Source organism: Archocentrus centrarchus, chromosome 11 (genome assembly GCF_007364275.1).
Source record: "Archocentrus centrarchus isolate MPI-CPG fArcCen1 chromosome 11, fArcCen1, whole genome shotgun sequence".
Classification (NCBI taxonomy): domain Eukaryota; kingdom Metazoa; phylum Chordata; class Actinopteri; order Cichliformes; family Cichlidae; genus Archocentrus; species Archocentrus centrarchus.
This window is the reverse complement of record NC_044356.1, coordinates 21589348-21696334: the sequence shown is the minus strand read 5'-3', so window position 1 is coordinate 21696334 and position 106987 is coordinate 21589348. Positions and strand designations below refer to the sequence as shown.

The 106987-nt window shown below is 40.3% G+C and overlaps 8 protein-coding genes and 3 non-coding genes across 19 annotated transcripts in view; 6 read left to right on the top strand and 5 right to left on the bottom strand.

Moving 5' to 3' along the window:
* Positions 1-5770: 5770 nt before the first annotated feature.
* On the bottom strand, positions 5771-12331 carry tra2a (transformer 2 alpha homolog). 4 transcript variants are annotated; one of them, XM_030740652.1, is made up of 10 exons: positions 12149-12328; positions 10623-10756; positions 10375-10540; positions 9714-9767; positions 8569-8757; positions 7020-7135; positions 6670-6777; positions 6515-6585; positions 6306-6358; positions 5771-6202 (listed from the first exon to the last, which is right to left on the bottom strand). In XM_030740652.1, exons 1-9 carry the CDS (start codon positions 12182-12184, stop codon positions 6348-6350), a joined length of 885 nt encoding a protein of 294 aa, XP_030596512.1. In that variant the 5' UTR covers positions 12185-12328; the 3' UTR covers positions 5771-6202; positions 6306-6347. The 4 variants fall into 4 exon arrangements, with proteins under 4 accessions (XP_030596512.1, XP_030596514.1, XP_030596513.1 ...); XM_030740654.1 differs by adding an exon at positions 11092-11381 and having other exon boundaries at positions 5771-6358; positions 10375-10528; positions 12149-12286; XM_030740653.1 differs by having other exon boundaries at positions 5771-6358; positions 10375-10528; positions 12149-12331.
* A 104-nt stretch (positions 12332-12435) lies between these two features.
* ccdc126 (coiled-coil domain containing 126) lies at positions 12436-18694 on the bottom strand. 3 transcript variants are annotated; one of them, XM_030740660.1, is made up of 3 exons: positions 18635-18694; positions 14815-15418; positions 12436-14642 (listed from the first exon to the last, which is right to left on the bottom strand). In XM_030740660.1, exons 2-3 carry the CDS (start codon positions 15050-15052, stop codon positions 14401-14403), a joined length of 480 nt encoding a protein of 159 aa, XP_030596520.1. In that variant the 5' UTR covers positions 15053-15418; positions 18635-18694; the 3' UTR covers positions 12436-14400. The 3 variants fall into 3 exon arrangements, with proteins under 3 accessions (XP_030596520.1, XP_030596519.1, XP_030596517.1); XM_030740659.1 differs by lacking the exon at positions 18635-18694 and adding an exon at positions 17129-17276; XM_030740657.1 differs by lacking the exon at positions 18635-18694 and adding an exon at positions 17141-17276.
* Positions 17371-19847, top strand: fam221a (family with sequence similarity 221 member A). Of its 2 annotated transcripts, none has more exons than XM_030740656.1 (6): positions 17371-17509; positions 18099-18272; positions 18344-18534; positions 18661-18734; positions 18877-19009; positions 19610-19847. In XM_030740656.1, exons 1-6 carry the CDS (start codon positions 17466-17468, stop codon positions 19720-19722), a joined length of 729 nt encoding a protein of 242 aa, XP_030596516.1. In that variant the 5' UTR covers positions 17371-17465; the 3' UTR covers positions 19723-19847. The 2 variants fall into 2 exon arrangements, with proteins under 2 accessions (XP_030596516.1, XP_030596515.1); XM_030740655.1 differs by lacking the exon at positions 17371-17509 and adding an exon at positions 17549-17901 and having other exon boundaries at positions 19610-19842.
* A 14938-nt stretch (positions 19848-34785) lies between these two features.
* npy (neuropeptide Y) lies at positions 34786-36812 on the top strand. Its single transcript, XM_030740830.1, has 4 exons — positions 34786-34894; positions 35150-35338; positions 36303-36392; positions 36478-36812. Exons 1-4 carry the CDS (start codon positions 34845-34847, stop codon positions 36497-36499), a joined length of 351 nt encoding a protein of 116 aa, XP_030596690.1. The 5' UTR covers positions 34786-34844; the 3' UTR covers positions 36500-36812.
* Positions 36813-37877: 1065 nt separating this feature from the next.
* pals2b (protein associated with LIN7 2, MAGUK p55 family member b) lies at positions 37878-64203 on the top strand. Of its 2 annotated transcripts, none has more exons than XM_030740739.1 (14): positions 37878-37996; positions 48267-48329; positions 52262-52414; positions 56584-56684; positions 57215-57367; positions 58885-59037; positions 59588-59815; positions 60648-60779; positions 60884-60980; positions 61283-61351; positions 61444-61605; positions 61689-61891; positions 62386-62514; positions 63437-64203. In XM_030740739.1, the coding sequence occupies exons 3-14, from the start codon at positions 52285-52287 to the stop codon at positions 63611-63613; spliced, it is 1734 nt and encodes a 577-aa protein (XP_030596599.1). In that variant the 5' UTR covers positions 37878-37996; positions 48267-48329; positions 52262-52284; the 3' UTR covers positions 63614-64203. The 2 variants fall into 2 exon arrangements, with proteins under 2 accessions (XP_030596599.1, XP_030596598.1); XM_030740738.1 differs by having other exon boundaries at positions 56584-56702.
* A 2256-nt stretch (positions 64204-66459) lies between these two features.
* On the top strand, positions 66460-66578 carry LOC115788854 (5S ribosomal RNA). Its single transcript, XR_004020645.1, has one exon. It is a non-coding gene; the product is annotated as a 5S ribosomal RNA (ribosomal RNA).
* Positions 66579-71332: 4754 nt separating this feature from the next.
* On the bottom strand, positions 71333-71451 carry LOC115788843 (5S ribosomal RNA). The gene has a single exon (XR_004020634.1). It is a non-coding gene; the product is annotated as a 5S ribosomal RNA (ribosomal RNA).
* Positions 71452-71808: 357 nt separating this feature from the next.
* On the top strand, positions 71809-71927 carry LOC115788837 (5S ribosomal RNA). The gene has a single exon (XR_004020629.1). It is a non-coding gene; the product is annotated as a 5S ribosomal RNA (ribosomal RNA).
* Positions 71928-81442: 9515 nt separating this feature from the next.
* On the bottom strand, positions 81443-98255 carry ago2 (argonaute RISC catalytic component 2). 2 transcript variants are annotated; one of them, XM_030740736.1, is made up of 20 exons: positions 98221-98255; positions 96723-96770; positions 93971-94151; positions 93754-93874; positions 93443-93624; positions 92708-92844; positions 92466-92600; positions 91576-91663; positions 91309-91456; positions 91085-91204; positions 90411-90533; positions 90141-90274; positions 89306-89490; positions 88066-88225; positions 87849-87939; positions 87073-87267; positions 86747-86881; positions 83994-84095; positions 83666-83865; positions 81443-83583 (listed from the first exon to the last, which is right to left on the bottom strand). In XM_030740736.1, exons 2-20 carry the CDS (start codon positions 96760-96762, stop codon positions 83475-83477), a joined length of 2586 nt encoding a protein of 861 aa, XP_030596596.1. In that variant the 5' UTR covers positions 96763-96770; positions 98221-98255; the 3' UTR covers positions 81443-83474. The 2 variants fall into 2 exon arrangements, with proteins under 2 accessions (XP_030596596.1, XP_030596595.1); XM_030740735.1 differs by lacking the exon at positions 98221-98255 and adding an exon at positions 97922-98179.
* A 2765-nt stretch (positions 98256-101020) lies between these two features.
* On the top strand, positions 101021-102910 carry dlx5a (distal-less homeobox 5a). The gene is made up of 3 exons (XM_030740737.1): positions 101021-101620; positions 101999-102183; positions 102394-102910. Exons 1-3 carry the CDS (start codon positions 101263-101265, stop codon positions 102706-102708), a joined length of 858 nt encoding a protein of 285 aa, XP_030596597.1. The 5' UTR covers positions 101021-101262; the 3' UTR covers positions 102709-102910.
* Positions 102911-106520: 3610 nt separating this feature from the next.
* Positions 106521-106987, bottom strand: part of dlx6a (distal-less homeobox 6a) — a 2511-nt gene continuing 2044 nt past the window's right edge. Inside the window, exon 3 of the mRNA XM_030741263.1 lies at positions 106521-106987. This exon is cut by the window's right edge and continues 288 nt beyond it. The gene's annotated coding sequence lies outside the window, so the exon portion shown is untranslated.

The window sequence follows — 106987 nt, the reverse complement described above, 5'->3', positions numbered from 1 at the left end:
TCGCTCCACAGGTAATTTCTGCATTTACAGGACTAATTGGCAAATGAATCCATGCCCGGTGATGTCAAGAGGACGGTATAATGTCACGACATAACTTGTGGAAGTTTTAAAACACCAAGCATCCCAAAATGTAAATTTATTTGCATATGTATAGTCTAGTACCACAATAAATTCTACCTTTGTGGAGGCTATAGTTTGCAGTGTTGCTGCATGGTACTGCAATATACGGGGATCATAATTCAGCCGCAGTATAACCGTGGCTGCCAAAATGACCATAAAATTGAATCTGTGCCTCTTTAAAACTCAACAAAAACTTTATTAAGATTGCATTTGGATTACAGCATTGGTTTTAGATTTATGCACCAAATAAACTGGCACCTAAGTGTATCTGTCTATATTTAGCGTACTCAGAATATTAAAGTCCAGCTTCAAACCCAACCTCTTGTGTTCAGAAGACGTGATGCAGTATAATTTGAGATATGTGGATTATGGATCTCTTTTCTTTTCTGGATCATGTGGGCATACGTAAGGGCACATTTTCATTCATAAAGTATGCCATACGAGTTGACCTCTTTGGTTAAAACTATGCCCATATATTGTTGCAAGGGAGTCACGATGTAAACTACAAAAACTTACACAATAGCAGTAATTTTAATCTCATTTTCTTTTAAATGCATGTTTTTATTGTAACCTATGACCCCGCGTTTTTACTTTTTGCCGTCTTATTTTGAAAAGCCGTTTTAAAAATATTTTAAGACAGCGTTAGAGAAGTGAATTCAGGTGGGTGTCGTCATCTCTGCAGTCCTGCAATTAGCATTACCAAAAAAAAAAAAAAGCTTTTCTTTGGAGCTGAGGTGATAGCACTGTGTCTCTGCAGCATTTGCTAATGAATAGGCCAAGGTGTGTATGCTCATGTAAAGCAGGTTACAAAGGGAGTGTTGGCCCTTCAACCACTGGCTCAGACCGGGGCCATGGCTGTCTCAGTGGGTTTACTCCTCTGCTGCTGAACAAACACACTAAGCTGTCTGATTGGTCGAGAAGGCTGTCCAATCAGAGAGCTGCAGACCTGCTCCGTACTACTGCTGCTGGCTCGGCCTCAACGCGCTCATTCATTGGCTCCCCGGCTCGACTATTCTATATGAATCAGCGCGCCAATCATGCATTTCTCCCCAAGTTTCCCCAATTTGGTTTTTGTCATGGCTTAAGGCATAAATGTGTAACGAAACACGGCAGTGGGTGAATCCGTGGCGCTTTTATTTAAATAAGGTCTTTAAAACTTTCCGGGAACTTTATGCTGTGTTTGGATTTACAGGGCACCCATAAATAGGTTAAACGATAAGAGCATAAAATAGTGTTTAAAATTCAACTTTAGAACAACTTTCTGCTAACTTTTAATCGTTTCATAATTCGTTTCGAGATCTGCTTCCCGAAAAGTTTCTTTTTAACTTATTAGTCTGTAGTTAGATCCCTGTGGTCCGTCTTTATGGACCTATGTAAGGAATATTTAGAACCTGGGCGCTTTCCGTTGCCCTAGTTAGGCGCATACAATTTTTTTAAACCCACTTTATTTGTCTTTAACCATTTCCACTGTTCGTGAAATAACGAAACGCATACGGAGGGGCTCGGTGTGAATGTGCTCTGCCAGCTGGACACTGTCTCAGGGCTGGTAGCTGTACAGCCCGAACGTATAGAGACAGCAGTCGTGTTAAGTTGCTCGCCAGTCTCTGTCGGTTTAAATGAGCTGATGCATGGCTGCAGCCCGCGTGTGTGAGTGTGTCTATGTATGTGTGTGTGGCTGCAGGCTCTGCAAGAGGAGTAGTGAATGTATCGCTGAGGAATGTACAGAAAGTCTCCCCGCCCCCAGCTTCAGGACTCCTCGCTATGGACAAATTCCATAGGGGGCAAACTGACATAAAGTTTCAGACTAGACTGCATCCTATGTGGGAAGATTTCTGCGGTTAATGTCAGTGTAGGAAAAGAACTGACAAAATCGATCTGTTTAAACATAGTCTGGGATATTTCTAGAGGAAAAGTCAAAGAGGGAAGAGGGGAGGGAGATTGTTTAAGTATAACGCAGCTTATAGCCCAACTGCTGGCCTCACTCCAAGATATAGTCTACGTCGCCAAGCGCCAAGGCTCTTTTGCAATCCCATTTAGGCTACAGAGAGTCAAGGATTCTGTTTTCCGGTGAGATTGCTTTATTTATTTATTTGTATTTATTGTGAGGCGATTCACATCTTTAACAATACTCTCTTTCCCCACGTGAGTTTTAACCAGTTAATCCAGTTTCCTGACCGCTTCGGACAAGAGGCAGGGAAGCACTGTGGTTGAACGCCATGTTGAGAAGAATCTAGAGCCTTACAGTATCATTAACTAAAGCAAGCAACGATTTTAATGCAACTATTGTTTCTTTTTTTTGTTTGTTTGTTTGTTTTTTCATTAATATTTTTTTGGGTCCAGATATATGCTTTCTATTGTCATCAAGTGCTTTCCTGCAGGCTCCAAAAATATGCATGTGCTTCTTCTGCAGATTCTGCTCTGAGATGACATCCTTCATCTCATTAGAAAATGGCGGGTTTGTGCCCCCCTAAAGCACATGCCAAGGAATACTTCTTATAACAGTTAAACAGGGAGCCAAGGCGTGCTGGCAAAATGCTGGAATAGCAAATAGTCCAGCTAATGTCACTGTTATTTTTAGAAGTATTTTTAAAAAACTAACTGTAGCTTTTTCTCGTTTTCTCGTCAGTTACACCTTTCCCCGCCCCCCTCAAACACAACTTAAATCCTTGGAAATTAGTATGGAAAAGTTCACTCTGTCTGTGCCATGAGTAGATGGTAGGACTGTTTAAATGTGCTGATATTTTAAATGAAATAATTAGCCCTTTGTTTCTGCTGGAAAAGCTTTAAAAAGCAGCCAAACACAGCTGCCGTCATACCATTGCTTTGTTTCAGTTGGCTGCAACTGTGCCTTTATTTTTTTTTAATTAAAATATTTATCCAATAGCTGATCATTTGGTTGTATTCTGTGTTTACTGCACTTCTTATAATACCCGGCGTGTAGCAGCAGTAATTAGAAATCCTTCTGTCCTGTTTTTTTTTTAAATTTTGCACCATATCAACAAACATGCATTTTATGTGATAAACATCTGTTGATTTTTGTGTCTTTTATGTGTTCTAAAGGTGATTTGTATTTTTTTTTAAATTGTTGTGGAGCATTTGATTAGGTTAAGAGCACAGCAGAAAAGTTTTTCACGCAGATTCACATGAATATTTAGAGACTTTGTCATACATTGCAGCCATACTGAACGGCCAGGCTTTAGCATGTGGCTTTGTCTCGCTTATAGGAAACCTTCCCACTGGCAGCTGTTGTTTACTGGTTTCAGCACCTTGATTGATTAGTTACAGTGTGATTTTTCTTGAGAAAATTCCTCCCTTAACACCCCCCAAAAGCAATCAATTTCTTCAATTGCTTGTTTTCTGAAAGGAGACAGAAACATAATTTGCTGTTCTTTGGCATTTTCACACTTGATATTTTGCATTGGGGTTGTGTTTATTGTTAAAAAAAAAAAGTGCTTGATTTGCTGAATCTTAAGTTGTGTATTTCCTCTGATTAGCAATACAGGTGTGATTTAAAGCATGTGGACATTGAAATATTTAGATAAAGTGTTGGGATAAGCATCTGTGATTTTGAATATTTAGTTAATTCATTTGAATAAGAAATATAAGTAAACTGTGTATATTAAAACACATTTTTTACGCACCAAGCTTTTAAGTGTTGTAAAATGATTAACCTTTTAATTAGTGTGTGGATTGCCACCAGACATATGCAAAATATTTTTAAGTTTTTAAGTGGCTAATTAATTATTTTAACATGTTAATACAAATTAGAGTTTGAAAAGCAATAAAATACATTTCTGGTGTAGCAAAGAGTTGTTCATCTGCTGAATTTGTAGACATTTCTTTGAAGTATGAAGAGAAAAAATGTATTTAACTTTCAAAAGTAATTTTAGAAGACATCTAAATGTCTGACTAAGATTAAGAACTTGAGATAATAGTCCAAACTAAAAGAATTCAAAGAATCAGGCTGCATTTCTGTAAGACCTCCATATAATCGAGAACAGAGGTCCCAGAAAAATAGAAATTGTAAGATGGTCAACCATTGTTTATGTTTGTTATTCCAAGTGGAAGCCTATGTTTATTGGTTTAATGTGAACAATTCAGAAGTGCCCCCCACCAGTGTTCCTGCTGCCTATTAACCTTCAGACGTTGTCCTGTACGCTGCAAGTGTCCCCTCCCAGTTTTAATTTGATCACAAAGACATGCTAAAGCTAGAGGTTGCACCTGGTGTAAATCTTGGCCACATTTGGTTCAGTATTGTAAAACTTCCACAGTTAAACTATATGAAAAGCGTCATGGAAAATTGAGAAAAGAAGAAACTGCAGTGATTTAGTTATCTTTAAAGAAAAATGTGTAGTAGATGTGTAGCTAATTCTTCCTCTAAGCAGTTTGTTACTCTGAAGCTGGGTATAAATGTGTAAATAATGGTACCCCAATAATCAATCTATCTAGCCAACACTTAAACATCATCTGTTTCCTGTTTCTGGACCCCTTGCCAGGACACCTGTGTCATAGCACCAGAAAAACACAACTGCACAACTATACAATCTAGTAAAATATTGTGTATTTTCTCATTTCCCTGCACCTGCTCTCTATGCTAAAAACTAATTTGGCTACCCAAGATCTGAGATCAGGAAACAATAACTGTGTAATTGACTTCATCAATCAAATGTTTATAGGACCAAGTGTCCGTATGAGTAAAAGTTGACTGGTGAAACGTGAAAATGAATGCTTGTCCACAGCCATGTAAATGATGTTTAAGAGTTTTTAACCCTTGTATCCCTCCAGCTAGCAGTTACCTTGAAACCTTAAGAATTCTGTGAATCACTAGGAATGAATGCATAACTCTGAGAGGCCCCGTGACCTGTCAGCAGTGATTATTAACCCTATTTGAATGTAGTGGCTTGTTATTGGTTGGAAGGTCTACAGATAAAGGACCCTTCGATCCTTCCTGTTTACTTTTGTGATTAGCCGCTTGGTGTCAAAATCCCATTTCTCAATCAGTACAAATTTTAAAGCTGTCTTTGCAGAATAAAGTGATCATGTGGGTTTCTGCAGGGCTGTTTTGTGACTGGTAACACTATTGTATAGAAAACAAACCTAATCATGTTCTGTCATCTTTTCATAATGTAATATCGACTGTCACAAAGGTGTAGTAGTGCATTTTACTGTGTTTTCCCCACTCTGTGAACTTTGTATTTTACGAACTCCACCTAATAAAATCTTAGTAAAAGTGCTTGTGTGTATTTTCCTTGTTGTTGCCTTAATGAAAGCAAACTGACCGCAGGAAGAATACGCTGTAGTTTCAAAGCACGAACACAGCTGACATCTTTAAATTTGTGTCGACATTATCTTATCGTGCACGACGCCTTGGAATTAATCTTGTCCTGTGAAACTCTTGCTTTCCCACCTCACCCACTCAACTTACAGCATTCACTCCCACCCATACAACTAAATCTCAACTTCAATTTTATGCACATTAAGTCAGGAAAACACCTTACAAACTTTGCGGTTTTCAGAAATTTGTATTTCCATACAAAGGAAACAACAATAAAAGATAAAACAAATTGTAAAACATATTTAAAGTTCCTGTAAACTTAAACAATGAATTTCTAAATCCCCCCCCCCCCCCCCCCCCCCCCCCCCACCCCCCGCCCCCAATAAAAATAAAAAAGACCGAATGTGAGCAAAAACTTCTGATATTGGCAACACTTCATTTTACAGCCTGATTGATTTATTATCAAGTCATTAAGTGTCAGCATTAACACTGGGATAAATCAGGGTTATCTTTAAATACACAAAGTGCATCAATATAACTACTTAATACAGGTTGCAAAATCAAGTGTCACTTGTCTTTTTAAACTAAAACCGAGCTTTCTTTCCCCAGCATGACAACAATGTTAAGAGTGATGCATACAACAAATCTGATCAATCATAAGTGAACAGAACGAGGAGATCCAAGCTGCAGAAAATGGAAGGAGGAAAGAAAGATGCAGGTCTTAACAATGAAGAGTAAGCAACAGTTGCTGATTTCTGCGCTCACACTCCACACGGATGCATCCAAACGTCTAAAAAATTAAGACAGCTATTTTACGTAAACAAGAACTAGTTCAAACTCAGGAGTTCTGCTGATATAGACATGCTTAATCAAAATGTTCCCTTCTGAAACACTTTGATGTCTCACACACCCGTCAGTTATTGGAGGGACACTCAATGTTGAAAGAAGCAATTCAGTAACGTCCTGCAAAAGACAAAAGAAAATCTGTATTACGACAGGTTAAAGTCCGTGAAGTGCAAAGAGAGTGATCATCTTTTACCAGTGAGATAGTTACAGCGATGTATTCAAACAACAAGTGCAGTAACTATGTTTCTGTACGCCATATCTCTTCACACTTACGTGGGCTGTAGGAGCGAGACCGTGAGCGAGACCTGTATCGACTGTAGTAGGGTGATGGAGAGCGCCTGCGACTGCAAAGAGAAAAGGAATTCAAATGTGTTTTCTCCCACATAACACTACAACACTGACTTTGTACTCAGAAAATTAGCGCTCACCTATATCTGTAGTCGTACTCGTCATATCTGTCGTAGCGGTCATAGCCGCGGTCATAATAGGAGTCTCTTCCCCTCCTGCTGCTGCTGCCACCACCCCCACCACCATTGCTGTGAAATTAAAAGAAAAGAAAGAATATAACTTCTGGGCAACTAATCTTTTAAGGGACTTTAAAAAAAAAAAAAAAGCACCATGTTAATATAGGCAATATTGCATTTAATCAGAATGAACTGTTCACTCCTGTTGGCTCAGAGGTACATTTAAACTTCTTGTGGACTTTAATGAAGGTCCAGTGCCATGCAGTAGGTTAAGGAAACAGGTGTGTACAATTTGACACAAATGCTGATCTTACTGTGTAGGTCTGCCCATGTAGATTCCTGGCGTAGGGGTATGGGGACGTTTGGTAATGGAATAATCCACTCTGATGCGCCTCCCATCCAGCTCCATGCCATTGGCTCGCTCCATTGCCTAGGGAACACAAGAGGGAGGAGAAGACAAAGATGTTATCAGACTACTGTAAGCTCTTTGGAAAAAAAATTATTTAATTCAGAAAGGCTCACCAATATTGCTCACTGCAACCCTTCACTTTAGGATGCGTGATTGGGTGGTGAGGGAATTTAATGAAAGGCTGACACCTAGTGGTACATTCAAGTAATCACACCCAAATTAAAAAAAAAAAAAAAATCTCTCTGAAGAGGGGTGCCCAGAGAACTTGTAATATAATGGAGAACCCCCACTCTCTGGACTTTGGGTTTCATATGGGCACTTGTGAAATAGCCCAGAAAACACTGAGGGCTGTAGCCCAAACACATGCATTTAAACGTGTTTCTTCTGGCAATTTGCATAATGTTTTTAATAGAAGGAGCTGAGAGGAGTTCATTTTTTAGATTTTTGAAGGTGTTTCAAATTGCGCCATTGTTTCACAACTGCATGAACCTTTTTGATTTCTAACATGATGCGAGAAGTAGCAGAGAATCTCTCCCACCAACTTCCTGACAGCAGTCACACAGCCAGCTTCTTCAGATGCACCTTTCTGTTGTGGTTTAATGACGCCTCACTAGGTGTATTTAAACGGGTGCATCCTGTTGTAAATTCTTAACAGACCAGCATGCAATAGCAGAGCGCCTAGTGTTTTATTGGCAAAACTGGCTTCCCTGTAAGAACAAACTAGGAGTCATTTTTATTTAAATTCTGACATTTTATCAAAACTATGCCTGTGAAAACAAAATAGTCAATTTTTATTTTCAGAAGGTCGTGTAAATAAATATTTTAACTGTTTAACTTCTATTCACTGAGAACCATCTCATGAGCAACCCCTGCTGTACCCCTGACTGAACTGCAACCAATTTTTGTACAATGGGATTAATAGAAAGTGCAGTGCTCAGCTCTGGAGAGTGAAATAATATTTATTGGTAGCCTTATATGGTTACATATGGAAGCTTATTTCTGCCATTGGAAGAAAAGGAAAAAACAAAAAAAAAAAACCCAACAACTTTTTTTTCCATCCATAACTCAAAATTTTGGAAGGATCTCAAAATCTTGAGATAATAAACCAAAATTCTGACTTACGGATGGCAAAAAATGTTCTTTAAAAGATATCTTTTTCAGTGGTGGAAACAAAGCTTCCACAGTTAAAGAATGCTGGTTAAAAATTTCTATTAAAGTAGATACATTTTTAAAAATGTATCGAAGTGTAAAAACTATATACGCTATACAAGTACACTATATAGTCCTTTATTTCAATTCTTCTTGAACTCTTTGCTAAATAAATTCATTCTAGCTAATAAATAAATTGACTCCAGATGTGTGCAGTTACTGACAACAAAATTAAGTTGCTTGCACCGAAACGGAAGCCCATTGGGCATCTGACCAATAAATAACACAGCAATTATTTTCCATACCTCTTTGGAGTCTTCAAGCCTCTCAAAGTAAACAAAGGCGAAGCCGCGGGATCGACCTGTGCGCTGGTCGTACACCACGTTGACCCCAGCCAGAGGACCGTAGCGTGAAAACACCTCCCTCAGGTCACGCTCAGTTGTGTACAGGCTCAAGCCAAACACCCCCAAACATGTGCTGGGATCAGGGTTTGCCTGGAAAGGTCAACAAAAGGGGTAGTAGTTGATGATGCAGCTTACCACATCTACCCATCTAATGGTCTGCATACAGAATATATTTACTAAATTTATGATGGCCCCTCCCTCTGCCTTTCAGCAGCACTTTAATTATTTAATGCACAGGGAACATTAGACTCTAGAAATATGTATTTTTCCAAAACCCAGAACAAAAAATAAGCACTAAAGAAACATCTTAAATTAATCAATTTATAAATGATTTTATTTATACATCAGATGCTTATCGGCTGAGTCGGTTCATTTTTGCAGCTTATGGACAAAATACTGTTCCACCTACACTGGATACATGCTCTCACATTGTGACTTTTGGCTTATAACTGAGGCAGTTATTGAGCTGCTTTTAAAAAGGAAATAAGCCATATAGCTTTTTTATGTTTGTACAATGGGGTAACAAAAGAAGCTGATACAGTAGCACAGTAAATTCTCAGTGGGTAAACTATGACAGCTTTAATAACCCCTTAAACTGCGTTCAAAAATATGTCACAGGGAGAGTTATATATACATGCACACACTATAAAACCATTTCAAATATGTTGCTGCAAGCACGTGTTAGCAGATAAGGAGCCACTGAAATTGATTACTTTTAGCCTTTATAGCATAAAGTATATTTTTATTGATCCTTTTCAAACTACTGAACAGCAGTGTATCCAAGAGTAAAATGTATTTTTCCAGCAGTAGACTCATACCTGGATTTTCCATTTGAATCTTTAGAATCAATTTAAAAAGGGGCACATATTCAGTATACCATTTCACGTATGTCCACATATATCATGTTTACTTTTTAAATAAAAATGCACTAAGATTATTTATGCCTTTATACCTCATGCAGCACTGCAATGGGAGCACCACCTTTGACCCACACACAACATTACATTACTTTTTCCCCCACAAAATATGTCAGAAGGTCCACATACCCTAACATCAGCACCACCGCCATGACTGTATGCTTCTTTTGTGAAGTCATGGCTCTGTTGATATAATGAAAGGGAGGGAAGGTTTATCAAAGGGGTTATTAAATGTCATGTCAAAGCGGATTCCCACCGCATTTACCACAATCATCTGATAACATTTTTACACAATAATAATAATAATAATTATAATATAATAACAACAAAATGATAACACATCTCTGGAATTAACTGTAAAGACTTTTAATCAAACAAGCCCTATTAATACAGTTTTAATTCTGAATAATAATTAAAAAAAAAAAAAAAGTATATCCATATTATAAATAAATATAATAAAAGGACAACACAGTTCTGGTGAGATTAGCCTGAAGGCTCTGAAAGCATGAGCTCTAAATAAAAATGTGTCATATGTAGAGTCAAATGTAGTGTGAAATTCACTTACAGGCATGACCTGCTTTAAAAATATGCCCCTCCCAACATTTTGTGTGTGTGTGTGTGTGTGTGTGTGTGTGTGTGTGTGTGTGTGTGTAATCATGCAGTACATGCCCATCTCCTCACTACTTACTAGCTATGATGTGCAATAAGCCAGTCTTTAAAAATCTGATTATAAATGTGTATGCCCTTCACCTTTCCTTCTATAACCCACTTCACCTTCAGACACACTCACCCTACTCCCAGTGTGACGGCGCCGGTTTGACATAGGGGATGTGCTCTGGCTCTTCCTGCGTCGGTATTCAGGACTGTAGGAACGAGAGCGAGACTTCCTCCGGTGGGAATAGGATCGAGAGCGTGAACGACTGTAGCGGCGGTTTGAGTGACGTCTAGAATGAGACCTGAGAATGTTTTGGACAATCAATGACAAATAATAGAAGTTGACAAAAATGAAAGGAAAAAAAAAAGACAACAACAACATACCTGGATTTTGACCGAGACCGGGATCTGGACTCAGAGTGTTTGGAGGCCCGGGATGGGCTCGGAGAGCCGGACCTGCTCTCCGACTTGACCCGAGCTGGACTCCCATGATCCGATTTAGATGGGGAGCGTGACCCCTATTGCCATAGCAGCATGTTAACAACTTTTTCTCATACAAATTCATTTGTTTATTTGTACAAAAACACAATAAGCAGTCAAATGTGGTGGCAGTATCAGAGTACACTTGTCTAAAATGTACAGCCTATATACTGCGGAAAAAAGGGTTAGTAATCATGTAATTTCAATAAATCAATCTTTCTATGAAATATTATTAACCATATATAAATATAGATATACATGTTCACCTGGACCAAAAAATTAAAAAAAAAAACATGCATTTTTCTAATGTTACACAAACGGAGCATGATAGAGAAAAAGACATTTTTTGACACAAACAATATATTTACTTAACCTAGGGACACATTCATTCTTCCAGATTCTTTACACGCTACTCCCTTCTCTCAGGATTTCTATCCTTCTTCATTCTTCTTTTTTCAGTTTTCTCATTTTCTGATTCCAGGTCTGTTTCATTTTAGCCATTACACTGCAAGCGCGTCTATCTGACACCATTCTTCCGGTACATTTCCTCCCTTTCCAGCTCTATGTTCTGTTCTGTAAATGTTTTCATTAGCCTTCTTTTATCTTGAACATTTTCTTCATCATTCTTGGATAAAACTCTTCAAATCCTTCAGGTTCAATAACCTTAATGAAAAAAGAACATTCAATGAAATTAAGATCATATATATATATATATTTAGCAAAGAAGAATATCTTGAATGAAATGAAAAGGAAAACTGAATGCATTACTACAATTACAATGCTGCTTCATTAGGGTTTAATATACCAGAAATTATGCAAATGAGCAGAAAAAATTTTTAATATTACGTAGGAATAAAAAGCTTAAATGAAAGTTGTAGCATTGTTTCAACCTGATAAACCAGAAAATGAAAGCAGAGAAGAGTGGCTTATGACTACCCCTCATACACTGACACAATGTAATGTTACAGACGGACACACGCACACAAAAAACCCCCTCAAGTGTGCAGAGCTATCCGCACAAAAGAATGTTACCAAAAACGAAGGCGAGAGCTTGTGATTAAATCATTAACAAGCGAGTCAGGTGCACTGAATTAAACTGACACTGCACAGAGCCAATTAGCAGTTACCAATGTTTAACACTGATGGTTACATTTTAAGCCAACGAGCTTGCTAGCTATCGCCTATTTGAGGCAGCCTTGCTGAGCAGAGCAATAGCCTTTCACATTAAAATATGTATGAACAGAGGTTGCCTCCGTTGGCTTGAAGTACCTCTCAGTCTCTCTGAAACTGGTAACGCAAGTTACTTAGCGTTAGCACACATTTTCCCCCTAACAGCGTTCTTTATTGAAAGCCACACGGAAGAGAAACAAAAAAGGGGGGTAAGAAAGGAAGGAAGGTGTCACTGATATTGTTCTACGGGAACTACTTACCCGCCCTTCATAGTTTCCTTCCTCAAGGTCGCTCATTGTTCGGTATAGCTAATAAAAGCGGTTATTTCAACAAAAACAAACAAGTGAGATTTGACGCTACGTATGTTTCTCTGCTCGATAGCTAGAAGATGGCGCGTAAGGTCGCTGGTATGTTTATGAGCTGCAGGATCCGACGTCATCTCCCGTGTCGTCTCCCACGCCCCCTTCAACGTAAAACATGGCGGACACAAGAACTTTCAATGGTCCTCCACGAATCAGGAGGGAGAGAGCGCTGAGATGTTTCAGGACAAAGAACTAGTGCCACACAGTATCGAACAATTTATTCTCCAGGAGAGCAAAAGCACTCGTTGCAGATAGTGGTCGCTGGAGCCAGAATACAGTCCACAGTCATGTAAAAGAAACATGATGACAAAAGCATGTTGAAGATGGAGGTAACTGCTTTGTTTGCTGCTTTCTGTTACAGGACATGAAACAATCTGACGCGTACATTTTCAACCTCACTTTAAAAGTCAAGTCATTCATACCCTCCAAAAATTCAGTTTTGCGAGGCACATTGTGTCACAACTAAGGGCATATTTTTTATTTATTTATTTTTGGTGGCAAATTTGACAGTTTAAATGAGAATGATTTAATAACCCTGTTTCCAAAAAAAAAAAAAAAAAAGTTCTGCAAAATGCTGCATTTAAAGTATATGGAGCAACTTCATTGCTGGAATGTGACATTTTAACTTTAGCTCATAAAAATGGCACAATGACCCCTCCAAAGGTCACAAGCTAGCAATAAAGTTGTTTATTATATTACGATTGCTCCTGGAGTCCACTGTGCACCTTGAAAGCTGGAGTCAGAAACCCTTACTGTGTTTGTCGTTAAACACGTGAATAAAAAGATCATTTCAACATTTGAAATGCTGTTTTGGTTCTATTTTAAATCAAGCTTCCCAGACATGCATTATGCCTAGTCCTCCACTAAAAAAAAACAACATTCTCAATGAAAGATATGTCATTTAGTTTTTCTTTCAGTTTTGGACTAGGCTCTCTGAGAAACAATGTTTTCATTTATATTTTACACAGTTTTTTTGGAAACAGGGTTGTATCAGTAACGCCATCTCCCAGCATTGCTACACCATAGCTCAATAATTTAGTCCTGTGGCCTCCACATACAGCTAACCTGAAGCAAAGCCGATCCTTTAACTACATTTTATTCTGCTTCCAATGTCTCATACAACACCCCACCCCCGCATCATGACAAGCAAATTGAAAACTGAAGTTTATCTTTCTCAGGGGGAAAAAAAAAAAACTGTTAACCATGCCAAGGAGCACATCCTTCAAGTCCAACACGGATAAATTCATTTTTAGAAAATTTCTATAGTCACAGTGCACCGTGAATATGCGTAAGCAGTGAGTCAGTTACCTTAACAGTATCAGAGGAGTAAAAACTCACTGTGCAGTACATTCAGTCTCTTTGCTCAGCACAGTTCAAGGATTTGACTGGATTTGAAATGAGACAAAGCAAGCACACACACACTTACATGCATTCACAGTGGCAAATAGGCATCGCCTGATCATATTCTCCATACACCTCACTAAACGGCACATAAGACATTTATATTGCCTTCATATGGAGTGCAAATAATATTCTTTGGATTATTTGTTACGAGCAAACTACGTAGTTCATTTAGCCTTAAAACCTTTATTAGCATTAAACTAAAAAAAAAAAAAAAGAATCTTCTTCAAGTTCTTTAGTATTTAGCAACTGTGGCAGCTAAAAACTGAAAGTGTATTGTTAGCTATCATACGTGTACAGCATTCTGATATGTTTGAAGTAGTATTGTGAAACTGTTGGTGATGGGAGAGCATTTTAAGCTGGTTTTATGATTACGCATTTGGAATTCAGAAACACTTTTGCGTATGCTTAACAGTCACATGATTCAAATATTAAATTTGAAAAAAAAAAAAAATTAAGCAAAATAATTTCAGCAATGGAAATACAAAACAAAAAGTTGCGCTGAAAGTCTCGGTACAAAACAAAATAAATAAATGTCAGCATACAATTGGCCAGAGACTAAAGAGGTCCTCTTTCTTCTGAGTTAAAGATGATGAAGATTTCTGAAACACATCCCACAACTTAAGCTTCTGAACGTCTGTAAGTATCCCTGTAGCTCTTCATTAATCTGATGTTGTTCCATCAGCCATAAATGATGCAAAACTTGGTGTGCTTATTTAAAAAAAAAGAAATCAATATATCTATCCTTTTTAATGTGGTCGAGCCCTATTAGGGATGTGTGGATGAAGGCGAGATTTCCCTGGGTGACTTCCAGGTTTCTCCCGTTTCGCGGCTTTCTGTAGAGCAGCAGGAGCAGATGCAAGTAGGCCCCCTGCTGTGTGGGAGCTGTTTATGGAGGAGGAATTGACCACCAGTTCAATTTTCCCCTCCAGTTTGATGAGCCGTGTCAGAATGTCATCCAATAACACAGCTATAGTCCTCTTCAGGTCAGCTGTTTGAGGACAGAGAAGGAGGAAGGAAAAAATAAATGAATCAGTGCTTTAGGAAGCTTTTTGTTGCAACAATGAAACACAATTTTCATGTAGGTGTTGGTAAGTAAAGTCCAATGTGCAGAAAGTACGGTAATTTTGCACAGCATTTCTGAATTCTTTTTAAATGCTTACCATAACCAGCCATGGAGGTTCCCTGCAGCCCACCTGGTGCATTCTGGTTCTCTTCTGTCAGCACTTTGACATATCGCCGGCTTAACTCCAGTATCTGCTCACGCAACTCAGCACTGCTCTGATGGCGAGGCTGCTGCACAGTGTAGCGCAGGAGCATAAGTCCCCATGCAAGGCCGAATGCCAGGAGCAGCAAACTCAGCTTCTGAGACATGTTCCTCCGCAGAAGTGCAGCCAGCATGGTACTGTGGTGAAGGGGAAGGAGGCTAGGGATGCCCGGTCTGAGGCTGAAGGCCCTGACTTCGACGAGGTGCTACCAGCTTTTAAACAATCAGCCTGACAATGTGTTGGTTCCTGCAGGGAAATTTCCTTTTCTGCTGTCCTTATCCACAGAGAGGTCAAAGCTGTCAAAGTCTGCTACACATCCTGCTCCTCATGAGGTTAGAAGAACAAGTTTCGAGTAACAGCAATAAGCCAAGACGTGTAGCCACAGACATCAGCACTCAGGAGTGTTTGGAAAGGTGCTTGGGTTGCAAGATGTGTAACACCGAATCACCAATGTAGATTGGGTGTTTGAGGAGGGGGTCAGCAGACATGGCTGACTACACTGAAGAAGACAAAAGACAAATGTGTTATTTTAAACACTGTAGCAAAATAGGCCATTTGATGCATGTCAATGTGCATTTACAAAATAGTTTGGAGGATTCACTTTAATTTTTTTCTCAAAACACATTTTTTTATGTTGTACAGTACTGCAATATCATGACTAACAGAAAAAAACTTCATACTGGAGTCTACTTTTTATTACCTCTATATACGCATTTGTTTTGGGCTCAGAGCCCTGCTAAGCACTGTGATTTTAATGCAGAATAACTGAGTATTTCTGGGTGAGTTAATGCAAGCCTTTTGACACACAAATACTGGTGCACGTGAATTATCAAATCTATCTTAAAAGTATTAGCAAGAAGCAAGGGCTTCCTGAAATGCTTTGCTATTATTAGTGACTGATTTTTTTTCTTTTAGCTGCTTTCAGTCACAAGAAACAGACTGAACTACAAATCTCTTTCAGCCCTCTTAGCCCAGAAACCTGATTACTAGTTTAGATTTCATGGTACCTACTTTGCAGCTCCACATAGGAGACACAGCAGCAGGCAGAGTCATTGTGGGCATTCATTCCCCAATTCCACCTCCACAGTGGGCATAGTACTGACAAATAGCCCCAGAAGCGCACTGTGCGCATTCAAAAGAAATTAGATGATCAATTCTCAGTTTTCACAACTTTGTCACCACATGCATTCTCTGCAATTTCTCCTGGGTGAGTCTCACTTCCCTTTAAGAATAGAGGAGATAGTGATTGAGCAGATAAATGATGAAAAGCTCAGTAACACAATCTGTTAATTGATGCTTCTCCTACAAACATGTCCTTTCTGTGACCTGGGCAAAACCAGGCATCCGCAGATAAGAACTGAAATAAGAAGAAATTAATGAAGCAACGGCAAAAGTGAGTCAAGAAGTTATGTGCATTATGACTGGTAAATATATCACACATGACAGGAAATACTGCAGATGTTGCAACTTTTTGCTTAGGGATTCAATAAGCCACTGATAAACACATAAAAACGTGTCAAACATACAAAAGTTTAATTTCCTCTGTAAAAAAACCAAAAAAAAAATCATATTATGTGTTGAAATAGGGACAAAAAATGAACCAATTAAAACCAGAAAAACCAAGCTGGCAAACACACAAGGATCGTACACACAATCAAGGATAGGTAATATTTCAGAGACACTGTCATGACCCCACTGTTTCATGGAAACACAAACCTCCTGAGACAACTAATCTCCCACCTGGTTAGAGCTCTGTTTAACTGCAGCGTCCCTAATGGGGGCGAATGGCTGTGATAACGGACACCTTATCAGTCAAAATCCCAAACCTGGAAGTTAAATATTGACTACAACAGCTGTCACATGCCATCTGCCACAAGTAAACAGCTGGAAGGCTCGCGAGTTGATTGAATTTCGTGCACCGTCCACAATAAGCTAGAATCCAAAATGTCAACAAAAAAATTCAGCCTGACAAAATACCAACTTACTCAGCTTGTCATTACATATCTGTCCTAACACAGATATTTGAAAATTATCCAACCCAGTACTGAAAATGAATCCAAACTGCACGTGTGCTTAGTTTAAGCTCATATGTTTTTAAACTATTACCGCCACTGAAGCCGTTTCCAACTCCACTAATGTTTCACGCTAGCTCGACATTGCTGCACGCCAACAAATAAGAAGAGCCTTTTTTCATGTACCAAAAACGCACATTTTAACCCACCGTGTTGTCTGAGGAGCTATGTTGAACTGAAGCGGAAATTTACAGGTTGCAGAGAAGCAATGACGAGGCGACTGGGCTCCAGCGTCTACCGGTGGCTGACACTGAATGATGCTTGTTGTTGTTTGGCAACCGGGGCTGTTGCTGTGCCGTGAACGAGCCCCCCCCCCCAGTCCCAGCCTCTCGTTTCTGTTAACGAGAAGTTAGCTGACGAACTTCGCGTGGAGCTGTCTTTTCGGTCTGAAAGTCACATCCGCGCCTTCCGACGCAGCCTCGAAAAACCAACGAGGTCCTTCTATGCAAAAGTCGGCAGCTGAATTCCAATTCCATGCAACTGCGCAGAATGTCATGGTTTCACGGGACGTCTTCGGGGTGCGTCAGTGCTATTGAATTATGGGAAATGTATTCATATCCTACTTATCATGGTGTGTCACCTCTAACCTAATAATTTAACTCTTAGCATTTAGCTGTGAATATTATTTAAGGGGAATGTTTAAGCTTTAATAAGTTTAAAAAAAAAATCATATGGCACAAGTGTAATGTTCATGGTCGTGTGTGTGTGTGTAATTCACTTTGCGCCCGTTAGAGGGATGTCTAAAACCATCTCCATGGCAATTTTAAAACTAGTGGTAAACACAAACAATACCTGCAGTGCAAAGACGACAAGCTCACAGCTGCAAGTTTAAAGTCTCTAACAACATGGAAAGAATATATCTCGATCGGTCATCTTTAAAAGCGGTGGATGACTACTGGGAGTACAGAAGGTTTGTTTCATATAGGCCTACATGACTTCAGTGCCTCATGATTTTGCAACCGTCAGTCACCATCACGTGACATCCGAGATAATATAACAACCATGGTATTACAATTAGGTGAACTTGGGTTATAAGAAAACAAAGAATGTTTATATATTATTATTGTTTAATTTTAATTTTTTTTATTGGTGGTCTGACTTTTTAAGGATTGTGGGTGATGATGACGGAGAAAAGCTCCTCACTCCAGAGCAATATGAAGAGTACCAGAGGAAAATGCTGCCTCAGCGGCTGAAAAACCGGTTGTACGTGAGCTATGGAGTGCCGGAGGGTATTGACTGTAAGCACATTGGGCCGGAGACACAGTGCTTCTGTACACATAGGTAGCACATTCCTCTGCACAACTCAGAAATCCTTGTCTCTTGCACATACTCAGTAATATAATATTGCCCAGGTACAAGCAGCATAAGACCGACTGGGAAGTGGTTCCCTCTGAGCGACCCATTGCCCTACCCTGCCGAGTCAAGGGATGCTGTTGTCCTGCCTACGAGTATGTTCCTCGGCTTGGACCCAACCCTGTGCGCTGCAGGTGTAAACACTTACCTGCGGATCACAGTGAAGCCGCTGGCCACCTGTGCAAAATGTGTGAGTCTGAAATCGCTACATTTTAAAGCTTTAGTAGTAGTCTACTCCACTCAGAGTGAACTCCAACACCCAAGTCGACTCGGATATAGATTTCACATACCTTTTTCCTAATGACTTATTTTCCAGGCAGTTCCTGTTCTGGGTTCCGGAGTCCCTACACCTGTGGGTGTGGCCAGCCCAGCTCTGCCCACCGGACCCTGGTGAGACATTTTTTTGGTCTAAAAGAGTCTGTTGCTGGATCTAGATTTGCATTATAAGTACAATTTGTCCACAAATGTAAAGTTGCATACTTTCCATAATTTCAGATGCCACTTTATTGTGTTTGCCGTAACTTCTTGGCAGGTTGAGACAAAAATAGAGAGAGAGGTGCGGGGTCAGCCTGTGGGCAGAGACGTCCCTTATGCTGCCATGGGTGGGCTGACAGGGTTCAGCTCCTTGCTTGATGGTTACCTAGCTTTGGAAGTCTGTGGCTCAGGTAACAAATTCTGGTGCCTGCATGCAACTTTTTTCCTTCTGCAAAGGGAAGCAAAAGTAGAGCTCTATTTAAAACTTGTGTATTTGCACATATGTGCTTTGGGGAGAGGAACTCAGCTCTCCGACACAGTCTAGTAGTCATGTGAAGCAACATCAGCTCCCTATAAGCACGAACACCATTCAAGGCACTTTTCATATCTGAATCTTTGAACTCTAGAGTGAGCTATTTGGTGATCCAGCCTTTGCCAGGATGTGTGTGGATAGTTCCATTAAGGCACATGGGAGGGCAGCAAAGAGCAGCACAGTGTCAGTGTTGAAATGAAGAAATTTGCAGAGCAGGGATTTGTTTAGGTCAAAACTGCACAGTAAAGATTGTGTTTGGTTTACCACCTCGATATTTCCCAGACTACATTTGGAGTACAGCTGTGTGGACACAAAAATATATCCATTTCTTTTAAGTTCAATGCAGTGTGTAGTGCAGTGTACTGATTACTTCAAAATTTTGCATATAGTTTGCATTTTGCATATATTTTGCAAAGCAGCATCCTCTTACACATGATTTCCATAATTTCTGCTGTATCTTTTTTTTGTTTGTTTTTAGATCAAGACAGAAGTGAAAGCTGCCAGCAGAGCTGCTCAGCATTAAGGTCCAACCAAACATCAGCTGAAGCATCGAGCTTTGTTCCCTGGAAGAGAGAGACCAGCAAAAAATAAAATGCAACATTCTCCTCAGAGTATATCTGTCAGTGTGTACATATAAGATAACAAATATCAAATAATTAATACAGACAGCTCCATATGTATTTGGACAATGTTCAAATTTTTAAAATTTCAAATAAAACAATAAAGATGTGATTGAAGTGCAGACTTTTAGCTTTAATTCTAGGGGTCTAATAAAAGTACCATATTGACTTTTTAGGAATTACAATCATTTTTATACATGGTTTTCAGAGGCGTAACTGGACAAATCAACATAATTAGGTTGTTTTCAGTATTTGAATAAAAATCCTCTGCAGTCAATGTCCAGAACCCACAGACATCAACAAATTCTGTGGTGCCTGCCTGAGATGCTCTGCCGGGCCTTTACTGCAGCCACCTTCAGTTGCTGCTTGTGGGTCTCTCTGCCCTCAGTTTTGTCTGCAGTAACTAGAAAGCATGCTCTGCTGGATTGAGATCAGATGACTGACTTTGCCATTGTAGAATATCCCATTTCCTTACCTTGGGTTTCTTTTGCAGTATGCTTTGGGTCATTATGCAATTGCACTGTGAAGTGCTGTTCCAGTTTTGCAGCATTTGACTGAATCTGTGCAGAGATTGTAGCCCAGTAAAAACCTACTTTAACCCCTTAACTGGCAGCAAATAAAATCACCTGAAACAACTACATAACACCCTCTGGTTATTATTGGCTCTGAACAACCCATTTCATAGCCTATTAATCGGCTGCGTCTGGTCCGCGGGCCGAATGAAGTGCATTTATATGGCAGGCTAGACCCGCCCATTTTGACTGACACCTCATTCGGCCAATCAAGGTAAGAAATGGGTTTCCCAGAGCCAATAATACTCAGAGGGCGTCACGTAGCTTTGTCAGGTGATTTGGTGCAGCCAGTTACATGATTGGCCGAATGACGTGTCAATAAAAATGGGTGGGTCTAGCCTGCCATATAAAAGGGACTACAAACGGCCCGTCACCGGGCCCTTGCCAGTTAAGGGGTTAAGCTGCTGCCTTATGCACAAGGGGTCACCACAGTGGGTATCTTTTTTTATGCCCTTTCTGACACAAGCCCAAAGGAATTTGTGTCTCCTCTTGGGATCAAACCAAGGATTTTCCCCTTGTTAGGTATGTATATGTGTTTAATGTGTAAACCACTTACTGCTATGTGTATGATACGGATTTGGCTCATTCCAAATCCACTGGCTGGCGCTCGCTGCCTGCAGTCTGCGTGCTATTTCCATACTGCCACACCCCCATTTGTCTATATGAGAAAACAAATTTACCTTAAGTGGAGATAGCATTGACAGTGTTGTAAGAGAGAAGCCTGCGCTGCTACAGTTAATAGCATGCCAGAAAGAAGCCAGAGAGGGCACAGCTTTCCAAAGCGTTTCCATGAGCGTGCCGCCTGTTTAGCTACTTTGCTAAACTCTGTACACTTCATAATTCATCCTGCTGCTTCTGTCAGCATTCACATCATCAATAAACACTAGTGATGTGGTTCCACTGGCAGCCATACCATAATATTGCCTTCACCATGTTTGACAGATGATGTGATACGCTTTGAATCAGGAGCAGTTCCTCGCCTTCTCCATGCTTTTCTCTTGCCATCATTCTGGTAAAAATTAATCTTTTGTTTCCAGATGTGTGCGAGCTCTTTTAGATGTTTTCTGGCAAAACCTAATCTGACCTTCCTCTTCTTGAGTGCAACCAGTGGTACCTTGCTGTATTTGCTTTCATGAAGGTGTCTCTTGATTGTAGACTTTGACAATGATGTGCCGACCTCCTTGAGCGTATTCTTGACTTGGTTAGATGTTGTGAATCTGTTTTTTCTTAAGCACTGAAAACATTCAGTCCTCATGTACTTTAGTTGTCTTCTGTGGTCTTTCAGGCATTTTGGTGTTGCTGAGCTGACCAGTGCATTCCCTCTTTTTAAAGAATGAGCCAGATTATTGATTTGGCCACTCCTAAGGTTTTTGCCATCTCTCTGATGGGTTTATTTTGGTTTTTAACCTAATGATGGCCTCGCTGGCATCTCTTTGGACCTCATATTTAAAATTACAGTGAAAAGCAACCAAATGTAAGTTCAACACTTGGAGTTGACTCCGGATCTTTTATTTTTATTTTTACAATTTGTCATGAAATAACAAGAGAACAGGTTTCCCGTGCCTCTGAAAAATGGGGGACTATGTATAAAAATGGCTGCGATTCTTTAACAGTTCATAAAAATATTTTGTAAAAGCCCTTGAATTAAAGCTGAAAGTCCGCACTTGATTGTTTGATTTAAATTCCAGCGTGCTGGTGTACAGAAACAAAACAGGAAAAAAATATGTCATTGTCCAAAGCCTTTTGTAGCCTTTTCCAAAGTTGAAGAACAGGCAGCTTAGTTCAAAGTGAAATTATTTCAATTTTCACTGAAGAGTATGTCTTTGTCAGTGTCGTGACAAAGTGATATAATCAGCTGTCAGCAAAAGCTGTGACTAAATGCCACCATGCAACTGAACAATTACTGACAATATATTGGTTCAGTCAAAGAGCTGAGTGGGGGAGCCACTGGCAGCATTATTACGAGATCCAGATTTTGACACTGTTTTTCTGAACTTTTAAGAAGACGAAAGAATGCGTTATCAAGTAGATGTTATCTGTTTTATAATGTTGTTTGTGCTGCCGTGATGCATTAACGATGTCCTCTTTATATGATGTCTCTGCTTAAACTAGCAAGTGTATCTATGATGGCAAAAATTAAGATATAACATTATAGATTGCAGTGCTCATTCAGGGGTGACCCAGGCATTTGTAGCTACCGTTTACAGATGTCACCTAAATCCACCTAGAAAGAAAGCACTTACAAGTATGTGGTTGATGAATGTGTGTGTCTGCCAGGCTGTGCAGGGTTTAGTTCAGTTCAAATTTATTTATTTAATTATTTACAGGGGAATTATAATTAAAGCTAATTAAACTCAAATTAATTAAAAGGTCAAGCGTCCTTTTTTAAAATACATAAAATTGCAATTTTCCCAGAGTCTGTGTGCAACTGTGTTAAATAATCATGATCTCAGGAGTGGGTAAAATAACTGTTATTATGTTGTTGGGTTTTTGTTTTTTTTTTTGTTTTTGTTGTTTTGCCTTAATCAAGCAGCCCTAGCAGCTTTCTCAAGAGGCACTCATCAACTTCATGAGTGAGTGAAGCCATTTGTAACAGCAAACCAAAGATGAAAAATACACACCTAAATTAAAGCCTTCACAGCTATCATTTTGAGTTTTACACAATCACAGTCTTTACATTTTCTTAGAGTTAGAACTTGAGCTGCTTTCGTTTTTTTTTTTTGTTTTTTTTTTTTTCTTTCCCACACCCTTTTAAAGGTCTGTTTGAGATTTCCATCCATCTTCTTCCACTTATCCAATTCAGGGTCACAGAGGGCTAGAGCCTATCCCAGCTGTCATAGGGGGAAAAACAGGGTACACCCCAGACAGGTCACTGATCTATCACAGGGCTACCACACAACTGTTCTTGCTCACATTCACACCTACAGCCAATTTACAGTCATGTTAAAAAGAAAGTTTTCACAGGACTCTATGCCACGCTGTGAAAAGTAAGTATGTATTCAGAAGCTTGTAGAACCACTTTTAGCTGCAAGAACTTGAGGTAACTGTATGACTTCATCAGTGCCTTACATCATTGCTTCAGTTCATTTTGTATTTGTTTATGCACAGCTCTCTTAAGGTCCCGCCATAGCATGTCAATCAGGTTGAAGTCTGGACTTTGACTAGACCATTTCAGCACCTTGAATCTTTTCTTTTTCAGCCTTTCTGTTGTAGATTTGCTGCTGTGCTTGGGATTGGCTGACCAAATGGTAAATGGACTGGTACTTATATAGCACTTTTCTACCCTAACTGCACCTCTTTCACCCAATCACACATTCAAACAAGCACTTTTTTCATTCACATTTTTCATTTTCATACATTGATGCATATTATCTTGCAGATTGGAGTAGGCAGGGGAATAGATCATCTGACCTTCCAATATGTAGACAATTCACTCTGTCTTCTGAGTCACAGCCAATGTGGGCTAAGCTTCAGCCATTGGACGGGTGTGGCAGTGGCGCAGTGGGTAGGTGCTTGCCTTGCAGCTGGAAGGTTGCAGGTTCGAGCCCCTGTGCTGCATTGTGTCCTTGGGCAGGCCACTTAAACCACATTACCTAACGGTAGTGCCGGTCTCTGGCTGCATGACCGCAGATGCTCGTCTCTGGATGAGTGATCTGGAACGATCATTTTGTTGTGTGCCTTGTGCACACAGTGACAACGAGTTGAATCTAATCTAAGTTCATGGTCTAGTCAGTGACTTCAAGGTGCTCAGGTCCTGTGATTGCAAAACAATCATCACCCCTCCACCACTGTGCTTGACATAATGCTGTGTTTAGTTTTTACTAAATGTGGTGCTGTGCATTTGGCCAAACATGTCCACTTTGGTCTCATCTGTCCAGAGGACATTGTTCCAGAAGTCTTGTGGTTTGTTCAGATGCAGCTTTGCAAAACCTGCGCTGTGCTGCCATGTTCTTTATAGAGAGAAGAGAAGCAAGCTTTCTCTTGGCAACCCTTCCAAACATGCCATACTTGTTCAGTCTTTTACCAAGTGTACTGTCATGAACTTTAACATTTAATATGCTAATTGAGGCCTTTAGAGTCTGAGATGCAGCTCTTGGATATTTTTACAATTTCTCTGCAGTGGTTTGCACCTTGCCGTAAACATCAGAGGTGAATTGGCTGGGATGTCCACTCCTGGGAAGTTTGACAGCTGTCTTGAATTTTTTCCACTTGGCACGTCGACAAATTTCAAATTTGTTCAAGAAGTATGTATCATAGTGATCTATAATGTTTAATTCTTAAAATCCCTATGGCAGGCACACTAACCTTTACTTATGATTGTTATTGTTAATTGCAGCTTTCTACTATAACATAATTCCCTCTTTATACATGCTCCATAAACCGGTCAGTTTCATGACTGATGTTTTCTGACTGAGAAGAAGCCGCCCACTCAAGACGTCACTAAAATAACATCAGAACCACAGAGCTATGTGCTCACTGATGAGCGCAGTTTTTAATTTGCAGATAGGTGTATTGTCTCCGATTGATTAATCCCATTCCTCACGGTAGATCAGCAGTGATGAGAGTTGATTTAATCCATCCAGTGAATGGAGATAGAAGCGGGTCATGTATTCTTTACTGGCAGCCCACTTTCAAACATCTTCAACTAAGAAATACAATTAATAAGGCTCCAAATGAGGATTTACTCCCACTCATATGTTCCCACTCTGATGATGCCAAGTCAAACTGGATCAGCATCCACATTGGTGCTGGCCAGTGAATTTCAAGTCACCTGTGTTGTAATGTTGGCATAACCTGAGGGAACTCGTGTGTGTGTGTGTGTGTGTGTGTGTGTGTGTGTGTGTGTGTGTGTGTGTGTGTGTGTGTGTGTTAGTGAGCTGAGCAGGTGGTCTTGGGGGAAAGGAAGTTGGTCTATGCTTGAAGGAGGACATGGATGCACCTGGGTCTCAGCAGGCGAGTGTTTAAAAGGAACCAAGGGAAGGCAACCACATTTGAAAGCTGACACTTTAGATTCAGTGTGTATCTACAATGTCCTTGGTATCGAGCTGCCACGGGATAAAGCACGCATGCAACCAATCACAGCTGCATATGCACTTCAAAATAAAAACCATGTTTCTTCTTTGCTACTTAGAATCAAGCGTTCTTAGAAAAACTTAACCTATTTCCACTGTTTGCTCATTGCAAACATTGAGATGGGATGAGAGAGAGACAGAGCTGAAAAACCTATTAATTTAAGAGGTAAAGGCCTGACGAATTAGTCTGGCACAATTACAATTTAGTGTAATTGCCTTTCCATAGCAACCCCGTTAAGGAGGCCACAGGTAATTTAGTTCAGCAACCTGTTGAGGTGAATGACTACTACACTTCATTTATCCCCATGGAAACCACGCCCCGCTTGACTGACAGATTCGACGCAACAAATCAAGAGACAAGAACGGAAGATTAAATTGGCAATTACTGCGCAAGAAGACGCTTAATTACCCCAGTGACAGTTATCGTAAGCATAGACTGAATTAACTGGAGGCAGAGAACACTTCCTGTAATTTCCCTGCAGTCAGAGCGGTAACAAAAATTCACACAGCCGCACGGAGAAACACAGCAGACAGGTTCTGACAAATCACTTAAAACACTTACATGCTCAGTCAGATACTAGGGGGAAACAAACCTTTGAGGAGAATTTCCAAAACAAACCAAAAAAGCAATGAAGAAGTCCAAGGACCTCTGTTATGGCCACTTTACTGAGCATATGAAATACTGTACTGTACAAAATACTTGGGTAAATTAATGTGAGGTGTCTTCATATTATTGCAATGAATACTTCTTATTTATCAACTTCTAGAAAGTGCATGACCTGAGGCTGGTCTGACTCCTGTGTTAACGTGTTAAACTTTTGTTTAGTGCTGTAGCTGCTATATTGCTATACTGCTATATAGTAGCTAAGATCAAGGCTTTGTGACTACATGTGTATATCCAAGGTTGTGTTTTGGCTCTTCCAATATTGGCTTTTAAAACCAGAGGTGATAAGTGAGGTATGGATCTGGCTGCAGGCCTATACTTTAGCATCTAGTCAATCATAAAGTAGCAGTGCTGGAAAACATGCCCTGCTTTATTATCTGTTTTACTTTACATAGGACCATAATGTACTAAATGAATATTGTGTTGTGGAAGATTTTTAAGGAGCGACTGAGACAGTCAGGATTTTTGTAACCAGAGGAGTTTCTAGTATTTCCACAGTGTCTTCACTTTATAGACCCAGAGGCTTTATAACTATATTGTTTGCATCCATTTTTAATGGTTATAGTGAAACATTTATCGGTTACAAAGCTGCTTGGTTTACTTAAAGCAGAGCTAAGAGAAGAGTAAAGAGATGTATTTGTTTTCTTAACTGCTTGTTCAGTTCAAGGTCAGGAAGGGGTGGTGGAGACTATCCCAGCTGACCCAGGGCCAGAGGCTGTACCACTGGCCCTCTGTGTAGAGACAGTTAACCATTCATCCTCACATTCACATCTATCTATCTAGAATCACTAGTTGATCTACCATGTATGCCACTGGACTGTGGGAGGAAGCCAGAGAAAACCCATGTACTGATGTACAGGGAGAACATGCTCCACACAGAAAGGCCACTGGCCAGCCGGCCACCCAGGACCATCTTGCTGTGAGGCTGATCACCACACCACTGTGAAGAGAAAACTCTAACATGATAGACAACAACATGATATAAGTAAACAATATAAGTAATGGTGATCGTTAGCTAATGAATGTGTGAAAATATATTCCTAGCATATTTAAAGGAACTTTATAGCTATTTACAGGTGCCAATATACACATTGGTTATTGCAGGCAGGTGTTTTTGTTTTAAATGAAAGAATATTCATAAATGTGGAATGGGTACAGTGTCCCATATTGTGAGGTTTGAATTTTAGAATTTAATTTAATGTAGACCTACTAACTAGTAGAGGTCACAAACATATCTGGTGAAGATCTGTAATTCCAACTGGACTGTTTAGTTTACCTACTTAGTTATAGTTATTAATAAACTGATTACTAAATCACTTTCAAGCATCTTCAACCCAAGATTTTCACTGTATCAGACCATCCTTCTTCCCAGAATCCTCTCCTGTCTATCCGAAGAATCTGAAGAGCCTGTTTTCTATTTAAGGCAGTTCTTACTCAAACAAAATGCACCCCTTTATAAGAGGAATGAAAAAAACATCAGAATTTTATGAATCTAAGGCATGAATACATAGACGTGTGTGTTGCCTCTCTTTTGTGGTAGAAACAGTGGGAAACTGACTTCATAGTTCTGTGCTTCATATTTCCTCCTGTGTCCACAGACTCGGGAGGGGGGTGGAGAGTGAGGTGAGGGAAATGGATTTTGCTTTTTCGTAAGACACTGATAACAGACACAAAGGGATACTGTATAGCTAGTGATTGTTTGACTAACGTGTTTAAACACAAGCAGCCACACACACCCACACACTCATTCATAAATATACAAACATTAAGGGAGTGCATATGAGTTTAAACAAATATGCACAACATAGCCAGTGGCAGAGAGGAATTAGTGTTAATAGTGTGCGACTTGGTGTTATTAATTCCACCTAGCAATAAGACACTTGTGAAGGCTGTGATATCATGAAAGCTATAATTCAATAGTAAAGGATGGTAGGGTTTCTGCAATTATGAATTGTTTTTAAATATGTTTTTCAGTAACAAAGTAACGTAGCAGCAGCCCCAAAGGAAGAAAAATCTAAAAGATAACATGAATCCTATGTCATGGTCTGAGGTTTACTGTAGTCTCACTCTCATTTGTATGGAAGCTAGTTTCTGCCAGTGAAAAAAGAAAAAAGCCAGGCAGACCTAAGTTGAAAACTTTGAGTTATCTCAAAATAAAAGTTTTGGGTTATTATTTCAACATTTCAAATTACTGACTAAGTATCTTCAAGCAAAAATTGACATAACTCAATTTTTGGAGTTAAGTCAAATTTTCAAGATACAAAAAAAAAAAAAGTACAGACAGCAAAAACCTTTTAGTTCAACAGGAGTTGGTTTCAAAGCCAAAGAGAGTTGTGATATTACACACCACAAAAACTGTAGTTTTTTTTTCTCTCTTAAAAGCCAGGTAAATTATACACACACACACACACACACACACACACACACACACAAGCAGATGGGACGTTTATTAAGAATTGTTTTTGTCCGTGAAATGTAGACTACTTGCAGGATGTCACATCTTTGAAAATTTAAACAAGGACTAAAATCCTTTTTCATTTTAAAAGATTAATTAAAAATAGTACACAGAAAATCAATTTCAATGTTAGAATGTGTGCTCATTAAAAGTTTTACCACTTTCACATCTCTGTTAAATGTAAAGCTGTGTTAGCGTAGCATAAAAACTGGGAGCACTGAAAAATAACTAATTTGACACTCCAAACATTTGCCTGTAAATTTACCAGTGAGTGTGTTTTCAGTGGCAGAGTGTTTCTTCTTCACGTTGTTGTTGATGTGACTTTGACCTTTTCGCTATTGCCTCAAACAACCAATGTAACAGCCATATTAAACGTTAGCTGTAAGCCAGCTAGCAGCAAGTGCACTGACCCTTTCTATGGTCCTGTGTGTGTTTGTGCTCAGCTCAACCTCTGCACGTACATTAAAACACTCTTTAATTAAACAAATTAGATATAACGGGTTAATTAGTGAGCTTTAGTGGATTTAATGCCTTTGAACGGAGATGAAGCTAAGCTAACCAGCCTAGCTTTACATGGATTTATATTTAATGGACAGCTGTGTCAGTCTTCCTATTTAAGAAGCAACAAAGAAAACAAGCATGTTTCCCACGGGAGTTCAATTTAAAGCACATTACACTTTTGCTATTATATGAGGTCAAAACATTTAGGCTAGATGAAAATTTTATCTCTCTTGTCTCAGAGACTTAGTCCAGTTTTAAGTCTCTTAAATACAGTGCAGTTACGTATCATTAACCCTAAGCATTCATAAATTATGCAAGAAACAGCACTTACAGCGTGAACCTCATAATAAAAATTTTTCATTATAATATTGCACTTGTTAGAAAAATTTTCCACTGCCTCAGTGTGAACATCCCTATTCACGGTGGCCTAACTGTGCATTATGCTACCCTAATAATGAAATTAAATCTGGAGATGCTTTTAATGTACAAAATAAGTATCTGGGCACAGTCAGTGGTTGATTGACACTGAATGTGAATGCCATGAACGCAACACATTCTCTTGACACTTTCAAATGCTTGCTAATGCACTGTTTACCCACTATTACTAGGCTTCTGCTCTATGGTATCTAATAAGTTGGTAATATATTTTAACATATATTGAGAGCTACAGTATTATAAATGGATGGAAAAGTACTGTAAATGTATTCAGTAGACATATTAATATGTCCTCATTTGTGCTGCGTGTCTTACATCAGCTTCATGTAAAAAAAAGAAAAAAAGAAAGAAAGAAAGAATGCATTTTAATAACTGTTTAAGGTTATTTTTGTTGTCAATATGTTGCATATACAAAATTCATCTTATTGCAAGAAATGCCCCAAATTAAAACTATAAAAATGACTGAGATAAATTCAATTTAATGCGACAACAGACATTAACAGTGATGCACACAGACTGCTGTGGTCTTGCACAGGTCGCAGCATTTATTAAACTAAAGTTTAGGACCCTTTGACGTGTTACAGGTTTCATCAGGTTTCCTAATATAAAGGCTCAGGACTCCCACTTGCACACCTGAGCCAAACCAACCCATCACAGCTTGGTAGCGTGACCTTCTGTTCATCTGTCCATCAAAAGACCTTATATGACGCTTCCTTTGACGTGACATTGGTGCTGCTTTCACCCCAGAAGCAGATGAGACACATTTGCAAACACACATAGATATAGACGTGCACTCACACAGATCAGAGGAGACAGCAAGGAGCGCTGACAGACAAGGTTAAGAGAGGTAAATTAAAATACCTGAAAGCAGTTTGACTCTTAAAGCAGTGGGTGTTTAATAAGGACAATAAGACATGAATAAACAGAAGGAGAAATGAACGTGGAGGGCTTGTTAGTATTGTATTTTCTGTGATCTGAAAGTAGAAGAAAAGTCTAAGTTTTTTGAGATGTTGCATAATTGCTTTCAAAGACTGTCAGTTAATGTCAAAGCCAAGACAAAGAAGAGCAATTTGGGCATTTGCTTCTCAAGTTTGTTAGCTGTAAGCAGAAATTATACTTCACGGTAGTAGTTGAGTTCTTTAAAATCTATTGTTCACTTAATGTTACTTAATGTAAGTTAATGGGAATCACAATAAAGCAAAGCTATACAAGGAACAATCAGACTTTGTTAAACTTGTTAACCCCATGCCTTGGTTTATTTAATAATGACAAACAGCAATCCTCTAAAATGAATCTCATATTTAGAGCTTAAATTACCTTCAGTATGCGGCTCGTGTAGCTAAACCGGGGGCTGCCGGTGCCCTATCTAAGTAATAGTAGTGCTTGCTTACCACAAGTCACCATTGCACAATAGTGTAGTCAAAAGCAGCAATTTAGATGTCAGAGTTGTATGTAAAAATGGTGTTATAGCCAAAGAAAGCACAATGTTGCAATGGGATTTGGACTGTTTGCATGCAACTGCCTGACAGAGAAGACACACAGAGCCTGCTTGTCACTATTTCCTTGTAGAGTTGTACACACTGTAAATTTGAAAAGTGTCATTCACAGCAGCTGAAAATTGCAAGCCTTTTCATCTCTACAAATCCTGGGAGAGAACTTATTGTACAAACCAGGAGGCTGATGAGAGGAGGAGAAAACAAATTTGCATTTAAACAGCTTGCTCTCAAAGGGAGTCGGTCTCCACAGAGCTGATTCCTGATAACGCCAGCTCTTCGTTCAATTATTTCATGCAGAAGTTACCTTAAAGGTGCTGCATCGATATGTCGTTGTTAAATTAATTGCGGGTATTTTAATTTGTCTAATTAGCGAACATAGCTGGGATTGTATTGGACTGATTGGTAGCTATCTTTCTAATACCGTTGATATTATTAGTGCTGATGCTAATACAAATTAATGATCACATTTCCCCTGAACCCTCTTAGCCCTGTCATGTTACCATTTTTCTCCCCCTGAGTTTGAAGAACAGTACCCTCGTCCTCTTCCTCCTTTGTGATGTACAGAAATCCAGCAGATTTCCTCCAATATCTGACCTGGCTGTCAGAGCAATTTTAATTATAGATCATGATGTAAATATTTAATGAACAGAACACTGGATGAGACTGTTATAACCCCAAGCATAGACTAATCCTCTGTATGTGCAGTGAGAGAATTAAGACGCAAATAAGCAAAGATGTCACTGGGAAAATATCACCAAATTGCATATTTATTTTTGATTCTGTGTCTCATTTTACATACAAAATGATAAGGCTGGAGGTGTTCGGTTCTTACTGTGAAATAAAAAGGCTTTTGTCAGTCTTTCTATAATTTTCATATAAATAACAGTCAGCTGCAGTCATCTCTAGAACTATTAAATAATTATGGAATTAATTATGGAAGTCTTTTTTTAAAGATATCTCATTAAAAAAATCACAAACAGGAGTAAGTGGATTTGTTGGGGACTGTTTTCACCTGGGGATTAATAAATACTTTCTTCTAAAAATGGTTATTTCTACAGCAGCAGCAGCGCATGTGGAATTGGCTCTGTAAAAAAAGCTGCCATGGAGATAAAACAGCATGCTACCTTGTGCAGCAACACATTTGTTTACAGTAAGAAGAATACGAACTCAGACGGTGATTTATGCCCTTTAAACCCATCAAACTTTCCCAGTGTGAATTGCATTGTAGAGTTTTCTCAGAATTAATATATGTGATTGACTTAAACTCTAAACTGCATATATTTCCTTATTGCATTTCCATCAAGGTTTCAATCACGCAGCAGAGGGGACTTCTTCATAAAGCTGTGTGCTCCCATATTCATGACTTGTTATATTTTCCCAGAGTTTATCTACTAAGCTTTTCTTTCTATATGTCTAAAGGCTCTTTGGCTCTTGCTGTTTCAAAAGCTCAAATTCATCCCTAAAGACACCAATTTGCTTGTGTGTTTCTGTGTGTGTGTGTGTGTGTGTGTGTGTGTGTGTGTGTGTGTGTGTGTGTGTGTGTGTGTGTGTGTGTGTGTGTGTGTGTGTGTGTGTGTGTGTGTGTGGTAAATCACTGACAGACATATTTAGTTTGGGATTCATCCACTACCTCAAAGGAACTCCTTTGGGTTCAAATTTTAGGCCTGCACAGGTTATCATGAGAAGCTGAAGCTGGAACATTTTGGGGGTGGTGTTTAATGCTCTCAGAAATAGGGGCACAGTAAAAGTCCATTTCTGTCGCTAGAGGAACAGTCTGCATCAATGTTCCCCCTAGCGTTAATGATTGGGCCTAAAGGTAACTATATGCACCTTTTCAAGGGTCAAAAGAGACTAGAAAAGCATGTTACAAATCCCAGTCCTGTTCTGAATGAATTAAAGAGCTGAAACCCACGTTCCTAATTATGAAATCAGTTATTGTGTTGTTACATTAAGGTACAAAATTATCACCAGAGACCCAAGGGTACGACAGCAAGAGGGTACGACCCTTGTGACCCCTAATGGTACAAAAAGGTATTTTATTTTCTTAGTGTTCACATGGATAACATCCAGCAGAAGTCCATGGATTGATGCTGCTCAGGCACATTCTGACCACATTATTGTATAGAAATGTACTGACTGGCAGTCATTCACTTCACCACTTTGGTGTAGGCTGAAAGGTCTCGACAACATGACATGCGATGAATTCATGATCAGACATGTTCCCCGGTGGATGAGTGATCCCATGACGTTTTCTGTAAGTATCACCAGGACGTTGGAGTTTTCTCTTCAGTACTGTAACATGCATTACATAAACATCTGCAGGAGGACTGGAAAAAAAACTTTTTCACAGACATGCACGCATCCCAGATGACTAATCCTTACTTACCAAGGTGACGCCCTGGCTTTTCCTTCAGTGCCACCATTAGTGGTGAAACGTTTTAGTTCCTTTAACATTTCATCTAGTGCCATCATCAGGTCAAAAACTTAAAAGCCCCCCTTTTTAATCAAGCAGTCACTATTTGACCTCTCAACTTTGTCTGCGTGCTTCATACATCTGCTCCACTCACACAAGTCAGACACCTACATCTAGGTGCAAGCTGTTTCCTTGAAAACGCTGTTATACCTGATGAAGTGCTCTCTTAGTGTGCATGCACCCCTTGAAGAGGACTAAAAGTTCTAATTCCTGCCTGTGATCACGACGATTGGGGCATGACTCTGTGCTCCGCACTCTCTCACTTGTGCCTCATTCCTCATCTCCCCTCTTAGCATCCTGTGTTATACAAAAAGCTCTTAACACATCCTCTGCGCAACTTTAAAAGCAGCACTGCTGTAGAATACTGATTTTGACAGATTATATGGCTGCGGGCTGGTATACAAAAGGATTATGAATGGGAGGTAAATGAAGCACTTGGTGATACAGATTCATTTGAAGTGCTATTTGGGTTTCCTTATTAAGTGGGTTTCTTGGAGATTGGGCTCTTCTTTGGTTGACGCGTCTCAATGTTCACATTTAGGGCTTTTGTTCACATCGAGAGTCACAGTTTCTCTTTCCAGCTGATGGAATGAACTGCAAAATGAAATTAGTAGACTGATTCAGTCAAACAGCGTTCATGCACACGCGAGTCGGTTTGAGATCTTTTTATTCCAGATCAGCCGAGGGCGTCGTCACAGGAGCTTCTTTTGGTGAGGAGGCCTCGTATAGAGGATTCATTTGAAGTTCGCTCACAGTGTTACATTACTACCACTCTTTTGTGACTTCAAATGGGATTATTGATCTCATTATGTTAAAGAATCACTACTTGATTGTGAAATTATTTACCTTCTTCCTCCACAGAGGGCCTGGCATGTGTCTGTTTGACAGTGTGTGTTTGAATGCAGCAGGGTGCGTATGTGTGCCCTGTGTGTGTAAGGCAATAAAGTGTTTATTACATTAATAACACGCCATGATAATCCAACGATGTTTCCAAGACGGAAAATTGTGCATTAGATGCGTAACTGTGTGTTTGTTATGGACCTCTGAGAATGTAATTATCCTGTAGCAATAATTATGTTCCTTCGTAGAAATAACTGGTCTTAATTGGTTTGGATTCTAAAAATGATACTGTGTCAGCGGGACTGGCCAAGTTCTGGAAAAACCATCCCTAAACCTGCTTGGTCTCATTGGAAACAAGGTTTATTAACGCACTCTATTTTTAGTTTCCTTTGTTATTTTTACGTCTATTAAACTAATGGAAACGGCTTCAAAAACTAAACAGAAAAACACTCGCGCTAATGACAGCATCAGCGGTGACGTTCACACGAAGAAAGGCAAAGACAGGGCTGCTCTGACGCGCTTTTCTGCAGCGCATCTGGCGCACTCATATAAACCACCGCGCGCACCACGCGCTCATAAGTGAAAATGAGACGCCACAGGACAGCGCGCAAATCTCGCTCTAACTCTCGGGGAAAGTAAGTATTTCAATATTTGTTCTGCAAAAATGTTGATGTGAAATGATTTAAGCTACTTCGAAGTCCCTTAGTAGTACCTGTAACGCTTATTTGCTGGATGCGCCATAAAAGCCGCGGTTGCTGGAACTTTGCTATATTTGTTTTGCTTATTTTTTAAGAATTCCTCCAGAATAAATGACAAATCCCGGAAATTTAAAGCGCAGCATAACAAGTGTCCACTGATGTGAGTTAACAGTTTTGTATTTTATTCTACCGGATGCATCATAACTTGGTGAGCTGGCTGGGGACTCTGGGGTTCCTGCTGTGGGCGCTGGTCTGCCTGGGCACCTTATCGGAGGCATACCCGGTGAAACCAGAGAACCCCGGGGAGGATGCCCCGGCGGAGGAGCTGGCCAAGTACTACTCAGCCCTGAGACATTACATCAACCTCATCACAAGACAGAGGTGGGCGGACTAATTAAATCGCTTAATAGAATAGAATAGAGCAGACTTTTTTCCTCATTAGTTTTTCATCTCAAATTCGTGTATTGAGCTGTTTTTCTTCACTGCCTGCACTATTCTGTTCCATTCTAAGCTCTTTTCAATATTTATGACTTGTCTATGCAATTAGATTGCTGTTATCAACTGAACAAATGTTTTATTGTCTCTATTACACTAAAGATATTTTAGTAGAACTATTCTGTTGTCTACACGTTGTTTAGCCTCAGGACCGGAATGCCATAAGTTACATATGTGAAGCGAATAAAGCTTTTTTTTTTTTTTTTTTTTTTCTTCTCTTCCTCCGGTATCTTCCAAGCAGTCAAACTGTTCAGTAAAGGAACGGTCTTCTTCTGACAGTCTTCGTTATATCAGCTAAAGCCAGTAGGCTATAAGCTGTTAGTCTGTTGGAATTTTGCTTGTTGGAGCTGTCTGAACCTTGCAGGTCTTGCAGATTATTCGTTCTCTCTTGTGACAGAGCAGAGATCACCTGCTGCCCATTTACCACTGCTAAAATCACCCAAAACAAAACAAAAAAAGAAAAACTGACTGTCACGGTCACCGTCCATTGACAAGTCACCCGCTGTTTTCAGCTTTCTGCTGTCATGGGGGTGGATGCCTCTGCGGGCGTTTAGACACCCAAAGGGACAAATGCGCCGTCACGGCTTATCTTTTGAGGCACAGAGAGGGAAATGTGACCACCTGCGATGGAACTCCTGTCTGTGCCTGCTGGGTCTGACTTTGTGCAGTTTTCACTGAGCTTGTAATTGGACATATGACTCAAAGATGCAGGGAGATGTGTTAGGCTTTCTTTTTCTTTTTCTTTCTTTTTTTTTTTGCTCTCGTCATTAGACGACGAAAATTGTTTTTATTTATTTATGCATTTATTTTATTTGCATTTATTTATTTTTATCATCTCCCTCTGCTCCAGGTATGGGAAGCGATCCAGTCCTGAGATTCTGGATACACTGGTCTCAGAGCTGCTGCTGAAGGAGAGTTCAGACACGCTTCCACAGTCAAGGTATATGTTTAAGAGCGCAACTTTTCTGTCATTATAACCCGAATCTGGCCTTGATCTTTACACCTCTGTCTCTCTGTGTCTCCAGATATGACCCATCACTGTGGTGATGCTTTCATCACTATTGTCTCTCGCTCACTGCCGTCCCGCCAGCGCTGACATTTTGACCTCTACACATCCGTCACTTACCTCCTACACCAAACGAACACCATGCCTCTGCCCCTTTTAAATCTATGAGCCGCCACGTATATATCCAACCCCTCTTCCTTACCCATCAGCTACACCCAACACTGCATGAAGTACGTGCCATAAAACTGTAAATACTTTATTCTGAGTCATCATCTGTGCAACATGACCGTAAAGTGAAGGAGGGGTCTGCTGATTGTATTGCATATTTGTGGTATTAAAGATTCATTGTTTGAACAAAGGCATTCCTTGGCATCTGTTTGACGGGCTCAATATGGCATTATATTACTACATCATTTTGCCTGTTACTTGAAAATGTTGATCAGATTTGAAGGCTTATTGGAGCTCTTTTAGTTTTTACCTGTCACTCGTGAAGAGATCAGTTTTGGACTTGCTCTGCCGCACCTTGCCTCCCACTACTGCAGCAGCTGGTGTAGCTCTACAAGACTGGGTAATTGGGCAGGGAAGCGAGTTAAACCGAGTGTAACAAACACGCATGGTTCAGGAAAGCTTATATGGTCACAGGAAACATCACTCAAGTTGAAGCTGCCAATTGAATAGCTGATGGCGCTCTCTTGTGGCGGCAAAAATAAGCACCTCATTTCAAACTAAACGAGGGGAAATGACATTTCCAGGAGCATTATTGTAATTATACGAGTGGTTAGGTACCACAGTCTGACATCCAATCAGATCTCAAAGTACAAATGAAGCTGTGAAGAGGCACTGCAGACACGCAGCCTTCCGCAGTACGAGCTGAATACTCCAAACGAGGGGAGACAGGAGTTCAGACAGGAGTAGCTGGTGAGTTCAGTTCTTGTGGTTGCGCAACATTTCACCATAAATGTCAAACTAGTTTTCCAGTTAGTTAGCAGCAAGCCTACACAGGCCTCACGAAACGAAAGACTTTAGAGATTCACCACTTCATCGCATTATGTCCTACTTTCTCTCATGCTTATTCTCTGTGCGAAGATAAAATTTAAAATAAATACAAGCACTCCTTTTTGGTAAACTCTGTAAGATAGAGGAAGCAGCTAACCAGTTGATTTTTTTAAGGCCAGCAGGATGACACCAGCCACCTCTTATTTATTTCCCCTACATAAATCACATGATGTTGGAAATGTGATGCCCCACAGTTTAACATAACATAGTTGAACATAATATCTGTACATGAATGGATGAGCGCGTCACAATGTGGCAAAAAGAAATTACTATCTACATTGTATTCACTTAGCGAGGGTTGTGCCGCATCTTTCATTGGTTGGTGTCGAATGACGTCAAGGAGGAGGCGGGGCGTGTCGGTTTGATTGACGTCGTGTTCTCTGGTAGTCTGCTGCGGGACCGGGACAGACAGCTGAGGGGGGTCTGAATGTCCAACCGGGACGGTCGGTGGACTACCGCGAACTCACACGCGCAATCCAGAGGTAAGTCACTGCTCGTGATCATGCCTAAAACGTGGATGTTATGAATTCATTCATCAACTGGCACTATAACGGGAGACAAAGACACTTAGCCGTGTTTGAGGTGCAGCAGTAGAGTTTGACAGAAGGAGAGGTTCGTCCCCTGAACAGCCCGCTCTGCTGTCAGAGCAAGCTGTAACAGCTCGCTTTGGGCGCTTATTTTGGAACCGGGCGCGTCCTTTTCCCCTTCCCCTGCGTATCATGAAGAAGGATACATCGGATGGGTTGTAGTCATAAGTGTGCTTACGCCACAATGGCTCGGATGGGTAACAAAAAAATGGCCGCACGTGTAGCGAGATCGTTGCGAGCGCACGGTTGTCCGGTCAGCCAAAACGGCTTAAGCGTTTGGCACGGTTTTGGCACACTGTTAGAGCGCGCGGATCTGGCCCACGGGTGCGTCCGTGCGTCTCAACCGCTCGGCGCCGATTCCAGGAAGATAAGAGCTGCAGGTTATATCGCTGACAGGATGAGAAGGTTGGAACACGTCGATATCCCAATATGATTGACTGCAACATCCACCAGCAAAGGAGGGTGGGCTTGAGGAAAAAACTGAGAAAGGAAGAGGCTTTACACTATCATCAGAAAAAATGAAGTAATATCAACAGCAGGCAGAACATTTCTTTCATTTTTTTTTGACTGGAAAAAACTTTACCAACAAACATCTGCACATCCTGGGTTGTGAGCTAAAGCTGAATGAAAGCAGAGGGAACACTTGGCTTGGCACAGACTGGCCAACTAGAGGCGCAGCCAGACGACTGCATTGATTTTTATTTTCTGTCCTCCACTGAAAATGAATGAATGCACCATCCAATAATTTCCTAACAAGATGTCAGAACCACTTTATGTGGGCACTTAATCGAAACATAAAACCACCTACATATCACAGCAGACTGCTGCTCTCAATGAGACTTCCTTGCTCAGAGGAGGCACAGGGTCACTTGGCAAGCTTTATAAGCAGTTTAGCATCATGCACGTGACGGGGGAAGCCCAATGCACATACGCAACATCCTTGTGGATGTGTCCAGAGAGGGACTGTACAGGCCACCAGACCCCTGAGAGGAGTAGCACGATCTTGTTGCACCTAAACAAGAGCTTATGGGTGTTTCTCTGTTCATGTCAGTGGTATAATCAGATTTATTGAATCTGTTAGGATGAACAAAAGGAGGAAAGGAAGGAGACTGAGTCTGGACATCAGAGCAAATCTGTAGTGGCTGGTGGGGATGTCCAGTAAGACTTCTGAGTCATGATTCAGGATGACCTTTATTGTTCTGCTGAAGTAGCCAGACGTCTCAGCCCGTTGTGTCAGCATGGAGGAGGAATGTGTGAATCTCAAGTTAAACCACATGCCCTCAATGTTGAAACATGTTGTTTGCGAGCCACGCTGAACCCAAATCCAACCCTCTGAAGCTTTGTCTTTTCTATTATTAATACTTGTTTATGGGAGATGGTTCAGAAAAATATGAGGGAGGGTAGAGACATAGAGAAATGGACTGGGAAAACTGGAGTATTCAGTCCTCCCAGATATGAACAACACATATATCAGGAGGCTCTTATCTACATAATAATCCCTCCCTGCCCTCTACCAGGCTGCGCCTCCCTGCTGTTACAATGTAACTGACTCCATAACTGTTATCATGAGCTAACGGCACCTCTGTGAAGAGAATACCAAACTAAACATCAAACACAGAGCAACAGTATTTTGAAAAGGACTTTGTGTCAGAATTGCTACCAGGTGAATGTCTGGCAGTTTTTGCTGCAGCCTATTCTGCTGATTCACCAGATTTCATCAATCAAGACGCCTTCAAGACCTTAAAGACACATGCCACTAATGGGTTTTACACTGCTTTTTTGTTTCAATTTGTAGATAAAAGATTGAATCTCCTTTACAGCTCTACACAAACTAAGTGATGAAAATAGGAAAGATGACAGAACAAAAATCTAAGATCAGCAGCAGCTGTTTTTTTTTTTCTTCTGGAAACTCATTTGCATTGAGATGATGTAAGGTCATCCTTAGCGCATATCAGATCAAAGTCTCACTCCGTTTCCTGGAGGAGGCTCAGATAGAAGGATACTGCAGGCTGTAGTTTTACATATAAGCTAAATCTGATTGCAATACATGTATTTGGCAAAAAAAAAAAAAATCCCAACATTTAATTAGACAAACTTTTTCATTTTCCTTATCTCCCCCTCCCCAAAGTTACATTTCATTTTTACCATCCAACATCGCTCATCAGGTTTCTCATCTTTAAACTTTGCTGTCATTTTAAGCGCCGTTGCATCACTTCCCCCTGCTCCATCCCCTCCCTCTCCCCTCCGTAACACTAACGATCACTAACAGGAGGTTGGGAAGGCAGAGATGGCTGTGAAGACGCAGGCATGGCCATGTGGCGGATTAGATTATGTCAGGAGGTACTCGTTATTAAGATGATGCGCATTGGGCGCTGAGAGTTTCTGACGAGCTGTGTAATTATATCTTCCCAAGCTGTGAGGCAAAGCACAGACATTCCACCAGCTGGAACCTCACCAGAGAGGAAATTGAGGTCATTTCTTGATGATGTGTGGAGAATGCTCCAGTGCAGAAATTTATTGCGGTAAATGGTGGTGATTTAAGCATCAGGTGATGAGCCGAGGTAAGCGTGAATCAGCAGAGCGATGGTGCGGTTTTCTCATCATAGAGGTGGATTGGGAGAAATTGTGGTGGTTTAATCAACTTTCTACAGCTGCAATCATGCAGTGATGACTGTTTGGAAAACATGGTTATGATAAATATTAAGCATACATTGATCTGCTAAGATAGCCATCTTAGGGGGGGTTGCAGTGCAATCCTCTTATTGAGCAACTGGAATGACCTACATAGGGTTTGTCTGGAGGCAGAGGGTGATGGGTGAGAGGCATGACAGCATGGAGCTATGGCTACGGGAGGGGAGTGGTTGTATGAATAGCCAGTCATTACACACTTATGTAGGTCTCCAAATACACACTTGTGCCCATGAATGTGTTGTGCTCCTCCAACAGCCGTAATATTTATCACTGCAGCTCAGGGTTAAGGGAAGTTTACAAATTGCCCTTTGCTACCCCTGGAATCGGCCAGTGAAGTGACATCTTGACCTGAAGGCAGGACAGAGCTCACTGGCCTCTTTTGTGATTCTCAAGTCATTGAGAGGAACTAAGAGTGACGGCTGCTCTTAGAGCACCGTGCTCCACAGAGCCTGGGGCACACAGGAGGATACAGAATAGGGGTGTGCAGAATATGCAAACATCAGCTGAATAGTTCTCCCAGGATGGATGCCTTATGGGGCAGGTTTCTCTGTGTGCATTTGTGTTTCACGGCCCCAAGGGACTGTTCTCCGTAGACTATAAACTTACAAAATGTGCTCACTCCCACAGCAGGTCTCGGGTAGAGTGCAGGTTTCCAGCTAGCGTGACCAAAACTGGAGGAATTAAAACCACACAGCCTGCTGATATTTGTGCGTGCCTTTAATAGCATGCATATGCACATGCACACGCACACATGTTTACATGAGTGAAGCAGCAGTGATGTTTTGTACAAGAACAAACCCTCTGATCCTCTCCATAATCCCTCTTCCATGAGCTGTCTATCATCTGAGTGCTTGGCAACTGGGAGGAACTTGGAGGGCTCGTTCTTTCATACGGAACAGCCAATGGCAACCAGGAATGCAAATCACCATTTTCTGTGATTTTCCATCTGTCCTGAGAGTTGGAAAAAAGGATCAGACTGCAGAGGTGTGGCGACATCAGAGGGGTTCTGAGTACAGGGCATGCTAAGTGTAAAGGGGAAATTATGGTTCAGCCACAGTAGCGTGTAGGCTGTTCGATGGCAGCTATGGACTGCCTGTCTACCTGCAGAGAATGTCTGTTTTTATATGGGTGGAGTGTCAAAAATATGTGGTATGATCAGTCTGTAGGTCACTCTTGCTTGTGCTGTTGTTGGTCCATCAACCAACTACAGAGAAGAGCAAAGTTATAACATATGAAGAGCTGAAATGAAACAATGAAAAGTGTCCACTGCAGCCCCTGTCTGTACTTTTCCCAGTGTATTTTTTATCTTTTGTGTTTGTTTGTTTTTTTTCATGTTTCTCCCGTTCCTTGTGAACTTCACTGCCGCTCCTTTCCCTGTTCTGGCCCACTTGTCAACCAATCAGCATTCAGCCAATGCACAGCGTCATCCGTGTCAAGCACTGTGCAGTTGGGATTTTGGAGGACTGCACGGGATTATGTTTGCCTTGGTTGAAAACCCCTCACTGTAGGTTCTCTGCAGGCAAATACAGTTTGGTAATTCATAGCTACCAGTGCCAAGAAGAGTGGTCAAATAGCCAGGCAGAATTATGCCAGGAGCTTGTTGATGGCTACCAAAAGCATCTGGTTAAGGTACAACTTGCTAAGGGACATTTAACCAAATATATGGACCCTGAGTGGATTAGAGAAAATCCTAATTAAATTCAAACTTGTGGACCCAATTCTTGTTTTTGAACATCATCAAACATGTTTGATGATGACAAACCATGACATTCATACTCATGATGTGTGTCTGTAAACTTCTGGCCACAACACACACAAACAGAAACAATGGTGGTACCATAAACTCAAGAAAGATTAACCTGGCCACTGAGTGGGTTCATGCATAGAAAATAAGTGAAGCAAATCTCAAAAGCTTTTCATGGACCTTCAGATACAAAAAGATTTTTATGCTGCTGTATTTATCACTAGAAAAAACTTATTTGGTAGCTTCTAGAAAGAAACAGATTCAGCAACTACTTTTCTCTGTTCTCCCTCTCGACTCTCATCTCTTCTCTCTCCTCCTTTGAATTTCCCAAGACTTGAGATGCTTTTCCCACAACTCAGTCTAATCGTAAAGAATTGCTCTCTTTCTCTTCTTCTTCAAGACTTCTAATGTGCCTTTTATCTAGTCCTTATTGTCACATTCTAAATCTCTTCCTCCACACCATCTCTCACTCCCTACGCTAGCTTTTACACATTCCTCTAAAGCAGTGGTTCTCAAATCCAGGCCTCCTGGCCCGGTGTCCTGCAGGTTTTAGATGTGCCTCTGCTTCAACACACCTGAGTCAAATATAGAAGTCATTAGCAGGACTCTGGAGAACTTGACTGCATACTGAGAAGGTAATTCAGCCATTTGATTCAGGTGTGTTGGATCAGGGACACATCAAAAACCTGCAGGAGCCACGAGCCACGAGGCCTGGATTTGAGAACCACTGCTCTAAAGTCAGGTTGTGACCCTAGATGTTTTTGGCTAGTTCCTTCATTTGGGGGGGGCAGATGCTGATGCTGATGTTTTTAAGAGGTAATGAACTGCAGTATTGATACAGATATCAGATATAAATACACACGCATACACATATGCACACACTGTGGTCTGATTTATCTCAATAAGCAGTGGTTTTCGATAAGAATGTGCAATGCTCTATGCAGTATTCTATTCCATTTTGCTGTTACCAGGCATCTAGTATCTTTTGTATCTGGTATCTTTTGTATTTTATATATGAAAATATTCAGTCATCATTGAATTCATATGTGGAGAACATCTGATTTATTCTCCCGTCTTCTACAGTATATATCTGGAGGCCATTTCTTCAAGCAGTTAGACAAGGCTGTTTCTAAGACCTCGGGTATGGATAGCTTGTTGTACTTCTTAGACACTGACAGATGTTGGGTGTTGAAGAATCCATAGGTCCCACATCCCCTTTCACTGGGGTTACACGAAGAGGTTGTGGAACCTATAACAGCATTCCAACTGTTTCCTATTCTCCTCCCTTGCTCTTGTTTCTCAGGATGTAGACCTTGTTAATCTGGATGACGTTTTATGTTTCTCACTCCTATTCTGAGGTAGGCTTGGGTAGCATAGGGGGCCTAGCCTGTGGACCCTTAATGGATTCACGGCCTGGCTGGGATTAGAACCCGCAACCTATTGTTCCAAAGATGGTAGTGTTGCTACTACATTATCCAGCTATAAGCACATAGTGCCAAAAGTATTTGCTAATCTGCCCTCACACGTTTATGAACTTGACTGACATCCTATTCTTAATCCACAGGGTTTCATATGATGTCAGCCCACCCTTTGCAGTTATAACTGCTTCAGCTCTTCTGGGAAGGCTTTCCACAAGGTTTAGGAGTGTGTTTATGGGAATTTTTGACCATTCTTCCAGAAGTGCATTTGTGAGGTCAGACACTGATGTTGGATGAAAAGGCCTGGCTCTGCTCTGCTCTAATTTATCCAAAAGGTGTTCTATTGGGTTAAGCCCGGTCTCTGTGCAGGCCAGTCAAGTTCTTCCACACCAAACTCACTCATCCATGTCTGTGCACTGGCGTGCAGTCATGTTGGAACAGGAAGGGGCCATCCCAAAACTGTTCCGACAAAGTTGGGAGCATGAGATTGTCCAAAATGTCTTGGTATGCTGAAGCATTAAGAGTTCCTTTCACTAGAACTAAGGGGCCGAGCCCAACTCCTGAAAAACAACCCCACACTATAATCCCCCCTCCACCAAACTTTACACTTGGTGCAATGCAATTAGACAAGTGCTGTTCTCCTAGCAACCAACAAACCCAGACTCATCCATCAGATTGCCAAATGGAGAAGCGTGATTTGTCACGCCAAAGAAGTCTCCACTGCTCTAGAGTCCAGTGGTGGCGTGCTTTAAACCACTACATTCAACACTTTGCATTGCACTTGCTGATGTAAGGCTTGCTGCAGCTAGATGCGGCTGCTCTGCCATGGAAACCCATTCCATGAAGCTCTCTACAAAATGTTCTTGAACTAATCTGAAGGCCACATGAAGTTTGGAGGTCTGTAGCGAATGACTCTGCAGAAGGTTGGTGACCTCTGCACACTATGCACTTCAGCATCACTGTGATTTTACGCGGCCTACCACTTCATGGCTGAGTTGCTGTCATCCCCAATCGCTTCCACTTTGTTATAATACCACTAACAGTTGACTGTGGAAAATTTAGTAGTGAGAAAAATATAATAACTGGACTTGATGCACAGGTGGCATCCTATCACAGTACCACACCGGAACTCACTGAGCTCCTGAGAGCGACCCATTCATTCACAAATGTTTGTAGAAGCAGTTTGCATGCCACAGGTGTATCAAACCAAACACCTAGGCATGCAAACTGTTTCTGTTTCTTTTGCTGCTGTATTAATGGGAATTTCCCAACTGTGAGAGTAATAAAGGCTATTTTATATATAAAATATAGGTATCAGTTATAAGGAGCTGGGTCTGCTTTGATCAGCATTATTTCTTAATTACTCCTAGGCATTTTCTTCTGCATAATAGTTGATCCTGGCTCCTGGTCTTTGATGCAGATGATTCGGTGAGGAACTGCCTGGTGACTTTGCCTCTATTAACATTCTTCCAGGGGATATCTTTCACTTCTAATGAGAGTGCCGAACCTGATTTTAATCTGTGTTGTATAATAAACTGACCCCGTACTCGCCCTCTTAAATAGTAAGTGACCAATTAGCTCTGGGAAGACTGGTTGAAAGAACACCTAGACAGAAAAAAAGAGATAACAGCTAACAAGTGATGAGTAGAGTTCCTCTGTGTTGTCATCACCTTTTTGTCAATTTGTTTTAAGCCTGATTTTGCAGAAGGATGCTTGTTACTTAGAGAGGGGCTGCCCCCTGTGTATGTGTCTTAGGAAGTATATAAAGGAAGACTACTTTCTTAATTTGAGAGTAGATGCTTTAACATACCGGGCAAGCGGACATAACTTATGACTCTTATTGGGCAATCTAAAACTTCTTTCTTTCTACTTTCTACATCTTTCTACTGCTTGAGGTGAGAAAAATACAGGGAAACTGAAAGAGGCTGAATGCAGTGAATTATAATCTATTGTTTTGTGGTATCAGTTATGAGGAATAACACCATTTCATAGCAGGTTTTTTTCTTTCTGCTGGCTTGCATTTTGTAACAGTCCATTTCACAATGGCTCTTAAGGGCAGCGTGAATGGGTTTAACTCTGCCAGACTTTGCAGTTTTATTAGACATAATTAAATGCCATACAGCGGGGCAGGGTATGATTCTGGGAGGAGAGGTCCTTTCTGTCTGCATTCAGAGTTTAGAAAGAAAAAAAAAAGAAGCAGCTATACAGTGTTTGAAATGGTGTTTATGTGGCTGATGCAAAAATCTTTTTGTGAGTAAAAGTAATTCTGACTACTTAAACACAAAGGTTCATTCTTCACAATGAAAAATATTTTCTTCATATTTGAAAGTCTTCATCAGGAGGCTTAAAATACCCATGTTTTGAGCACCTCAGGTAGAGGGTATTAAAGAGGGTATTAAAATTTGTTGGGACCTTGGCATTGTTTGGTTGATACAGTACTGTGTAAAAGTATTTAGTCACCCCTCACTTCTTGATATGTTGCTAGGAATATAGGAAACAGGTGCAGCAAGTTATTGAAACCTCTGCAAACACGCATAGAAATACAGTATATAAGGCAAAAACAGAGTTTGTACAATTATAACAAGCTTAAAGGTCAATATTTGGTTTTTGACCACCTTTATCTTTGAACACGAAGTCTTCAGGAATAATTCTCCAGGCTCCTTGAAGGACATTGAAAACTCTTCTTTGGATATTGGCTGCAATACTCGACAGAGCCTCCACCATGCTTTACAGATGGCTGTAGATGCTTACTGTGGTACCTCTCCGCTGACCTCCTCTGTAAACCTCCTCTGCACATACTGACAATTTGGATTTATCATTCCATCAGACCTGTTTCCATTGATTTTCAGTCTAGTCTTTGTGTAGTTTAACATATTCAGCCTTTCGTCCCTGTTTCCCTTCCTTAAGAATGGTTTTCTGACAGCCACCCTTCCACTGAGACCATTTATGATGAGGCTTCAGTGAACAGCAGATGGATTAATTGAAGGGCCAGATTCATCTCTGAGGTCCTGTGTCAGGTCTTTGCTGGATTTTTGTTTCCTATTTCTCAAGGACATGACTTTCAAATACTGTTCATCTGCTCTACATAGATTTTTAGGCCTGCCACTTCTTCTTTGGTCCTCCCCTTATACAGTTTTTTTGAGGGCACACGGCACACCATGCTGAGAAATGCCAAGTTCCGGCTAATAGCTCTTTGGGAATCACCTTGTTGGTGCAAAAATGCCCCCCCCCCCCCCCCCCCCCCCCCAAAAAAAAAAAAAAACGCCTGTCAGACTGTTATCTTGAGCATTTTTTCAAAGATTCAACGAAAGAAACTGTATAAATGTTATGTTTCTTTGTGATAGGGTGCTAGCAGCAAAGTGCCTAACGATAAATTTTAAAATTGTTTTTTTGCACCATATCATCTGCGTTAGGTACATTTTTTTTAATCCTTGACCTGTTCATAAGTTAGTGTTAAGTAGTTTAACAAATAAAAGAACATTTTTCTGAAAATGGTTAGGTACAAGGACTGGACTGAAAATGAGAGAAAAGTAGTCAATGTCCAAAGAAAAACTTTGAAAGACCTTTAGAAAGCCTGGAGAACTATTGCTCAAAACTGCCTTGGAAGCAAACTATAAAGAAATGGGGGGGGGCTCAAGAGTTTTGCACAGTGCTGTATTTTTTTTTTTTTAATTTTTTCAGATAAATGCACAGCTTTAGCAACAATCCTGTTTTTTGTACGGTTCCTTTTAACTAGTATGATGACTATAAACTGCTGGAAAAAACAGTGAAAGAATGACTGTATCTGCATTGCTTAAAGCAACAACAAACATGCGCAGTGAGACAGAAAACTCTGTAATAAGACACCTCAGATGCCAGCAAACCTCTGCATGATACTCAGAGATGGGTTTGCAAGTCAAAATGAGAGCAGAGGCTTACTGGGAGTAAATGCATACTGCTTTGTCATTACTTTCAGACAATAGTGGCCATTTCCCGCACTTCATGGTGGCACCATGCCAGCTGAGGATGCAGGCACAATTGAATAGCTGAAGACAATAAATTGTCAGGGATTTGAATCTGCACGCAAGACTCCCATCCCATGAGGGGAAGCAATGACATAGATAGATAAAACTGATAATTCACAGGGGGACAGGAGTTATTGAGTGTGAATGGTAAAAGCATGACTTGTGTATCTGAATGCTGAAGTAAGTGTATGTGAGGAATGATGAAAACTGGTGTGCACGAATGCAAGCGGGGTTGAATATTCATGGCTCATATGGATGATCCTCACAAACTTTCACACATCTCCCATCCTCTCTTTCTGTCTTTTCAGGTCTTCACAGTTGACTGATGAGCAGCCAGTAGGACCGTGGTTGGGCTACACCGACTGGCAGAGGTAAACACAACTTTCTCAACCCACCGGAGATGTTTAGGAAAATGTTTTTTGGGGGTTTTTTTGCATGCTGACATGATTTTTGTGGGTACACTGGGAGACCTGCCAGCCTTTGAAGCAGAACTACGTCGGTCGGAAAATCTTTACTTTTAAGGATTCACTTGTAAAGAAGTAAGCAAGCAGCTGGTTTTCCTGTGTGTGTGTGTGTGTGTGTGTGTGTGTGTGTGTGTGTGTGTGTGTGTGTGTGTGTGTGTGTGTGTGTGTGTGTGTGTGTGTGTGTGTATCCGTGTGGATTTCACTTTTGACAGCACTTCCTCTGTACTTGAAAGAGCCATGCTGATGTTAATCTAAAAGCATGAGCTTAAAACTTCAGTTTTATATAACCAAACTCTCTCTATGTTTATTTAGCATCCCTAAACCTTACCTGATTGTGACTGGCAGAAAGTACAGCTTTTGCATTATTGGCTATTATTAGATGACATCATATTTTTGATAGAACATGCAAAAGCTTCTCTTGCCTTTTAAACAAGAGAAGCATTCTTTTATATATATATATATATATATATATATATATATATATATATATATATATATATATACACACACACACAAATTTGCTCATTTCTGAATAATAAAACAATTGCTTTAATAATTCACAGTAGAGTCTTGCTTTGCTCATTACAGATATGGCGCTTGTTGATTAGTTGGTTTGTTTTGTTTTTTTTAAAGCCCGTGTAGTCTTCCCAGGGTGCTTTAGTTTTTCTCATGCATCTGTTTTGCCTCAGTTAAATTCTGTGTGAAGTCAGCGATCGCTGTCTTACTTTCTAAAGACGAGCAATTACACATTTAAGAGAAAAAACCATGCTGAGCGCTTGTAGTTCAGTTGGAGAAATGTGCTGTGACACTGCACTGATGGCCAAAGGGAAAATCTCTTGCTTCCCTCTGCACTGAGTCAGTACCATCAGTGTGCTGCAGTGTGTTGCTAAAGGCCATTTCAGCCATTGCCAAGCACAGTTATGTAGCATATTTGAGCCCTGTAGACATGTTTGAACACCAGATATGGTGAAAGAGGGAGAGAGAGATTCTGTAATCCAGTGCTTTCATGGCCGGATTAAAATCCCGCGTCCTGAGTTGGGGGAGGGGTCGACTGGTAGCGCTGTGGATGGGACTGGAGGGAGGGAGAGGCAGGGTGGATTAAAGCCTACAGATTTGCTCCTTGCACAGCTGCGACACTCTGGGAGGAGCTTGATGGAGGCCCAGTGGGAGGAGCTTTTTCTAGATAATTCTCGTTTTTGCTGCTGTGACTTTGGTCTTGATACCGAAATGGGATTTAAATCTCAAGAAAAAATCATAGCATATCCTAAACCTCTTAAAGAGCACCATGTTTGCACTGAATTAAGGGGTCTCAGGCTGATTGTTATTTTTGGCATAGCTCTAAAAAGAGGAATGTCTGTCTTTTAGGCAGTCAGTCCAACACTTGGTCACTCAGTCATCCTTTGCATCATGACCAAAGCACTTCTTCATATGTGCTGTACAGATGTGATTAACCTGCTTGTTGCTACTTTTGGCAAACCATTAAATCTTTCATGTTCTAGATCCACCTATTGACATTAATTGTTTATGAAACATCATGTCAGAGCTATAGACAGCAATCAGCCAATGTTTGCTTCTCGCTTGTCATCATAAAATCTATGTAAGATTTTTACAGAATGTATTTATGATGATTATTATTTTTATAGTATCATATATAAGGCATCACAGTGGTGTCGTGGTTAGCACTGTTGCCTCACAGCTAGAATGACATCTAGAAGGTCTGGATTCGATTCCACCTTGGCCTGGGCCTTTCTGAGTTTGCATGTTCTCCCTGTATCTGTGTGGGTTTCCTCCCACAGTCCAAACACATGCAGTTACTGGGGATAGGTTAATTGGTTACTCTGCCCATAGGTGTGAATGGTTGTCTGTCTCTCTGTGTTGGCCCTGTGACAGGGTGTACCCTGCCTCTCGCCCTATGTCAGCTGGGATAGGCTCCATCCCCCGCAACCCTGAACAGGATAAGCAGAAGAGAATGGATGGATGAATGGATTATTCATAAGGTAATGGCCTCATAGGGTAGTCTCTTGCAAAAATGGTCTAACATAGTAAAATAGCTGTTTGTTTCTTTGGTTTTAATTAACAGATGTGACCAGGGGCTCTCGATACCGAACAACCATTTTCTAATGATAATGACCGCGGTGCTAGCTAATGATAGTGATCAGTTCTGGTAGCTAACTGCTGAAATTGTCAGCCCGGCTCGACGGCACCTTAGCAAGGCACAGTGCCAGGTGATCAGCCGCTGGCTAGAACCCTGGACAACACCTTAGAGCAGGGGCAGGCAAAGATTTTTCCAAGGGGCCACATGAGAAACTGGGACCGTTGTGGAGGGCCGCACCAATAAGCTTATAAAGAGATATAATTAAGACTTGAGCAGAATTGTGTTCAGCTTTTCCGTGCGGCCCTCCACAACAGTACCAGTTTCTCATGTGGCCCCTTGCCTTAGAGTATTCTTTAGTCTTCAGTTTAAACCATGTAATTTAAACATGCGAGCTGTACCAGGATGGTAACATGTTTATTTCTATGTAACGCTGAGCCTTTTGACATTGAGGTCTACAGGAACTTTTCATTGTGAGCGTCTTTTCATTTAGGTCAAAGCGGTATAGCCTCAAAGAGCTGCTAGCAAGAATAGCAACATTCCCCACCTTTTCTTTCCAAGATGGCCTTGCTGTGATGTGTTCAAGTATTCTTTGTGAAATATTATTTATTATCCTCCATATAAATCAACACAGAGAGGGGTTGGATACTTATTAAGATAATATTTCAGTTAAGAAACAGTCACACACCAAGCAGCTTGTGCGAACGTACTTAGGCTTAAGGCAGAAGCAAGAAAAACTGCTGTCCAAAAAATGTGCATAATCCTGTTAGCACCTTGAGTCTACTCATTTAATGAGACATAAGGTGGTAAGGGGCACATTAATTTTAGGAGGGAGAGAGATCGGGAAGAAAAAAGCAAAAAATTAAAGAGAAAAGGCTCCCATTAGACTGAGGAGGAATCAAAGAGCTGGACGACCACTGAGGGAATTCGTACGAGCACAGTCTGCACAAGCTGACAGTTTCTGCGTGCTGCTGCAGTGGCTTTGAGCAGAATGAGTGTGAATGAGAGCAAGAAGGAGGACAAGAATGGGAATGTAGGGTCAGGCCCTCTTTAGTAACACTTATGTAAGATTACTTACATAAAGACACATTCAACTAGTGTGTGTGTGTGTGTGTGTGTGTGTGTGTGTGCTAGAGTGTTTTTGTCTAGACAAGAGGGTTAACTTGACTTTGGGTGGGGTCAGGAACACAAGAGGAGGGGTACTCAAGCAGGTCTGGCTGGGGGGGGGCGGGAGGGAGGGGGGGGATTGTGGGATTATATGTGCCTGTGTGTGTGTATGTTATCAAAAGAGGAGGGGGTGGTAGTATGAGAAGGTATTAAAGTCAGAGTACAGGGAGGGGACTAGCAGGCACTGAATGCATGTCCACATCTGTGAGTGTGATCCAGCTTTCTACCTCTCTCTGTCTCATTTCACGCCTGTCTTTGCAAACTCGTTCATAGATCAGCCTCTTTTCCTTTTTAAAAAAAAAAAAAAAATCTTCCTTCAGCTTTCCTACTCCTCTTCACTCCCCTATCCCCGTCTCTTAATATCCTCTGATCTTAATCCCATTCTATTGTTGCTGTCTTTGTGTCTCTTCTCATTATTTGCCCTCAATTCCCTCTGTCCCTCTCCTTTCTCCCCTTTCTGCATTTTTTTTGTGGGGGGGTTTGGAGAGTCACTGGTGCCAGAAAAGACAAAACAGAAGACATATTGGCAGAGCTACTGGTGGTTTACTCGTGGTTAGCCTTAGCATACTTGTGGCAACAGGGAGGAAGAAGGAGGGCTTGGCGATGGTCACAGCAATGGAGGATTCCTGTCCCAATGGGGTACGGGAGGAGGAGGAGGTGACGCCCCTGGGACAGCCTAGCGTGGAGGGGCCCCCGCCTGTGCGATCAACCCAGGGAGCAGAAACGTCTGGAGGTGAGGATAGTAGAAGGAAGAGGCGGGCTTTCAAATATTAAGATGAACAGTGGGATATTATTATCTTTCATTTAAGATGGAGGGCTTTATTAGAAGGATAACTCCAATGGTTTATCAGTTTCAGATGGGAAGCCTCTAGAGTGACAGCTCCCAACATTTATACCCCACAGCTTTGTCGGGACGGTTGGTCGCTAGTAGGCATTTCAGGCTAGGTAACACTCTAATGCCTTTACTACTCTGTTATATGTCAATCAACAGTATCCTGTGCTCACATTTGTAGTCATTTCAATCTCTCCACTTGAAATTAAGAAAAGTTTGACTCTGGACCCACCCGCTTCGTGTCTCCAGCAGTTTTTTTTACCCATTGTCGCTAGAAGTCGCTGAATGTCATTGACTTTTCTTTGTAAGGTGGGTTTTAGTTTTTAAACTAGAGTATGACCGATTTATGGGTGGGCCGATATCATCGGCCATTATTAGCTATTTGGTGATCTGTCAGTATTGGAATTTATAATGGCCGGTAAATGAAAATTCAAAAAGTGAAGTACGAATGCAAGAAACACACTTAGTGTTGACTTTGCGTAAGTTGCCCACCAGAGAGCTGTCTGCAACTTCCCTGTTGACAACACTTGTGTTTGAAACACAAAAAACACAGCTAGCTGATCTGAGCAGTTAGGCAGAGCGTAAAAAGTAAATAACTACAAACAAAAAATGTTAGGGAAATCTGTTTCACAAGTCTGAGAGAAGAAAAATATCGGCTGATATAGCTGAATATCAGCTTTTTAAATCACTGTATACTGGTATTGGTATCTGTCTTAAAAATCCTTGTAAAAAATTGAGCTGACTGTATTTAGGTAGATAAGGTCATGTTTGCATTTCTAATGCTATTTGATGGCAGCATCTTAAATAACATTTAACTGTCACATTTAGTCAACAATTTTAATTGTTTAACCATTCATTTTACATCTGCTTCAAACATTTATCCATAAATGTGAACTTATATGAACTATTTTTACTTGCAGTTAAAAGTTTCAGCTAAGTATTTCAATTGTTTGTATATTTGCATATAGTTAGCTTAAACTTGCTGACTGTATTTACAAAACACAATTTTTATTCATTACTCTTTTCAACAGTTTATCAACTAAAAGCCAACTTGTTCAGTCATTTACATTATGTAACAATTTAGACCTCCCTGCTTCATTTTGCCAAGTATTTTGACACTCAGTCCTACCAGTTAGAGCTTAGGTGTTTCCGCTGACACATTATAATCAAGTGTAATTATGTTTAAAGTAATTTAGGTAAACAAAAGTATTTCAGTGTACCTTATGGGATGCAACTGAGTGGTAAAGAAGCTCTTCGAGGAGCATTAGCTGCAAGAATCCCTGAAACTGTACTACATTATTAAAAAAAACCAAACTCAAATATATTTTGTTATGGATGATGTGTCAGTGGAGTTGCTTCTCTGACATTTTTCTCACCAGCTAAAAAATAATGATACCATGTTTAATACGAGTTGCGAGGTTTTTTACTCCTGGGATTTCATTCCTTGAGAAACAGAACAGTGATCTCTGCATCAGCATTCCGCGCACATCGAGCTCGTAGGTGTACACACCGAGAAAGTGGTTAGATGTTGAGAGAGACTGCAAACAAAGAGTGCCACAGAGGGAGGAATTACAAGGAGGTAAAGAGAGTGATTCATTATAGGTGAATAAATCAGCTGGAAAAAAAAAACACTACGGCTACTGTTCGGTGCTGTAATCTCTCAGCTTTAACAGCTCCTTTAGGCCAAAGTGTTTGAATCTCTGTGCTATATTTCAAAAGACTTTAGGTTGAAGGCTTTAGTTCATCTCCTAACTCTTACTCTACAGAAATTTTAAGGAGTAATGGACACAGAAGCAGGGCGTGCACATAGCAGGGGATGGGCTTGGATGAGCAAGCATTCCTGTGGCTGGAGATGCAGTAGTAAAGTAGGGAAAGGTCAATGCAGACAACACAGAAATCTGGATATACAACAGAGTACCGCTGTGAGTTAATGTGGGTATCTTTGAGGCTTTGACTCCGGATGTGTTCATGTTTTACAGTAAACTTAGCTTTATTTATTGCATACAGTTCAGAAGTTAGTTGTGCCATGGTAATGTTTGCATATTTGCTGTGTGTGTGTGTGTGTGTGTGTGTGTGTGTGTGTGTGTGTGTGTGTGTGTGTGTGTGTGTGTGTGTGTGTGTGTGTGTGTTGTGATATATGTGTGTGTGTGTGTCTGTGTTTGTGTGTATATGCCTTTTTCCAAAATGACCGTTGCGCTGTGGAAGATTATGTGCGGTCCCCATGAGAACTAAATACATTTTTTGTGTCCGTATATCCAAAATTAGTTTTAGAGTGTGTTATTGTGCCTTAAGCACAAATGCTTCATTGATATACAGGTTTGATTGTTTGCAGTGCAGCTTTTAACCTTCTTCTCCTATTTGTCCTTCTTAAAGAGGATCATAAATATTTAAGGTTTGTATTGCACGGAGCCTTCTGTTTGTGCAGTCTCCCTGTGCTCCCGTGGTTATCAGTGACTGTCAAGCTGTGACTGTTTTAGTGCAGCAAACCAGAAAAAACCTGAATTTAAACTGTGATTAAACTGAGATCTAAAGCACATAGAGATATTCATTTGGATAGCCATTAACAGGTAGAAGGAAATGTGTGTTACACCTATGTATTACACAAGAGATACTATAAGATGTGTTTTTTTGTGGAAATATTTTACAGCTCTCCCACGTGGTGTGATGCCGCAATTTATCTTTGTTAAAACTGTGTTAAAAATGTTAAATGCCCGTGCTTCTTTTACATAAGGAACAGCTGATTAAACATTTCTAAATTCTACGTCAGCAGAGCAGCTCCATAGCTTAGGTTAAGGTGCATAATACATTTATATAAATGTCCTGAGCAGCCGCTCCTCAGTGCAATACTATTTCTACTCTCTTTCCCCATATTTCATCTTTTTTTCAGTTTCTTTCAAATTAAAGCAAAATGCCCAACATTTTTCAAAAGGTATACGTGCCAGATTGCAAACCTCACAGCAAATAATGTCTGCATTTTATAAGCATTTCTGTATTTTCGGGGGCACGTTATTCTAAAGAGAGGGTTGAAGTCATAGACTACAGCTTGACTCAATGACAGAGAACTTGTCTCAGGTTTTAAGAGTAATAATAGGTTAGTAAAGCAAAATACAGAAGAATCACAGAGTGAATCTGTATACAAGTGCTGACTGGACATAGTTATTACCCACATAGGTGTAAAATCACACACACACACACACACACACACAGACATTAACACATGCGTTCCCAGGACTTTAAGTGGCGTAAATTGGCTTAGATTGGCTTTAAGACCCTGGCATTAGGGCGTTAGCTAGCGGATACCTGCAGACCACACTTCTCACTGTCTCTGTTTGTGTTGACAGGATAGTGACTGACTGTATCTGGCTGTATCTGGTATCTCCAGGAGCCTTTAGTCAAATGTTTAAGGCCTTATAGGAATCCGAGAAAAGTGTTTTGACTTTGAAGTTAAACTTTTTTTAAAGTGAATATACACAACTGTGCACGCTCTGAAGAGACCACAGTTTATGGTATATGTGTATACATAACTCTCCCGTATCGCAGTGGCTGTTTTCTGTGGGCCAAATCTGGCCTTGATTGACAGTGTTGACTCAGGGTGAGTCTGGCTGGCTTGACTCACAGGCCATTTGTCAGCTGTGTTTTGACATTTGGATGAAACCTGGCCCAGAAAATACTTGCTATAATGTGTCAAGCCCAGCTCGTGACTTTTGGCCACATCTGCCACACACTACACTTACCATAGTGGGCCCATCTTATGTTGTTTGGACCACTTAACATTTTCCAGTTCTGTAATCAGTGCCAAAAGTATCCCAGATTAGACCCAGATGTTATCTAGGCTGTATCTAGAGTTTGAATAGAGTGAAAACACGCCCTTTCTATAACTAGAATGAAATTGTTACTGCATCTGAAACATTTGGGCTTTGTTTTGCACTGAAGTGTGAATGTCTCTCTTTTTGCTGTTGCTTTGCCTTCAACAGTGTTATGTATGTTTATGCTCTGAATGACTTTCAGGCCTGGCTAACCCTGCTCCTCTTTTTCTTTCTGTATGTTTGTTTCTTGTTCCATTTGTCCAGCCATGCAGCAGGTGTTGGATAATGTGGGTGAGCTGCCCACCTCTGCGGGAGCCAAAGACATTGACCTGCTCTTCCTGCGCGGCATCATGGAAAGTCCCATTGTACGCTCCCTGGCTAAGGTAGCACACACACATAGCTCAGGGCAAGCAGCAGTGAGCAGACAAACCACTAGCCAGCTCCAAGCCACCCCACGCTTTGCTCCCAGCAGTGCTTTGCCTGCTCTGACTGAGGTGCTGAAGTACAGTAAGGCTTTGACTAACACACAGTGCTATGTGCAACAAACCTAATGCATAGAGAAAATTGTGCAGCTTTGCATTTCTGTGCCTTTTTACTGACAATGCATGCACCTAGTAACACAAATCACACACCTTCACTGCTGTTTGAATTCCAGGTGTGCAGTGAGTTTAGTTTAATCACAGCTGTAGCTCCTCAGACGGGGTCCTGTCATGTTGTGCTTTATCAAATGCTCCTTGTAGAGCATCATATCATATCAGCAGTCACTGCTACTCAGCAAAACTCACTTTCAGTCATTCAGTCTTTATACATCCAAATAAATACCAACAAAACACGGAAGGTCATGAGAGGCAGCTGCCTTCTTTCCACCATTCCTGAGCTTCTTCATTTCCCCCAGGCTCAAGAGCAGCTGGAGGAAGTGAAGCTGGAAGCGGTGCAGGACAATAACGTGGAGCTGGTGACGGAGATCCTGGGCGACATCAACAACCTCAAGGTTAAGGACGACAGCGCTGCTGAGCTGTCTAGGATCCTTCAGGAGCCGCACTTCCAGGTGAGCCCGAGCAAGCGCAAACGCAGTTAGTTACGCTAGAACAGGCGCCGTTTCCAAGAGCACTTGTGCTGCTAGTCTACTGATTATTAACTTAGTTTGGGAGCAAATCAAAAACACTATGATAAACCAGCTGCCGTATTATAGCAGTGTAGTTATATGTTATATCATAAGTGATAAATAAATCCTCATTTTGCTGCTCTCTGTTAGCAGTAATAAAACTTTCACTGTCTCTTAAAAACAAAGGGAATACTGATTCTGGACCTGGGGCTTCATGAGGAGTTAGACTTGTTGTGTTTTGTCTAAAGCTCTCTTGTAATAGCTTGTTTAAATAGTTCTTAAATATTGTATTCTGACATATTTATTTTTGTCCTTTTTGTCCTGCTGAGTCTTCTAATTATTTGCGTACCATCCTGTCGTGGCCTCTCTCTACTGTATTCATTTAGCTTTTATATACTGTCCCGCATCCGTACATTTATTGTGTGACACATTGTACTATATGTTTTTATCCTTGTTTCTGTTTCTTTATCAACATTAACTTCTTGATGCTCCCTAAGAAAAAGCAATTAGCTTGAAACAGTCCAGAGTCCACCTTTTTCTGAGCAATAGTTCTTGTAATATGTTCTTAAATATATGTGTGAACTAGGGACTAGTTTTCTGTACTCTAAATGTTTTGACACTAGTTAGAGTGGCACAGATCTGATGTGTTGGAGCCTGCGCTCATGCATCAGTAGAACACTAACCTCTGTGCCTGAACCTAGCAGGGGCTTTACGCAGACAGGACCAATAACAGCTAAATTTCTGAGCCGAGTGAAACCAGTGCACCAATCAGAGCCCTCTGTGCCGTAAGCTGAAAGATAAGACTCTGTTGACCTACTGAGGGATAGAAATAGGGAGGGAGGGGGGGGGGGGGGGGGGGGGGGGGGAGGCAGGCTGGGTAGGAAAAGGAAAACAGATATTACATCACAAACTGAGTGTGTGAGTTTGCAGACTTTTTGTGTTCTTCACCAATGAGTGGTTGGTAGTGATTAGAAAATTCATAAAGTAGTTGAAGATTTAGAAGCAGTAATATCTGAAAGAAACAGACCTGGATGATACTCAGTGAACCAGACACTAAATGATTAGATTTGGGCGGTTATCCATATTTGGGGTTTTATCCATTAGATGATTGCTTTTAAAGCCTCACCTAAATTATTAATCTGCTGGTTGACTGTTTGCATGTATAATTGTCCCATTTCACTGTTCCACCTCCTGTCAGCATATCTCCTCTCATTTTTTTTTACTTGAAACATCAAGTCACAGTTCTATTAATATTATTTTGAGGGAGACTACATTTGTAAAACAGCATCCACTGTGACAAATGACAATTGCGATAGAATTACCGAGGGAATTGAACTCAATCATGTGTCGACTTTTCTTTTGCGAAAGGATTATTGTGCTTCTGCCTTTAAAAAGTTACACTCGTTCGTTCTGTAAGCATTATCAGTCTCTCACCCTCTCCCTTTTTACCTTTCTCTCAGTCTCTTTTAGAGGCTCACGACATGGTGGCCTCAAAATGCTACGAAACCCCACCCCCGGCTGAGACGGCTAATGACGCGGCGGTGAACAGCGCTCTTATGCAGGCCGATGCCGTGCGCATGATTGGCATTCGAAAGAAGGCTGGAGAGCCATTGGTGAGCAGAGACAGACACTGACTGAATGTGTGTGCATGAATGTGTGCATGCGCAAAGATTAGTAGTTGAGTACCACACAGCAAACCATGATATTTGTCAGATAGCTATCCATCCATTTTCTTTGGCTTATCCAATTTAGAGCCTATCCCAGCTGCCATAGGGCAAGAGGCAGGGTACCCTGGACAAGTCACCAGCCTGTCACAGGGCTAACACAGAGACAGACAAGCCTAAGCTAAAGACCTTACAATATTAGAAAGAAACTCCAATAATCACACAATCCCCCACAAACAGCAACTGGTGACAGTGGGAAGGACAAACTCCCTTTTAGCAGGAAGACACCTCAGGAAGAACTAGGCTCAGGGAGGGGCAGCCATCCGCTGCAACCAGTTGGGAGTGAGGGGGGAAAAGAAAGCAGAGAGAGACAGGACAAAAGGCAAGCTATGGGAGAGAGAGAGCCCGAGTCTAATAATTGCTAAAATTAAAAAAACTCAAAGTGTGTGTGCAGTAATCAGAGGCAAAACAACACCCCTCTCCCTCTTCTTCCCCTCAGGGTGTGACATTTCGTGTGGAGAAAGATGACTTGGTGATTGCTAGAATCCTTCACGGGGGTATGATTGACCGGCAGGGTCTGCTCCATGTGGGCGACATCATTAAGGAAGTAAACGGGAAAGACGTCGGCAACAATCCCACCGAGCTTCAGGAGATGCTCAAAGACTGCAGCGGAGGGATCACCCTGAAGATACTCCCGAGCTACAGAGACGCTCCTGCTCCTCCACAGGTGAACACAAACGACTACAGGCACGCACTCTTCTGCTTATGTAATGCGTGGCAGATGTTGGGTGGTGACACCGTCCTGGTGATATGTCCTACGGCCTTCCCACAATCCCTTGCGCAGGGATTTGAACTCTGGGAGTCCTATTAATAACACTCCAGATGCTATCTAGGTCAAACTAGCAATTTCTGTGCCATGCACACATTCCAAATACACACCCACACATGTTTGGTGTAATTTCATGCTCCCTGACATGCAGAGTACAGTAGTGTGTGATGTTGTTGTACAGTTCCCCTCAGACATGCTCCAGTTATGTCTTCTGACTTAAAAAAATATAAATCGTGCATCTTGAACGCATAAGCCTGGAAATGCTTATAAGGTTTAAGCTGAATGAAGAGCAGTAAAAGTGAATGAGATGTAATGTGAAATCACTTCCTGCTCTGTGGCTCAGAGCATGCTGCACAGTATATTTCACTGGCTTGTTTTATTGCTTCCTCTGGCTGCTTGTTTAATGCTCTGGCCAAAGCACTTACCGTTGCTGGCAAAAGCCCGTGCAGCGTGTTGACGCAGCGTGAAGAGCCGTGTGGCTGCGGCTGTGGGACACGGGCCGTAATGGGTGTGAAAGAGCTGCTGTCACCCTGCCGACCTGCGAGAAACCATGCTGAGCTAAAGCTGCTTTGTCTTTGTTGGGTTTTTTTTTTTTTGTGCACGCCTGTGTCCCTGTTCTACACTGACCTGAACCAGACTACATACTTTAATTGCTATGACCTTAGTGCCCAAGTATAAATGCTAATTTAACTGCTTTAGGAGTTCACAGCTGTTCTTCTGTTCCTCACAGGTGTATGTCCGCCCATACTTTGACTACGACCCAGCCAACGACAACTTGATCCCTTGTCGAGAGGCAGGTATGGCCTTCAAGAAAGGCGATATTCTTCAGATTGTAAACCGAGAAGATCCCAACTGGTGGCAGGTGAGCCTTCCTTCATAGATTGTGTTTAGCTGAACTTCAGTGAAGATAAAAAAAAAAAAAAATTGTAATGCCACAAAATTTTTCTCTGAACTGATATGTGCCAGGCATGCCATGTAGTGGGCGGTGCCACAGGTCTGATACCCAGTCAGTTCTTGGAGGAGAAGAGGAAAGCTTTTGTCCCCAGAGACTTGGATGGATCAGGTGAGTCCCTACGTGTACTTCTTGGCAGTGTTGCCAGACCTTTGTATAAACACTGTGTGAAAGATTCCTGAGGTAAAACTCACCCAAATTCCAAGCATCTCTCTTAAGCCAAGGCTGTTGTTGAAGCAATGAGTTGGCTTGTGAATTGGTTTACTGCCAGACCTGTATCACTTCTAAAGCTTTTAGCTGATTGATGGCCAAAAAAAAAAAACATGGATAGCTGGTATTTTCAATGCATGCTTGCCCCCATCTGGCCAAATGCTGTAACAGCAAAGATATATAAGTGAATATTTGTCATGTAGGAATCCTTTGTGGCACCTTGGCTGGAAAAAAGAAGAAGAAGATGATGTATCTAACAGCCAAGAATGCAGGTAGGAATATTCTCCACGGTGTAGATGCTCTGTTAACGTCTTCATTGTCTTTTTCTGTAACTGGCTAACAGTTTTGAAATGTCTTTAAACAGAGTTCGACAGGCACGAGCTGCAGATCTATGAGGAAGTGGCAAAGGTTCCTCCATTCCAGAGGAAGACGCTGGTTCTGATTGGTGCACAAGGTGTGGGCCGACGCAGCCTGAAGAACCGACTGATGGTCCTCCATCCCACGCGCTTTGGCACCACTATACCATGTACGCCATGCTGTACTTTCTAAACGCTGTCTCAAATTTTAATACATTAGAGCGACATTTACCTGAACCATCTCTTCTGTCAGACACTTCACGGAGACCCCGTGATGATGAGCTGGGCGGCAACTCCTACCATTTTACCTCAAGGACAGAGATGGAGACTGATGTGAAGGCCGGCCGCTTCCTGGAGCACGGCGAGTACGACGGCAACCTGTACGGCACAAAGATTGATTCCATTCATGCGGTGGTCGACACAGGACGCACCTGCATCCTGGATGTCAACCCGCAGGTATGAGAGAGGTCCAAAGAGAGCGAATGTCACACAGGGTTATAGTTTGATACTGTGAGGGTGGCTTTGATGCACCGCATTTACTCACATTTGTCACGTGAGGTTTGGATCAGTTATAGTTTTTATTTTTAGCACGTTTTGGGTTTTCTCTTCAGTTCATTTTAGTTCATTTAGTTTCTAGGGCAGAGTTGTTTGTTTCAATTTAGTTTGTATTGTTTTAGAAAGTTTAGTTTTAGGTGAATTTTTATTAGTTTCAGTTTTAGTCTTTTTAATATTGTAATATAGATGGGTGTAGCCTCAGTGAACAGATGCACCAAAGCATCCTGAGATTTTATTTTTTATTTTTTTCAGTTAAATAAAACTTTTTTTCACACCTAATTTTAGTTTTTTAATTCTTGCTTTAGTGAACTTGTTTCATAGGATCTAAAAAATGAATTAAAAAATGTTTAAGGACTAAGAGAGACTTTAATGAAAACATCTGTGTGTCTCTCCAGGCTCTGAAGGTACTGAAAACAGCAGAGTTCATGCCTTATGTGGTGTTCATAGCAGCACCGGATTTTGATACTCTTAAGGCCATGCACAAAGCTGTGGTGGATGCGGGCCTCACAACTAAGCAGCTCACGGTACGTTAACAGGTCCCATGCATAACAATGGGATGAAGCAAACACACACACACACACACACACACACACACACACACACACACACACACACACACACACACACACACACACACACACACACACACACACACACACACACACACACAGTGATATGCTTACATTAGCCACAAATAGAAAAAGTACCTAATCCTTATGCATAGAGGCAGAACCCAGTTGCTATACTGAAGTGATATTATGTGAAGGTGACCTATTATCAATTCTGTCTGCTAGCAGAAAACTAGAAGCTGGTGCTGCAGTCTGCTGTGCTGCACTCCAAAGAACCCAGAACAAACTTTTTTTAAAGCTACTGAACTGAAAAACTGAGACTCTGGGTACACAAAACTGATAGAGGCAATAAACATCGGTGTGCAGCAGTTTCGTCACCTAGAAGAAAAAATCCAAATGTCAGTTTTTGAGCACCATATATTATTTAAAAAAGTTAAAGCATTTTGAAAATTTATGTATTAAAGAGTAACGTGGATAACTTGAATAAGCTGTGAGTAGTTATTATGTTAGCAAGTGCTTTAGCTTTAGCTTGCTAGCACATAGCTGACATTATCTTTGTAGCAGCTACTGTAACTGGACATTGGATGCTAAACTAATCTTTTGAAATAGTGAAAGTCAAATCATTTTTAGCCTGTGATTCTAGTCCCCATTATGATCAGGGTAACTGGTGGCCTGAAGGGCGTAAATCCAGTTTATCTCTCTTTGTTTGAGGCGTTTGATTTTTTATCCACACCCCTACTATCAAAGCTAACAGTCTAAATATCTGACACTCTGAAGGTTAAATCACTCTCATGCTTTCTATGTAGGTCTCACTAGAAGGAGACTGGTGGACAGGAGGTATGCTGCCATGTTCTTTTTATGTTCCATGTTTTTACAGGATGTGGACCTGAGGAAGACGGTGGATGAGAGCGCCCGGGTCCAGAGGGCTTACGGCCACTACTTTGACCTGACCATCGTCAACGACAACCTGGACAAGGCCTTTGAGACGTTACAGGCTGCCGTGGACAAATTGTGCAGTGAACCCCAGTGGGTCCCAGTAAACTGGGTATACTGAGGACCAGAGCCACTCATTACACTGTCCAGTCAGCATGGGCCACAGTGACCCACCAACATTTGTGTGTGTGTGTGTGTGTGTGTGTGTGTGTGTGTGTGTGCGCGCGTGTGTGTGTGTGCTTCTGACCACAAAGGCCAAAGAAGAAGAGGGCAGAGATACTACTGCAAATAATTAATGAAATCTCATCGCTCTTTCTCCTCTCGGGCCTGCAACTTTTTTCTACTCGAAACTCAAAGGGAAAGAGTGCTTATTTATTTTATAACTTTTTACAAAAGATCTTTCTATTCAGTGTGGGGTTACAGTGAGAATGAAATGAACCAACAACAACAACAACAACAAAAAAGTCTTGTCACATTCTTGGGCCATATTTTTCTTTTTGCATTAATTTATTGTTGTAGTCTCATTTTGTAGTTGTTTCCCGTGATTTTTAAGTACTTTTTTATCAGTCTTCCCTTGTTGACACGCAGGATTTGCAGTCGCCGTCCGAGCGCCAAAATGAAGACGAGGGACTGGCGATCGATGACAAGAACTTCAAGAAATCTCGTGGTGTCACACATCTTGATTTGTTTTGTTTGTTTAATGTTGCCCTAAAATCCTCCATCAGTTTTTTCCATGAGGTCAACTGGCAGAAATAAAGAGGTTAAAAGGCTCATTTGTGCACAACAGTATGTAAAAGTAAAAAAAAAAAAATACTATGATGTACTTTTTAAAAGATCAAACACCATGTCTGTTCATTTTGTTTAGTTTTATTTTGTTTTTTTGCTATTTTTTTAATCAGTGTGATGATTAGTAGAGTGTGATATTTGGTCATTTGCTTTATTTTTAAATGTGTCGTCTGTTTGTTTGGAGTATGAATGTCACAGTGTCATTGTATATCATCTTTACCAACTACAATGTGTTAATGTTTTATTTTTGTGAATGTGGCTCAAACCCGCGCTCTCCTTAATGATCCTTATCTTTCGTGTTGCAATATGCCAAAACCCTTCTGATCACGCTCTGAATAAAATATGAAATTCACAGTTCTTGAATCAGGTCCAAAAATGAGAAAAGAATTAGACTTTGGATGGTAAATGGGAAGCCAGATAGTGAAAGTATGGGTAAGTCTTATCATTTTTTTCTCTTAAAACAAGTAAAATTCCAAGTACTTCATTTGTTCTGAAACCTGTCCTCCACTTCATGAATTCAGGAGAAAAATGAGTATTAAACCACTTAGGATGGATATTCATTGCCATGTACAGTGCATAACATTTCGAAATCCTGAGGGTAGTCTGTGACAGCCCTCCTGCCTGTTCGAGTATTTCCACATCAATCTCATGTCTACGGATTACTTTTTACATTTTTATCAGCAAAGTGGTGATGAATAAAGTTTGATAAACCTCATAAATTAGTTTCTTATTAAATTATGTGTGTGACATTTTCATTTAGAACTCACGAGATTCATTCCTGTCAAATCCATACAAAAAAAAAGACGCAATACTTTTTTGGTTGGCGACATAAAGTTGTTCTCATCAAACTGTTGTTCTGCTTTTTTTTGTTATGTTTATGGTCACATTTTTAAAAAACTGCATTCAAGCAAAGTCATTGTGTCTAAAAACATTTAAAATATAATGACTGGCTTCTTTCTAAATAACTACAAAGGTATTTGTGTTAGTAGCCTGAGCTTACTGAGCTTCATACACCCACCCGCCGCTTTGTTAGGTACACTTCTGCAGCTGATCATCGAAAACGTCTAATCAGCCAATCAATTCTGTGCATTTAGGCATGAAGACATGGTCAAAATGACCTGCTGAAAATCAAACGTCAGAATGGGGGGATTTTAAGTGGCTTTGAACACGGCGTGGTTGATAGTGCCAGATGAGCTGGTATGAGTATTTCAGAGACTGCTGATCTCCCCACCAACAGGAGATTCACATCATGGATGTGCAGCTTACAAATCTGCAGCAACTGTGCGATGCTGTCATGTCAATATGGCACCAAATCTGTGAGGAATGGTTGCAGCACCGTGTCATGAGTATTATGCCTGTTCAAACGTGGACCCAATTCTTGTTTTGTTTTTTTAAGTCATTAAAGATGTGTGCTATATAATCATTCCACCCTCGACAAAAAACAGTTCAAAGACATCATTAAAAGCCCAGATTTACCATGAAATTCATGCCCTTGATGAGTGTGTGTAAACTTCTGACGGCAACTGTATATACCTACATATATTGCATCTTTTGTAAAGAGGAGTCTCATTAATTTACACTGTTAGTATTAGATAGTAAAAAAAATGTGAAATGTGAAAAATTCCCTACAATCATGAGAAATTCATTTTCAATAATAAATGACAAGTTTTATTTTAGTGTCAAAATTTATTATCATTTTTCTTTTTTTCTTTTTTTTTTTTTAGAGAAAAGGCCTATCTTTTCTACAATTGGTCTTTTCACACAGTCACAGCAGCAGCGGCGCCCCCTACAGTTTGTATCGAGAAGAGCAAAAGCTTACGACAGCACACACACAAAACAAACACCTTTCATAAATGCTTTAGCAACACTTCTCAGGCTTTTATCTTGTAGTTTGGAGGCACACTACAAGATAAAAGCCTGAGAAGTGTTGCTAAAGCATTTATAAAAGGTGTTTGTTTTGTGTGTGCCTCCAAACAGGTTGTTTTTTTACTTCATTAAATATGGTCATTCTAACAGTCTGTGACGGTAACACTGCTCTACATTATTGGGATCTAGTATGACTGATTTGTTACTGTAAGCAGCTTTCTGTGCTGTATTTGAAGGTGAAGTCAAAATCAATGGTGAATGACAGAAAGGTGCTGTTGTACATGTATAAAACATGTGTTTCTGCATTGAGCTGTCGCTTACGGCCACACCACCCTGAACACGCCCGATCTCGTCTGATCTCGGAAGCTAAGCAGGGTCGGGCCTGGTCAGTACTTGGATGGGAGACCGCCTGGGAATACCAGGTGCTGTAAGCTTTTGCACTTCTCCATAATAACTGCAGGGGGCGCTGCTGCTGTGCCTGTTTGCATGGGACGATATGAATGACAGCAATGACTTTGCTTTAATTTGTAGAAATAATCAGATGTTTACGTCAAAAATACATTTTCAATGGGTCAACCACTATTGAAAACGTTATTGTCCATAATTATTTATGCTTGTTTAGTAGAGATGAGCTTCAATTTAACAACACGGTGGCGTGGCGGTTAGCACTATTACTTCCAAGCTAGAAGGTCTGAGTTCAAATTCACTTTGGCTTGAGTTTGCTCATTCTCCCCATGTTTGAGTGGGTTTTCTCCCACTCAAACATGTCACAGGGCTTAACACAGAGAGCCAGACAACTGTTCACACCCATGGGCAATTTAGAGTAACCAGTTACCCTAACCCCTAAACTGCATGTCTGTGAGAGGAAGCCATTCAGACTTGGGGAGAACACAGAGAAAAGCCAGATGGTATCTTCAGACCATGGCAGCAATGCTAACCACCATGGTTTTTAATTTTTCTTCCACAGCAAAGTTGGGAAATGTTGGTAAACAAGTTATATTTGATGTGCTGTTTCCTTTCCTTATGTACTACAAAAGTAGTAATCGTTAATATTCATAAGCAGTTTATGTTATTACAGTACATTTCTGGGAACTCTAGCAACAGTAGCATGTGCCGTTAAAACACCCATCCATGATTCTGCAAAGCTGGCTAACCAAGTCAATGCAAATTAAAATACCTTAAAAATGACAAGTCAACAAAAATATTTAATTTCAATTAATAATTTCAATTATTGAACAACAGTAAAAAGCAGATAATTTGTGAAACTTTTGAAAGCAGTTGCAAATGGCTAGAAATACTATTAAAAATAATACATAAATAAAAATATATTTTATTTATTTCATTTGTTTATTTGTACAAATGTAAAAGTTACTCATTTGAAGCACAACAACTACATAACAGTAGCCTAATCTTCTTCTTTCGGCCACTCCCTTTAGGGGTCGCCACAGTGGATCATCTGCCACTATCTCACCCTATCCCTACCATGCGTCTCTGTCACTCCAACCCTCTGCATATCTTCCTTCATGCATTCATGAATCTTCTCCGTGGTCTTCCTCTTTTCCTCCTGCCTGGCAGCTCCATCTTCAACATCCTTTGTCTAATATATCCCCTATTCTTCCTCTGCACATGTCCAAACCATCTCAAACTTGTCTCTCTAACTTTGTCACAAAACATTTCAGTAGCCTAATAAACCTTTTTTTTTTTTTTTTTTTTTTTAACAAGTCATTCATTTACCTGCTCACCCACTCAGCCACTTCAGTCATTCACATTGGTGGCAAATATAGTAGTGGCCTCCATCAGTGCATTTTTCTACATACAACCACATTCCACAGACAGATCAAGAAATCTCCTGGTGTCAAATATGTATTAAATATATCAGTTATTAGTAAATAGTTCAACTATAACAAACATCATATTGTTTTTTTTTATATTTTTAGTTTGCTTTACATATTGTCTAAACATGAGTTTTAACCAGTTAAACCATTCAAAAGTGTGCAGCACAGTTGGATTCTACCACAGGTACCCCACTGACCACCCTGCACATTTCTCTTGATTGTCCGATAACCTTGTATGACATAATGTCATAATATATGTCAGTCTTCAGAGCGCAGAATGAAGATTACAATGATCTAGGCTCAGTTTAACAGCGATACAAGCACAAGGAGCAATTCAGTGTGAAAGAGACAGAGTGAAGTGAAATACTTGCCTTTGAAATGCTACCAACTTCAAATTTTGCTCAATCAAAGAGGGTGCAAAAACAACAGATCTGGCTTGTTGTGCATGTAAGTTATTTGAGGTGTTTCAACAGTTGCTCTGTTGAAACCAGAGTTATAATAGTTTTGGATTTTACATTATAGTTTAGTTTTAGTTAGTTTTTACTTTTTTTTCTCTAATTCAGTTAGTTTTAATTCATTTTCAGAGTGGTTTTTCTCGTTTTTATTAGTTTTTATTTTTGGTTTCATGCTTAGTTTTAGTTAGTTTCAGTTAGTTTCAGTATTAGTTTTAGTATTTTCATACCTGATCAGGTGCAAGATTCAAGGCGCAAAAGTGACTATTGTGTAATGAAAACTTGACAAAAGATACAGTTTACAGAAATATAGTCAACAACCAACTGTTCACAAGACATGCTAAAATGTGTATTATTAAGGACACACATGAACATCAACAGGGAGAAACAAAGAAAAACATGGGGGTCTCTGGAGCTTGAAAAAGGCGACTGGACTTCTTTTTGTTTCTTGAAGACGTTTCACCTCTCATCCGAAAGGCTTCTTCAGTTCTCAACCAAATGGTGGAGAGACCCAGGTATTTAAACCCCTGTGGGCGTAGTCCCCTGGAGGTGGTTATGACCCTCTATTGATCATGTGCGTGAACACATACATACATACATACACATACAACACCGTGCGGAAAGTGTTCCCTCTAAGGCAGAAGGGAAGCATAAGGAACACACACACATTAAGAAAGCCCTCAAAACATGTGGTTACCCCAACTGGGCCTTCATCAAATCAGCTAAGATGCACAGGAATGAAGGCCAAACACAAACTACAGAGAATGGGAAGGACAAGAGGAACAACATTGTCATCCCATATGTGGCAGGCTTGTCAGAGAAACTCAGAAGAATTTTCTCCAAGCATGACATCTCAGTATACTTCAAACCAAGTCACACCCTAAGACAAAAACTGGTTCATCCCAAGGACAAACCCGCCAAACACAAGATCAGCGATGTAGTGTATGCTGTTCAGTGCAGTGAAGAGTGCTCGGACCTCTACATTGGTGAAACCAAACAGCCTCTTCACAAACGAATGGCACAACATAGAAGAGCCACCTCGACAGGACAAGATTCAGCAGTACATCTGCATCTGAAGGAAAAAGGGCACTCTTTTGAGGATGCCAATGTTCAAATTTTGGACAGGGAAAACAGATGGTTTGAAAGAGGAGTGAAAGAAGCCATCTATGTCCACTGTGAACAACCATCATTGAACAGAGGAGGTGGATTACGTCACCAACTTTCCCCCGCTTACAGTGCTGTCCTGAGCTCCCTTCCCAGACGTCTCAACCCCCATTCACACCTTTGTTCCAGTGACCTCAATAGGCCACAGGAAACAATGGAGCGGAGTCCTAAATTGGTTTCAACTGAAACCACTGATTAAATATGACCCACGCCCCCTTCACACCTGGGCACATGTGTTCAAGCACATGATCAATAGAGGGTCATAACCACCTCCAGGGGACTACGCCCACAGGGGTTTAAATACCTGGGTCTCTCCACCATTTGGTTGAGAACTGAAGAAGCCTTTCGGATGAGAGGTGAAACGTCTTCAAGAAACAAAAAGAAGTCCAGTCGCCTTTTTCAAGCTCCAGAGACTACTATGACCTGGATGACTGAGAATCTACACAGACAAAGAAAAACATGAACTCCCAAACTCAATAAATTCTACAATAAACTCCACAATAAAGTTCAGCATCAGTGCAGCAGATTAATAACACCTACATGTGGTGTTAAACAAAAACAAACTCTTTGAAGGAGTCAAAGCTCAAATCCAGCTGCATCCTGATGTTCTCACCACCTGAAGCTGCTTCTGTTTTGGAGCTAGCTTGGTTAGATGCTCGCTAATTAAACCTGCAGGGTCTTTGCGGCCTCTGTACACAACCTACAGAAGTTGCCGACCTCATGTCCACATTTATGCTTGTGTAGCTGGATTGTGTGTGTTAATTACCTTGTGGTCGTGTGCAGGTGTTTGTACTCAAAGAACCTCCATACGGGACTCTGCCGCTTTCTCGGCAGACCGCAGCCATTACTTTGCGGACCTGCGCGGTGAGCGCACGCACATGCGCACTCACACAGTTGTCCTGTGGCGCTCCCAGTTTAAACTCCGAGAGCGGAAACAATGATTTCATATCAATCCACAAGGCTTAAAATGAAAGTCAGTTTATCGATAATTTCAGTTAGTTTTAGTTAGTTTTGTAAACTCACAATTCAGTTTTAATTAGTTATCGTTTTTTCCTTTTAATTATAGTTTTTATTTATTTCAGTTAACGACAATGTTTTTTCAATTTCAGTTTTCGTTATTTCATTTGTTTTCGTTAACTATAATAACCCTGGTTGAAACAAATAACCCTGCCTCTCCTTTGACGATCAGTCCTGTTGAGCCTGCCCATGTTAGCTCAGTTCAGGTGGTTTTTCCTGTTGTGTCTCTGTGCTCTGGATTATTCGCCTTGCTTGTGTTTTTTGAACTTTGCATGTTTTGTCATTGGACTCTGTTACATTTTGGAAACTGCACTTTGAACTACCAAAGCTCACCTGTTGGAAACTACATCCTGCCCTTTGGGTTCACTTCTACTTGATAATCCACCCAGTCTGCAAACTGTGACACTAATGCCAAAAAGCAGCCCAGATTAAGCCCAAATGTATCTATTAAATGGGTCGTGACACACATATATATATAAACATCAACTTAAAGCTCAAGGCAAGAAAAAATAGGAAATAAAAGCTAATTGGAAAATCATCCGCATTTCTAAACCTGTTATGTTTCATAGGGTAAGAGATTTCTGGATAAGAGGACCTTGTGCATAAACACTGGCGGTTTTAGGGATAAAAAAGCGATCAGAAAAAGGAAACTCCAGACACATCTGCATGTCCAGTAGACGAGCAGCAGCGCCCCCTGCAGTTATTATGGAGAAGTGCAAAAGCTTACAGCACCTGGTATTCCCAGGCGGTCTCCCATCCAAGTACTGACCAGGCCCGACCCTGCTTAGCTTCCGAGATCAGACGAGATCGGGCGTGTTCAGGGTGGTGTGGCCGTAAGCGACAGCTCAATGCAGAAACACATGTTTTATACATGTCCAACAGCACCTTTCTGTCATTCACCATTGATTTTGACAGTCAGCTCATTCAATGTAACTTCACCTTCAAATACAACATAGAAAGATCCTAATAATGTAGAGCAGTGTTACGGTCACAGACTGTTAGAATGACTATATTTAATTAAGTAAAAAACAATAATAATATTTATAATATTTATATTTATAATATCTATAACAAATATTTACAATATTTATTAAAGGGAAAAAAAAAACAATTTGCTTGGAGACAAACTACGAGATGAAAATCTGAGACGTGTTGCTAAGGCATGAATAAAAGCTGTGTTTGCTGTGAAAGCTGTCGCTTACGGCCACACCACCCTGAACACGCCCGATCTCGTCTGATCTCGGAAGCTAAGCAGGGTCGGGCCTGGTCAGTACTTGGATGGGAGACCGCCTGGGAATACCAGGTGCTGTAAGCTTTTGCATTTCTCCATTACTAACTGCAGAGGGCGCTGCTGCGCTTTAGTGGAGATGCGTCTGTTTGCGCTTCCTGGTGGCTTTTTAAGCACTAAACGTCAGTGTTGATGTTTACGGTCCTTTAATCTGGATATCCTTCACTTCTGTTCTTTTTAACATGAACTATTGCAGGTTTATAAATATGTATGATTTCCTAATTAGCTGGTCTTTCCTCTTTTTTCTTCCTTTGAGTGTTAAGTTGATAAATTATGTGTCATAACCAGTTAAGAGATACATTCAAGTTTTATTTTGGCCGCTTTTGGCACTTGGGGCTCAAATATGATACTGGCAGGTGTGGTGTGGCCAGGATCTGGCCCAGCTGTTACACCACACCTGATACCTGGCTCGTATATGGTGGACATCTGGCTGAGTGGAGGTAGCCAGACTCACAATGAGTCAGTGCCCCAAAAAAATGAAAAACAAATTTTGCTTTCAATCAATTTTAACTTATCTCTTAATTTCTGAATGGTCCAGACCTCTTATGTTTACATATTTTAATAAAACGATCATAAGTAAAACAAACCTGATTCAGCTGAATTCGCTTTCATCTTCAGAGGGACTAATACACTATTGTCAAAAGCATGCATTCATCCATCCAAATCATTGAATTCAGGTGGTCCAATCACTTGCATGGCCACAGATGTATCAAACCAAGCACCTAGGCATGCAAACTGCTTCTGCCAACATTTGTAAAAGAATGGGTCGTTCTCAGGAGCTCAGTGAATTCCAGTGTGGTACCATGATAGGATGCCACCAGTGCAACAAGTCCAACAAGTTGTGAAATTTCCTCACTACTAAATATTCCACAGTCAGCTGTTAGTGGTATAACAGAGTGGAAGCGATCGGAACAACAGCAACTCAGCCACAAAGTGGTAGGCCATGTAAAATCAGAGTGGGGTCAGCAGATGTTGAGGTATGGAAGTTGCCAACTTTCTGCAGACAGTCTCTACAGACCTCCAAACTTCATGTAGCCTTCAGATTAGAACAGAATGCCTTTCTTGTCATTATACAGGATGTACAATGAGATTAGTTCAAGAACATTTTGGAGAGAGCTTCATTGAATGGGTTTTCACAGCAGAGCAGCTGCATCCAAGACTTACATCATCAAGCGAAATGCAAAGCAACAGATGCAGTGCAAAACATGTCACTACTGGACTCTAGAGTAGTGGAGACATTCTCTGAAGTGATGAATCATGCTTCTCTATCTGTCAATCTGATGGAGGGGGGATTATGGTGTGAGGCTGTTTTTCCAGGAGCTGGGGCTTGGCCCCTCAGTACCAGTGAAAGGAACTCTTAATGCTTTCAGCATCCCAAGACATTTTGGACAATCTCATGCTCAAAACTTTGTGGGAACAATTTTGGGATGGCCCCTTCCTGTTCCAACATGACTGCACACCATTGTGCAGACATGGATGCGCAAGTTTGGTGTGGAAGAACTTGAGTGGCCTACACCGAGTCCTGACCTCAACCCGAGAGAACACCTTTAGGATGAATTAGAGCGGAGACTGTGAGCCAGGCCTTCTAGTCCAATATCAGTGTCTGACCTCACAAATGCACTCGTGGAAAGCCTTCTCATATGAGTCAAAACTGTTTTAAGTGTAAAGGGTGAGCCAACATCATATTCAACCCTATGAATTAAGAATGGGATGTCACTCAAGTTAATGTGTGTGTGTCAAGGCACATGAGCAAATGCTTTTGGCAATATAGTGTATATAGAGTCTAATCCTGATAGAGTGCCGATACCTGAATCTGGACTTTCCCTTCTCATGTCAACGTCTCTTACTCTGGTAACAGTTCTGCAAAAATGGCTACATACAGGAATGATTTGTACACCTCTCAATCATGTGACAAATGTGAAATTAATGACTTTGCCCATTTCCAAGGACTTGGTGAATCCAACTTGTATGAACAACATGCACAGAAAAGTTTCAGGGATTTACTTTGAGCAGAAATCAATCACAAGACCACACAGTGAAGTCACAACACAGAAGGAAACCTTTTTAAAACATTTTTATTAATTAACGCAACTTACAGTCAAGCCAAAGAGCGAACTATATTAAGTGATACGTATTCACATTATGTCCTAACGGGGTTTACAGCATATCTTGTGTTCTGTAAGCATAATTGTTACCAAAAAATAAGGAAATGTAAAAGAGAAATCAAAGCTTACAACAACAAGAACAAGGAGCTTAGCAGTGGATTTGAAACATATGAAATCAGCCAAAGACCCTCACCAGAACAGGAATGACAGCAAATTCAGTTTTGGCATGTTGTGGTTTAAAAGGGAGAAAAGAGAAAATAGATACAGAAAATAAAATATATGTAACTGAAAATATAAGTGAGCTCGAAATGACACAAGTAAAGGGAGGTTTGAATTCACACGGCTCTCCAGGGCTGTCTCTGCCAAGAGACTTTGGTCACTTTGCTTCTCCATCATGGCTTAGATTTGGAAGGGGTGAGGGTGGGGGTGTCCTGGCATTAGTTCTGTGATTTAAAAAGGTGAATCAATTTTGTATCTTTTCATGAGTCCATAGATGATTGTCCAAACTTAGATGATAAAGAAAAAAAGTTTTGTAGCTGACTGCAACTCCAGGACAGACTCTACATTCTCAGGAGGTAGATAACATCAAGTCTTACAAAAAAAAAAAAGTCTGAATGGGAATAGAGCTTTGTCAAGTCTGTGAAACTGTAGTGCATAATTTGATGTTTAAGGCCAAATAGGAACCTTACTTGTAGATCTAAGGCTATTTTTAAGACAAAGGGTGTCAGGGTGGGTGGTTGGGTGGGTGGGGGCACAGTAAGCAGATACAGCCCTTACACGTCAATGCCTGAGTCAACAGTTGCACTTTTCCACAGCTGCTTGGTGCACATCAACCCTTTGTTAACTAACCCCAATCTTTTTTTTTTTTTTGGCTACGCACACACAGGGCAGATGCAAAAAAAAAAAAAAAAAAAAAAAAGAACAGGAAAGGAAGCAGAAATGTGACGAGATGAGGAATATTCTGATGAGATTATAAATTGCATAAATGAGAAGTTATTTGGCCACAAGGTGTAAAACGTTATAAGAGCTGTCAGCGTGGGCACAGCCTGTAGTGACATTCAAACCTCCCTAAAGGGGAAAAAAAATTATGTTATTGGACAATATGAAGTACAAAACAAAAACAAAACAAAAAGGTCAATGCAGCATATATCAGGCTTATGAGGTACTTCATGAATATATATATCTATATATATATATATAGATATATATAGATATATATATATATATATATATATATATATATATATATATATATATATATATATATAGATAGATATATATAGATATATATATATATATATATAGATAGATATATATAGATAGATATAATCAACCTTTTTAGAAAAGCTCCTCCAAGTCATTATCATTACTTATAATTCCTACTAATAGCATAAAATACCTCGTCAGTTTTATTTTTATTTTCAGCCCAAAATCACACGGGCCTTTTTTTTTTTCCTCGAGACCGCTTTGAAAGTGCAAAACACAAATACTGATCGTTCTATGCAGCATCTACACGCGAGGTTGCATGGTAGTTAAACTTTTTTTTTTTTTTTTACTTTTTACATGGCAGATTTAGTTACAACTTTATTTTGAAAGGACTCGCAAACCCAATGCAGGGGAAGAGAGAGAGAGAGAGAGAGAGAGAGAGATCCGACAAAAGGCACACACAAAACCACGCTGGATATCTTCAGTTTAGACTAAATCACTGTGAACTGTACTTATAACAGCCACACACAACCTCACGTGCTTTTCATCGAATTTCAATGCTTTTTCTTTTTGTTAAGTGTATTCATATGTGGATATTCCCTTTGTTAATTGTCACATGCAAAACTACATCTTACTATCTTTAACAAAAATGGTCTTGAGCATGGCTACTTGTAGGAAAAGCAGAAGTGAACCGAGTACCAGACAGGGAGATCCACCCGAGGTTTTATTGCAGTTCTGGGTTGGAAAATGTAGGCATTTGATAACACAGTGCGGCTCTATTCAGTATAAAGCCTTAATATTTCTCAACATGCTGGTAAAACAAAAACTGAAAAAGAAGCTGGTTCCAAAGATTGAGACTAAGTTGAGCTGATCTCACAGCCATTTGTCCTGCCAACTAAAAGCCTTGGCCTGCCCAAAGTGAACAGACTGGTTTAAAAAAAAACAAAAACAAAAACAAACAAAAAAAACAGTTAAAAAGACCCAGAATACCAACAATCTGCAGCAAACGCTCAGAAATTATTGCTGTGCATACATCTTTCCACAAACCTTTGTTGCCACTACAACCACCTTTGTATTTTAATCACCAGGTTCTGCTGGATTATCAACATGTCATGAATTAGCAATTATGATGGCACGTTTTAAAGATCCAGACATTTTTATAGTTTGCATTACATGTGAACAAGTCCTAGATTGTGCTCGGCTGTCTTCGTCACTGACTCACATTAAAAAAACAATGAGACTCCCAATTACAAAAAGATTTGGTCCCGTAAAATGTAACCAACTAAAGCAACCAACCAGTTCACACGATTATTTATAAAAGGAAAAATAAAAAACAAAACAAACAGTGCTGTTATGTGATATTGGCTTTTATTGGTTTGGTCACTACAATTTATTGATTTTGTTACCACCGTTATAAATTAGGGATAATATTAGCTAGCACCTGACACTGCTCTGAGGTAGTTTTATCCAAGTCGTTCTCAAAACTAGAAATGCTTTGAAAAAAATACAAAAAAAAAATACCCACAAGTCTTGCATGATTGGATGAATGTAAATCAGCTGGATGGCAATGGTTTGGTGAAGTCCTGTAACAGTTCTCCTCAGGCTAGATTACTATATCAACAAGCCTAACCCTAAATATCCACCTGGATGCAGCTGTGTCACCTGCCTACGCCATAGCTGCCAGAGATTACTGGTAGCTTTGTGCTTTTCTGTCCTCTGCTGGTTGCAAGAGAAGCTCTTAGAAGTTCACTTGTGAATGTGCAGAAATATATTCATTGACAATTTGCAGACAAGAGATTAAGATAAGATGGCATCCTGTGGGCAATGATTAAAAAGAGTGCAGTTCAAGCATACCAATCCATCTGGTAGAGATTAAGATATCCTACTGGATAAGGAAAACTTTGTAGGAAAACTCGAGTGTTACCAAACTTATTGGGATTCATCCCTTTGGAACCAAGACATTTTCCTGGCCACCCTTCCAATAGATGTTTAAGTCTGAAAAAAAGTAGTAGGCCAACACTTCAATCCTGAACTCCATTTCTTGGGTTTCAGTCACACAGGTCTAGAAACTGGTCAGCAACCCCCAGCAACTTCCAAAAGCCAGGGAAAAAAAAAATGTATTCCCAACTAGTTGGCAACTGGTTGCTGGAGGTTTTTGGCTGAGTGAAATTGGCTGCTGCACCAAAAACCTTCTGGTGATTAGTTCAGAGGCCTCTAGTCTGCATGGCAGATGCAGACTTGTCTGCAAACACTAGCCAATTAATCACAGAGTGGTAGTGAAACTGTGAAAAGTGCACTGCAAACCCAAAGCAGAGAAGGTTTGACTTTCACAGTAAAAATTGAGCCTCAACTGAAACCAATCCATTTCAAAAGATTTGACTTCTACTTTGAAGGCAAACGGTCACTATTTCCAGTTTGTGTTGCACTTTTCAGTTTCACTACCATTCAGTGGTTAATTAGCAAGTGTTTGCATCCATGCAAACTAGAGACCATGACAATCAGAGAGCAACCAAAGCAATTGCAAGGAGGTTTTTGGTGTATATACCACTTTGCAAACAATTACACCTAGTGACAGCGAGCAAACTTCCAGTACCCACAATGGGAAGTCTGTGTGACTGAGGTATCAAACACATCCGAAATAAAAGTAAATGAGACAACTGCATCCAGTGGTTATGAGAGGGTCTTTCCTCAGGTATGTTGGTACGCCACTAGAATTTGTACAAATCTTTGACACTTGCAGCTAATACAGGCAAACTTTTTGGATACCACACTTGCATCACATGGTTATAGGTAACTGAGTGGACATTTAACTGTCAGAGATAAAGTGATGCTTCAAAAGAAAAGTTAAATTATAGAAGCAGAAAAAACTATGCCCACCGAAGCTAGCTGAAGAGCTAAGACTAAGAACAACTCTACTGATCCCAGAGGGAAATTCATATACAAAATTCAGCCACTATATCATAAAAGGTCATTTATAGATCCGAAAAACAGCTCCGTAGTACTACAAATGAGAAAAGAAACAAGCAACATTCAAAACAAAAAGCTTTGCATTTATGTGGCACTGCACTAATGGATTAAATAACTCAGGGAAGATTTTACATGACAGCTCCGTAGGGGCTGGACAGGAATACGAGACCCGAGGGCTTAAGCATAAGTTAAAAATCTAACAGCAAACGAGATCACACATCTATGCAAACCAAATAATATACACGCAAAGCTCTTATGTTACAGCACATCACACAAGTATGATGCCAGGACTCAAACGATGACTATTCTTTGCACCAGTGTGAAACATCTGTCTCCTAGAAGTACAGTAGCCAACATCCAGAGAAAGACAGCACAACTATAGACTTATTTATCTTGTGTTTATCAGCAAAAAGGTCGATTATATTGGCTGTGATGTGAGTGATAATGAGAGAAAGAAAACAATACTTTCTGAAATTATTAAATCCTATAAAAAACAAGAAAAAAAAAAGGCTGTACATAAGATGCAAAGATGAGTATAAATGTACTGGATGGATAGCCTATACAACATTACAAAACCATGCAGGCTCTAATTACATTCATTTTTAATATTTGGAGCTATGAAAATAGGATCTACTCTACAAGAGATTTCTTTATAACAGCAAGAATTTCTCCACAAGAGACAGATAAGCGGCAGAAAGAGGAGACATTTCTATATAGAGTGTAATGGTATGGAATTAATTCATGTAATGGTTGTTGTTTCATTAGAAAACCGGCTTTTATTTTGTACTCCGTGAGCATTAAAAAAAAAAAAAAAAAAGCACAGGCTAATTGTTACACTTCGGAGAAATTTTTAATAACAACTTCTTACAAACTAAAGAAAACCCGCTATTATGAAAAACAATTCACTGATTAAATTAGCTTATGATATGCCATTTAGTTTACTAACCAGCTATTTCCACAACCTGCTTTATCCATGTTTTGGCCACTCCGACAGATAATGGGAAAACAGCCAAAGTGAGGCATTAGGGTTATTAGGGTTAGCAGTACAGCTGTTTTGAAAACCTTACTGAACATCTCCTGCTCCATTTTACTTGGAAAGTAGTGCCACATTCATCTAGGCTATGAGTATTTGTTTCATGAACATTCTTGATTGAGCTCATCACGACAATGATTTGTGTGGAAAAAGGAAAAGCCTCTTCTGAGTCATGATATGTATAGTTTGTGGTCGTTTCAGACACAAAGAGACCTTACTAAGTATGACTTAACGTGCGCACTGCAGTCTTCAACAAGGGCCATTTAAATTCTTCCAGCAGAGTTTATTCTCAACACAACCCTTTGGCATTGACACTCCAACATCTCTGGTCACAAACGCCTTAATACCTACAGCTCATCAGTTTTTCCTATCTCCTGCCTATAGCTGATCGGCAACTGCACACATCAACACCTGTTGGCTGTGCATTTTTGACTTTGATGATCCACCAAAAGCCAAAAAAACAAGGCTAAGAGTCTGCCCCTGATAAATACTCTCAGTACATGAATAGCTATTAGTCCTTTGTTTAATGCAAAGAAAAAAAAAAAAAAAACACATTGTCAACTACTGTTTATGTCTAGGGAGAGAACAACAATTCTGACCTGGTTTATAAGGTGCTGGTATAGATAATGTAAAACATAAAGAAGTAGAAACAAGTCCAAAGCCATGTCTTAAAAATACACTTTAAAGTTTCAAGCCAGTCAGTTTCTGATGTCTGTGCTGTTACAGGAAAAAGGTTTCAAATCTGTCAACACTACATGACTTATCTTCTAGAGAATGAACTCCAACTATTACACTCAAGTCCCACGCATCCCTTTGAGGAACAGTCTGAGAACTGAACATTCGAGTAAGTGAAAATAGCTGTGGCCGCGTTACAAAGGCCTGCATTCACACGGAAACAAGGACATTCACATTTCCAAGCACAGAGCCAAAGATGGGTTTCTCCTGATTCATTTGCTGTGATCCAGTTACTCCAATCGACGCGACTGGATCATAATGAACCTAAAGCTTAAACAAAGGATTTAAATGCATGATTGTATATAGAAATAAATGCTCTGGAGCAAAAACTGTCATAAATCCTGCTGCATTCTCTCTCTTATCAGCGTCTATTCACATAGATTTCAACAAGCATTATGTAATGGTTTTCAGGCTCATGTTTCAACGGGCACACCTTACTAGATTTTTTTTTTTTTTAGCTTATAAGCAATTTCTATTCCGAGTGTGACTGACAGCACCAACTGGGTACATTTACTTTGTCCTGAACAAGGATATGAAATGATCATACCAAATGTGGCCGATTTATTTGATGGTATGCTGCTCAAGTGGAAAGCGAAGGGGTTGTAATCATTTTTAAAAAATGCTGCTTCTTATTGGTGCATAGAATAAAAGGAAAGAAAGCAGGGAAAGCTGTGTGTAGATATAAACACAGTTTAAGAATTTGGTCGTACAGCTCAACACTCAAAACACATTCATCAAGTTTGGGCAAAACTATGAGGGGATAAAAATTAAAATCACACAACTACAGAAACTGAGAAAGCACGTTCACCATCATGCACAGCAAACGTTTAGAACCTCTTCTGTCAAGATGCAAGACTCAAACAATGCCAATTAGCTAGATAGCAGGGGTAATTATATGGAAATGGCCAGCAGTGTGATGTTACCATAACATTTAAAAACAGGTAACAAGAGGTAGTACACACGGCCATTTCCACACAATTACACCAGTGTCACAGAAAATGGCCGAGCCTCTTGATTCAGTTTATTATCTATAGAAGTCACACACCAACGCTATCAAAAGTGCATCCAAATTTACATGTTGTGAGACCAGCACCGATAAGAACAATATTGACATCATAACAGTAAATATCAAGTACAGATTTTTCAGAATGCCCCACAAACACAGTCAGTCGGATTTCTAGTTGCTTTTACAGGTAATGAGTACAAAGGGAATCATAGAGAGGTCATCAAAGGGAGAGAAAAGATCCTAAAGATTATGACGCTTACTTGGTTTGGTTTTGTTAAGCATGCAACTACAAAGTCTTGTGTGGACCAGTCCAGTGAGGATTTAAGGTGTTTTACAGTGAAAACTTCTAGCACCTAGAATCGAGATGTCCTTTTGTGCTTTCTCATATTATATATATATATATATATATATATATATATATATATATATATATATATATATATATATATATATATATATATATATATATATATATATTTATATATATATATTTTTTTTTTTTTTTAATATCAATCATGTAAAAGCTCATAATCTTGTTTGGCTAGGAAAGACTGTGTGTTACAAAGGATACACCCAATTTATAGGCTATAAAATGTACAAATGACCACATAAATACTTCATCCTATTAGAAAGGTATGAAGGTGTTGATAAGCACTAAGAAACGCTACTAAATGCAATATGCTAAAAACAACATAAAAAGCCCTGATTATCTACTTCTAGAAATGACTCAAATTCATGTGAGACCCACTGCTAAATCTCTTGGTTAAAAATGATGCATAGTTAGAAAAGATAAACTACTCGCCTCCACTCAAGACTATATCAACATTCGCCCGCTTAACGCATTAGTAAAACTTAGGTGGGATGTTATAATAATGTTATTAGTAAGACTATGACAGTCTTTGAAGGCAATATATTTGCATTTATCTGTATACAAATAGACAATATTAATTTAGACAATTTTTACATGTGGGCCAGTCTTTAAAAAAAGAAAAAAATTATAATTTTTCAGCAGCTTCCACTGAAGGCTTATTCAAAATATACCTTATTACCAACATTACTAAATAGTATAAAGACTCATTTGCATAAAACCCAAGCTTTTGTGCGGTGACAGCTCCTAGTTCTTGGAGCAAACACTACATTAAAGAGGTTTTAAGAAATTTCAATCAGTTAAAATCTAAGATGTTGCAGCTTTCACTCCATTGTACCTAATGCCTGGATACCGACAAGCCACACAAATTACACAGCAGAAAACATCATCCTGTGCTATGTACACATTAAAAAAATAGAAGTAGGGTTGATGTGTATAAAGGAAGAAATAGACAATCATCACAAATGCCTAAATGTCTAAAACATGAGCCAGCTACATGCATATCTATTGGAGAAATAATTAAAAAAAAAAATTTGTAAAACAGAGGGGAATCCCATAGATTTTAATATGTTCCCCCACTATAGTGACTTCCTAATCAAGTGTCTTTTGTCAACATGGCTCAGAATACATTAGAAATGTGTCTTTATTGGGAGCCAGTCCCAATACATTATTTTTTAGAACGAAAATCAGGTCACTGGTTTGTCAGTTCTGACATAATAGTGGGGCAAAGAACGAAAAAAAACAAAACTTTTTTTTTTTCAATTTCTAACTACAAAAAGAGCTTCATTAAAAAGAAACAAATAAAAATAAATTAAAAAGTGTTGATTCATGGGTTGGACAAATCTGATGCAAAGATCATTAACTGTCATCAGAATTGGCATAAAAAGATCAGTGTCAAGAGGACAAATACTGAAAGAAGGATTCATAGTTTTACAGAGAAGTGGCAAAGAAAGAGGCTCTCAAATGGCACTTCATCACATAGTGCCCTATGTGGGGGAAAAAAACAAAACAAAAAACAAACACAAACAACCCTCAATATATTAAGTACTTTCGTCCTGATTGAAGTTCTCATCCTGGTCAGTGCACTTTGCTTTGATAGGCTGATAAATAATGTTTGTGGGAGATCTAAATCATTAGGCATATAACAGTGAATGGACCCCCACATCTTTTGACTTTTACCTTCTCCCTTCGAGCACCGAGACCCTAATAACAAAAAAAGGAGAAGGGTGATTGGCTTCTTCTAAATTTGAAACCACCTCACTGTATGTTACTGCCTGCTAGTTTATATAAAAAAAAAAAAAAAAATTCTTACATCAATGTACAAACTTTGCCTTTTCTTTTCAGAATTTGCACCTTTGTAATGTATAACGAGTACAAATACTAACTAATGCACAACATGTAAATAAAGCCTCTTCCAGCTCAATCCTCAAGAAAGAATGAATCTTTTGCATGTTACAGTCTAATTGCTGGAATGGTTTTGGTGGGTTTAAGGGTTTAAGTACAATTGAAGACATTTGGGTTACTGACAAGTTTGTCTGGTAGGGAGCTCACAATGTGAAACCACTGTAATGCTATCTACAGCTGACAGTGACAGCGGAGGGCAGTGCATTCCATCAGTGAGGTCTCACCCACGTTAACCTGGAGTTGTGTGCTCTCATGCAAAGTACATGGTGCGCAGGGTGTCCTGGTGGACCTGAACAGCTTTGGCCAAGGCCTGTTGGTCACGTCCATTGCTTTGACCTGATGTGTGACTGCCCTCAGCACTGAAAGAGAAAAAGTTACAGAAGTGTAAGGTTTTCCAACAAGGAGACCAAGGTCTGTGAACTAAAATGGTCAAGTCCTCACCTGTCATGCTCTTTGTCCACCAAGTGATACCGAGCCCGGAAAGCCACCAAATGGGCATAGTAAGCTGGTGCTGGGATGGATACTGACCGGGTGCAGCGCACATAAGTGTGACAAAGCTGGTAGGTAAGGACCTGCAGTTCATCTGATGAGAAGTGGTTGTCGTCCCAAAGCACATGATAGTGAGACGGCCTGCTAGTTCCCTGTCAGAAGTTAAAATGGATGATGGGTATAGCTTACATGTTTAGGACTTGCTACCTGCATTCATTTGAAAACACAGTGACAGGCGAGGAGGCCTTTATCAACAGTTCTTATCCAACTCGGCTTTTACCTGAATGCCAGCATGACTGCAAAGGTAGAAGTCAAACTCTGATGGGTGAGTTATTTTGGTGTCCACTGTGGTGCCTGCAGGAATGTTGCCACTCTTCCCAACCTATTAAAAAACAAAACAGAAATGCCTGTTTTCTGGGATTGCTTAATTGCATGCTGGTGCTACAAACTTGCAATACTTTGACTGAAATCTCCTGAGCTGGAGAATATAAAAAAGAGAAAAATAATCATTACGAAGAAAAAAAAAAAAAAAGGGGTTAAGTGCTGTACTATGAAAATAGCCAAACCATGAAACACAACAAGAAAATCCCCACAATGATTAAAGAAAAGAAAAACAACAAGAACAGAGTTTCAGCACAATAGAGATAAAGTCAAAGGTGCCACAATCTACTTGAATGGAATACCAGTGCAGCCACCACAAAGGTTTTGATCACCTCTATTTTTATGCCTGGATCGTGGAACATCCAAGAGCATCTGGTTGGTCGACTTTAGAGCTCTAACCTGATTATGATAAAGCAAGAGTTGAGCTAAATACTGTGATACCAGTCCATTTAAAACCTTGAAAAGCATCACAAAAATATTTATAGAGCCAGTGTGTGGGTGGAGGTGGTCTGTGATCACACTGTTTTTTCTTTCAGAAGATTAGCTGCTGCATTTTATAGCAACTGTACACAATGATAGATATTGTATTTTCCAGACTATAAGTCACACTTTTTTCCATAGTTTGGCCGGGGGTGCGACTTATACTCCGGAGCGACTTATATGTAAAATTATCAACACATTAACCAAAATACTAGACATCTCCGTGAACCGGAGCGTTAAGGTAGTCTTGCGTAACCTGTGGGAGCAGTGGATGATGGATGGAGAGCACAGCTTCACGGCAACCGGAAGAATGCGCCGCCCAACTTTCCTGGAAGCCATTGGATGGATCAACAAAGCATGGGCTTCAGCAACAACCGAAACCATCCTGTCGGGATTCAGAAAGGCCGGAATAATTGAGTGAGAGTGCTGTTTGTAGATTACAGCTCAGCATTCAACACCATAGTTCCCTCCAGGCTGGTCTCTAAGCTGCTGGACCTGGGCCTGGGCCCATCCCTGTGCAGGTGGGTTCACAGCTTCCTGACCAGCAGACCACAGGTGGTACGAGTGGGTCACCTCACCTCATCCTCCCTCACCCTCAACACTGGATCCCCCCAAGGCTGTGTGCTCAGCCCTCTGCTGTACTCACTGTACACCCATGACTGCGAGGCCACGTCAGAGTCCAACGTCATCATCAAGTTTGCTGACGACACTGCTGTTGTGGGACTAATCTCTCACAATGAGGAGACAGCCTACAGGAGAGAGGTCTCCCGCCTGGAGAACTGGTGCCAGGAGAACCACCTCCTGCTCAACGTCAGCAAAACAAAGGAACTGATCGTGGACTTCAGCAGGAAGCAGCAGAGGGACTACCATCCACTTGTCATCAGTGGTGCTGAGGTGGAAAGAGTGGACACCTTCAAATACCTGGGAGTGACCATCTCACAGGACCTGTCCTGGACTCATCACATAAACATCACTGTGAAGAAGGCCAGACAGCCTCTCTACCTCCTCAGGCGGCTGAGAGACTTCAAGCTCCCACTCAAGGTGCTCAGGAACTTTTACACCTGCACCATCGAGAGCATCATGCGTGGGAGCATCACCACCTGGATGGGAAACTGCACCAAGCAGGACTTCATGGCCCTAAAAAGGGTGGTTCGTTCAGCTGAACGGACCATCAGAACCACCCTCCCCAACCTGCAGGACATTTACACCAAGCAGTGCAGGCTGAGGGCCATGAAGATCCTAAAACAGCCCAGCCACCCCGGACACTCTCTCTTCTCCCTGCTCCCATCAGGCCGGCGTTACCGCTGCCTGAGGACTAAGACTGAAAGGTTGAAGAAGAGTTTTTACCCACAAGCCATCCGTCTGCTCAACTCTGAGCCCTAACTGGACCATTATTGCACAGTGTAAATATTATAATTTAAAAAGTGTGTATAGTGTATAGTATATAGAGTATAGTGTATAGTGTGAATTACTTTTTTTTATTTTTATTCTTCTTATTTATATGTGTGTGTATATAAGGTTGCAGGTACAAAATACATTTCACTGTGCATTGTACTGTGTATAACTGTGCATGTGACAAATAAACACTATCTTATCTTATCTAATTGGAACTGCAACTGACGACGAGTCTGACGAAAGCGACACAGAAGAGGAAGCAGTGCTTCGTCTACCTACAGAGTGTGCGGAGTTGTTCAGAGGTGACACCGAGGATGAAGAATTCAATGGATTGATGGTTTGGTAAACTTGTTAGCATGTTCTTTATGCTATTGTTATCTGAAATACTGTTAATGTTACGTTAACATACCAGACACATACTCAGTTCGTTGTGCGTCATGTAGCTGAATGTGTTAGCATACCGTAGGCGTAACCATGTTCGGCCTGTTCTTGGTCTCGGATTCTATCAAACTTATATAGTCTTATATAGTCCAGTGCGACTTATATATGTTTTTTTTTCTTCTTTATTATGCATTTTTTGGCTGGTGCGTCTTATACTCTGAAACGACTTATAGTCCGAAAAATACAGTACTTAAAAATATCTGAAACTGAATCAGAAGTGTTATTAAGGACACTACTGAGAGTGTGTTACATCATTCCTAAACTTGTATGCACTCATTGTTTAGATCAGTTACAAAACAGAAAAAAACCCCACACTAACAATGATACAATACTAACTCTCTCATTTCTGTCCATACAGAACAGCCTCGTGTGGTGTCTCTTCTGAACGACCACAAAGGTAATACCAGGCTGGTAGTCTTTCTCTAGTTTGATGCAGGCCTCCCGGATCGCCAGCAGCTCATGCTGAAGAACCTGCAATTAACAAAGTCAAAACATTTTAAAGATTACCTGTAAAACAATAACATGGACAACAAAAGTATGATTAATATTTAATAGTAACTTCTGCCAACTCAAATACTGTCTTATAGCGGCACAAGCACATAAGTAAAATCTACCATATTTTCTGTTTGTTACAGTTTATTCTGTGTTGTCCCACACTTCACCTGGTTGAATTGGCCCTCAGAGATACCATCTCGATAGTAGATGATTCTGGTGGGCTTGAAGCGAGTGGACTTGTAGAATTGGATCAGCAGCTCCCTCACCATGGTTGCCAAGTCCTGGATGATTTCCTGACGGTGCTGCTGCACCCGTACTGTGGCACAGTATCGGCTGGGATGGGCATCCATGCTACCAACCACCTAAAATGAAAAAGCAAAAATAACCACATTAAAGGGATTTTCTGAGAATAAATGCTTAAATATTTGGATGTCCCAGATAGTTTGTTACAATGATGATGTGGAAAAAAAGGCTGGCACTTAAAAAAAATATATATAAATACATGACAGGCAATCGGACCATCTTTCACAATCACACTTCGATCAGGTGAATGGAGCTAAACCAGTTACTAAGTCAAAGTCTTGCTGATGAAAGCTGGGAGAAGACATAAAACATCTTTTCATCAAGAACAACATTTAGTGCTGTTATTTGCTCTTGAACAAGGCTACATAAGTTTAGCTAAAATTATACCCTCCCTACATTCACATTCAGTCACTGCCCCATAACTCTTTGCGGCCTCTGTACTGATGTTCACCCAAGTTAGGATGAGCCTGGAGGTCAAACAGTTTTCTATCTGGCTTTCTGAGACAGTGCTGTCATGGTACTGCATGCATTTTTAATTTGTGAAGTGGCTGTGTTTAAGATAAAACACAGTATCTCGTGGCTCTGTCCAGACGTGCATAGAAATAACGTTTTGTGAAGGTCTGGATTTGTTGTTACTTACAGCAGCAATGGAGGGCTTTTTCCCATCTCCTGCAGGTGGATGAGTCACATCTGCACCAAGGAAGATCACTGGCTGCTGAAACACCACCGGCCTGGAATAGGCATATTAAATAAATAAATAAAAAGTTTAAACACAAAGATATAGATTTCCAATGCTGGAAAAACATAAATACAACTGATTAGGTTCATGATTATAATTCTCCAGAATTTCCACTAACCTGCCCTGTGGGAGGAGAATGTTGTTGACACCACCCAGCTTGACATTGATCTTCAGACACAGGTTGGAAAGCGTCTGAGGTGTCGTCTTTTGAACATTCTTCACCTGCACGCACTGTGTGGCCATGCCAAGTACCGTGTCCCCAACACGTTTCACCTCAGCTAAAAAAAAAAAAAAAACACATCAAGACAAGGAGGAGATTTAATTTCATCTGCTATAATACTCAAGTGTAGTGTTGCACAGTCCTGCTCTGGACCAGACAATTTACTGCACATTAGGGACACTGACTAAACGCATTTTCTCTGTAAAGATAAATTCATTAAAATGACTAAGTTGAAGATCAAACATGAAACCGAGTATAGAGCTTTACTTTGCTGCAGTTTCTTGCGGTTTACTTCTAAAGCAGATACAGAAGCAGTAAAACTTGCTCTGCAGGCAATGATGCAGCAAACATGTTCAGATACACCAGATCTAAAGAGTCGCGTTTGAAGTTGCAGCAGAATGTGGTTGTAGTGGTACGGACTAATTAAAGACCTCCTTCAGGTTCAAAGAGAGTTATAAATAATCAACACGAATAACAATTTTCTCTGATTTGTTTTTGTTCTTTATAAAAGGTTAAAGTTTCACTCATTAATAAAAAGTCAGAAATGATTAAAATTCAATACTTTTGTACAAATACAAGATGCCTAACTTTACCCAACACTCAATTATTTGAGTCTTTTCCTCATTCTCTGCAAAGCAGGCTTCAAGTTTTCGTATCACATTCCCTTAAGCAATTTGTGATGTCACACCTTGACCTGGATGTTTTTGGTTTCTTCATGTTTCCTTAAAAGTCTGAGTAACTGTTCTACAGAGTTAATCGCAAACATCAAGGAGCAATAACAACAACCAAAACATGTTTCTGAGTGGAGACGGGCTGTAATGTAATTCTGGATTTATATTCAACACAAACAAAAGAATCCCTGTACATGAATTTAGTCTCCAGCAGATTTTAAAACTGTTTTTTTAAACGACACCTTTTTAAAAGCCACTATTAGGGTTTCCAAAACACACACTTTGACATTTATAGAACATTAAGGAAGCATTATATATGCCTAAATAATTTTAATTAGTTTTTTTTTTTTTTAAATTACTTGTTACTTCAGATAAAAATAAAAACATTGGGGACTCTCTCTTATTCCAAGAGCAATAACATTTCGCATGTTCCCAGCTAAATATCATAGTAAGAAAGGATCCCTCACCATAAACAGGCGTCTTGCCTGGTAGGATGACCACCACCAGCTGGAGGCCCTGGTAGGTGTACTTGAGGTGCCTGAACATGGGCTCGACGCTGTCAGCTCCCTGGGCGTATTTACAAAAGCATGGTTGACCTTGGATGGGCATTCCAGCATCTCGAGAGATCTTCCTCAGCTGATCTGTGAAAGCTCTGAGAGGTGGAGAACTTGTTAACTTAAAGGTAAATCAGTTAAGTAGTGGCAGTCAGTTAAGTAATAGTAGTCTACTAGTTTAGGTTACATGACACTTGAGGGCTGAATGGAAAATATATTGAAGTGCTGGTCTCACACTTGAAGCATAAATAGTCCTGTCTATCTTAGATGCCTTGTCTGATGTTTACAAAATCTGACTTCTTTTCCTAACACTTATTTTTAAAGTACAATGAGAAACATGTTTAGTTTTTCAGACTTAAATTAAAAGAAGCCTGTCAGTCTTACTGGCACAATATTTGGCAAGTAGCATGAAAAGTGAGGATATACTGACTTGCTGAAATACAAAAATGAAATGAACGAAGTAGACGGAGCTTGGCTTACAAACACAGCACAGCTGTATATAGTTGATACATGCTCACACAGAACTATCTTTGCATGATAAAGTTGGCTGGCATGGCATTTTGGAGAAAAAAGAAAAGGAGCACTCTATCATTGTGTGTGTGTTTGTGTATTTCTGTACAGTATGTTTACAACTTTTTAACCACACCCAGCTCCTTACTTACAGCTTGACTACTATCAAACAATGGCACGCATACACGAAATACATCTGCATATGTTAGATAACATACATTCAGTGTATCGTGCTTACTTAAGCAGGAGTTCGGTACACTGTCTCTGTGGCGCAAAGCAGGCAATGGCCCACACTTTGATCTCAATCCCAGTGTGGAACTGCTTGTTCCTCATGTCCCATACTCCCTGGATTGGTGTGGCTATTGCTTTGTTCTGCAAATTGCGACGAGAACAACTGCATTAGTGCCAATCATTCCACAAACATGACGTTACTCAAATGAAACTGAATAAAATGATTTTGTTGCAGCTACATTAAAAGTACATCAATACAAACTACTGATCGGCATACCCTGCCTCCATACAGTATCGAAGGAGCTTGTAGGACACGGCCATTCACTTCTGTCATCTCATCACGAACCATCACTCCAAACTCACGAACGTAAGGGTCAGTGTTGAAGTTGGCACTTCTCATCTGGATAAACACATATATCATTATATTATATGATTGTGAACATCATCCACCAGTTGGCAAACACTGAGCTGAAAAAGTGAGCAACATGGGCAGAAATTCACACAGCTTTTCTAAGTCATAAAAATAGACCATAAAACCACTGATGTAATTACTGAATAATAAATCCTGCCTGATAAGATCAACAAGACTACCAATAAGTGGTTGGTAAGAACATTTGTTGACAGGAGCAGCTGGCATGTATGCATGTTCCAAAGTTCTCTGTTGTGAGGAGTTATTCGTCAACGGTTTACCACAACCATCAATGTCAAAGACTTTTGCTGCCTTTGTTAGTACTCTTTCCAGCACTGGCCTAACCAAACTCATAGGTTCTTACATTTATCATGCTGGCAGTGTTTGCTACTGGTCTTAGACCTCCAGGCAAACATCAGTGATGAGTTACTTGCCTAGCAGTTGGCACAATGTAAACACTGTTTTCTTTCACTTGTTGCTGAAATAGTGTCAAACTTGTGAAATTTGGAAAAACTGTGGCTGTTAAAGTTCATATAACTCACCAATTTACTAATTTCATCCTGACGATCTGGTGCTGATCTGGCTGTGGCACGGATCATAGTGGAGGTCTGATTGTCTGTCAGCTTTTTGATGCAGCGCTGTCCTGCCACTATGTTACACACCTGGGTGAGACATACGTAAAAACAGGGTTTAAAAAAAAAAAAAAAAAAAAAAAAAATCACTAGTCAGTCACTTATCTGGAGCACAAGAAGTAGATGATGCTTACCTCTAGAGGCAGGTAAGTGTGCTTCTGCTCCTGCCCCACCTGTAAACATGGGAGGTGGGGATATCGCAGGATGAGCTTGTACTTGTCTTTGAAGTACTGAGCTACTGTGCACTCTATAGTTTGGCCATTCTCCTGCTGCAGAGGGAACCTGAAGAAATACACAGAAGAAACACTCAGCATGTTACATACAGGCACACCTAGCACTTTTTTTAATTTTTAAAGTCACTGAAAATATGATTTTTTTTTTTAAAAAAAAAAGGTTCTTGCGTTTGGTGGCTGGCTGGTCTTCTTGTCACATTGCACACTCTGTACTTCCTCTTCATCTGCCCACAGTGAGTGATCTCAACCTTCAGGCCTGAATAAAGTAATCACAATAAAAGGAAACAAAAGTTAAAAAATTAAAAACAAAAAAATGAAGGCTGTGAGACAAATACATGTTTATTTAGTTAATAAAAAAAGTAACAAAAACAGAACACATACAACTGATATATTAATAATTAAGAGAAACAAAATAGAGATGGACCGACTGACTGGCCAAGAATCAGAATCGTTGAATTTTCAATCCTGACCTGTGGGTCAGTCGAGCCAGTCCCTTTCATGAAACACGCACAGTGGTGCAGGCAAACACACACACACACACACACACACACACACACACACACACACACACACACACACACACACACACACACAGGCATGTGCTAACACTTTAGCGTGGAAGCTCCTTGCTGTGAGTGAAGATACAAAGTTTGCTAAAGTAAACTGCAGGGGGACCACCACCAAAACATTTGTAACAGCAAACCTAATCAGACACTTAAATCATCTTCACCCAGCTAAACATGGATACTTTAAAGATGCTAATAATGGAAAGAAAAGTTGATTTGTGTTTTTATATGTTGTTGTTTATAGTTGTTAGACACAAAATCAGGATTGGCAGGTAACAGAAAAATCTGAGTCAGCCAAGAAATTTGCAATTGGTGCATCTGTAGAAAATTTATAAACTCTTCAGAAATAAATCTAAAAAGTATCATTAAGAAGATTACCTTCAAATACTTGGAACTCACTAATTAATTTTAATAGATGTAAATCAAATCACCGTTACCATTATTATTAAAAAAAAAAATACACTGCTAAATGAGCTCCTTAGCTTTATTTACCTTTGATTTCTTTTGTAAATTTCACTCGTTGAGAGTCTGTTAAGGGCTTCTGCTGTTCTTCAATGCTTTTGAAATCCAAGACCTCACACATAAACTCAATTACAGGTTGGGCTTTGTAGAACGCAGTGGCCGAAACTGTAAACAAAACAGCGATTAGACACAGATTAGGCCTAAGGGGAAAAACAAAAAAAAAAAAACAAAAAAACAAAAAACTTAATTTTAGAAAAATTGCTGAAAACTACCATCAATGTTGAGCATCATTTTCCACAGGGATGGCCTAACAGACTGGTGGAAACCAAACCACACCTCTCTCCCTCCACCAAGAGGGTTTGAGCAGCCCTCTGAAGGAGTGAAGAAAGAGCGTCCTACTGGGGTATACCTGCAAAAAAAAAACAAAAACAGACAAAAAAAAACCATCAGTTGTGAAAGCAAATAGATATTTAATAAACTGATAAAAACCATTAAATTTAAAAAATAATTTTTTTTTAAAAAAAAAACAGAAAAAGAGATCAAGGCTTGGTGAAGTTACTGCAAATAATTTAGAAAAAGACCTATTATACATGTTATTACAGGATCATTTTGAACAAGTATTGTTTTAAAATACTAAAAAAGAAAACTCATCTCTGTAAAGAAGAAAGTTCTAGTATGCTCAGAAAATGTAAGAGTGCCAAGTGAGACACAGGTCATGCAACACTTGTGTTTAGCAATATGTTTTTAGTGGTATATAAACATAGCTTGTGCATTTAAATAAACTACACAATCATTTATAGAGTTTGCTCTGACATTCGCATAAGTATAAGTGATGAACTTGCATTGTTTGTTTTGTTTTAGATGCAGACCTAAAAACTCACTGTATGTTGAATGCTTTCGAGAAGCAACAAAATGTAAAAGATACAAGCACAGAGCCAACTGTTCATTATAAAAGGATAAAACAAAAGTCGGAACCATAACCAACAATGATAATAATTATGATCTACCTCATAGAAGGCAAATGTCTCATAACTACATCCAAGGCTTGAATAGTCTCAAAAGGGACACTGGGTAGCCGTCCTGACAGTGCTTCATGCAGAGCTTGCAGGCTCACGCAGGACACCCACTTGATGGACACTTTGAAGCTCCGGTCTTTGCCCTCACCAGGAATTGTCACCTCAAGCTCCACCTGTGTGATAAGATGGGAGGAAAAGAACAAGATACAATGCTATCATATTGTAGGAATACTCTTTTTTTTTTTTGTTTTATCCCTGAAGTGGAGCTTTTACTATTGCAGACTTCCATATGAAATGCATACTTTGTCTCTGCCTATGGGCAAGGGCATGGCAGTGTAGAGGTTCTTCCTTCCATCATACACCGGCTTTCGATCACCAAAGATCTGTGTTTTAAAGTGCTGGACCATGTGCTCCACAATTTCACTGAAAAGAAAATGAAATGCATAAATTACCAGCAATGCCCACAGCATTTCGCTTACTCGTTTGCTGAATGATGATGAAATTTCAACAAGCATGTACCGATTGACCCTCCGGGGGCATTTTTCAGGCTTGATGTCAATGTCATAATGGTAGACCTCCAATTTGGGGATTTCCATCTCAAAAAAGTTGGCCTGGAGCTTGATTGTCCTGCCCATGGTGCCAAAGTCTGGCCTTGATGGTGGCTGGAACACATATTCTGGCACTGGGGAAGATGGGGGTTCTAAAACATGTCGGTCAAATGAAGCAACAAAATGAAAGGTAAGGATCACATCAGAAAGACTTTTAAGACCCAGCCAGTAACATACTGCCTCATAAACAAAGAGTTATGTTACACATGTAAACAAACTGGACCATGTTTCACAGCTGATCCCATCAAAAAAGGATCTGGCTCAGGTACCCCTAGGTAACTAATTATCATTTGGTGCTATATAACTGAACTGATCTGAATCAAACATAAAATAAGAATTTGCTGTTGGCTTGCATTACAGTACACATATATTAGTGGGCTAGCATGTTCAAATAATTGCAATTTTAATCAAAGGAGAGAAACAACTGTAAAACATGTCAGAAAATAGGCATACTTTATGAGTAATAGCAGTACAGATGACCATTTTATCAGGTCAGGTCAGAAATTCTACTATACTATGGAAATTCTACTATATTATGTGCCCTAACAAAATGACTTAATAATCTTTTTTTTTTTTCCTTTCCACCCGGTAACCAGGTTTGGAAAACATTAAGACAGACTGAGTCAGTTTATAATTCAAACACCACCAGATGGTTTTGCAGCTCCAGCAGACTGACTTAATTATCTAAATATACTGAATAATTCACATAATATAATCAGTATGTTTCTAACTTTGCTACCATCAACAATGCTAGGAAAACTCCCTGTCACCTGTTGATAAACAGTATCATATCATTTGAACCTCCCCAGCTCCAAATCAGAACCAGTCTGTCCTTCCCATACTACGGATCTAGCAAATTCATATATGTACGTTTCCCCACATATGACCTTTGGTATGAAACTTCCTCAGTTTGGTATGCCCAATCAGCTGAATTCACTACTGTTAGAAATGGGGACACACCGAGGCTACGGCCATGTGTATGTGGGATATTTTTAAAACTGGGATTTCCCACAAAAAATGATATCAAACACTGCGAAGAACATACCAAAGCAATATCTGATGATATAACCCTAACCGTATAGAACTGCTGGCCAATCAGAGGTCTACTTACACCACACAGTCTAATGTCAAAAAAGGAAACAGAGGTATGCACCCTAGATGATACAAGACAAATCTGCTTTCTTTGTCCACGCGTAAACACAGGAGCACAGTATCTGGAAGCAGTTTTTCAAAAGCTCTGCTTTCAGTGATCTAAAACACTGTTTATGTGGCCAAAAGTCTAAAATGCACAGAAAAAGCTGCATTTACCAAGATGTTTTTGTTATTAACAATTACTCAATTCACTGTTTCAGAAAAGCAAAAAGTATTCAAAATATAATTGTAAATTATAAATAATGTATTTGTTTTTAAGTCTGTTAACTCTTCGTTACGCCATCTTTAAACTAGAGCCTGAATGATATCGCATTTTTAAGTTCGACATCGATATCTGGTGATTTAAAAATCCAATATTCTTGCTGATAATTTTTTTTTTTTTCACACATAAGAGTCAACAAAGCTCAAACTTGTTGCTATAGAGCTCACTGACTATAAATATGCCACTGAATAAATTCTTCAGAGAGAATTTCAATGAAGTTTTTTCATTAAGCTGTTTATGTCCTAAGGGTTGACAAAAAAGAGAAAGACAACTGTGTATAAAATTAAGATTATTTTCTTATTGACAGTTTGATTGCCTTAACTGTTAACTGCAGTAAGACTTATGGTGAATTGGTCATTTTTGAATGTTTTCATTTTTCAAAAACCAGGGGAAAAAAGTTCTGTATTTTTTAAGGGGTCACCACCACAGGGGGTAGCTCCACATGTTAAGATTTGGCAGATTTTTTTACGCCGGACGACCTTCCTGACCCATCCCCACAGGGCTCTGTGTCTCCTAACGGAATCACAGTGGGAATCTTAGGTGAGTAAATCACTACAATATGGATAATAATAAGAAATAAGAAAAATTTTTATTTAGCTCATGATTGGAATTCTTTTGTTACATTAGTTGAAATAATAACAATAATAATGTGCCAAACTGTAACTCCAGAGATCTACACCAAACCACTGTCTTATACCCTAAAAGATGCTTTTACACATTAATATTTTTTCACTTTATTGCAGGAGATGCACAAAGCTCTCATCACTACTGGACAAGCTCCCTGAAGAAGCTCCATATCTGCAACTTCAGATATTTCAGCCAGGACACACTCCATTCCCCAGTGTCTTATCTTTGCACTCCAGTTCTGTTCATTCAAACAGAAAAACACTGATAAAGGCTTGCAATACATGGTGGATTTTAATAAGTGTCCTTTAGTTAAGTGTTCTGTACATTAGTGCACTAAATGAGGCACACTTAGTGACTGCTGAGCAGATGAAGAGCGCAGCATTTTCTTTAGACTCTTACAGGATCAAACCCCCTATATCCTATTTGCTGGACATCTTCACTGTCAGAAGGTCCTGTTGTATTTCAGATGAGCACATACTGTGATGCTTGAAGGATGTGTGTGTGTGTGTGTGTGTGTGTGTGTGTGTGTGTGTGTGTGTGTGTGTGTGGGGGCAAAACAAACAATGTTGCCACTGGCAATCTGCTAAGGCCACTTTAAAGCCCAAATATGGGAAAGGCTTACCAGAGCTTACTGACCCAGAAGAACGGGGTCCCTCAAGCATCTCAGCAGCTACAGAGAATAAAAATCACATGTTACAAATGCGCAAATATCCAATCAGTCTGATGCGCAGTGTACTTAAAAATAAAGATGGTTAATGTGTACACCTAATGCAGCCCAGAGACCAAAGTTTACTGCTTAACATAACAAAACCATCTGTTTATATAGCAAGCGTAAAGAGAGCGCTACTCATTTATTCCACTTGTTTCGTCTCAGCAGGCCTTGCTTTCTTATCTCTTGCACGGGACTCTTATCAATATGCACGCAGAAAGTATAGAGCAGCTGGCAATCTAACTGAAGCCACCCCTTCCCCTGGAATAGCCTGCTACAACACACCTAGTCGTGTTTTGGTTAAACAAGAGTTCACCTTTAAAATGACAGCAAGTGAAAGAAATCCAGCATAGTGCTGATACTATTTGTACACTCTCTCATTCAGCCTAAAAAAACAAAAAAAATTGAAAAAGCCAGCTGATAAAAATACTACACACGAAATACGACAATATGCAAATATTCACACACAAACACGTCTGTTTGACAAATGACAATCGGCTCACTGTACCTAACGTCAAACTTAATTAAGCACATTTCTCCTGATTTATTTGGTAGCTTAAAGTCGGTGTTTACATTGAAAAGACGGTCGGTTGGCGATGGGGCATTTATCTCGCATGCATAATTTGACATATGTAAATGTGGCGATTTCAAGTGTCAGGCTAATCACCCGGACTGGTGATGAGATTAGGTCGGCCTCGAAATATTCCTTCAACTACTGTGTTTAGCGCATCAAATCATATGCAAATGAATGATATGCGTTCATACTCGTGTGAGCTCGTAATAAAATATACGTCGGCCGACCCCGCTTTGTAAAAGTGCGGTGAGAGCTAACTAAAAACAAGTTCGGGAAACCAGGTGCCGTTGAAGCTAGTGTGGCTAAGGGCAGCTTGTTGTTGCACGTTAGCTAAGCTCGCCTCTAGTACTAATACACTTAAACTGGGCCGACATGTTCGTAGTCAAAGGCTTTGCTTAGTTTTCTAGTAGCGAGCTGAATGAAACGGGAACTGAGTAAGCGCTTCATCAATGTAGCAGCGAGGGGTGCCGCTCCGGTTAGTGTCAATTTTCTTTGGCCGCATCACGTAGCCGATGCTAACGTTAGCCGCAGCACTTACCTCCAGCAGAGGAATACATTTTGTCGACTTTTTTAAGCGTGTGTCGTGAACGCACAAACACTCCGCTTAGTTTTTCGCAAAATTCCACCAAAACTCATCCGTAGTCGAAATGTATTTATATGTCCAAGCGCAAGAAAGGAAACTCGGTTCTGAAAAAAAAAGATATTTAGTTAGCCAAGTGGTAAATATTTGAAGTCACTCATCCTCGGCTCGGCCCCATCCCCCCAACACGCAAAACGGGAGCCGAGAGAAAAGAGAGCGCAGGGTAAAGAGTCACGCGCTTCGAGATGATTCCTTACCGTTCACTTCCGCCTTTGTTTACGTTCCTTTAGCTGGCATATACGTTTACATTTAAATACTTTCTTTATTTTAATCACAAAAAGACGTGTTCTGACTCTTCTTTAAAAGGAATAAAAAAATACCAAAAGTTCAGTTTCATGTCTAAATTACACAGTTTAGATAAAGTGAGTTTTCTATCAAAGTTATTACAGTATTTTAGTAGCCAAAGTTATCAGGTTACACGGTTGGAAACGTTTCAAATCCTGTTGTTTCGCCTGGGGGGAAAACGTTAACGTTTACATGGATGTGAAGCGGGGAACTATCTTGCTTTTCTGTGATGTCAGACGCACGCTGCGCGGTCTCAGTGGTGATGCTAATTCAAATCCAAAGAAAACACCACGGAGATGGCTTTCCTGAGTTAAAAAACAAACAAACAGGCTTTATATAACGTGGATAAAATACAGGTCTGGTTTAAAACTATATAAGTATATTAAATGCGAAACTAAGTTTTCAAAAAAAAAAAAGTCAACAAGCAGAGCACTGCAAAGAAGTTCGGTGCTTCGGCGGAGGAAGCATTTCCGGGGTACTAAAGCTTTTTTTTTTTACTATTACCTACAGCTAGTAAATGAAATCGGCGAAAAATATTCCTATTTCCTAATATAACAATATACACGGAAGGTTTATTAAGCCATAGGAGTTTATATTATAAGTTGATATTCATTTCTACTAAAAATTAATTTTAAAAAAGTTTAATAAAATCATGAATGAATTAAAATTAGATGTACACGTGCAAGAATGTAATTACTGTCTTAAGTAATAATAAGCTGAAATGTAAAATTAAAAAGGCTGAAATGTAAAAATACTATAATAAGTCTATAGAAAATGTTTTTGTTGAATTTGTTTATTGGTTTATTCGTTGTTCATCCAGATTCCAAATGTTCTGTCTGGGATTTAAAACAAACAAACAAACAAAACTTCAGTAATATTTATTAAGTAAATAGGACATTTATAGAAAGAAAACTCTTCTTCTTTCAGCTGCTCCCTTTAGGGGTCGCCACAGCATCATCTGCCTCAATCTTACCCTATTCCCAGGACCCTCCTCTGTCACACCAACCCCTCTGCATGTTCTCCTTCACGACATCCATGAACCTCCTCTGTGGTCTTCCTCTTTTTCTCCTGCCTGGCATCCTCTGTCCAGTATATCCACTATCCAGCCTCTGCACATGTCCAAACCATCTCAGCTTTGCCTGTCTAACTTTGTCTCCAAGGTGCTCTGAGCTGTCCCCCTGGGTGTACTTCATATCTAGTCAGGTCCATTTATCTGATACTTTGAAGGGTTATTTAAAATCATAGAAGGATATGGCCGTTTATTAAATAACTGGTTTTATATAAATGTATAGTTTTGTGGCTGGGCCTATATCACATCGGAAGTTATCAGTTAAAGGAATCTGTGTTATTGTTTTAGATGCTGTTTGTCGTAGTGTACCGATGTATTCGATAGTAGATGGTGCTGCTGAGAAAGCCTAGCGAAGGGCTGTTTGAGTCTTTCCAGTGTAGGGGGATTGTTTTGTTTTGTTTTTTTTGTTTTGTTTTGTTTTGTTTTGTTTTGTTTTGTTTTGTTTTGTTTTGATTGTTTTGTTTTGTTTTGTTTTGTTTTGTTTTTCTGGAATTCTGGGATGTTTATAGAATATTTGCACGGGTGCGCAGAGCCAGCTGGAACAAAGATGACCGTTATGGGCATTGCGCGCATCTGTCTTTGACTGCGAGTCCTTGCTTAAAGTAGACACTGAGTAGAACTTTATACTGACTGAACTGAAGTTTTGAGTTATGCAAAATGTTTTTGCATGTGCGCATCCAGTAAATACTGCCCACTGTGTTTTTCCAGAATTTGAAACAGTTGCGGACTGTTTTTTATTTTTATTTTATTTTTTTTAATGAAAAGTAGTTAAAGTTTCCTTTAAACAATGTGAATATCAAATGAAACTGTTCCCAATGTCATATGGGTGTATTAGTGTTTCATATGAGTGATAAAATAACTTTTCCAAGTGAGTGCGTCTCCCTTTTTCTCCATTAATTTAATTTGTTGTGCCAAATTTGGGTGAATTTATTTTTATATTTCAATTTGGTTTTACTGACGTGCACGAGGTGCAGCCCCTCACTTCATCCCCTTGTCGGCGCTGTTCACCGCTGAATGTGCGGGCTGATGGACGAGGTTTTGGGTTGGGTGATCGGCAGCGCGCTTCAGGAGCGAATAGCATGTATTAATATTTAATGAGCCGTTTATTGATGCCGAGATGTGTAAATATCACAAACAGGCCATATTTGATTTGCTGATGATGTACTGAATATGCTGGATCGTTAATTTATTTGATGGAAGAAAAGCTTCTTTGATGGTTAGATTGTATGCCTGTTAAAATGGAAAAAAATATATAAAAAACGAGCTCATTGACCTAAGATGCTCAGTTTTATGTCTTTATGATTTGATTTGATTATTAGATAATTGAAACACTAGATTCCATGTTTTCATGCGTGCCTAAAGAACCTAATAGAGTCTGTTCTAATAAAAACGCATAAATAAAGACTAATAAAGACAAGCGTGATAATCGGTCGCTCTTGCAGCATGGGCCTTTTTGGTAATAGGATTTGTCCTTCTAATTTATCCTTCTGATGAATTGGCGACACTTTAATTGCTGCCATTGATTGATAGTATAAAAACACAACAATGCAGCCAACATGCAGCCCGGGTGGTTTCCCCCCTTATAAGAAAGCTGGCGGAGTGAATTGGGTGTAGCTGTGTCTGTGTGCGCCTGGGCCAATGGAACCAGATCCTCCCTGCAGTGCGTAAGAGCGCGATTTAGGATTTAACCAAGTCTTTGCTGCGGGGCTGGCTGCAGTCTTCACCAGAGCCCGACGGCCTGAGAGCCTTTCAACAATGCCAGTGTAGTTTTTCATACCACTTTGGAGTCAGACTCTCTCGTTTTGTTTTGTGTTTTTTTTTTCTTTCGTGTTTTGTTGTTTTTGCTGATTAAATAAAAACGAACCCACGCGCTCCATCTCGAAGTATGACAGGAGTTTTTGACCGGAGGATCCCGAGTGTGAAATCTGCAGACTTTGAGAGCTCCTTTCAACTCTCCAGCATGCACCATCCGTCTCAGGAATCTCCTACTTTACCCGAATCCTCCGCCACGGATTCTGGCTACTACAGTCCCGCTGGTGGAGTCGCTCACGGCTACTGCTCGCCCAGCTCCACCTCTTACGGGAAGCCTCTCAATGCCTATCAGTACCAGTACCCGGGTGTAAATGGATCTGCTGGAAATTACTCGACAAAATCCTACACTGATTACAGCTCCTACACGACCCCCTCCTACCACCAGTATGCTGGGACTTACAGCAGAGTGCAAGCCCAGCCGAGTCCACAAGGTACGCGCCTAACATTTTTATTTTATTTTAACAGAAGCAGATTGTTAGGCGGTGATTTAAAAAAAAAAAAAAAAGAGGCTATTTTTTAATCCAGTTTTCTCCAACTGCTTATTTGCACGAAAGGTAAATAAAGGCGCAATTTAAAGCTGAGGAATAAATGAAAATATATGCTTTAAATTATTTTATTTAAGGTCTTTTAAAGGAAACACGTATTTTCCTTTTAGTTGTAATGAAATTCATTAGGCTCATTAAAATGGATATCCTTTGTTTTCTTAGTACTATCATTTTTAATAGATCTATGACACCTTTTTTCAGATAATGCGGTTTGGAAAAAAAAAATATTGCACACGTTTATTCTCGTTTTTATTATTTGAACAGAAAAAGAGATAAGCGAGCCTGAGGTGAGGATGGTGAATGGCAAGCCGAAAAAAGTGAGAAAACCCCGGACAATCTACTCCAGCTTCCAGCTGGCCGCCCTGCAGAGGCGGTTTCAGAACACACAGTACCTGGCGCTGCCGGAGAGAGCAGAGCTGGCCGCCTCGCTCGGTCTAACGCAAACACAGGTGTGCTTTTGGATGAAAAATAATTCTCACATCGTTTTTAATTTGAAAGTAAAGAATTTCCTTTGTTCTATATGTTTGAAATATTGCAAGCAAAATAACTGTTTTTGGCTTTGTTTTGTGCGGTTTTTACGCACCGAGCGCCCTTTTAACGTCATTGTTTGTGAGGTTATTTCTAAAATTATAACAGTCCGATTTTTGCTCTCTTTTCAGGTGAAAATTTGGTTCCAAAACAGAAGATCAAAAATGAAAAAGATCATGAAAAACGGCGAGCTTCCCCCGGAACACAGCCCCAGCTCCAGCGACCCCATGGCCTGCAACTCCCCACAGTCCCCGGCCGTTTGGGACACACAGGGTACCTCCAGGCCGCACAGTCTACAACCACAAAGCATCAACACGACAGCTTCTAACTTTTTGGAAAACACGGGGTCATGGTACACCTCAGCTGGCGCCTCCATGACTTCCCACCTTCAGACCCCTAACTCGATACAGCACTCTTTGGCTCTTGGAGCGGGGACGTTATATTGAAAAAACAAACAAAAACAAAACAAACCTAATGTTGATTTCATTTTTTCCCCTCCTTCTATGGGACTCGTGTTCAAATTTCAGAGGAATATGCAATGTATTTCATGACAGTCATAGAAGAAACGTGTAAAATGTGTAAATGTGTGCATGTAATTTATTGCATTTTGGAAGACTATTAAACGTTTAAATGGACAATGGAACTCTGAACCCCACCCCCTGACTCCCTGTAGTCTCTTGTTATTTTAACCCTCAGTTATTTGCACTGAAAATCACGACAAAGGCTTCAGACGCGGTGTTGGTGAGCCTCAGGTGATATTTTTCCCCGAGGTTGTAAATCACAGCTGCGAGGTGCGCTGAGATGAACGATCAGCATCAAATCTTAATGGTTTTCATTTACAATTGCGGTCCAGGTTTGTTGCGATATTTATATGTTTTATATTAAGCAAAGACTCGGATTTGTCTCAAGATTTTTTTCTTCACAGATAAAATTGACTTCTTTGTGAGAAATTAGCTTTTTTTTTTGAATAAGGTTAGATTATTTTATATTTGCGATGAACGGAAAATCAGAAAAATTAAAGGACAAGTTTCTGAGGTCACATTGAGAAAACATTCGTCATCATAAATCCTTTTTTTTAATGGTACTATGAGCCACTGTAAGCGTCAACGTGCTACAGTAATCTCAGTTTATTGAATCCAGTCGTATGTAGTCGTCCTATAGTATTGCATATATTTAATACGACACTAATATTTTGTGGAGAATTGTGTGTTTTTGGAAGTCGACAGTGGCTTATTTTCTTAATATCACTTTTAATTTTATCAGACAAATGGTGATATGATCCATATTTTTCAATCAGTTCCCATATTATTATTATTATTATTATTATTCGACCGATCACCACCACCTGATTGAGTCTTTAGGCTCTGCTTCCTGCAGACGGTCTGCAGCCGCTTTCGATTCTTTGTGTCCCCTACAATTAGTCGCTTTGAATGGCAAGAGAGGAGGCGAGGGGGGCGGCACGGAGATGGGAGACAATCCGCATTCCTGTGGGGGTAGACCGGCTCCAGAGCTCTGCCACTCCCGGCCGCCGTACGCAGCCCACCTTCCTGCTAAAAAAAAAAAAAAAAAAAAAAAAAAAATCGCAAGAAATGAAAAGAAAGAAAGAAAATCCTACACAGTTTGAGCATGTCATTAGCAGGCGATAATACCAGTTCTGCCACTAAGGAGGGGGGAGGGGGGTCCATTAAACAAACTGTGCCACTGTGAAAAACTTTGAGAATTGATCTAATTGAATTTGCCCGGCCATATGCGCCAAGATCATATAAGTGAGTTTTTACAAATGTTGCACAAAATCCTCCCTCCTCTCTCTCTCTCTCTCTCTCTCTCTCAAACACGCTAAACAATACTGCATCTGACCCACACACTGACCCATGCATGTTACCATTTCCACCTGACACAGAACCCTCTTCCTGATTGCAGCCCACTGAATACACTTCACACACACGCGCGCGCGCGCGCTGGAGCAAAACGCTATAGGAAATGCTCTCCTTAATCTAAAGCGCCGCGCTGCCGTCCGCTGCTTTAAGCCCCAATTTCTGCTGTAAGCTAAACGGTAGACCGGTCATTGCGATGCTGGTGTGTCACTCCAGAAATTTAAAATTTAACAGGGCATGTGCACGTCATCAAGAACACTATAGCGCACGCAGGTTTGTGTGTCTCACACACACACACACACACACACACACCTACACACACACACACACACTGCTACTGTATCTCTCTCTTTCTCTCTCTCTCTCTCACACACACACACACACACACACACACACACACACACACACACACACACACACACACACACACACACACACACACACACACACTTGTGGTGCCATTATATCGAGAGCCTCCGTTTATTTCCCAACCGAACATTTTCCACTCAGCTAGTTTTCCCCCCGTTTTGCAAATCGAGTCTAAATAATGACAGTTAGCTTTACTGGACAGCTTCAACTGTAACACTCCACAATAATTATTCTCCAGGATTAGGGCCTCCATTATCATAATCTGGACATTGACAATTACCTATAATTTGCAAAGATGCGCTTGGTTCTTGATTGCAGAGGGCTTTTTTTTTTTTCTTTTTTCAAGCTCGCCATCACTAAACAGTGACAGTAATAACAGCTAATTTTGCAGGCAATATATAAGAGCTTACCGGGGTGTGCAAACACTTTCCCACCTGGATTTGCTTATTCAACCACCAGCAGTAAAAACCGTGCAGCGCTTTTTTGGGGGGTTAGTCTATGTTAGAGAAGCGGAGGAAGGTAAGGATGAGTCTCATATTTTCTGTCACCAGTTCCATTCTTAGACAAGGTGCAACACCGTTCACTTTACTCTGAGCTTAATCATTTATTTAGATTTAGACAAAGAAATTAGTTGGGGGGGGGGGGGGGGGGGGGGGTCTAATTTATTCTATATTTTTAAGAGAGACTGCTTGGATTATGGGTGCCTTTTCGACATTTAATGTGGTAGAATCTGTGTGAATTCTTGTCCAGTGCTTGCAGCTTTTATGTGAGAAGTGTCAGCACCACAGAGCAAGAAGTGACACATCGCTCCCTGCATCCCCACCCCATCTGCTGCACTTCACCCCATCTATCTATCTATCTATCTATCTATCTATCTATCTATCTATCTATCTATCTATCTATCTATCTATCTATCTATCTATCTATCTATCTATCTATCTATCTGACAGTCTGAAACTCATCAAAGGCTTTATCCGTGATAAAACCCGTAATATTTTTGCTGCTCAATGTGCGCCACTGTGTATTTATGAGCTCTGTTGATGTTTACTCGGCTGCTGCTTCGGCTCCCTGCAGCCCGATCATGGCCCAGGAGCAGATAGGCCCCAGCCTGGGGGCCCAGGTATGCTGAATGTGCGCCAGTGGGACATCCGCGACTTGACAGCTGCATGAAGCTTTTCAGCGTTGTAATTTCAGATAATATCCCGAGCGCTCACTCTTCTCAGCAATTTGTATATGAATAACCGAATAATTTTCCCTTTTGTTCCATCTGTGCTACCTCAAATCCAAATAAAGATGCCTTTTAGTATTAAAAGTGGTAGAAAATTACAGGTAATTATCTTTGACGGTAAAAACGCTGTAATCAGCGGGCTACATCAAAAATTACCCTAATTATGTCTGCATTTATGAGAATGGGGGGAAAAAAGCCTCACTTGGATAAAAACCCACAAATTGTCCCAAATATCTCCTTCATATTGAACGCCGCTGCAGCTGGCTGCTTTGTTCAGCATCGATCCCGCGGAGCTTGGCATTTAACGGCCTGCATTAGGACGGAGAGAAGGGAGAAAACATTTTGTCAATACTTCTAATAATTGAGGGTGAAATGACAAGATAAGCTGGACCTGGAGCAAATGTCTTTCGAGGTGAATGTAGACAGCAGCGGCTGAGGGTAAGTTAATTTCCTCTGGTGTTGAGTGCATTTGATAAATCTATATACTGTGGAGTTTTTCATTCATTGGATTTATTTAAAATGTTTACTCTGTTGAAATGGGCTTTTCATTGAGCACCGTGTCACGTGTTGTCTTTTATGAGCTTGTACACACCAGGGTGGCTGGAAATAGGCCCTTTTTATGTGATGTTGGCCCAATACGACGCACCAAAAAAAAAAAAAAAAAAAAAAAAGGGCCTAGATTAAAATTAATATTTTTTTTAAATCATGGAACAGCAGGAGTCTGTTTTGAGTCACCGTTTACTCAATCTGACAAAACATAAAAAGTGTATGTACAACTAAAATCGCAGATTATATTTACAGACAGACAATTTGCTTGGTTTTGCATGTTGGAGAAAAGAACCAGGGAGAAAAGAAGAAAAAAAAAGGAAAAAAAAAAAAAAAAAGCAGTCCACCATGGCAAAAGGTTTCTGGGCGCCACAGCAGCGCATAGAGAGTGTGAGCAGTCTTTGTCCAAAGTGGCTAAAATGTCACTGATAATATTTGGTATATTGACGGTTCAGATGGTGACAAGAATGAAAGCATTACAAATGCGAGCCCACTGAACAGCCATGTACGCTAAAAATGGTTAGTTCCCTTGTTTGTGTCATCATCACACCGAGGCTTGGCTGTGTCTCATCCTTCAGCAGAGGAGTGGAAGAGAGAGGGGGCTTTTTTTCTTTTCTTTTCTTTTCTTTTTTTTTCTTTTGCTCCTCTCCAGCATCCAGTTTCTGAGCTGACACAAATTGTAGGCTACGTTGGAAACTGCATTGCCGA

What these genes read in the sequence shown, in the direction of transcription:
- tra2a (XM_030740652.1), bottom strand. Translation starts at nt 12,184, where the DNA reads ATGAGCGACCTTGAGGAAGGAAACTATGAAGGGCGG. An exon ending in GGCTTGAAGACTCCAAAGAG is followed by an intron (nt 7,136 to 8,568) that starts GTATGGAAAATA and finishes TGTGTTCCCTAG; the next exon opens with GCAATGGAGCGAGCCAATGG. An exon ending in GAGTACGACTACAGATATAG is followed by an intron (nt 6,586 to 6,669) that starts GTGAGCGCTAAT and finishes TTCTCTTTGCAG; the next exon opens with TCGCAGGCGCTCTCCATCAC.
- ccdc126 (XM_030740660.1), bottom strand. Translation starts at nt 15,052, where the DNA reads ATGCTGGCTGCACTTCTGCGGAGGAACATGTCTCAGAAGCTGAGTTTG. An exon ending in AACCTCCATGGCTGGTTATG is followed by an intron (nt 14,643 to 14,814) that starts GTAAGCATTTAA and finishes GTCCTCAAACAG; the next exon opens with CTGACCTGAAGAGGACTATA.
- fam221a (XM_030740655.1), top strand. Translation starts at nt 17,837, where the DNA reads ATGGAAAGAATATATCTCGATCGGTCATCTTTAAAAGCGGTGGATGAC. An exon ending in GACTACTGGGAGTACAGAAG is followed by an intron (nt 17,902 to 18,098) that starts GTTTGTTTCATA and finishes TGACTTTTTAAG; the next exon opens with GATTGTGGGTGATGATGACG. An exon ending in TTTGGAAGTCTGTGGCTCAG is followed by an intron (nt 19,010 to 19,609) that starts GTAACAAATTCT and finishes GTTTGTTTTTAG; the next exon opens with ATCAAGACAGAAGTGAAAGC.
- npy (XM_030740830.1), top strand. Translation starts at nt 34,845, where the DNA reads ATGAGACGCCACAGGACAGCGCGCAAATCTCGCTCTAACTCTCGGGGA. An exon ending in AACCTCATCACAAGACAGAG is followed by an intron (nt 35,339 to 36,302) that starts GTGGGCGGACTA and finishes CCTCTGCTCCAG; the next exon opens with GTATGGGAAGCGATCCAGTC. An exon ending in GACACGCTTCCACAGTCAAG is followed by an intron (nt 36,393 to 36,477) that starts GTATATGTTTAA and finishes CTGTGTCTCCAG; the next exon opens with ATATGACCCATCACTGTGGT.
- pals2b (XM_030740738.1), top strand. Translation starts at nt 52,285, where the DNA reads ATGGTCACAGCAATGGAGGATTCCTGTCCCAATGGGGTACGGGAGGAG. An exon ending in TTCAGGAGCCGCACTTCCAG is followed by an intron (nt 57,368 to 58,884) that starts GTGAGCCCGAGC and finishes CCTTTCTCTCAG; the next exon opens with TCTCTTTTAGAGGCTCACGA. An exon ending in AAGATCCCAACTGGTGGCAG is followed by an intron (nt 60,780 to 60,883) that starts GTGAGCCTTCCT and finishes GATATGTGCCAG; the next exon opens with GCATGCCATGTAGTGGGCGG.
- ago2 (XM_030740735.1), bottom strand. An exon ending in TTCTGGGTCAGTAAGCTCTG is followed by an intron (nt 94,152 to 96,722) that starts GTAAGCCTTTCC and finishes GACATGTTTTAG; the next exon opens with AACCCCCATCTTCCCCAGTG. An exon ending in TGCCCCCGGAGGGTCAATCG is followed by an intron (nt 93,875 to 93,970) that starts GTACATGCTTGT and finishes TTTTCTTTTCAG; the next exon opens with TGAAATTGTGGAGCACATGG.
- dlx5a (XM_030740737.1), top strand. Translation starts at nt 101,263, where the DNA reads ATGACAGGAGTTTTTGACCGGAGGATCCCGAGTGTGAAATCTGCAGAC. An exon ending in AGCCCAGCCGAGTCCACAAG is followed by an intron (nt 101,621 to 101,998) that starts GTACGCGCCTAA and finishes TTATTTGAACAG; the next exon opens with AAAAAGAGATAAGCGAGCCT. An exon ending in TCGGTCTAACGCAAACACAG is followed by an intron (nt 102,184 to 102,393) that starts GTGTGCTTTTGG and finishes CTCTCTTTTCAG; the next exon opens with GTGAAAATTTGGTTCCAAAA.